At 41.2% G+C, this 121,896-nt stretch overlaps 1 protein-coding gene across 1 annotated transcript; it reads right to left on the bottom strand.

Moving 5' to 3' along the window:
- Positions 1 to 2,677: 2,677 nt before the first annotated feature.
- On the bottom strand, positions 2,678 to 65,234 carry LOC126267972 (odorant receptor 43a-like). The gene is made up of 5 exons (XM_049973320.1): positions 64,315 to 65,234; positions 58,306 to 58,405; positions 50,284 to 50,385; positions 16,988 to 17,143; positions 2,678 to 2,745 (listed from the first exon to the last, which is right to left on the bottom strand). The coding sequence occupies exons 1-5, from the start codon at positions 65,127 to 65,129 to the stop codon at positions 2,689 to 2,691; spliced, it is 1,230 nt and encodes a 409-aa protein (XP_049829277.1). The 5' UTR covers positions 65,130 to 65,234; the 3' UTR covers positions 2,678 to 2,688.
- Between the last annotated feature and the right edge of the window lie 56,662 nt (positions 65,235 to 121,896).

Genomic DNA, 121,896 nt, shown 5'->3' with positions numbered 1-121,896 from the left:
ACCGGCTATTAGGTAGATGGTCACAACGTTATGGCTGATCAGTGTGAGTAGGTTGATAAGTACAGTAGTAAAGAACTCAATGTTTAGTATAGAGAGAAAAGGGTGTGTGATCATCATAGACGGCAGAATATTTTTTTGTTTTGTTTTGCCAAGTTGTATGGCAGAATAAAAAGTATTAAAATATAAAAATTATTTACTAAATATTTATCTAAAATTTACGACAGTAAAATAAATAACGTGTTACAGACAATTAAATACGCTAAAACTATTATATTTGGATAGTGACTTACATTACAAATATGACAGATATCACCACTATGATAAATATGTCAAAATATAGATCATAACTTGTTTACAATAAACAAATAACCAGTTTTCCACTTAGTAATGAAATGAAATGTAGTCAAAAGTTTTGAACGTGTGCGTCGCTGACTCTCAGAGATTCATGAATTATTGCCGTCTAGTACGCATGAGCGGATTGGCGACAGGTGCCGCGCGGGATTAGCCGAGCGGTCTTAGGCGCTGCAGTCCTAGACTGTGCGCATAGTCCCGGCGGAGGTTCGAGTCCTCCCTCGGGCATGGGTGTGTGTGTTTGTCCTTAGGATAATTTAGTTTAAGTAGTGTGTAAGCTTAGGGAATGATGACCTTAGCAGTTAAATCCCATAAGATTTCACACACATTTGAACACATTTTGTGACAGGTATTGTAAGTAGCCTGTTTGTATGTTGGCAGCGCTATAGACTGTGTTTTATCTCTGACAACGGTCTGCGTCCTAGGCAAGACATTCTGTGGTTGGACGGACTAGCAGTTAGCGAGTGGATAGGGAAGTGTATGGGCATGATTTTCTTAGTGGAGGCTGTGTTTGTAGGACACGCAATGTAAAGTGAGATGAAATGATGTGTTTATATGAAAATGTGCAAGGAAATATATGACGATGAATATAGTTGATAAGGCTTGGGTAATGGAATTATTGACAACTACCTAATTTTTTGGAACTGGATGTCACATGAATAAGGTGAAATTTTCTATATACATTGTTTGCTCTTCAACAAAATCTTTCTTTTTGCTAACCATGTGTCTCCTAGTACTTAGAGTCTATAGTAGTTAGAATCTTTTTATGTATGTGGCTGTTGTTCCTACTTGATGTAATTGCTGAGTTCGTGTTCAAGATTTTCTGTGAGGTAAGTGACTTATGAAAAAGAATGGGGTTTCCACTGTCGGGATTCGTGATTGAAATGCGTTTAGGCAATTAACAAAGTTGGAGGTAGTTTCATATTTATTTAATTTCATATTTTTGGACTTGTATTATTATTAGGATTTTTTGCAAGTCAAGGCCATTCTTTTGTGTTAGTTATTGGTAGTCATGTTGTGAATGTATAGCAGTCAGATTACGTTGGGCTTTTATATTATTGGTAATAAATGAATAGGTTAAGTCTGAGTTGTCTTCGTCAGGGAAAATTCTATAGGTCAGTGTTTAATACAATAAAAATAATTAAAGAACTAGTTTCAGTATATCCCGTGTGTATCGTCTAATCGATCCACTTGAACAAGTCTGCAGTTCCAAACGTGTACCCTCTTGATGCTACTGTAAAGGTGTCCACATTAGTTGCAAAGTGTAGTAGGGACTCAACTTTCATAATGTTGCCAGGCAACCTTAGATAAATATTACTAAATAGCTAACATTTTAGTAACTTGAACAACTTTTCCGCGAGGCTGTCACATGCACGAGGTCACTAGCGGAAGACGACGTCTAACGCCGTTACTGATGAGAAACACATGTTATCGAAATATAATAATCTTCAGTGCATTGTCGGAAGAAACTAAGAACATAGAAACATAAAATATGTTCCAGAAATATCGGAAATACGCTTATACCTAATAATTTCTATAACGTTCATTGATAATTCTCATTGTCTCATCTCTGTTACTCTAGTGTAAAATATATGTGATTTGTTTCTTATGTCTTTCATGTAAAGAAGATTTCTGCTGTTGTAATCGAGTACACAACAGCCTGCCGAAGAAGAAGAAGAAGAAGAAGAAGAAGAACGGTGTGAGAAAGGTGAAAGTGAGAACTGGTGGGAGAAAAGAGGTATCATGTGTATGCATAAACAGCTCTGGGAGTGATGAGGTGAGTGGGAGATTTATAACTTAAGATTTTTATTCAATAACCTCACAGAACATTACATATCACCAAATGAATGGAAACAGTAGGAAATATTTCCTATTTAGATGATTTACTTGGATGGGGCATGGACAAACGTTAATGGTTATTGACCGTCACCCGAAATTAATTTGAAGTAACACCGCTGAATGCGAATATCTTGGCATCAGCTGTGATAGATATAGATATACTACTTATTAGTGACTTGTGAAAATTTGTGCAGGACTGGGGCTGATGTCAAGTACTCGCATTCAATTACTTTCATATTATTCATATTATTCAATTGTCTATTTATTCCACTTTCATGCTGTATGCATGATATCTTAGTTTTTATTAAAGTGTCCAGCGCTATTTCTGACTGTTTCGTTGAGACTGATGAAGTAGCCATACATCTGTACTTTTCGATAGCTAGTAGATAAGTCCAAGGTTCTTTTGTTGACATGTCATAAGCAGCAGGGTGTATCCCTTTACCATCCCGGTGACAAGCAGGGTGCGTGCAGTGATAGCAGATGCCGGATGTTGAGTTTTCAGCGTCCAGTGAAGTTCTGAAGAACTGCATAATAAGAGTAACCAGCGTTCAGCAACTGCAACAATAAAGTCAGTAGTGAGCCGCGTTTTACTCATAAACTGCAATACATGTAGCAGTAGTAGAGGTGAAACAGCAAAATGATTCTAACAACCGATTGGTCAGTCAATTCTTTTTTTTTCTTTTCTTTTTGTTCTGTCGAATGAAGGAACTGAATGTGACTAGTCACCATAGCTACGTAAGCTATACAGATGTTTTCCACTCACACTCTGGATTAGTGATTTTACTTAAAGTTAGACAACAAACTGAAACAAGTCTCTGATATTTAAGTCACCTATATGAATGTTTTGACTCATTGTCCAGACAGGAGTGGTTTCATTCAGAAACTTGTTCTGAGTTTTCGGATAAACTTGAGTTATGATAAGGGTTGCAAACTTTTATAACGAGAAATAACGCGTCATATTAAAAGTGAAAGTAATTCTTAAATGAACTATTTTTAGAAATTCATATACTTACTTACCTAAATACAAAGTTTTCGTACTTCTGGCATTACAGAGTATTTGGCTGGTTGTGAGAGATTAATAACTGATGCTACATTGTAAATTTATAATGTATGTTGAAATAAATCTATAATTTAAATTTATTGAAGATATGTGTCTTTGTTCCCGTCGGTTTGCATCGGCGTACGAAGACGACTGAAAGCTGTACAAAACGCCTTGCAGTTAGCATTGGGAACAATACACCGTAGTGCATTAAAGGTAGGACGTTCCTCGGGGACTGACAGACTCGCTGTCGGCACAGGTCTGATGCTAGCCACCCCTACTGCCGTACTGCCCTACCGCCTTCTCACTTGGATAATCGTGAATTAAATGGATACGTACTAATGACAGAATTTATTAAATATGAAAGGTGGGAATCCTTGCCATCTTTCAGATTTCCCTGAGATTCTACCAACAAACTGAAGTCTGACACCTGCTTTACCTACAACTGTGCCAACGTAAGCGTTCAGTTTAATACTCTACCAAGTGTTACACCCGAGTATTTGCTTGAGCCGACCGTTTTCAGTTGTGACTTGTTGTATCTGTAGTCATGGGTGACTACGTTTCCTCGATTTGTTGCGTGCTCAATTTTAAATTTTTGAACTTTTAAAGCAAGTTGATGATTCTTTAAATGTTTGCTGATCTTTGAAATGTTATCACGATCTCATATTTATGTAGGTTTTTCATTTGCAGATAGCTGTATCATTTGATAGAAATCTGTGGTTTGTACAAGTATTAACAATGTCAGGTCATTAAAATACTAAATGAATGCAAAGGTTCAAAAGTACTGCTGGAAGCTACATCTAAAGTTATTTCTACTACTGTCCATGGCTCTCCGTCCAAGATAGAGCACAGCGTCCCACCTGCTAAGAAATCCTCAGTCCAGTCAGAAATTTCGTGGGTACCCCTGCATGAGCAAATTCATTTAAAAAGTAGAATAATGAAATTCAAGCTGCACAATTGTGATCCCTATCGCCGAAGAAGAAATCCGTGCCTCCTAAGACCAACCCCAATCAAGAAAAGTGTTCGGACCGTTTCGTCACGCCTGCGTGAGAGGGAAGTGCCACGCCAAACTGTGATAGTCAGCTCCCCTCCACTCTCTCTTCTCTTACCGATACATGGCTCTGTGCCACAAATAGTAAGCCAACATTTATTATGTATGGGACTTAACATTCCGCAACTAAATGTGGAGTTGACACGAGCGTGGTCGCCTGCTGCAGCCACCACTTTGTTGCCCTTTATCACATAGCACAGGAGAAAATACATTTTTACAACAGTTAATATACAGGGTGGTCCATTGATAGTGACCGGGCCAAATATCTCACGAAATAAGCGCCATCGAAAAAACGTCAAAGAACGAAACTTGTCTAGCTTGAAGGGAGAAATTAGATGGCACTATGGCCCGCTAGATGGCGCTGACATAGGTCCAAAGGATATCAACTGCGGTTTTTTAAATAGGAACCCCCATTCGCTTTAATATCATCTAGAGGGTTGGATCCCCTCCTTCGAAAGCGTCAGATTGCAAAGCCTGGGCTACTCTCAGGGTGGAATCTCCGCCTTCGAAGATTGTGTCTGTCTGTCTGTCTGCCCGCCGCTTGCTCCTGTCGCTGTTCGTCCGTCCGCCTGCCTGCTCGCTGTCCATCGCCATCGTCGTAACCGCCGCCATCGCCGCCGCCGCCGCCGCCGCTGCTGCTGCCTGCTGTTCGTCCGTCTGTTCTCCGCCGACCTTCGCCGCCGCCGCCGCCGCCTCCGCCGCCGCCTGCTGCACGTCCGTCTGTCCGTCGCCATTCGTCTGCAATGAGTACTCCCACCTCCACTGTCATCTACACCTCCCCCTTCCCCTCTCCCACAGTCACTTCCCGGAGTGCCGCCCCTGGCTTCCCTCCTTACACCTCCCATTCCCTTCCCCCACTGACCCATCCCCCTATCTCCTCCCCTGCTGTATACCCACACCTCTACACCCTTCCTCCAGCCTCCACATCCTCAACAGCTCCCACTACAACCCCCGGTCTCACGTACGCCTCTGCTGCCGCCCCTCAGGTCGCTTCGTCATCTGCATCTCCCGTACGCATCATGTCGCGCCGAGCCACCATCGCCAACACTGAACCGGCTGCTTCTCCTGGCTCCTCCACTACGCCACAGGGATCTGCCACCCACCACCTCCCTCACCTCCCCGTCCCTCTCCCCTCCTCCCAGCCTCCAGTCTCCAAAAAACCCCAAAAGCGCGTCATTACCCCCTCTGCTCCCGCCACTTCCCACAAAAATTCAACACCACCTCCCCCTCCCCCTGCCGTCTCCATGGACACCACCCCTCCTCCTGCCACCCATACCTCGGCCCCCACCCTCCACACGTTTGTCCTGTCAACTCCCAATCCCAAGTTCCTCAACGCTCGTACCCTCCCATGGAGATACGAAAGTACTTACCTGGTGCTCCCAACTCATTCCCTGCAGGGACTCAGTTCTTATCAAGTCCCCGTCCCCATCCTTTCACACAGACCTCCTGCGAAAACTCCCACGAGTTATGTTTGGCCCCCACGCCTCTCTGACACCCTTCCTTTCCGCTTCCACTCCTCGTCAGCCCCAGCCTCCCCGTCACCCCCCCCCCCCCACCCCCACCTACACCACTGTGATCACCAAGCTCAGCCCGGTGATCACAGAGGATGAAGTGTTGGCAGAACTGAACTCCCACCCTGACTTGGAAATCCTCTCTGTCCGCCGTATCCGCAATGCCTCTGGTCCCACCTACCTCATGCAGGTATTCTCTGAATCCGCCCCATCGATTGACCATCTCCTCACCCAGGGTGCCCTGATATACCACCGTCGCCACGCTGTTGAATCCTCCAAATCCCCTCACCAATCCTACCATTGCCAGCAGTGCCTGATGTACAATGACCACTTGACTCCCAACTGCAACCCTCCCGCCCCCTGTCCCCATTGCAAGGCCTCCCACTTTCTTAAGAACTGCCCCAACCTCGCTGCTCCTTCTTCCTGTAATAGCTGCAATGGCCCCCATCCCACCTACTCCCACAAGTGTAAAGCTAAACCCCATCCAGCCACCCCTGTGCTTACAGTCCCTGTTCGTCCCGTCAATCCCCCTGTCCATCCCAACAATTCCGTCCGTTCACCCCCCACGGCCGAGGACATCATCCGGTTCCTTACCATTGTACTCCAAAACATTCACCCTTTTCAGCACCCCCATACCTTCCAACAAATCTCCCTTGCTACTCGCTCTGTATCCACCTGAACACCTTCGCCACTTACTCCCACAACCAAGCCCACTTCACCTTCACCCACCTCGACACCCTAGTTTAAGTCTCTTCCCTTCCCTCTCTTCCCCCCCCCTCCTTCCCGCTATGGCGCGGCACGACTATCGCATCCTCTTCCAGAACATTCGCTCCTTCCGCTCCAACAAAATACCTCCTCATGCACACCCTGTCCCACCACCAGGTCGACGCCTTCCTCTTGAACGAAACCTTTCCCCAGCCCCACCATTCTATCTGCACCTCTCCCTATATCCTCCACCGCACTGACGCTCCTGGTCCTCGTGCGCAGGGTGGAGTCGCGATTGGCCACCTTAAGCATATCCCCGTCCGGCCACAACCTCTCCTCAATGACCCCACTGAACACCTTATCTTTAGCGTCTTATTCCCCTCCCTCACCATTACCTGTGTCACCATCTATGTCCGCTTCACTGCTCCTCTTCCTTATGACTTCATCTCACACATTGACTACACCTTCTCCACCTATTTGATTGCCGCTGACCTCAACATCCATAGCCGTACTCCTGCTGCCCTTTGGCGGTGGCATCAGTTCCTCTCCACAATCCAAAGTGACCTTGTCCCCCTTCCCCAGCACACCCGACCAGAAAGTGACACCACCCTCAATGTCGTCATTGCCTCCGCCAACCTCCTTGGGCGTATCGCTGTCGCTGTCCTTGACCCCACAGGTAGCGATCACCTCCCTGTCCTTCTCACCATAACGTCTGCTCACCGCCCGCACTCTACACCCCCTCACAAGGTCGTCCATGACTATCGCCGTGCCAACTGGGATGCCTACCGGGACTCCATCTCCACCCAGGTCGAAAGCCACCCTCTTACTTATCGCCATCCTGACGACATCATCCACACCTCGCCCTTCCTTCAGAAGGTAATTACTGACGCCGTGGAGGTCCATGTTCCTACTAAAATCATCCACCCACACCGTTCCGCTCTCCCTCTGTGGGCTGTCCTCCTCCTCCGTGAATCCCGCCGCCTCTATCGCTCCTTCCTGCGCACTCATGACAGGGATACACTCCAATACCACCGGCAAATACAGCGACACGTACGGAATCTTGTTACAGCAACGTAATGCCGAGACTGGCGCCAGACCTGCACATGACTCAACGCCACCCTCCCTATCAACACCTCCAAGTACTGGTCTGCCTTCCATCATCTTACTTGTTCCCCCACTACCTCCTTCTCCATAACGATCGTGCCCTTCCTGACAACCTCAGTAAGGCCAACCACTTCAGAGGTCTTCTCCATCCCCGATGATCCCCTCTTTGATTATTCTCTTTTCCCCACCATCATGGAATGTGCCGATACCTCATTCGCTCCACTTGCTCCTAGTCTCCAGTACTTGGGGCAGTTGCCCCCCTCTGACATAAACACTCCCATCACGGCATAAGACATTAAACTTATCCTCCAGTCCAAACACAACACGGCCCCTGGTTATGACTGTGTCAGCTACCATCACCTTCGAGAAAGCCCCTATTCCTTCCTGACTGTCCTCGCCCATCTTTATAATGTCATCCTCTCTACTGGCTTCTACCCTGACGTGTGGAAGACCTCCCGCGTCCTCTTATTTCTCAAACCCAACAAACCCCCTTCTGCTTTATCTTCCTACCATCCCATCTGCCTCACCTACGTCTTCAGTAAGGTCTTTGAATCCATCCTCTCCCACTGTATCCATCAGCACCTTGCTCAACACCACCTCCTTCCCCTTACCCAGTGCGGATTCCGATCCTCCTTCTCTGCTGAAGACCAACTCCTCAACCTTGTTCACCTTCTGTCCCTCCATCTCAACTCCCGTCGCTCTTCCATTTTTGTCTCCCTTGACCTCCAAAATGCCTATGACCATATATGGCTTCCCGGTCTCCTCTTCAAACTCCAAACCTACGCCCTGCCTATCAATTTTGTCCGTCTGGTCACTTCCTTCCTCTCGCACCGTTCTTTCTATGTCACCCTCTACAAAACCAACTCCCGTATCTTTTATCCACAGCTGGCGTCCCTCAGGGTTCGGTCCTCTCTCCTCTCCTTTATCTCTTGTATACAGCTGATATGCCCAAGCCACCCCCACTGATCCACCTTCTCCAGTATGCTGATGACACCGCCTTCCTGGCTCTCTATCCTACCCTTCAACGGTCTCAACGTACCCTCCAAACCCACCTTAACCAGTTCTGCACTTGGTGTAACCAGTGGTTCCTCCTTCTCAAACCCTCCAAAACCCAGGCAATCATCATAGGCCGCACCACTCGCTCCTTTTGCCTCCATGATTTCTACTCACCCTTTATGGTCGTCCTATCCAGCTCACCCCCACACTGAAATACCTTGGCCTCACCCTCGACCGACAGCTCACCTGGACCCCTCACCTCCAGACCATCCAGCAGAAAGCCCATTCCGACCTCTGCCTTCTGAAACTCCTGTCTGGCCGGACATGAGGATTGCATCCTTCTACCACCCTCCACACCTACAAATCCCTCATCCGTCCTATCCTATGTTATGCCAGCATTGCCGGGATCTCCGCCCCCACCCGCTTTTACAAGGCCCTCCAAATCCTTGAACGCCATGCGCTACACCTTGCCCTCCGCATCTGCCTTCCTTCCCCCACACGGCTCCTGTATGAACTGATCCCCTTCCTTCACCTCCTCCTGTTTCTCCAAGATCTCCACATCCTTTACATTGTCCACAGGCTTGATCCCCCCCACCCTCTGGTTTCCTCCTTCCTCTCCACCCCTGTCCATGGCCGCGCCTCTATCGCTGTATCCCTCCCTCTCTCCACCTCCACACCCTCCATCTCCTTCATCAGGGCAATTTCCAACGCCTCCCCCTCCCGGATGACGAACTTCACGATGACATCTACCCTTCCTTCCAACTGGCCTTGTTTCCCCCCCCCCCCCTCCCCAGTGCCCCCTTTTTCCTCTTCCCTCCTTCTCCCAGAGCGGATTTTCCTCCATCCCCCCTGCACCCCATACTTGCCTCTTTCCTTCCCACATCCCTCCCTACCTGGCCCTCTTCAGTGCGCCCCCTGCTCATCTCCCCCATATCTTCCCCTACCTCCCTTCTTCAGGTCTCCCTCATCTCCTAGCGCCTGGCAGATCCTGTGTTTTGATCATCATCAGTGTGCCACATCAGTGTTGTGTTTAGTGCTGTTTCTCCTGTGCGTCAATAGGTGTAATTTTAATTGTGCACTGCCTTGAGGTTCGCCGTCAGTATTACATTATGTGCTACGCCATCCGTCGATACTTTTATGCTCCAGTCATACTGTGCCTTGTGTTCTTTTCATCGTCGCAGTGTGTGGCTTTTTGTGTGTGCTACTTTTAAAGAGTTTTTTAATCTCCTTTTTACAGTCACCCCGTTTTTTGTCTATTGTCTTCCATGATGTTCCCCCTTTTTTATATCTATGTTCACCATATTCTCTCCTTTGTTATTTTTAAATGTCTTCTATTGTTTGTTCTATGTCTTTCGGCTGAAGAGCAGCGCATATGCTGCTGCCAGCCCGCCCCGATGGGGAACTGAAATACAATAAAGAAAAAAAAACGCTTTGTGATAGATGGCGCTGTATTGGTCATAAACGTATAAGTACGTGGTATCACGTAACATTCTGCCAGTGCGGACGGTATTTGCTTCGTGATACACTACCCGTGTTAAAATAGACTGTTTACCAATTGCGGAAAAGGTCTATATCGTGTTGATGTATGGCTATTGTGATCAAAATGTCCAACGGACGTGTGATATGTATGCTGCTCGGTATACTGGACGACATAATCCAAGTGTCCGGACCGTTCGCCGGATAGTTACGTTATTTAAGGAAACACGAAGTGTTCAGACACATGTGAAACGTCAACCACGACCTGCAACAAATGATGATGCCCAAATAGGTCTTTTACCTGCTGTCGCGGCTAATCCGCACATCAGTAGCAGATAAAATGCAGAAGCCTCGGGAATCCCAAAAACGTCGGTGTTGAGAATGCTACATCAACATCGATTGCACCCGTACCATATTTCTATGCACCAGGAATTGCATGGCGACGAGTCTGAACGTCGTGTACAGTTCTGCCACTGGGAACAAGAGAAATTACGGGACGATGACAGATTTTTTTTCAAGCGTTCTATTTAGCGACGAAGCGTCATTCACCAACAGCGGTAACGTAAACCGGCATAATATGCACTATTTGGCAACGGTAAATGCAGGATGGCTGCGACAATTGGAACATGAGCGACCTTGGAGGGTTAATGTATGGTGAGGCATAATGGGAGGAAGGATGAGTGGCCTCCATTTTATCGTTGGCAACCGAAATGTTGTATTGTATGCTGATTCCTTACGTAATGTTCTACCGATGTTACTACAAGATGTTTTACTGCATGACAGAATGGCGATGTACCTCCAAGAGTATGGATGTCCGGCACATAACTCGCGTGCGGTTGAAGCGGTATTGAACAGCATATTTAGTGACAGGTGGATTGGTCGTTGAAGCACTATAACATGGCCCTCACGTTCACCGGATGTGACGTCCCCGGATTTCTTTCTGTGGGGAAAGTTAAATGATATTTGCTATCGTGATCCACCGACAACGCCTGACAACATGCGTCAGTGCATTGTCAATGCATATGCGAACATTACGGAAGGCGAACTACTCGCTGTTGAGAGGATTGTCGTTACACGTATTTCCAAATGCATTGAGGTTGACGGACTTGATTTTGAGCATTTATTGAATTAATGTGGTACTTACAGGTAATCACACTGTAACAGCATGCGTTCTCAGAAATGCTAAGTTCATAAATGTAGATGTATCACATTGGAACAACAAAAATAAAATGTTCAAACGTACCTACGTTCTGTATTTTAATTTAAAAAACCTACCTGTTACCAACTGTTCGTCTAAAATTGTGAGCCATATGTTTGTGACTACTACAGCGCCATCTATCACAAAGCGAAAAAAGTGGTCCACCTAAAACATTCATATTTCTTTACGTAATACATGAATATGTAATAAAAATGGGGGTTCCTATTAATAAAAACGCAGTTGATATCCGTTTGACCTATGTTAGTGCCATCTAGCGGGCCAACCACAGCGCCATCTGATTTCTCCCTTCAAACTAGACAAGTTTCGTTCTTTGTAGTTTTTTCGTTTGACGCTTATTTCGTGAGAAATTTGGCCCGGCCACGATCAATGGACCACCCTGTATAGGGGTTGGATAAAAATATGGAAACATCAAAAACACAACACATTACGACGCCCAACACGGTGTAGGAGATCCGTTGGCATTGGAAGCAGCTTACAGTCGTCTGGAATGGATAGATACAGGTCCTGTATGGATTTGACGGTAGTCTTATAAATTTCTTCCCTCAAAATTTTACAAGGTCAGGACACTGCGATGGAGATGGACAGCGGTCAGGCACCCTCCTCTCCAAAATAGACATAAAGGCTCGATTGTACTGAGGCCTGGTAACTGCGGGGGTCTGGGGATATGTGACATTTCATCGTTGTGCTCATGTAGCCAGTCCTGGACAATTCAAACTGTTTGAAGGGGGGTCCCGTCAGCTTGAAACACAGTGTCAACATCTGGATGCAAATATTGTACAATGGGAATCACTTCATCAGCCAAAATAGTCACATAGTCGTCGGCAGAAATGCGAACTTGCAGAGTAGCCATGGGTCCCATCGAATACCACGATATGGCTGCCCAAATCATAACCGAACCACCATCATATTTCATTCTTAGGAGGTGATCTCGACTAGAAGTTGCAAGCAGTGTGAAACAATACTCATCCAACCAAATTATATTCTTCCATTGCTCCATAGTTCAGGCTTTATGGCTTCTGTACTACATTTTCCTGTTATGCGCACTTGCATCACTGATGTGTTGTTGATTTGGAATTGCGAGTCACCCTTCAACTCCAGCTTATGGAGCTCCATATGTGTTGTCTGGCGCTGACAGGGCTTACGAGTGCGCCATTCAGTTCCGCAGTGACTTTAGCACGTGTCGTTGTCTTATTATTCGTCATAGTCCTCTTCAATGATCGTCTGCCACGATCACTCAACAAACAGTTTCGTTCGCGATTTGACTTAGTGGATGCCGTTTTATTGCTTTGCCTGTACATGGTATAAATGTTCGAACTGGTGTCTCATGAAACACCAAGAACTTCGGCTCCCTTAGTTACGGAAGTACCCTTTGTACTGTGGAGTGTCAGCTGTGACGCTTTTCATACCTCTATGATGCTGAAGTTCGATCTCTGGTGATCAGAGACGGGAAGCATTCTATACGGTCATGCAACTTAATTAAAGGAGATGATAATGACACCAATGGAAATGTCTTACTGAATCTTAATTAACAGGCGTAGCGCAATCAAATATGAAAACATGGGTACCATACTACGCACATACACATATTAACGGTGGAGGGGATCATTTAATCTATAACGGAAATAAGTGGTCATTGTAACAGTCACGCTTATTTTCGAAAAGCAAAACACATGAGGTGAGATAAACAATTGAACATTTAATACCTGGATAAAGGATTCAGATAATGGACTCTACCCTAGACAGAGGTGCATGAACGAGATAAGTGCAAAGTTATGCTGATAACAGACGAATACCACCAGTGGCTGTAAGTATTGTTAGTAAATTACAGACAGAACACGGGAAATTAGTTGAAGGTCAATGAAATCGCCAAAACGCCTATTGAAAGAATACTAGCTGGCTGCGAAAAATTAAAACGGAATAATTAGCCCATAAAGAGAGAGAACTAATATTGTATCCCTACGGAATTTGCGATCGAAAAGATGGTCCATTTTACCACCTCATAGTGTAATGTAGAAAGTAATGGCGACGTCGGCTGGAGACTGAGTTCAGTTCTGTCTTTATACTGCGTTCTCAAGAGGAAACATTCGTGTGTTTAATTACAAGGCTCCCCTCATCATATGTCCAGCAACAGGTTTGCATCTACTGTTACCTAGAAGTCTAACATGAAGTTATTACCTTCAAAACTCCTAACATGGAGAGTGCTCTGGGAAGCAACATCGCTTGAGATTCCTTATCTTGCTAAAAGGCTGTGTTTTTTCACCAGAAAAAACATATGTGAAAACTTATCCCAGGAACTGCTGCAGGATTTTGATAAAGGTTTCACTAACAGATAGACTGGTTCACAGGGAAGGTTTATGTACATGTCAGATGTAATGCTCCGAGAGTATTGGATCGGGGACGTGAATGATCGTGAATGCTGGTCTGTCTACCTGAGGCTGCGACTTTACGTCCGACTCTAAAGATTTTATGGTGTATGGTTCCTCTTAAAAGGACTGTGTAGCTGGTGGGCTCCCAACTGTGGCGTCCACAGAAGGAAAGAATCACTAGAGGTCCCGAATATTGACTGCAGTTATTATGCAGCGCTCGATGACTGACTAATTGTTCATGGGAAAAGAGCATAAAAGTGATCTGAAATGTGTCGGGAAACAGTCTGAGAGGAAACTGGACACCTACGGTATGAGCTCCAACAATCTGCCCAATTTCGAATTCAGTTAGCTTCAGAATGATGCACTCACAACTACCCAAAACTCTGACTGGTCGCTAATGACACTTTCAACATAAGGAGAACATTGTACAGGTGCTTCTCGCGCTCAAATACTACAGCATAACCTACAGGCTATGAAACCACCTGTATGTATGTTCAAACATGTATTTCTCGCGGTGTTTCGATGTTTCTGTCCAACCTCTGCATATACGAATACTTCCCACTAGGTGCTTGAAATAAGTTTCTTCGACACGTGTCTGAAGTTTCAAACAATTCAGACAGATGAAAGTGACGTAGTGAACAATCAAACGGTGTCTGCAATACACTAGTTAAAGCCGGTGTGATGTTGTTGAATTCGTGGTTGTGGAAAAATAAACAGCGGCGAACATCCACAAACGTTACTGTGCAGTGTATGGTAATGATGTAATTGATAGGACTACTTTTGGGCGGTGAGTAAACAGAGTTTAAGCGTCAGCAACGGCAGCAACGGCAACAACTGACATCCCTGATCGGCCACTTTCGGAGCGTCATAGCACAGCTACTGCTCCCGACACAGTGAACTGCTCGGATACCATTATTCGCGCCGACTAGCGCCTCATAATTCGACAGTTTGCTATCGGTAAAAATTGAATTTACATGTGCATTGACTGAGGCTTATGGTTATTCAAAGGTGTGTTCAAATGCGTTCTACGAAGGCTCACAACAGACCACAAGATTCATTTCACGTGAATTGTAGGAGCTTTTTGAGACGAATCGAGAAGCCTTTCTGTCATTGATCGTTATAGGTGGCGAAACCTGTGTACCTCGCACTGAGCTATAAACAAAACGGCAGTCAATGGCGTGGCATTATGGCGGAGCGTTATTTGTTGATCGATCTCTGTACTTTCACAAAAAACTTCATAAAACTATTTATTTTTTGTTAATATACGTCTCATTTCATTTCATATTTCTCTCAGATTTTTGTCAGTACGGCTTTCATTAGGCTAGTGCGCAAGTTCGTAGCGTTTTCCGTAAGTTTAATAAAGACAACAGATACATATAACAGAGACTTCACATCGATAATACATTGTCATTAACCACTTTCAACAGGGTGCCGACGATGGAGTAACTTTTCGATGCCGTTACTGTAGAAATTACGTGGTGCTGAGGCGAAAAGCTTGTTAAACCATGTTCGGATTGCCTTTTCATCCGGGAAGAAAGTTCCTTGAAGGTTGTTCGATAGACACTGGAAAAGGTGAAAATCTGAGGGTGCACGATGAGGCGAATAACGTAGGTGCGGAATGAATTCCCTACCCAACTCCTGTATCGTTGTATTTTTTGCCAGTCTAGGAGAGAGGCACGGGGATTATCATGGGATAGCGTCACTTCCCGGTCGTTGTCCTCGGATAGTGTCTGCAAGACGTCTCAGTTGTTGACAATAAATGTCAGTAGTGGGGGTTACGCCTCAGAGAAGAAATCTGTAGTACACCACACTGTTGTTGTTACACCAACTGCATAACATTATCTTTTTTGGATGCGACTAGGTTTTTGGACGGGAAGTTGCTGCTTTGTTTGGGCTCAAACCTTCTTTTCCTTATGTTAGCATACACACACCATTCGTCGTCACCAGTAACGGTGAAGGATAGGATTGGTCGGTGTTATTCATGACCCAATTGACGACGAGCAAGCAGAGATACATATTTGGCTGCCTGCTGATTTTTGTGATATTGGCTCAGAGCATGCAGTACCTATAAACCCAATTTTTGAACCTTCCCCATTACACGCAAATGTCGCACAATGGTGGAACGATTAAAGTTCATCACATTTGTCAGTTATCGAGTACACTGACATGCGTTATTGCGGATTAATGCAATTAATCGAACTTCGTTAAAGCGTGAAGCTCTTCCTGAACTTGAAGAGTCACTGATGTCAAAAAGATGTTCCTTAAAACGAGAAAAAATTTCTTGCCGTGCTCTGCCCAGTGTCATTATTCCCATACATGGCATATATGTTTTTGGCTGCTTTCAGTGCTGTCACCCCCCCCCCCTACTGTACGCAAACAGAAGAATATATCGGAAATGTCCCAATTTCTCCACTTGGCACTCCATTTTTTTGCGCCCAAGCTCCTGTCGCAATCTCCAAACGACAAAATGATAATACATAAACAGTAACAGTGAACTACAAATAAAAATTGACAGTCGATAAATAAATCCAAAGCAACCGGAATACCAACATGGAAAACAAAAACGCTACGAACTTGTGTACTAACCTGTTGTTGTTGTGGTGTTCAGTCCTGAGACTGGTTTGATGCAGCTCTCCATGCTACTCTATCCTGTGCAAGCTTCTTCATCTCCCAGTACCTACTGCAACCTACATCCTTCTGAATCTGCTTAGTGTATTCATCTCTTGGCCTCCCTCTAAGATTTATACCCTCGACGCTGCCCTCCAATACTAAACTGGTGATCCCTTGATGCCTCAGAACATGTCCTACCAACCGATCCCTTCTTCTAGTCAAGTTGTGCCACAAATTTCTCTTCTCCCCAATTCTATTCAATACCTTCTCATTAGTTACGTGATCTACCCATCTAATCTTCAGCATTCTTCTGTAGCACCACATTTGTAAAGCATCTATTCTCTTCTTGATGTACTAACCTAATATATCCTTTTTTCTGCCATTGCCAGGTACAAAGGGAGGAATAACCTAATATATCCACTAACCTAATATATCCACTTTTTTCTGCCATTGCCAAGTACAAAAGGAGAAGTAATGATAAATAGTGGCCACGAATTTTGAAAGGATCATGTACTGACTTTACGTTGTTTTCCCGAATACTCGAATTGCTCCTTTGAAAGAACGATTCTGTGTTACCTGCCGAGCCCTTGTCCAGGTGAGCTATTGGTCCGTCTCTAAGGACCACACTGCCGTCAAGGCACGGCATCATGACGAAACAGAACAGAGAATTAATGCTGTGACGTCCAAAACAAACAGTGCCAACAGTAATTAAACCCTTACCGAAAGGAAGGTGGCCCTCTGTATGGGGTAGATGCCGCCGGCGGTGAGTCTGAGCGCCCTCTGCGCCCTCACCATGACCAGCAGCGAGGCTTTCCGGAATCTGGCGTCGGCGTCAGGCCAGCCACAGCTGTATGCAGCCAGAGACACCAGCTCACCCTACAACCGCGAAGCCGTTTCGTCACTCACAGCTGAAAAAGCTCCACTTTTGTTTCTACCTAAATAGAAGTTATTTCTTCAAAGTTACATGGTTCTCAAATGTAAGCACCATGCACATTAACACTCCAAACAAGTTATCTTGAGAAATCATCTATAGAGCGACTTAGTGACTATTAGTGGTACTTTCTCAGTGACATGTTCACGTGTTATTAAAATATTATGGATTTTAGTCATAAGAATAACGGTGAAACAGGTAGTCCAGTATCTTAAAGAGTTCAGATCATTCGTAAACACAACCACTAATAAAAAAATAAATGATCACAATCACAATTTAATGTAATTCTCGAGTAGGGTTGGGTTGTTTGCGGGAGGAGAAAAGACAGCGAAGTCGTCGGTCCCGTCTGAGTAGGGAAGGATGGGAAAGGAAGTCGGCCGTGCCCTTTCAAAGGAACCATCCCGGCATTTGCCTGGAGGGATTTAGGAAAATCGCGGGAAACCTAAATCAGGATGGCCGGACGCGGGATTGAACCTTCGTCCTCCCGAATGCGCGTAATTCTCAAAGTTTATGATAAAATATAATTGAAGTTTCATGAAGCGTTAATTAGCAATCTGTCACAGTTGCAGTTCATATTGTAAGAGGTCCATCACTAAGTGCTAGCACAGTTGAACAGATGTAATTTCGATGGATGGAAATGTTTCAAAAAAACTCACAGGCTGCCTGCGTTATGTAAGCTATAAGAGAATCTTAAGACCAGAGAGCAGTGTTGTATGCACTAAGAGCAATGTCAGTAGGACTAAGTAGTAGCTAGCAGTCGTATGTATGGAGTTGGCTGGGCCGGTCGTGGGGAGCGATGGCCGTGCCAGAGCGATGTAATGTAAGGTAAAAGCAGCCGCGCGCATATGTAGTTTGTTACAACAAAATTTGTACTAGAGTTTTATGAAGTCCCATGTAAATGATTTAAAAAATCTTTTAATGATAATCGTTTTTATAAAATTAACTTTTTGACAATCATTCATCTGAATTTAAAGAATTTATGAATTTATGCAATCCATAGTCATCCCGATTATCGTAAAGAAAAAACAGTAGTTTCCTTTTATACATGACAAATCTAGCGGCTAGCATTGCACTGGCCTGTCCCAGAAAAATTTCGTACAGGGGCAGATATATACGCGTTATCCGGCGACTTCATTGAGGTAAGAATTTTCAATTTATTCAGAATGATCTTTCAGGGCCATGACGCAGCACTGCTGACGTCCAAAATTTACCAATTTAAATTCACAGCCAATTATTGAAAGGTTGTAAGTGAGCCACAATTTTATTGAGAGATTAGTCACATTTTATTATGGGTAGATTTCGGAATTTATCTGTTGGGAGGTTACACTGAATGTAAATGTTATACATTTTTTTTTGTTGGGACGTTACAATATATTTGGCGACTAATTTCGAACCAGCTGGTTCATTCTCATACCTGACCTACTGAGGTTGCAGTGAATGCGCCCGATCTTAATAGCAAATGACAATAAATGCTTTATAAAATATTCGCAGATAAATCTCACAATCAATGTGTGCCTCCAAGCAACGCAGAATGGAAGTGGAGTCCCTTGCTTAGGGGCACATGTTGATTCTGACAGTCATCTGCGAACATCTTATAAAGCACGTATTGCCATCTTGATGTTTGTTATTACGATCAGGAACTTTTAGTGCAGCTTCAGTAGGCCAGGGTTGAGAATGGACCAAGGTGTAAAAACCAGTTGTCAAACGTATGTACTATGACTGTGACACACTGTTAATAAACGCTTCATGAAGGATTAAAAAGGTTGCTGCTCCCGTTCAATAAAATTTTCAAACTAAAAAATAACTGAAGTCTGCTTCTACTTTTCCCACAACTGGTCTTGCCACCATTATTTATTCTCCCGATAGCACTTAGTCAATTTAATATGATTTATTTAATTTATTAAGCATTAAACATGAGAATGTTACCATCTTGTTTTAAAACTGGTTAATATTTTCACACGTTAATATGTGAACTGGGATCGAAATGCTCGTTTCTAACTCACTTGGTAAATTACTGTAGTCTCTAATAACCAAATGAAATACTGTATTGGCTTTGGACTCGAGTAATATTTTTGAAGGACGGTAGTTTCACCTTTGTTAACTTTATATAAAAATGTCACCATAATTGTTTATGTACGGTATCCACTAATATTATATGATAACTATTATCGAAAATTAGTTCAGCTAAAACAGTAGTTTGTTCAGTGGTAGTTTTTGTTATCATTTCCACCTGTTTTTCACGAAACTTTCAAATTTCAGGCAGAATTATAATTTGTCGTCTTGGCAATTCTTTAGTTTATCACTATCGCTTGCTTCTGCTCCGTGTGTGCCAAATCTCAAGTGATTGTTCCAGCAGCATTTGATGTTGTATCGAGCTCTGCGGTCTACTAGAAAATATCGAGATCGTTCGAACGCGAGTATCGTTTACACGGCCCTCTGCATCAGTCTGCATCAAATCTTTCAACTAGACCACATTTCCCTTACCTGCCCCATTAATCATACCAAGCAAATATAACGTACAGTTTTACGTGGAAACTGAATCACGTGTCGTTTTTTGTCGAATCTTCATACCAGTGTTACGTCATGCCTAGTTTAAAGGCACACTGAACCTCTAGGAAAATCGTTGCGCCATTTAGTGCTTTAAAATGCTATCCTGTCCTGCCTATAACTGGTATATTGTTGAATAAGAGACGTCATAGAATACAATCACAATTCTATTGCTGGATACCAGACATAGCATTTGCATCATCAGAATGGGAAGAAATTACATGTGGTGTCCCACAAGGATCCATCTTAGGGTCATTGCTTTTTCTTGTGTACATTAATGATCTCTCAGCAGTTACACTGAAAGAAGCAGAGTTCGTTTTGTTTGCAGATGCCACAAGTATTGCAATGAATAGTATGTCGACTGTAGTTCTAGAAAGATCTGCTAATGACATTTTCATGGATATTAATAAATGGTTTAAAGCCAACTCACTGACATTAAACTTCGAAAAGACTCACTATATGCAATTCAGAACATGTAAAAGGTTTTCACCCAGCATGTGCATAAAATATGAAGAAGAGCAGATAGAAGAGGCTGACAGTCTTAAATTCCTGGGATTACAAATTGATAATAAATTCAGTTGGGAGGAGCACACCCCAGAACTGGAGAAATGCCTTAACAAATTTGTATTTGCTATTCGAGTGTTAGCAGACATAGGCGACATAAAAATGAAAAAGCTTGCATACTTTGCCTACTTTCATTCCATAATGTTATATGGTATAATATTTTGGGGTGACTCTTCAGGTCAAACAAAAGTTTTCAGAGTCCAAAAGCGTGTAATACGTATTATTTGTGGAGTAAATTCATGGACGTCCTGTAGAAACCTCTTCAAAGAACTAGGTATACTAACTACTGCCTCTCAGTGTATTTACTCCTTAATGAAATTTATCCTAAATAATATATCTCTTTTTCCAACAAACAGCTCAGTTCATACATACAATACCAGGAACAAAAATGATCTGCACAAGGACTTAAAAGCACTTACTTTAGTTCAAAAAGGAGTCCACTACTCAGGAACACATATCTTCAATAATTTGCCAGCAAACATAAAAAATTTAGTTACAAATAAAGATCAGTTTAAAAGGAGCCTGAAAGACTTACCAGTGGCCAACTCCTTCTACTACATTGACGAATTTGTTAATAGAAACAAATGATGTATTGTATATGCTCATACTATTAGTATTGTTATTTCAGCTTAAAAAAAAGATGTATTGTATATACTCATACTATCAGTATTGTTATTTCAGCTTAAAAAATTGACATGTTCTACATCCACGAGGATCTCCTCAGCACGGATCTATGGAACGAAAAACTAATCTAATCCAATCTATTAAGATTAATCGCAGGACACGGGTGTTAGAACTATTTCGTTAACTCTGTACGTTGGGAAAGTCAATAGTTGTAAATAATTGATTCTTGCAGTTGTAGTTACTGTTGCTCATTTTGCTGAAAATAAATGGGGTATTATTTCGGCAAGTGGGTGCCTGGATATCGAAAGCGTTTAGGAACAATATGCTAATCTTCTTCTTGGTCTCGAAGTTCAATCATAATTCCTCCTACAAAAATCATCAATGATGCAGAAGCGTCGTATTCTTATAATTATGTAATCACATATAAATGTAACTCCTTTAAAACTAAACAGCAGTTGAAGTCAGTATACCATGTATTTCTCACTTTTAAATAACAACGATACACTTTTTGCACATGGGTACAACAGGGACTAGTGAATGCTGGCTCCTCTCCTCCACAGCCCACAGCCATCTCCCTACGTGAAAGAGTAACATGAACCAAAGATACAAAAGTTTTACAACGATAACTCGTACAATACGATTCATGTCACTATTTGTTCACAGATGACATATAATGTAGAATAATTGACATCGAAGAATGGCTGCATTTTTATTAAATTTGCATAATCAATTAGGCTTGGCAGCAATAAATTGTAATACTTTTTAAATATTCCGTATAATTTACATTGCTTCATAGATACACAAGCACAAATCTTGTGATAGAATTATCAGAATACGCTGTATAATTATCCTCACTTAAAAAATATAGCTGTTACTTGTTAAAGTGACATAACGTGCATCTTTGGTTAAGATGAAAATTCTCTGCTGATAACTGGTTAGTGGAATTACAACTTTCCACTTGTGGTAATCAACGTTCTCAGTAGGAAAACTAAAACACAAAGTAATAGGTTTTCAGAACCCTGCTGTTCTATTCACTTTTACTGTACGAAGGCACTGACCATAGCGATAATAATAATAATAATAAAGGTAGTACACATAGCATCTCTAAAGAAAATTTATTATTTTAATATTCATACAGGGTACACTAGGAACAACAAACGTTTCCACCAAAACGTCAGTCTCAACAACCATCTGTCCGTCTGCCCATATGAAATTCTTTCCTTCTTACTCCCTGCAGTTTGATGACAAGTAGGTGAGTGTGTGTTTTGCATACATGTTTATTACACTTTCCACACACGTGTTTGTTTTATTGTCATTGCTTTAAGGACAGAAGTTAGAACGTGCACGTTTAGAAGAGTTTCTTGTTGTTGCTGATTTGGCCACACCTGCCCTCCTTCAGGGTCCTGGATACTCCTGATCATTCTCGAAGAATCGTCTGTTCTTGGAAAATGCTTCCTTGGTGCAATATGCTCTGCAACCAGTTCCTCCAAAATTTTTCTCCATCTACTCAGTCTTCTTGCCTTCGAGTTAGTAAGGTCAATCGTAATCCAAAGACATATGCATTACAAGCAACAACATCACGAATATTGCAGAAAACTAAAATGGGCCATCTATTGTTTGTTTGTTTGCATTTATATGTACCTGTAAGCCGATCGAGTGTGTCTACAGCCGCTTTGATTGAATCATAATCTAAAACATTATTGGCTTCTTATCAGCACTGTCACTTATTTCCCAACCACGGTGGAGAGTGCTGATTAGTACAACATTCTTATTTCTCTTAGGAACATAACTGACCACCGTAATGCCATTTGTGAAATAAAATTAAGAGCTATGACCCTCCCTTTTGGTCACAATTTGGGGAAGCTCTGGCTTATTTTTACGTATGGTTCATAACATTATCAGTTTCCTTTTCAGGGGTAGGGGTCCCAAATTGTTAAACATTAAAAAAAGCTGTCACAAGTTAATTCTGACCCCACAAATCAGAGGTAAGGTCAGCAATTGCTCGCATTCCCAGATTTCTTTTCTGGCGCTGACCCATTCTCCTTTCCAGTATAAATCTGGGCTTTCAGTACATATGAAGATTTGTTGTCACACAGAGTCCATTGTTTGATGCCATGTTTTGCCGGTTTGCTTGGGATATACTGCTTGAATGGTCTCCAAATGCTACCAGCTGCTCATCGAAGGTCACATTTTTCCCTGGATTATACAGTTTAGGAAGGTTTCTAACCACTTCCCCCAGATACTGCGAATTGCGCCGAATTTATCAGTACATCTTCTTTCTTCTCTTGTGGATGTCTTACGAAATCGCAATACGCACGCGATATTTTACAGAATGTTTCTAGGGAAAACGTTGCTCCAAATATGTGCCGCCTAGTTTCCTTATCCCACAAACATTACGTAGATTTCTCATGCAAACGATGTACATCCGCAAGGAATAGGAGTCCTAAGTAGACGTGAAAAAGAAAATCATCATTGTTTTTCCATTGTTCACCATAAATTCGTTCCCCTTAATATCTGAGATATCTATTATTTCATTCCGAAGCGCTGCAGAAACAAATACTGAAAATGAACTTTTTACGTCACTTATTCTTCTGCTTGATCACCTGGGGTACTCTTGATGACGTTCGAAACAGGTAGGCGGCCGTGTTGTTCTGGTGGTTGGAAGTGCCATTCTGTGATCCCGTTTTTAGAAATATAGGTCTGAACACTACATTGAACAGGCTGTGGACTGTCATCAATGTCATCAAAACACATGCTTTCAGACGCATTATTAGCATGGTCTTCGAACTCGGAAAGTGATCCGTCGCCTGTTGAGCTGTTTACTAATTCTTCCAACTCAGCGTCAGTCAATGATGTAACTGCCATGATGTCACAATTTAGACCGATCACAAACGACAGAGAACACAAACTGAGCAGAAACAATGAGTAATTCGAGCATTTGACAAGTCGTAATGACAAGTCCATTGTTGTAAACGCAGCGCCTTTGTTGACATGTTGAATGTTGAGAATAAGTATGAAGAATAAAAGTCATTGCTACTATAAAATATGAGACTACCAGAAAGTATTTGACTTTAGAGCAATCATATTAATGTCTGGTCATTTTGACCCCAACACTACATGTGTAACTCTTAAGGTTTATGACCAGATGACTTAAAATATTTTAAATTTTTTTAACCACATACTGCCCTAGCATTTTCAGACAAAGTCACCAAATTTCAGTAAGTTATTTTCATATTTAAATAATAAGAAACGAAATTACAAGCATTTCAGGTTATATAGACCCAAACAGAACAGGTCTGAGGTCCATATATATGTATATAATTTCCGCCAGGCTTTTCAATCCATATGTGAAAACTTATCTCAGGAACTGCTGCAGGATTTTGATAAAGGGTTAAACGAAGACAAACATGACACAAAAATACGGGTCTCCAAACATCGTTATAAGAAAACATGCTTTAAGAATGTTACAAAATGTTGTAAAGTCAAAAATGCATCTTGTTGTAAAATTAGTTACAGTCATATCAGCATCTGCCATGCCTCAGAATTAATACACGGAGAGGGGATATACGCTCCCAGAGGTGAAGAATGGGACTGGGGTGGTCGTCGAAAGGTTGTGCACACAAATGGAAACAACTGAAAGCACACTATTAATCGGCCATCCTATTATAAACTGAGGTCTATATATATGTATATAATTTCCTCCAGGCTTTTCCATCCATATTTGAAAACTTATCTCAGGAATTGCTGCAGGATTTTGATCAAGTTTACATTAACAGATAGATTGATTCACAGGGAAGATTTACGTACATAATATGTAAATATTTCCTATTAACTGGTCGAAATATGATGTACCCCGCCGTGTTTTTCTATCTGAATATGAAGGCTAATCTCAGCAACTAAATTAGGGATTTTCATACGGTTTTCACTAACAGACATAATTATTAGAGGAAGGTTTATGTATGTAATTTATTACCGCTCTTCTAGCCCACCACACACAAGTCGTCTGGCCATAGATAATTAATGCTACCCTTACGAAGCCAGGGTGGCTTGCTAATACGAGGGGTGTCCATTAAGTTCCTGTCAATAGCGAAATGGAAACCACAGTTAAATTCCCATAAAGCTTTGTACAGATGTATTGGGCAATGTCTCTAGTATGCCTGTCGATCGCGTCACGTTGCACTTTGGAGTTCTATGCGCACAGGAAGCACGTAAAGACGCTTAGAAAATAGTGTCCCCCGCCAAGTATGGGTGCCCGCCGAGAGATTTCACCTGATTTCGAGCAAATTTCACAGAAGATCTCCAGCGTACATTGTGGTATCAGACTTCTGGAAGAGCGTGTTCCACCGAGATACGGCCTAGCCACAAAGTAGCAATTTATTCAGAATTAATCTGTGACTCTGCAATGAAGAATATTTCGTGGTCTACGCTCTTACTAAATGAATGATCCATTACTGTTTCAGTTACATCGATACCTCTCTTCTACTGCCCATACTTCACACAAGTTCTCATCTTGCTGTAATAGAGGATATGTCTAAGACATAGCTTAGTTGCAGAATAAAGAGCCAAAGTCGCTCTGAAAACAATAGTTAGGATACGGCAAGATATGTAGGTGATCCATGAAGTACTGAAAGTAGGAGAAAGCTACTTGCAGAATAGAACCTTTGAGGCAAACGGGAGACGTACTCAGTGAGAGCGTTATCCGCGAAAGATAACTGGGTCTTTTGTCACAAAGGAAGTTATGAACCTAGCTGCAATAATAAATGGTAATACAAAATGGAATGCGAAAAATCGATTTAAAGTTGCGTTATATGACGACATTAATGCTACCTAAACGATCAGACATTTTGTCAAACCCATCTACGCTTGCCAAGCTGTACAAAGGTGAGTACAAAGCTGTTTGACGTGTTTGTCAACCATTGATCGTGTCTGACGTGTTTGAGAGAAATTTTGATTAAGGAGAAGTTTGGCTAGCTGGTGGGCGTTATTTGTGAAGATGTTTCGCTGCACATGTGTAGTGAAAAACTGTTTTATTACATTTTATCTCATTATATCGTGAGTTCCCACAATCATGGTCAAGTATAAAAACAAAATAGCACTGACAGTTACCAAGATGGTAGATCTCTTTAAAGTCGTTAGACTGTTGTTTATTTACAGTGTTACATTAACACTTACACAATCATGATTACGGCTTCAGAGTGCCATTATCAAGTGTTTTAAGTGTTATAAATTGCCTAAGATGGCATACTGTCATAAATAAACAACAGTCTATTGGCGGTTCTGACTTTAAAAGAAATGTATTATGACTGTGACAATCAGTATGAAAAAATAATTAAAAAATGTTAGAAAATGATAGAGGCATACCATCTTTCCCAGCCATATATTACGCATGAAAAGGGTATGAACAAAATCAGTATTTTACGCATACAGTCGCATACAAGCGGAAGTGTAATGAAATAAAGGAAATCGAAGTTTTTCGGTTTATCCACGGACTATGACAGCTATATGTTTCTACGTTGTGATATTTTAAAGAACTGTCTTAGAGGAACAAGTAGAAGGGAATACATTTTCGCATACTTTTCTTCTCTTTTTCGCTAAACAAGTTATTGGACGCTTCACTGACCATCAGCAGGAAGTTGAAGTAATCATCACGTTCTGAATGTAACATTTCCATTAACACATTTTCACTTGTATATTTCACTATTTTAAACCATTCCCTGAGCCGGCGTCTTGTTTTCTTCTTCTTTAAACACAATTCCAGAATCAGTGTTGTTTTTGTGCTCTTCGGTCAGGAGAGTGGCTTGATGGAACTCTCCATGCTGCTACAAACGCATTGTAGCAATTCCCACTAGGGCCAAAATACACCATACAGCTTCTTCAAAAATAAGGTCAATTGACAAGCTTCCTTCGTACGTGTAAGGGCTTATTTGAGACATCCGTGGCTAGATAAGAGTGAAGGTGACAGACAGGTTTGGTCCTTTAAGAGGGCCTTAATAAGCTTTAAAAATCATTATCCATTTGAAGAAAGTCGATGTAATCATCGGGCTCTGAGGGTAATATTTCCTTTAGCAGATATTCATGAGCGAATCTCTCATTTTCAGTGGTTTTCCGGACCATAGTTTTATTTTCTTCTCTTTTATTCTTTTTTCTACACAGCGACTAAGTCAACGCCAGCACTGGTTTGTCTAGATTTGTTGTCAAAATACCTACGAGGACGGATAGCGTCTGCTTAAAAGTGAGGTTAAACTGGTGAACGTTGTTTGAACGTGTACGGGCTTGCTCGGCAAATCCGTGGCTATGAAAGGGTAATTTTGTCAAACAATTTTGATCATTTACGAGGGCCTTTAGACAACAGCCTTCAGAACACTGGACTCTGCATCGGAGCCATTGCATTTTCTGGCTCCCCACGTACGAGATGCATGACACCGATCTTGGCTGGAGCACGATCCAATTTGCAGATAGCTTCCAGTTCCAATAAATATTTGATTTACAATGTTTCGTACAATTACGAACCACATTTAAAAATTTAAAACGCTGTCATATTTTACTCATTAATAGCAGTAGTACTACGTTAAAAGTTGAACAAAATGGGTCATGTTTGCAGTAGAAACTGGATGTCTTGAGGCAGCGTAACTAACAGAGCACAAATTTCGCACGATACATTCATCCAGTATTTGTGAATGAGAGCAATTAGAGAATTCCAAGAAACTTTACTCATAATTTCAAACTTTTACGAAACTTTTTCTCTCTGTCATCGCTTCTCACTAAAGTATATCTCTTATTACATTTTCACTATTCATACAGTAAAACTGCAGCATCTGGAATGAAGTTTTAATTAATTACTTATTTAGTAGAAGCTCTATTTGCAACTCATTTTGCGGACAGCATCCATATATATGACATAATGTACTTCCAGAATCCTGTCATTGTATGGAATATAGTTTGGGACATATGCCGTTTTATACATAGGAGTTCCTTGCGGTGTGTGGTGCAAAGTATTTCCTGCACTTCCGTCAGTTCCACTTTTTCTTGTTCGATTTGCAAATAGTGCACGGAAAAAACGATGGTCGAACACATGTGAGTCAACTATCAGTCCCTGCCCCAATTGTCGACTCACTACAGGTCTCCATGCATTATGCTACAGTTGGAACAGAATCATCTGCATCACGGAAATTATGATGTGATGCATCAGGTATTTACATACGCCTAGAACTATGTTGTTGTTATGGTCTTCAGTCCAGAGACTAGTTTGATGCAGCTCTCCATGCTACTTTATCCTGTGTAAGCCTATTCATCTTCGAATAACTGTTGCAACCTACATCCGTCTGAGTCTGCCTGATGTATTCATCTCTTGGTCTCCCTTTCTGATTTTTACCCTCCACGCATCCTTCCAATACTAAATTGGTGATCACCTGATGACTCAGAACGTGTCTTACCAATCGATCGCTTCTTCTAGTCACGTTGTGCCACAAATTCCTCAGTTCCTCCTCATTAGATACGTGATCTACCCGTCTAATTTTCAGCATGCGTCTGTAGCATCACATTTCCATAGCTTCTCTGCTTGTCTACCCTAGCGTCCATGTTTCACTTCCATACATGGCTACACTCCATACAAGTACTTTCGGAAAAGACCTCCTAACACTTAAATCTATATTCGAAGTTAACGAATTTCTCTTCTTCAGAAACTCTTTCCTTGCCATAACCAATCTACATTTTATATCGCTCTATTCGACCATCATCAGTTATTTTGCTCCCAAAATAGCAAAACACATTTACTACTTTAAGTGTCTCATTTCCTAAACTAATACCATCAGCATCATATTATTTGATTCGACTACATTCCATTGTCCTCGTTTTGCTTTTGTTGATGTTCATCTTATATCCTCCTTTCAAGAGACTGTCCATTCCGTTCAGCTGGTCTTTCGGATCCTTTGCTGTCTCTGACAGAATTACAGTGACATCGGAAAACCTCAAAGCTTTTATTTCTTCTCCATGGATTTTAATTCCTACTCCTAATTTTTCTTTTGTTTCACTCCCTGTGTTTGACGCCGACGCCTTCAGAATTTGAAAGATAGTATTCTGTTTATTCATTGTCAAAAGCTTTTCTGAGTCTGCAAATGCTAGTAATGTAGGTTTGCTTTTCTTAATCTACCTTGTAAGACAATTCGTAGGGCCGGTATTGTCTCACGTGTTTCAACATTTCTAAGGAGTTGAAACCGATCTTCCACGAGCTCGGCTTCTACCAGTTTTTCCATTCGTTTGAAAAGAATTCATGTTAGTGCTTTGCAACCATGACTTATTAAAATGATAGTTCGGTAATTTCAGACCTGTCAACACCTGCTTTCTTTGGGATTGGAATTATTATATTATCTTGAAGTCGGAAGGTATTTAGCCTGTCTCATACATCTTGCTCTCCAGATGGAAGCTTTGTCACGACTGGCTCTCTCAAGGCTGCTAGTAGTTCTAATGGAATGTTGTCTACTCCCGTAGCCTTGTTCCGACTTAGGTCTCTCAGTGCTCTGTTAAATCTTCACGCAGTAACATATCTCCCACTTCATCTTCATCTGCGTCCTCTTCCATTTCCATAATATTGCCCACAAGTACATCGCCCTTGTACAGACCCTCTATATACTTCCTCCACCTTTTTGCTTTCCCTCCGTTGCTTAGGATTAGTTTTCCATCTGAGCTCTTGATATTCATACAGGTGGTTATCTTTTCTCTCTCCCAAATACCCTCCTTCTTCTACTGTATTTCTTTCTCCTGTTCTTGTCAACCGTTCCCTAATGCTTGCTCTGAAACTCTCTACAACCTCTGGTTTTTTCAGTTTATCCAGGTCTGATGTCCTAAAAATCCCTACCTTTTTGCAGTTTCTTCAATTTTAATCTACAGTTCATAACAAATAAATTGTGGTCAAGGTCCACATCTGCCCCTGGAAATGTCTTACAACTTAAAACCTGGTTCCTAAATCTCTGTCTTACCATTATACAATATATGTGAAACCTTCCACTGTCTCCAGGCCTCTTCCACCTATACAACCTTCTTTCATGATTCTTAAACCAAGTGTTAGTTATGATTACGTAATGGTCTTTGTAAAATTCTACCAGGTGGCTCCCTCCTTCATTCCTTCCCCCCCCCCCCCCACCCAGTCCCTATTCACCTATTACTTTTCCTTCTCTTCCTTTTCCTACCATCGAATTCCAGTCCCCTTAACTATCTGAATAATTTATTTTATCGCATCATACATTTCTTCAATCTCTTCATCATATGCGGAGCTAGTCAGCATATAAACTATTACCACTGTGATAGACGTGGGCTTCGTGTTTATCTTGGCTACAATAATGCGTTCATTATGCTATTCGTAGAAGCTTATCCGCGTTCCCATTTTCTTATTCATTATTATACCTACTCTTGTATTACCGTTATTTGACGTCGTATCTATAACGCTGCATTCACGTGACCAGAAGTCTTGTTGTTTCTGCCACCAATTTTCACAAATTCCCACTATATATAACTTTAACCTATCCATATCCCTTTTTAACATTTTTAATGACACTATAAGGACGGGCCCACACTGGGCGTAGGCTACGCAGAGTATGCCAGCGCACCGCGGGGCGGGGGAAACCGTACGACATAGAATGTCCTCACATAGAGAGATAATTCCATAACCACTATTGGGCAGTATTTACTTCTCAAGCAAGGGCTTAACACGTAGATTTCGTTTCAGCGTCTGATGAGGAAATGGAAATGTGATTCATTGTGTCACACTTCGAAAAGGAAGAAACCAAAATGTGAAGCAGATTCATGATCAAGGGAAAAACTCATGGCTAATTCTCTTAGACGTCTGAGTTTTCTGATATGAACCACGTCCAGATTGGAGCCAATTGCACAAGGTTCACGAGATTGCAACGTCCAAATATCTATCGGCAATGAAAGAAAAACTGTCTGCATATTGAGGTAAGTTTCTCAAGCCAGACAAACAGCTGAATCCGCTTTTGGAATACGAGGATCACGATTTCGAATTTTCAAAGAACCATTTAACATTAAAATTGGAAGTGTTGACAAAGACGACAAGGCGACATGAATGTCACGCCACTGCTTCATAAGTACTCTAATAGTTGACAACAATACGCGTGATAAGACTAACATAATGCCTGAGAATCACCTACTTCCATTCATTTATGACAATAGTAGGAGTGCTTTCGTTGTGAGATATAAGAATATAGAGCACTTGAAAGCGGTTAGAAGTGTCCTTTGGAAAACAGATAGAATTTAGACACAATAAAATCTAGAATAACTGTTGCACATCGTTACGAAAGTGACAAAAAAGATGCCTTTAAGCGCGAGTAGGACTCCCGCACCGAGGGTTCCATAAAAACTTAGTTATGAATGTAGACAGTTCATCTGTCCCTGGAATCGATTTTTGTTTGCTATCGATACCGGTGGTGGCATGATACTGGTCCCAGTAGTTTCAAGATTTTTGAGAGTACTATAATTTTAAGTTTTATGTTTAAACGTTTATAGAAATTTCGATTTCGCTATTATAATTTTGATTAATTTTACTCATTTCGTAGTTATATTCACATGATATGCAGAGTAGGAATTGCAGATGCATTGACTTCGCCCGCACTCGTCCATGTTGCAATTACTGGTTTGATTTGATGGAAATCGCTTGAGAAAAAACAGTACAACCAGTCATAAGACAATTGTTGTTACGCAATGTCGAGTTGTTCTGTGGAACTCTTCGATGGATATTTTGTGGGATATCGGAAACTCATCCCAAATAATGGAAGTGGATATTACTTTCCTTGGAAGCATTGGTGATGCCGTACATGTCGTAGGCATAGGCGGTCAGCGCGGTATCCAGGCGACCTTACACCTACACTCCTGGAAATTGAAATAAGAACACCGTGAATTCATTGTCCCAGGAAGGGGAAACTTTATTGACACATTCCTGGGGTCAGATACATCACATGATCACACTGACAGAACCACAGGCACATAGACACAGGCAACAGAGCATGCACAATGTCGGCACTAGTACAGTGTATATCCACCTTTCGCAGCAATGCAGGCTGCTATTCTCCCATGGAGACGATCGTAGAGATGCTGGATGTAGTCCTGTGAAACGGCTTGCCATGCCATTTCCACCTGGCGCCTCAGTTGGACCAGCGTTCGTGCTGGACGTGCAGACCGCGTGAGACGACGCTTCATCCAGTCCCAAACATGCTCAATGGGGGACAGATCCGGAGATCTTGCTGGCCAAGGTAGTTGACTTACACCTTCTAGAGCACGTTGGGTGGCACGGGATACATGCGGACGTGCATTGTCCTGTTGGAACAGCAAGTTCCCTTGCCGGTCTAGGAATGGTAGAACGATGGGTTCGATGACGGTTTGGATGTACCGTGCACTATTCGGTGTCCCCTCGACGATCACCAGAGGTGTACGGCCAGTGTAGGAGATCGCTCCCCACACCATGATGCCGGGTGTTGGCCCTGTGTGCCTCGGTCGTATGCAGTCCTGATTGTGGCGCTCACCTGCACGGCGCCAAACACGCATACGACCATCATTGGCACCAAGGCAGAAGCGACTCTCATCGCTGAAGACGACACGTCTCCATTCGTCCCTCCATTCACGCCTGTCGCGACACCACTGGAGGCGGGCTGCACGATGTTGGGGCGTGAGCGGAAGACGGCCTAACGGTGTGCGGGATCGTAGCCCGGCTTCATGGAGACGGTTCCGAATGGTCCTCGCCGATACCCCAGGGGCAACAGTGTCCCTAATTTGCTGGGAAGTGGCGGTGCGGTTCCCTGCGACACTGCGTAGGATCCTACGGTCTTGGCGTGCATCCGTGCGTCGCTGCGGTCCGGTCCCAGGTCGACGGGCACGTGCACCTTCCGCCGACCACTGGCGACAACATCGATGTACTGTGGAGACCTCACGCTCCACGTGTTGAGCAATTCGGCGGTACGTCCACCCGGCCTCCCGCATGCCCACTATACGCCCTCGCTCAAAGTCCGTCAACTGCACATACGGTTCACGTCCACGCTGTCGCGGCATGCTACCAGTGTTAAAGACTGCGATGGAGCTCCGTATGCCACGGCAAACTGGCTGACACTGTCGGCGGCGGTGCACAAATGCTGCACAGCTAGCGCCATTCGACGGTCAACACCGCTTTTCCTTGTGTGTCCGCTGTGCCGTGCGTGTGATCATTGCTTGTACAGCCCTCTCGCAGTGTCCGGAGCAAGTATGGTGGGTCTGACACACCGGTGTCAATGTGTTCTTTTTTCCATTTCCAGGAGTGTATCACTGCTAGATGCCAAAGGCATCGGTTTCACAAAGGTAGAGGAATTCATTTCATCGTAGCTTAGACAGTTAGCACGAAGTACTTGTCAATTGTATACACAAACCTTCCTCGTTAATCACTCCACTTACTACTGAAAACCAGATCAAAATCTCAACAGTAGTTCCTGCGGGTTTTGACACGTTACAAGTGTAATGTAACATTCTAATGGCAAAAAGGTATTTTTTGTGATATAGTTACAGTTTAACAATTTTTGGTTTTATTTCCTTTACCTGTAATGTGAAACTCAGCTTTTCCCCTAATTTCATAATTCTATGTCATCGGGAAGTTTCCTATTGGTTTTGATCAGAGATATTGTAAGTATCAAAATATGTAACATATATGGCCGATCTTTTGACTACGTTGGCATAGAATCTTCGCTTTTTCACGCCGTTAAGGAACCATCGACCTTAGAATGAGACTCAAACTTCAACTTGATAGTCTACCTGTTCCTGAGAAGAAAAGGTTTTAACCGATAGACAAAGAGGCAGACAGATGGATAACAAATGACAAAACCTTTTTTTTCCTGTAATATAATTACAAATCAAAAATTTTAGGATATTTTTCCTTACCTGCACTGTGAAACGTTGCTTCTTGTCAAATTTCACGATTCTATTCAATTTCTCAATGTGCCATTTCTTTACCTGTTGTCTTTTCTTAATATCCTTAATCTTGTACTAATATCTGCTATGAGTTAAATATCGTCTGTATCAGCATTTGCATTTGCAATGGTTTTTACCATCTTAATTGTGTTATTCAATCTCTGATTGATTATAAAGAAGTCTATTTGCTATCTGTCAATATCGCTCAGTGCTTTCCAGGTGTATATTCTTTGCTATTGGTACTTAAATCGACTATTGGCAATCTGGAGATCAAATCGTTCACAGAATACAATCAGTGTTTTTCCCCTTTGGTCTTTTCCAGGCCACAGATTCCAGATATGTTGTTTCTTCTTCTCTTTCCCCGTATATGAGAGTGTACCATATAATTCTCAACAAGGATACATTTTACAAGTAGATCTTCAATATCCTGAGAGTATTCACGATTTTCATTCCGATATATCATTAAGCCCCGAAAAAATGACAGCACTATGTAACAGTACCAAATCAAATAAATTAATTTCTACTTTGTATAACAAGAGAACTATGTTACTCGTTACAGTTATCTGAAACAGTGTTGTCATCATAAATTCGTATTAAAAAGATTTTTGGAATTTTGTCATTTAGACATGTTCCATGGCTGAAGCCACACATTGAGACTCATCCACAGAAATTTATCATTGTAAGCAATTCTTTTGGAAAGAATTTTTTCAGACCTATGAAAAGTAGTTCGTTTGTCAAAATTCTATAAAATATACGAAAGAAGAGAGACATAAAACCGGTGGTATCCTGGCAAGGTAGATATGGAATAACTGTACACTAGTGGAAATCATCATAAAGGCTGGATTCCGACGAAAGTAATTTGGAATGTCCGAAGCAAAACGTATCGAATTTATTACGAAGTAGTAGATACATATAAGACATAAGCAATGATGGCAGAATTACATAGTTTCTTTCAAAACAGGACTAACAAAATAAGGGGTCCGCATTTCCTGCATGGAAATTGGTATGAAGACATTGGCGCTCGTGTTGTATTATTGCATTATTAGTGCTTTTTCGAACCTCCTTTCTTCCTAAATACCTCCAAAATTCTCTTCTGCTTGATTTTGTTAGGGTTTGTAGTTCTTGAACTGAACTTGACGCCCACTCTTATCGTATCGCTCTTTTCAGGTCACATGTGGCCTCCAGCTGCCTTCCATAGTAATAAACACACCTTGAAAGTGTTCCACAAAGATTTTCCACTGGGTTTAGATCCGAGCTTCGTGTAGGCCAGGGCAATGTATAGATATAATTATATTAAAACCACTTTTTGGTTGTAGCAAAAACATGCACAGACGTATTGAAACATTCGATTTCTGTCCCCTAGGTTCTCATAATTCTGATCAGTTCTGTCTCTAGCATCTCAGTGTACATGTTAGAGTTCATTTTTGTGTTCAGCCAAGCAATGCGTGATTTAGCTTTAGCGCAGAACGTTGCCAAAATCAAAACTCTTCCACCAATGTCGGTTCATTCTTACCTTATGCTTCAGATCATGCCAATTGTACTGAAATCCATCCAGCCCATATGAATTAAACCTTTTCCCTTCACTGAAGATCACTTTATCCCGTTCTGAATTCCATGACATACGTTTCTCGGCAAACTCCGACACAGCCTGTTTATGTCTGGGTTTCAGTGCTGGTTTCTGCAGTCTATCTTGATTGATAGATATCTGTCATGTGACAAAATTTGTCGTACATGTCCAGCAGTCACTGGCCACCGTAAATCGGCAGAAAGTTGAGAACAACTATGGTTTGTGACCCTTACTTTGAACAAAAGTAACCGTTTTAATGCGTCAGATAATTTTCTACTTTTGGCCATATTTTCTGTTCTGTCCATTCCGTGCACCCAGTCTAACGAAGTTACAAATAACTGTACTTGAATGGTTCAACTTCTTGGTGATTTGACGATTAGAGTATTCCATTTGGCTGTATGCACCGATTTTTACTTTTGAATTGTATGATAATTGTTTTCCTTGTGGCATTGTGTCAATCTTGGTTCATGTATCACTAATGATACATGTTCCCTGGGCGCAGTAAAGGCATGTGCACACGTACTGACACAGCACAGAGCCGACAGTCTTTAGACCAGGGTCCATGCTCCGCCATCTGAATCGTTGATGTTTCGTTATAGATTGTACTTCTGACGTCAAATGCGATACCATTCGACTGCATTTGTCGGTATGCTGGATCTCGTACTATTGCACGTACATTGTACTTAAGTGTTCCAATCGACAATGTTAATTTCCCTATGAATACTCATGCCTTTATACTGAATTCAACTACTGTATTGGTTGAAATACCTAATTTTCAAAGGAGCGTTATTTTGAAAAAAAAACTAGTTGGTAGTAAATTAAACAGACTTAACGTAGTATTTCATAAGCAAATAGCGGTAGGAATGGCTGTTTTAGATTTTATGAAGACACATCGTACAGCCCTTCATTACGGCTGCAAACGAAACAAGTTTCCAGCAATGCAATGAAAACGGTTTGATCTAAGAAGGATTCCGCTTACAGTTGGTAAAACTGTTGTTTTATTGATACATAATCGGTTTGGCGGCCTAAAGCTTCATCATGAGGTGCAACAGTGTTACAAGTTCATAAGTGTACCCATCAATCCTAGTCAAGATCCGTTATTCAGTGAATATGGTCTACTTTATATTTGCGAACAGAGGCCCGTCTCAGGCGACTGTGCGGACCGCTTGTACCCTTCCCAACGCCGGGTTGCCCTACCGTCACACCGTTGCAGGCAAATCTTGAAACAAGTGACCCTTCGTCTGCAAATATAAAATAAACAATATTCACCGGGTAATATATTTTGACTAGGAGCCATGGGTACATATACGACCTTTCAACATTTTTGCACCTAATGATGCGGCCTTCGACCGCCAAACCTGTTACGTATCAATAAAATAAGAATTTTAACAGCTGTCAGCGGAATTCTTAGTTCATGCCTTTCAACAACTGCGGATGCCCTGAAATTAAAATACTCTGATAATTAAAACGGTGTTACACAGACAACGAAAATTTAATTTATCATATTAAAACTTCAACTAATTACGATGCTATCAGAGATGAGAAGTATCATATTCGTACATCGCTTGATAGTTCAATATTCTCTGTAAAAATACATACAACATTCCACTTGTAAGATAAAAGAGATTCGATGTTTGAAAAAAGTGTGAACCTGTTAGTGACCTAGTCAGTCTACGAGATACTATGTATACATCGAGATTGAATGAGGATGCACAAGGTGCGGCGCAAACGGTACACAGCACACTTTTGTTGAAGATCATCACCGGCAACGTGTGTTTCATTCTAATGTTGAAACAGTTGTATCACATGTTATTCAATCCGAGTGCCATTTAGCTTCAGATGTTAAACAGAACAAGCTACATTTATCAGCGTAAGACGCTTGTTTATCAGTTATAAATCTTCTGACTGGTTTGATGTAGCCCGCCACGAATTTATCTCCTACTCTAACCTCTGCATCAAAGAGTAGCACTTGCACTCTACGACTTCGATCATTAGTGGATATGATCCAATCTCTGTCTTCGCCTACAGTTTTTAAAATCTATAGTTGCTTCTAGTACCATGGACGTTATTCCATGATATTTTGACACATGTCCTATCATTCTGTCTCTTCTGCTTGTCGGTGTTTTCCATTTGTTCCCTTTTTCTGAGGAGAACCTCCTCACTCCTCATCTTATCAGTCCACCTAATTTTCAACATGCTTCTGTAGCACCTCATCTCAAACACCAGGATTCTTTTCTGTTCCGGTTTTCCCACTGTCCATGTTTCACTACCATACAGTGCTGTCTCCAAAAGTACATGGTGAGACATTGTTCCTCAATTTAAGGACTAAGTCTGATACCAGAAGAGTTCGCTTGGACAGGAACATTCCTGCCACTTCTCTTTTTCCGGTTTACTATGTAACGGGACAACCTCCTCCAGCATTACTTTTCCTCAAGAGTATTTGTCGGCACAGTATTATTTTTTAAATTTTGGGCAGGTCAATATTATCTCAGTTGCTTTTCTGAAAACTTTTATGTAATTGTATACACAGTATGTTATATTTCAAGCTAAAATTTGTGAAAATGAATTACTTTATAAAATGTTTTAGTCTCGATGTTATAATCGATAAGTACTGGTTCTATATTTACAGTTAAAATTATTCTTTTAAAAACATTTGAAATTGCTAATTATTGGCACACTTAAAATTTCTGTTATTAATTACACAATACTGTACTGATTTCAATGTTTATTTCTGGATTCATATATGAAATAATAATTGAAACTAGTAATGTAGCAGTGTGATGTCCGGAATTAAAAAAAAAAAAGGAGGGTCGTAATTTTTTTGTTTTTGTTTTTGTTGAAAGGAAAGAAAGAAAAAAGGGTGAATAAAGGTGAAGGGAAGTGGTTCTATTTTTACTGGAATGAACTTATTGATGGACATCACAAAAATTTATTTTACCCATATTTTTTTTTTTTACTCATCGAAGAAGACAACACAACACATATAAAAGAATATAGAACAAGAATAATAAAGAACACATATTATCCACAGAATGATCGTTTCACAAGACTCGACTGACTCTTAAGACTGAACAAGACTCGACTGACTCTACTCTCTCTCTGGACCACAGCCTCTTCACGTCCCTCTGGACCAGAGATCAACTGTGATTATCACGCCGATTATTTAATTAATCGTACAGCCGCTGGGCGCGCGCTTGGCGCGTCATTTAAATGGGGTTAAACGCACACCGCGAGAGGCGTGGGCTAGCGGTGTCTTACAGGTATCGCCACAGCAGAAACCGGCAAAAATTGATTTGTTAAGAAAAATTGTAAACCCTTTGGAGTTTGGTTATTATCCGCAAAGTGGGGAGTCGTAAGCATGCCTTTGATGTTATTGGACGTATTTTTGTAATTTGTGCGAACAATGTAATTTCGGCTTTGTTAATGGGAAAAATCAAAAGACTGTATGATATACTAAAATGTGAGAAAATATATTAGCTTAAAAACAAAAATTCTGCAGCAACAAATTTATTTCGTTCAATTCAACCGTGAGGACATAAAATGTGAGAGTTTCAGCTTCAAGAATCAGAAGAATTAGACAGGAGGAACTGGAGCAAACTCAACATGACAAGGTAAGTAAACTAGAAAATTTATTGTAATCCTCGCTCCTCTCAAATTTTTCATTGCTTATTGTGGACAATAGCTGCAAGTAGGAAGGAGGGGGTAGATCACAACTCTGAATTCATATTCTGTACTCATTAGACTGTTTATTACATTCAACATAGCCTGCAATACTTCTTCATTATCACTGCGGACTGCAATGTCATTAGCGAGTCTTATCATTGATGCCCTTTCACGTGAATTTCAATCGCATTCTTGAATTTTACTTTTACTTACATCATGGCTTGTCGATGTATATATATAGAACAGTAAGGGCGAAAGACTGAATCCCTGTCTTACACCTATTTAACCGTGTGCCTCGTTCTTGGTCTTTCAGTCTTATATTACACTCTGGTTCTAGTTTATATCGTGTATTACGCAGCTTCCACTATAGCTTACTCCTAGTTTCCTCAGATTTCACAGTTCACATTTTGCTCCGCTGTTTCTAGATCGACAGATCCCATGAACGTGTCCTGCTTTTCCTTCAGTTTTGCTTGCATTATCATGCGTAGCGTCAGAACTGCTTCTCTGGTGCCTTTGTATTTCCTGAAGCCAAACTGATCGTCACCTAACGGATCCTGAGTATTTTCCCGTTCTTCTGTATATTATTCTTGCCAGCAACTTGGATGCTGCCTGTACGATAGTTCTCGGACATATCTGCTGTTGCCATCTTTGGAACTGTGCGGATGATATTCTTCCGAAAGTCTGATGGTAGGCTGCCAGTCTGATAGATTCTATACACCAACCCGAACGGTCACTAGGATGCCCCTTCCCCCATTAATTTTAGAAATTCCGATGGAATGTTATCTATCCCATCTGCCTTATTTGGTTTCAGGTCTTCCAGCACTCTAGCAAATTTTGATTCTAAAACTGGATCCCGTATGTCCGTCATATCGACTCCAATTTCGTTTTCTATAATGTCATCAGACAAGTTCACCCTCTCATAGAGGCCTTCAGTGCACTTTCGACACCTATCTGTTCTCTCTTCGCAATTCTCATTGTACTCTTAATGTTACCACTTTCGCTCTTTATTTCTATGAGGGTTGTGTTGACTTCTATATATGCTGATTCAGTCCTTCCGACGATAATTTCTTTTTCGATTTATTCACATTTTTTCTACAACCATTCAGCCTTCGCTGCCCTACTCTCTCTATTTATTTCATTCGTAAGTGGTTTTTACTGCTGTGTGCCTTGTCTTTCCCCGAACATTTTTGTACTTCATTCTTTCGTCGATCAGTTGACGTATTTCTTCAATTACCCAAGGTTTCTCTACATTTACCTTCGTAGTATTTATCTTTGTTTTTCCAAATCTGTGATTTCTTTTTAGAGATGTCTAGTCCTCTTCAGCTGAACTGCTCACTGTGTTATTCCTCATTACAGACCTACATCTTTTGGGATCTTCAAATTGGCCTCAGGCTTCCTCAGTACTTCAGTACCCACTTCCTTCTACGTTAATTCTTCTGAGCGATTCACTTAAGCTTCACTCCACTCTTCAACATTACTAATTTGTGATCGGAGTCTTCATCTTCATCTGGGTACGCCTTACAAATCAATATCTGCTTTCGGAATCTTTGCCTGACCATCATGTAATACAGCTGGAATCTTTCCTTGTCTCTGAGTCTTTTTCAAGTACACCTCCTTCCCTTGCGATTGCTGAACAGAGTATTCGCTATTACCATCTGAAATTAATTGTAGAACTCAATTAGTCTTCCTTCTTTCTCATTCCTACTGCGAAGCCCATATTCTCCATCAACCCTTTCCTCTGTTTCCTCCACAGCAAGCGCGTTCCAGTTCTCCAAAATTATTAGATTTTCATTTCCCTTAAAATAATGAATGACTTTTCAGTATCCTCATATCTTTTCTCTATCTCTTCATCTTCTGTTTGCGACGACGGCAGGTATACCTAAATCACTGCTGTAGATGTTGGTTTGCTGTCGCATCTGATGAGAACCACCCTATCACTGAACTGTTCAAAGTAGCTCACCTCTGTCCTACGTTCCTATACATAATGAATCCTACAGGCATTATATCATTTTCTGCTGCTATTGATATTACCCTAGATTCGTCTGACCAGAAATCCCTATCTTCCTTCTATTTCACATCACTGCCTCCCACTATATCTAGATTGAGCTTTAACATTTCCCTTGTCAGATCTTCTAGCTTGCCTCAGTCTTGTGACAAGTCGTACTTCAGCTCCTAGAATATTATCCCTTTGTTCGTTATTTCATCTTTACCGTCTGCTTTTATTTCTTTATTTCTAGATAATGGGAATACCTTACCTTTAGGTCACTACCACCTGAAAGTTGGTGATGACGAGAGACGTTATTGTGTACTAGTGAATCCGTCGCAATTGCTAAATCTTTCTCTGGATTGGATATACGCCCCAATGTCCTCCCCCCCCCCCCCTCCCCGTCTCACTGTCCGTCCCCTCTGCCCCCTCTCTCTGTCCATCCATCACCTTCTCCTCCTCTCTCGTTATCGATCTCCTCCTTCCGAATTTCTATATCCAAATCCTCCCCCCGCCCCCTCGGTTCATCTCCTCTTTCCTCCTTTTTCTGACCTTGAGTCTTGTTTATTATTATTGCAAACAAAACATGAATGTGAACTGAAACCGCTTAAAATGAATGGGTAAATCATTTGGAACGACTGGTGTACAGGATATGAGAGAGAGCTCTTCAGCTACTGAGTGTGTTTGGATAGTAGCTCTCCCGTAGTTTCAGTTTCAGTCTGTGAACAGGTAGGATTTTAAAGCTTCGGACGATTCAGATTCCGTAGGCGTACTCTAATCATAAACCAGTGAGTCACTACTTGCCTATTTTTTGTTAAAACTGATTGCGAGGCAGAAAACACACTGTAATGTAAAAAGTAGGAATGTATATTGGAGAAACAATTTATCTTATGGTTTAAATTCCCTGCTAGTTTATTTACAACGACTGATAGGTAGAGACAAACCGCACATTTTCATAGAACAACACAGCATTTTCTTTCTCGCGGTCAGTTTTAACAGACAACGTTTATATTATCTACGCAATGTATTCTAAGTAGGTAGGTACTATGTGAACGTGTATATGCGTGTGAGAGTCGGGATAGAGCTATGCAACAATTTGAGGTGCGTTATTCAAAACTTTCCGAGATCTTTGTTAACCTATGTGAACGTGTATAGGCGTGTGAGAGTCGGGATAGAGCTATGCAACAATTTGGGGTGAGTTATTCGAAACTTTCCGAGATCTTTGTTAACATTGTTTCCCTTTAGTTGGGCAAAGTGTGGTCAGAACCGGTCCGAGAAGCTTGTAAGGGTTCTGCAGGGTAGCCTTATATAGGCCACACCGTCAACTGAAAGGGCCCCTTGAATTTACACGCTAAACGGGTTGATCCCCCCATGAACCAAGGACCTTGCCGTTGGTGGGGAGGCTTGCGTGCCTCAACGATACAGATAGCCATACCGTAGGGGCAACCACAGGAATAACAATTGGGTTTAGCCTGTGAAACCACAGGGCACTTAGGATGTCCCTTAGGTTAAGAGTCGCTCGCTCGCTCGTAGGGGCAACCACAACGGAGGGGTATCTGTTGAGAGGCCAGACAAACTTGTGGTTCCTGAAGAGGGGCAGCAGCCTTTTCAGTAGTTGATTGACTGATCTGGCACTGTAACACTAACCAAAATGGCCTTGCTGTTATGGTACTGCGAACGGCTGAAAGCAAGGAGAAACTACAGCCATAATTTTTCTCGAGGGCATGCAGTTTTATTGTGTGATTAAATTATGATGGCGTCCTCTTGGGTAAAATATTCCGGAGGTAAAATAGTCCTCCATTCGGATCTCCGGGCGGGGACTACTCAAGAGGGCGTCGTTATCAAGAGAAAGAAAACTGGCGTTCTACGGATCGGAGCGTGGAATATCAGATCCCTTAATCGGGCAGGTAGGTTAGAAAATTTAAAAAGGGAAATGGATAGGTTACTGTTAGATATAGCAGGAATTAGTGAAGTTCGGTGGCAGGAGGAACAAGACTTCTGGTCAGGTGAATACAGGGTTATAAATAAAAAATCGAATAGGGGTAATGCACGAGTAGGTTTAATAATGAATAGGAAAATAGGAGTGCGGGTAAGCTACTACAAACAGCATAGTGAACGCATTATTGTGGCCAAGATAGTCACGAAGCCCACGCCAACTACAGTAGTACAAGTTTATCCGCCAACTAGCTCTGCAGATAATGAAGAAATTGAGGAGATGTATGATGAGATAAAGGAAATTATTCAGGTAGTGAAGGGAGATGAAAATTTAATAGACATGGGTGACTGGAATTCGACAGTAGGAAAAGGAAGAGAAGGAGTAGTAGGTGAATATGTATTGGGGTTAAGAAATGAAAGAGGAAGCCGCCTGGTAGAATTTTGCACAGAGCATAACTCAATCATGGTTCAAGAATCATGAAAGAAGGTTGTATACATGGAAGAACCCTGGAGATTCTAAAAGGTTTCAGATAGATTATATAATGGTAAGACAGAGATTTAGGAACCAGGTTTTAAATTGTAAGACATATCCAGGTGCAGATGTGGATTCTAACCACAATCTATTGGTTATGAACTGTACATTAAAACTAAAGAAACTGCAAAAAGGTGCGAATTTAAGGAGACGGGACCTGGATAAACTGACTAAACCAGTGGTTGTACAGAGTTCCAGGGAGAGCATAAGGGAACAATTGACAGGAATGGGGGAAAGAAATACAGTAGAAGAAGAATGGGTAGCTTTGAGGAATGAAATAGTGACGTCAGCAGAGAATCACATAGGTAAAAAGACGAGGTCTAGTAGAAATCCTAGGGCAACAGAAGAGATACTGAATTTACTTGATGAAAGGAGAAAATACAAAAATGTAGTAAGTGAAGCAGGCAAAAAGGAATACAAACGTCTCAAAAATGAGATCGTCAGGAAGTGCAAAATGGCTAAGCTGGGATGGCTAGAGGACAAATGTAAGAATGTAGAGGCTTAACTCACGAGGGGTAAAATAGATACTGCCTACAGGAAAATTAAAGAGACCTTTGGAGAAAAGAGAACCACTTGTATGAATATCAAGAGCTCAGATGGAAACCCATTTCTAAGCAAAGACGGGAAAGCAGAAAGGTGGAAGGAGTATATAGAGGGTCTATACAGGGGCAATGTTCTTGAAGACAATATTATGGAAATGGAAGAGGAGGTAGATGAAGATGAAATGGGAGATACGATACTGCGTGAAGAGTTTGACAGAGCAATGAAAGACCTAAGTCGAAACAAGGCCCCGGGAGTAGACAACATACCATTAGAACTACTGACAGCCTTGGGAGAGACAGGCCTAACAAAACTCTACCATCTGGTGAGTAAGATGTATGAGACAGGCGAAATTCCCTCAGACTTCAAGAAGAATGTAGTAATTCCAATCACAAAGAAAGCAGGTGTTGACAGATGTGAAATTACCGAACTATCAGTTTAATAAGTCATAGCTGCAAAATACTAACACGAATTCCTTACAGACGAATGGAAAAACTGGTAGAAGCTCGCCTCGCTGAAGATCAGTTTGGATTCCGTAGAAATGTTGGAACACGTGAGGCAATACTGACCCTACGACTTGTCTTAGAAGAAAGATTAAGGAAAGGCAAACCTAAGTTTTTAGCATTTGTAGACTTACAGAAAGCTTTTGACAACGTTGACTGGAATACTCAAATTCTGAAGGTGACAGGGGTAAAATATAGGGAGCGAACGGCTATTTACAATTTGTACAGAAACCAGGTGGCAGTTATAAGAGTTGAGGAGCATGAAAGGGAAGCAGTGGTTGGGAAGGGAGGGAGACAGGGTTGTAGCCTCTCCCCGATGCTATTCAATCTGTATATTGAGAAACAGTAAAGGAAACAAAAGAAAAGTTCGGAGTAGGTATTAAAATCCCTGGAGAAGAAATAAAAACTTTGAGGTTCGCCGATGACATTGTAATTCTGTCAGAGACAGCAAAGGACTTGGAAGAGGAGTTGAACGGAATGTACAGTATCTTGAAAGGAGGGTATAAGATGAACATCAACAAAAGCAAAACGGGAATAATGGAATGTAGTCGAATTAAATCGGGTGATGCTGAGGGAATTAGATTAGGAAATGAGACACTTAAAGTAGTAAACGAGTTTTGCTATTTGGGGAGCAAAATAACTCACGATGGTCGAAGTAGAGAGGATATAAAATGTAGACTGGCAATGGCAAGGAAAGCGTAGCTAAAGAAGAGAAATTTAAGTGTCAGGAAGTCGTTTCTGAAAGTATTTGTATGGGGTGTAGCCATGTATGGAAGTGAAACATGGACCATAAATAGTTTAGACAAGAAGAGAATAGAAGCTTTCGAAATGTGGTGCTACAGAAGAATGCTGAAGATTAGATGGGTAGATCACATAACTAATGAGGAGGTATTGAATAGAACTGGGGAGAAGAGGAGTTTGTGGCACAACTTGATTGGAAGAAGGGATCGGCTGGTAGGACATATTCTGAGGCATCAAGGGATCACTGGAGGGCAGCGTGGAAGGTAAAAATCGTAGAGGGAGACCAAGAGATGAATATACTAAGCAGATTCAGAAGGATGTAGGCTGCAGTAGGTACTGGGAGATGAAGTAGCTTGCACAGGATAGAGTAGCATGGAGAGCTGCATCAAACCAGTCTCAGGACTGAAGACCACAACAACAACAACAACAACGGGTTGATTAGCTAACTTCAATGCTAATTTACTCGGAAACGACGCAACATAACGTTTTTTCCTTAACAATTATTTCTCAGCAAAGGCTACCCTGCAAAATCCTTACAAGCTTTTCAGACTGATTCTGACCACACTATGCACATATAAAAGGAAACATAGGCTTACATAGCCCTATCACCGACACTCACACGCCTGTACACGTTCACATTGTACCTACCTACATTGCGTACATTGCTTAAATAATATAAACGTTTGCTGTTAAAGCTATGTGACCAACAGCTGGTCACATAGCATAGATGATAGCGCACGAGACTTGTCAGCACTTCGCTCGGATTAGACCCTTCCTACCGTCCCAAGTGCACTTTTTGTATTACTCTCTTGTTCCCTTTTAGGAAACCAAACGAACCTTCTAATCCACTTTTTGTATCGTTCTCTTACTCCGTTTTAGAAAACCAAACTATGAACACGTTCGGTCACACCATCAACTGAAAGGGCCCCTTGAATTTACACGCGTAACGGGTTGATTAGCTAACTTCAATGCTAATTAACTCGGAAACGACGCAACATAACGTTTTTTCCTTAACAACTATTTCTCAGCAAAGGCTACCCTGCAAAATCCTTACAAGCTTTTCAGACTGATTCTGACCACACTATGCACATATAAAAGGAAACATAGGCTTACATAGCGCTATCACCGACACTCACACGCCTGTACACGTTCACATTGTACCTACCTACATTGCGTACATTGCTTAAATAATATAAACGTTTGCTGTTAAAGCTATGTGACCAACAGCTGGTCACATAGCATAGATGATAGCGCACGAGACTTGTCAGCACTTCGCTCGGATTAGACCCTTCCTACCGTCCCAAGTGCACTTTTTGTATTACTCTCTTGTTCCCTTTTAGGAAACCAAACGAACCTTCTAATCCACTTTTTGTATCGTTCTCTTACTCCGTTTTAGAAAACCAAACTATGAACACGTTCGGTCACACCATCAACTGAAAGGGCCCCTTGAATTTACACGCGTAACGGGTTGATTAGCTAACTTCAATGCTAATTAACTCGGAAACGACGCAACATAACGTTTTTTTTCTTAACAATTGTTTTTCAGCAAAGGTTACCCTGCAAAACCCTTACAACCTTTTCAGACTGGCTCTGACCACACCATGCACATATAAAAGGAAACAATGTTAACAAAGATCTCGGAAAGTTTTTTACTAACTCAACTCCAATCGTTACATATCTCTGCCACCGACACTCACACGCCTATATAAGGCTGCCCTGTAGAACCCTTACAAACTTTTCGGACTGGTTCTGACCACACTATGCACATGTAAAAGGAAACAATGCTGCATTTGACTCAGTTATCATGTTGTAAATCCATGTGTGTCGTCCTAGAGGTGTATTTAGTAGGACAGCATACTCCAGATGGCTGATTTTTGGTGTTTTTTCGGCCAGCTTTATTTCAGCGCAGGCAAATTCACATGCAGAGTGATTGAGGTGTAACGCAGACATTCTCAGAACACGAGGCCGTGACCCATAAGTTGTACCAGCTCGTTTCCAGTGGATGTTATTTCTTGTTGATGCCTTTCTTTTGGGGTTAAAGCGTTGGGTTTTGGAAATTAGGGTTCGATAAAAGATGTCGGTAGTGCTGTGTTCTAACTGGCTATCTTCCCAGGTGTATTGAACGTGTATGTTTACAGTGTGTAGTGTTGCCAATTCTTAGTCTAAGAAAAATCCCCCAAACATATAACAACTACTGTGCACACACAAACACAAAACAGTAACACTCATAACGTAACTAAGAGAAAGAAATGGTACAGTGTGAAATAGAAACACAAAATAACACTCATTGTACAAATATGTTAAGAAACTAGGATTACAGACCGTTTACAGACCTAGAAACACACTCCGGTCATATTTACAAACAGCAACAGAAAACCAAATATAGTTGATGGAGTAGGTATTTCAAGTTGGAAGATCAAAAACGCAAATCAGCGTATCAATGACTGGAAGAAATTTCAAAACTAGGGATAAGGAACATACAAGAAGATGGAAGTATGGAAATGTCCATTCTACCTTCACTTAACACTTGATAAAACATGAGCATGAAACATCTAACCTGGAACAGGACATGAAAGTTGTTTGTTAGAGTGAACGATTATAACAAAAAAACTCCTGACATTACAGGAAAATTTCTTTGTACAATGAGCCCTGACATTGAACAAGAAGGTGATTACTGACCAAGTCAAAATAAACAATCAATTGTTGATCATGTTAGCCACTAAAACATACAACATAAACAGATAAAATAATAATATAACATTTCTCGACTCTTGCCTCTCTCTCTCTCTCTCTCTCTCTCTCTCTCTCTCTCTCTCACACACACACACACACACACACACACACGAAATATTTACTCCACCACACAAAGAATAACACAAACACTCACATGACATCATGCCCACACGTAACACAACTCACACACACTTGACAAATGAACAAATATCATGCTACACACAAGCACAACATCACACACAAAAGACAAATGATAACACGCGATGACAGTTGGCAACACTACACTGTATAAATGCACACATTCAGTGGAAAGTGGAAATGAAATGTTGAAATAAGAGTGGTCGAAAAAACGCCGAAAATCGGCCATCTGGTGTATGCAGACCAACTAAACACACCTCAAGAACGACGCACGTGGACTGACGTAATCAGAAATCGTAACACCAAAAGACAATTTAATCTCACGAAATTGTGTTCCAAAAGTTTTTTCTAGCCTGAAAAAACAATAAAATAAAGAGAGAAAACTCAACATAGTAAAATTTTTGTTAAGTACTATGCAATGTAAGCCAACGGCTTTGTCGCAGTAGTTACACCGGTTCCCGTGAGATCACTGAAGTTCAGCGCTGTCGGGCGTGGCCGGCACTTGTATTGGTGACCATCCAGCCGCCATGCGCTATTGCCATTTTTTGGGGTGCACTCAGCCTCGTGATGCCAACTGCGGAGTTACTCGACCGAATAGTGGCGGCTCCGGTCAAAGAAAACCATCATAACAATTGGGAGAGCGGAGTGTTGACCACACGCCCCTCCTATCCGCATCCTCAACTGAGGATGGCACGGCGGTCGGATGGTCCAAATGGGCCACTTGTGGCCTGAAGACGGAGTGCATGCAATGTAAAACAAACGTGTATTACAGGCCACAGAAGGTGCTTCATAAATAAAAGAAACGAAACGCATATGGCAGAAAACAAACTCCCTTTCATTTAGTTGCAAAGACAGAATACACCTCCGTGAATTTTAAACATACATTTGATGGAAGTAAAGAACATACATCGCTGCAGCAGTATTAAACATTTTAAATGATGTTGAACTGAGTAATATGCAATGTTTCTAGTTGTTTAAGAGCAGATGATTTCATAATAACATCATTTTTCGGTCAGTCTGTGCTCATAACATCTGAAGATTTCTATGAATATGCCCTTACAGTAGTGAAGAATGGGAAAGTCTGATGTTTTCGATGAGGAATATGGTAAATGGATTTAATCGGACTGCCTGAATCAGCTTTTTCACACTGCTTTCACAGATACAGGTTAAGTACATCTGTAAAGGGAATCTTAAAATTTTATTGTAGTTTGGTGTAGATAAATAACCCATTCTACTTCTACTTACTGCATGTATAAACAAAATGCAAACAACTTGTAATTTTCAGTGTTTGAATGTGTGTGATATAGAGCATAATTTGTATGACGAGTCTTGTAAGTTATGATAAAGAGTTTGAAAGTATAACGTCAGTTAGTAGGATAAAAGTAATTAATGATTCGTTTTATTTACGGAAAGGTGCGTGTAATTACTTATGAAAACTGTGAACGAAACAGCATCGTCGTTGTTGATCAGTAACTTCCGTTGGGAGAACATACTCGTATTTCTACTGGAACGCTTATTAAGAGGTTTCCCTGAACGGTGAGAACGTTTTAGATTTATTCGGAAATGCAATGTAGCAATGGCAACTTCAATATAAAAGTGGAATACACTTAACTTTTAATACAATCATGTTGAGCCTAGGCATTCTTAGGAAGTGTGTTAAACTCAATAGGTCAATCACACGAAGTAATATGATTTGCACTGGTATTCTTTCAAAGCGGCATTTTACCATTCGAAACGTTTGTAAAGCAGGAAACAGCTGCTCATATTAGACGACATTCTCAGGTTCAGTTAGCAGTGAAGCAGTTTGTTGCAGTAAGGCATCCAAACTCTTAAACTTTTTGGATTTCCTGCCACCAATATCTCACATTTTGGGAATTTCCTGCCATCGTCATATTGGATGTTTAGGTGACTGCAGCGCCAAATAGCGGCAGGTATGCGGACCTTGGCATAGGCATTCTGTTCGAGGTCATATTCAACACTGACTTTCGCCTCTTATTTTAGTGGCAACGCCTCTCGTAGATTTAAAAGTGTTTGAGCCGCGAAATAGAGGATGAAAAGCAAGTGATTGGCCTCACCTGTTCACGCACGCTGTGAGCCCCGAGGCAGTAGAGCAACAACTGCGTGCTGACTACAGGCGCGCTCACCAAAATCTTGAGCAGGGATTCACTTTCAGCGCTCTGTGAACAAATCACCTTCCCATCACTTTTTCTTCGTATGTCATTCTGACAACAATCTTTTAGAACGCACAAGAAGGATACAGATAGCTAAAAATATGGAAAATCAAAGTGAAACTCGGTATGAGTATAAAACAATTTTTTTAAAATTAACTACGACGTTTAGTCATAAATCATTGATCATCAGTACGAAAAATTGAAATTACGTAATTAATATTTTGTTTGTCTGCAAGTATATGTCTGCAGCCTCGGTACACATTAACATAGTTGCGCCACAATACCGCAGCACGCCGCTAGATGAGCTACAGCAGCTCACTTATAAAGTGCAGTATCGTACAGCAGTTTATTTTTCAGCATTTGAAGAACAACGCTACAGCAATCCACGCTGAGGTGGTGGGAGTGCACAATAACAATGTAGCATCATATGACGCCGCGCGCCATTAGCCGAGTGGTCAAGGCGCTGCAGTCATGGACTGTGCGGCTGATCCCGGCAGAGGTCCGAGTCCTCCCTCGGGCACTGGTGTGTGTGTTTGTCCTTAGGATAATTTAGGTTAAGTAGTGTGTAGGCTTAGGGACTGATAACCTTGGCAAATAAGTCCCATGAGATTTCACCCACCTTTGAACAATGTAGCATCCTATGATACGGTGATCAGGTGGTGCAGACGCCTGTACTCTGTTCAGACATCTCTGAATGATGAAGAACGAAGTAGTAGACCATCTCTCTCTGAATTACTGGGAATCGTAAAAGGTTCTGGTGCTCGAAGACCAGCGGGTCGCTTCTGAGAAAAAAAAACTCAGTCATGGATCTTGCACGACACTTTGAAAATGCTTAAAATTGTAACCTGCAGGGTTCCGCGAATGCTCACACCCCTACAAATCAAGGCAACGGCGGAAAAGCAGCTGTATTAGTCCCGAAACGATTTGGGAGGCTGTCAAGAGCTGCTGGAAGCTTTGAGCACTGCAACGCCCGTCCTCATTCTGAACAGGACACGATCATATATGCTGTCTCTTTGGGCTGTCTAATTCCGTCTCATCTCTCGTATTCTCTTCGAGTGATAGTCTGTGACTTCTCCCAGTTTCTTTGGATGAAGAAACAATGGCCTGGCAGCATTTTCAGGAAAACTACCTGATGATTTTCGAGGAGGAACGTTCCCTGAAGAACCAAATTACAGACTTTTACAAACAAGGTCTCCGCCAAGTCAACCATCGTTGAGAAGATGTGAGAGTAACCAGACGACAACTAACAAGATGACCAATTTTCCCGGTTGTCGCTTGGTTGAAACCTTATGATCACATCTCTCACATTTGGCAGTTCTGCTGATACTTCACGTGTGCTACGAATGGACTGAGTTATGAACGCAGAAATGCACTTTATGCCAAAGATTTTAGTACAATATTTGATTTTTTTTCTACTCCAACTTCCTTTGATGTCCGCCTCAGTTCATACAGGACTTGGACAGAAGCGTGGAAACACCTCGATACAGTAAATGAATATTTGAAAATAAACGCAGGTGCTAACCGAGCCTGCAGGTTGCGCTGTTGTATCTGGCCACGAACGGCACTCGTGCAGTGTGCTCGATACACTGTAAGTGACCGTCGTGGTCGGAATAATGTTCTGCGTTACTGTGAGGGCTTTGTGTAGGAGCTAAATGACTTTCAACTCGAGCACATTGTAGGTGTTCATATGGTGAATGCTTCTATAACCGAAGGAGCCGACGTGTTTAGAGAGGCACCGAACCGAAGATTTATACGACGTACAGGGATACTAGGAAAACGTCATCCGCAAAGTCACAGCACACTCGAAACTCTGTGTCGAGTGATCGTGTCAGACGGTTATTGAGAGGGATGTGACGAAAAATAAGTGAATGTTAGATGCTAAAGTCACTGCAAAACTGAATGCACTCGCGAACCATGTCAGCACCAAAACAACATGAAGGGAGCTCCGCAAGCAGCGATTTGCATGGTGAGCTGGAATTTCAAAACCACTCATGAACGATTGGAAAGTACGCACCAGGAAAACGTGGTGCCGAAGCCATAAAACCTGTACTATCAAGCAATGGAAGGACGTCATGACTGTTTATTGAATTTAAAGGCATGAAACTGCGACCAGTCACTTTTTTTGAATGATTATTTATTGTTCCATGAACAGGATTTAGAACATTTTCAGGTTGACCTTCAGGTGGTTTTCCGGAAGTTACATATCTGTTTAGATGAAAGAGCTTTGTTTCACACGGTTTCCAACTTCTGCCCAAGTAGACGTCCCAGGAACGAAACATGATTTTCGGCAGCCAGATCGTGATATGCCATGGACCCATGGTTAATCTGCAAGGTCGCATTCCTGCCATGGATTATGTGAACATTTTGGTTGATCCTGTGGTACAATGTTTGTTACACAGTGGTGCTGCCATGTTCTAAGATGATGCGGTCTTTGTTCATACGGCCCGTATCCTTCAGAAACCGTTTTGTGAGCACATGGATGAACTGTCGCATATTCCCTGACAACTACAGTCACCAGATCTCAATATTATTGGGTCTTTCTTGAATACCTTGCGGAGAAGCTTGCACTGGAACCATTTTAAATGGTATCGGGTTCCTTACACAGTGTTAGGCGTGGTAATATATTGTATTTTTGATGCTTCCACAGTTTTGCCCATCCGCTGTATTTGGGATGTAGACGAGCTAGCTCTCGATTTTCGTGGTAAATTTTTGAATCCATGGAATGTTAGATAATTTCATACTTCGACTGCGTTTCACATTATACACTGACCTGTTTTTAGAGTGTTGTCAGCGATGATAATGTCAGTTGTCTTCAGTAGTGAGAGATTAGAAAAAAAAAGACAAAGCTGTCTTCAATCTGAAGGCTGATTTGAACACCATAATGCTTTATTAGGTATGGTCCTAGTGGAGGTGTCTTCCTCGTACCTTTGATCTGACTAAACCAATTAGTTATAGGAGAATCTACACTTTTAAGTGGACGCCAAACGACGTCGAAACTTGGTATTTTTTTCGTTGAGTAGTCGTTTCTCTGGTGAAAGAAGAGATTAGTATTAGGAAGAGCCCCAAGCCTGGCTAAGAACTGCTCATCGCGTCTACGAATATATTGCCAGATATCTGCTTAGAATGAGCCACAAGATCCACAGTCGCCAAGCTAGTCTTGATTCAGCTTCAACTGAATGGTACAGCCGATTGTTGTTCGACGCATTGTTTTATATCTTTATTTCTGTTGAATATTTCATCCCTTAGTTAAAGAAATAGTGAGGTATTTACACCAGAAAGCAACTAAAGTTACTTCAAGAGTGGGCTCTATCTTTGGCTGACAGACTGAGCGATGTGGATTGCTGGTCAAGTCACTGGATTCGTATTCTGGAGGACTGATCTTCCAATAACCAACCAAATTAAAAATTTTCGTTACTTGCTTAAATCGATTAAGGCGAGTGCCATAATAGTTCCTTTGAAAAGGAGACAGCCGATTTCCTTCTTTCCGCTTCTCTTACCTAAGCTAGAGCTTCGATTTTAGTGACATTGGCGTTTACGGGACATTAAGATTCAATCATCTTCGCTCCAAATTTAAGCAGTATTCCTCACGCTTTCTCTGGGTCTTGTTGACTGTGAAGGTGCTGACATCTTCTAGCTTACGTCCACGCAAATGGTTTCAATAAAATTTGTGATAACTCCTATAATTACACGTAGTGTTTTTCTTGTTTTTACCTGTGTGGGTGCGTAACGTATCTGAGTATAAATTACACAGAATTTGGGGCAAATTCAGGGGAAATTCATCTATCTACTCACCTTCGTGACTTATACCTTTTCAAACGTTTTCTGAATATGATATCGAGTCATAATGTAACAAACTATACTGGAGAAACAAGTGTTTCGGCCACGTTTACATTTGCCTCCTTCCGGGTCTAACCTGAAGACCTGGAAGGAGGTCACTGTAACCTTGGCCGAAACGTTGGTTTCTCCAGTATAGTTTTTTTGCATTATGACGCGATACCGTATTCAGAAATCTTTTATGTCAACCGACTCTGCTGCGAAAATCTACACAGTTTTCATACCGATTTGTACATCTAAAGTTCATTTGCCTAGGGAAGTCGTACGCCTAACATTTGATCGATATTTACAAGGGGACTTCAAAAAGTAAGTTACAATTATTGTGATAGGGCAAATAACTTTTATTGAAAGCTACACTACACTTCAATGTGACACAGATAAGCGACACAATTTTTCCACACTGTAAGCAAGTTTCGGTAAACAATGGCCGCAAATTTATTCCTTGACGATAGAAATTCACTCTTTGATCACGGAGCTATTCAAAAATCGTTGTTTAATTTCCCTCATAGTAGGACAATGTCTTTCACGATGGAAATCATATGGTGTAAGATTCATCATCCACGTCTGTGTGGCCACAGTCAAATTGTTGGCACCATTTCGCTACGGCTGGGCGTGACATTGCATTTGGTCCATACACCACCAGAATTTAACAGTGCATCTTTGTGCAAGTCAGGGTTTTGCTATAAATAATCGTACTGTTCCGCGTACTTCAACTCTGGAGCAGGTTTCCAGTTACCGCGCTATTTCCCTCCTGCACTGCGTTGTACCTGTTATCGATACCGCAGCAGAATTGTGTTTTGCAGGAAACACAGAACGTGCACTCTGTTTTGACAATGGACCATTCTGGACTTAGCGTGGGACGACATGTGTAACTTACTTTCTGAAAGACATACGTATCTTTGGGACGAGCAGCCTGTCCTATTTCTTGGCTTCGCTAACATTAGTATCAATGTAATGACACTCTTTTACTGACAACATTACGGCCATCTCTCTCAAAACCGAAAGTGGCGAAATATGGAGCGTCAAAGACTTCTTTTGACTCAAATGCATAACCGCATTATATTCTCCATATAATCGATATTCTCTAAGCGACGCTACAAGATTTACTTAAACTTACACCACTGTCGAATTATTATTTTGTGCGGTAATGCTTGTCTACGACATGTGTACTCTGATCTGCGACCACAAACATAAATTTGGACAACCCTTAAACTTTTTCTTGCAGTTAAACAACTGTGATGTGCCACTACGTAGCTTTAGCTGCCATGGTACACCGTAACTAGCGTTCTTACCACTTATTTCATAATGTCTCTGACAAGGGAGCCCTTTCGTGCGAAGTCGCAAGTTCAGTCTTTAGTAACGCTCATTTGAAAGTTTTTTGTTAGCAAATAAGACAGGAAATATATTTACTAACTTCCAGCATGCTGGAATAGCGTTGGTCAGAAATTTCTGTTAATCAGTAGAACGAAAAACCAGTCCAAAGTTGAAAATTTTATTTTTTTATTCACTTGTGTCGGGCCGAGACCCATTTTCAAATCGTCAGCCCGAAACTAGTCATCGAGCGAATAGAAAAGTAAAATTTGCAACCTTGGACTGGTGTTTCGTTCTACAGTGGATATGTATTAGCTGCTAATGGATCACTGTGTCTGGGGAGGGCAAACAGAAAATGAGTGGCAGGGAGCTGCAGAGATCAATCTTCTATTGGATCTGTGTATTACATTTCACAAAATGGACATCGTCAGCATTCAAGAAATGTTCAGAACTAACTGTTAACTTGCACAACGAACGCCGAATGAAAAATGGTGCAGTGCAATGACCACAAAGGTTCGCACCATCAAGATCGAAGGCGAACTTGTCGGGAGTTACTGAACGTGCAGGATGTTCAGCTAGGTATTCACTCTTAAAGAATGCAACAATGCGTGTAGAATCATACTACTGTAACTAGGCGATGAGAACTGATGGAATGTGGTGGCATGCAACCGAATGCGAAACTATCTGCCGTGGAGCTTATCGTCAAACTGGATATCCTTTAGGACTTAGCTAGACATAGGGCGAAAATAAGTTTTCCGGGCGCCAAAAAAACAAACATTCACAGGCTGGATTTGTCCAGTGATTCCAGCTGTTATGAATTAAAATGTGGCACTCTTTTATGCTAAAGGATTTTGACCTTTACATACAGACCAGAAATCAAGCAAAAGCAATTTATTTTGACCAACTATTGGCCAAAAGCAGTATTCATACCATAACTACAGTTCGCTTAGCCCCATTTTCCCACTGTTGCCCTTGCAAGATCACACATCACGCACACAAGAAAGAATCGTATGGAGCAGAGCACCTCCAACTTCTCGTAGCACCGTAAATAACTTTCCAGCCAATTTACGATCCACATTAACAGTCAACATAATTGTATACGAATGCGTTAGCACATTGATGTTAGTTGATCTTGATACAACTCTCTTGGTGTCTCCAATTTTCAGAGTTCCGCTCATACGCATTTCCTCTTCAGACCTCGACTGGCTGGAATTGAAAAAAGTTTCTTTATCTCACCTACAAATTTTCGGGCCGATTCCGCTGTTTGCTGTGTATCATCAAGTTGACGCTTTGCCTGAAATTTCGTTGTTTTATGTCTTCCAATCCTGTAGCACTGTGTGAACCATCAACTGCTTCATTTGAAATGACGGAAATCGTGCTCAATTTGATGTGCAAAACGTAGGTCACTATCATGAACATCGTACAAATTGTATCGAGCGTTCTTGAAAGTCGCAAACACCACTCTTTATATCAAGTGCGCCTCCTTGTTCTCTCTTGAATATTCGTTGTTTCTCTTAAGCACTAAATGGTCAAATTACTGCGGACTTACTTGGATTCTGTTCATAAATCATTATTATTTTTTTGTACTGTGCTCAGGATGATATTCCATTTACGTAATTATGTTAACTGCTCGCTCCTTGGACAACGGTTGCCGTTTTTCCACGTTTCACTGGAGGCGGCTCTATGTCCGACAAGTATGATGAACTACAGGACTCGACAACTTTTTCAATATCACTTTCACTTGTGAAGCACGGCCGGCCGGGGTGGCTGAGCGGTTCTAGGCGCTACAGTCTGGAACGGCGCGACCGCTACGGTCGCAGGTTCGAATCCTGCCTCGCGCAGGAATGTGTGTGATAGCCTTAGGTTAGTTAGGTTTAAGTAGTTCTAAGTTCTTGGGGACTGATGACCTTAGAAGTTAAGTCCTATAGTGCTCAGATCCATTTGAACCATTTGTTAAGCACGTATCGTAGTCCTCAAGTACATTTCTGCACAGTCGAGAGTATACGGCACAACACTTTCCACTGACTCATCTTGTTGTACATACAATGAATTTATGGTTTGTTCACTGTTGTCATTGCTCTTCTTTACATCAACACCCGTAGCGCTGTAGCACTGTTGTGAGTTACTCGTCGACTTAGCAGTTCAACTACGCTTCGTTGTCACATGCTGTGTTCACGATTTGATACCTCCATTACCGTCCTCTGTTGCCATTAGCAACCAATATTGTGGCTGCATGGTAGACTACATGTGGGCTGTCGAATGCCGTAAACATCTTTGACCTTTTGCGACCTCGCACTCAAGGAGTTACTTGTTAATCGTATACAACATTTAAGTTATTACTGCAACGAGCACTAACATTTTTTATTGGAAACTGCTTATTATTAGCCCATATAACGTTAATATTGCATGTGAATACGATCTTGTAAATTCGTTATGTAAATATCTAGCGATTAAGTTACTGATCTGCTGTTCACTGTTCTTCACGATAATTGTTAAGTTTCCTGACAGAAATAAAAAATAAAAAATACGGGGATTCATATTGAGATTTCCCAATTAATGTCCCCATAGGAGCGCACTTTAGAGACTTGTGGTAGACACGTTTCCTGAGATGGCTTCTGCCTTCTTCATTTCTGCGCCTGAGAATAGTCATAACAAGATTGCTTAAAGCCTTATAATATTTCTAGGTATACTATCCACTTCTAGATCTTAGACAGCACTTCGAAGTTTACGAGTATCATGTTTTGCAATGAGCGGTAACGTGAATTTCCAAGTGGTACTTACGTACGCTGCCGGGAAAATAAGCATGCAGCCATTGAATACTCCTAGAGCGAGCTGCATCATTGCGATGGGATTCATTACTTTTTCTAAATGAACGATGAACCTGAAAAAAGAAAAAATATTCAGTTTGCCAAGGAACAACATCATGAAATTTTTAGCCTGTCCCGTGGGTGCATCAAAGTAATGTTTCATACACAGTTACAGAATTCCCTTCAGAGGTTAGTGCAGAAAGAGGGTGTAGTTATTAAATACTTTAATGAGCATTAGTGTGCCAGACTGTAAATGATTCTCTTTTCTTGGTGAAGCTACATAAATTTTTTGAAACATGAAGAACATAATCATAAAATATTTTCCGCTCACAATTCAGAGAAAAACGCGGTCGGATCGTTCTTTTTTATTTCAATCCAGAAATGTTCCATTCCTCTGGATCTCATCAGTATGATTATTGATTGCTTAATACTTGCTTGAAGCACGTAAAGATAAAAAAATACACACAGCTGTGAGCCTGGTCCTCAAATTCTCAGAATATTTCCACAATGTGTTTCTTAGTTCTGCATTTGATTGTTTATGGACCTATCTGCCGCATTGGTACAACTGTTTACTAAAGTCAGTCGATTGTGTCTGTGAATGCTTGTACTTTAACGCACTTTATGTAAAACAATTGTTTAGCCTGAAATGAAACTACTGAAAATCGTGTTTTTGAGCTGTTTATCCATTCAAACGCCTATTTAATTTTCGTTCGCCTTCTTCGGACTGAATTTCCAAGTCAGACTTTTTGCAACAGGATTTCTGTTGGTTGAGTGTTCCTATTAACAAAATAGAAAGTATTGTTTAAGGTAAAATGTGTGTCGTCAAAGCCGCATTCGTCAGAGTTACTTAAATTACTTGCCTTCTCTGTTCCCTTGTTACGGAGTAGGCCGAATCTTCCTTAATATATCTGGTCAAATTTTAAATATTCTTTAGACCGTGCTGCGAGGTCTCCATGTGTACTGATTCACACGGTATAGGGGAGGTTGTGGTGTTCTGGCTCATCTTTCTGCATCACATATCCAAAAAGATTCAATAAGAAACAGTAAGACATCTTTCTCGATTAGTTAACTAAATTTATGTCGTCGTGACTACAAAACTTGAAGGCTGGAATTCTAAATTTGCGTCACTTCTAATAACAGTCTGAGAACTGAATCAGCTGAGTATGCCATTTTTTTGTATTTGACAGTGCTGAACATTTCTCAGCCACATATGGACGTCATCCTGTTAAAAGTAACCTTACATGGAGAGATTTGAACAGTCAGCTCTAGAAAAAGCTAATAACAAACCATCTCGTTGGTATCGATATGTAGATGACACATTTGTGGTTTGGCTCCATGGCAGAAAGGCCTTGGACGATTTCTTTGATTATTTAAATAAAATTCACCCAAAAATACAGTTTACCATGGAAATAGAAAAGGATAACAGAATATCTTTCTTGGATGTCTTAGTTATGAGACGGTCTGATAGAAGCTTGGAATATAAAGTTTTTCGAAAGGCAACACATACGGACAGATATTTACATAAAAATTCTAATCATCATCCACAACAAAAAAGGTATGTCATAAAAAGTCTTGTCGATCGAGCGCAACGGATATGTACACCTGAACATTTGGATGCTGAAGTGAAACATCCGAAGCAGGCTTTCGAAAAAAACGGCTACTCAAAAAAAGAGATAAATAGAATTTTGCGTCCAAGGAAAAGAAGACCAAAAGATAAGAATGAACCACAACGACAGAAAAATACAGTAGTTCTCCCTTTTATTAAAAAAGTAACAGATCGGATCGGTAAGATTTTACGAAAACATGACATAACACCGGTCTTTAAACCAACAAAGAAAATAAGTGAAGTACTACGATCTGTGAAGGATAAACGCCCTCCTCTGTCGACATGTGGTGTGTATAAAATTCCATGTACCTGTGGAAAAGTTTATATTGGTACTACCAAAAGAAGCGTAAATACGCGACTGAAAGAGCATAAAAGTCTTTGTCGACTTGGAAAAATAGAAAAATCAGCTGTAGCGGAACATGCTCTTCAACCAGGAAACCACCAAGTGAAGTTTTCGGATACCGAAGTTCTATCTACAACGTTAAATTACTATCCACGCCTATACAGAGAAGCTATTGAAATTTATAAACATCACGATAATTTTAATAGGAAAGAGGAGGCTATGAAACTCAGCGATATATGGATAGTGGCTCTACAAAATTGCTAACAATTTTTGTCTTGACAAGGTGGTAATCGATAGTCAACCTTATCTTTGCTATGGATTATCACTGCTCATCACGTGTCACCTGAACCACGCCCCCCTTTCTCACAATATATAAGTCGCTCTCAGACACCCGACCAGTCAGTCGGCAAGACTCAGCGGAGCAGCGCCTCTGAGGAAGTCCAGCGCAGTCCTGGACGAAACGTAAGGAGCAGAAAAAGTTCTTGGACCACGACCTCACATCCCGGAAAGTATATCAACAGCCATGTCACCCAGTCGTGAAAGCCTTCATTCTACAAAAGTAACCTCAGTTGTGGAACTGTATGGCAATATAAGGACCTGTTGTATTCTCTTGTAGGTAGATTTGAAAGTGATAGAAAGTCATTAAAAAAATTAGAAATAGCGGTATAAGAAGCTACATGTGAGATCGTTTTGCACTGTCAAGACAGGAAAATGAACACAATCGACATTGCCGTGTAATAGGTCGACGTTTGAAAAGCAAAATGTTGTGGTCTTTCTTAGGTTTCCTGAGTGGAAAGCGAATGCATATGCTGCGTATGCGTTGGAATCATTGTGTTGGTCAAATGTGGACTGGATAACTTTCCGAACGTCGTCAGCCTGGCGCATTTATACCGATAACAGATTTACTTAGTTTTTCGATGCATGCTTTCGAACACTATTATAGTTCCAGAATGAAATTTTCACTCTGTAGCGGAGTATGCGCTGATATGAAACTTCCTGTCAGATGAATGATGTGTGCCGGACCGAGACTCGAACTCGGGAACTTTGCCTTTCGCGGGCAAGTGCTCTCCCGGTTGGGCACGTGCTTGCAAAAGGCAAAGGTCCAGAGCTCTAGTATCGGTTCGGCATACATTTTTAATCTTGCAGGAAGTTTCATTATTATAGTTCTTCACATTAACAGGGCCACATATCATTATACAATTATTCGTGAACCATTTATGCAGAGGCATTCTGTGATACCTCTCCTTCAGAACATGCGAGATGCAAACGGGAAATACCAGTAAATATCAAAAAAATTCAAAATGGATGTTTGAGGAGAGCCTCAAAAATGGGAAAACAACAAACCAAATAGGAAAAACTGGATTCAGTTCTAGAGACAGTAGAAATGATAAAATCAGAATTAGTATAAAGGCTCATAAGGCACTAAAAAATTGGCTTGCAAAGGTTTTCTTGAGGCGTTCGTAACTTTCTCTGGAGTTATGTCCGCGTGCTTAGCTGGGTGGTAACGTGCTTGCCGCCCATGCACTGGGCCCGGGTTTGATTCCCGGACGCGTTGGAGATATTCTCCGCTCTGGGACTGGGTGTTGTGCTTTCATCCTCATTATCGGCCCCAAGTCACCCAATGTGGCGTCGACTGAAGTAAGACTTGAAGACTTGTACGTGGCTGCGGAACCCGACTGGGACCTCCCGGCCAAGAATGCCGTGCGATCATTTCATTTCTGGAGTTATGTGCTGCGGCGAGATTTTTTCACGGAATTTTAGTCACCAACTTGGCGGCAAAATAATTTTTTTGGCTCTGACCTGCATAGGGGAAAACTACCATTGTAATAAAGTAAGACCGATCTGTGACGGAGCCGCGGTCAAAGGCGCTGCAGTCATGGACTGTGCGGCTGGTCTTGGCGGAGGTTCGAGTCCTTCCTCGTCCATGGGTGTCTATGTTTGTCCTTAGGATAATGTAGGTTAAGTAGTGTGTAAGCTTAGGGACTGATGACCTTAGTAAGTCTCATAAGATTTCACACACATTTGAACATTTTGATCTGTGGCGGAAAGATTTAGGAAATCATTTTTCACATGCACACTTCGAGACTGAAACGATCGAGAAATAGTCTGAAAGTAGTTCTGCCAAACATTTAAGAGTGAATTGCACAGTTATCATGTAGATGTAGATGTAGATGCAGTCCTCGCTCTTCGCCATACTACATGACACACACAGCCCGGTATAGCGTGAAACGTCCGACAAGCTAGCACAATCCGCAGAGGACATTTGGCTCTTCAGCAACCGAGGTCGAATGCACAACGAACTGTGCGTTCCCGTGTATAGGAGACCAACGGGTTCAAATGGCTCTGAGCACAATGGGACTTAACATCGGAGGTCATCAGTCACCTAGGACTTAGAACTACTTAAACCTAACTAAACTAAGAACATCACGCACATCCATGCCCGAGGCAGGATTCGAACCTGCGACCGTAGCAGTCGCACAGTTCCAGACTCAAGTGCCTAGAACCACTCGACCACAGCGGCCGGCGAGACCAGTGGGCTTAAATCGGGAGGCTGTATGGCCACGAAGCAACTGGCATATCTCTCTGATATAGTGTCAAAAGGGTATAGATTCACTGAACACTCAGATCATTCATATTCATCATGGAATGATATTGTGCTGTCAATGAGCTATTCCTTTTTCAGGAACAGTATTTAAGATTTCTCGGTTTAAAACTGTGTAATCTTATTCAGATAGAATATCATTTACAATTATGGGCCTGGATCTTCATTTAAGTTTTCCATAGATTCTCAAAATTACACAAAGCAACTAATACCTAAATAATGCCATATCTCACTACCTTCAGAGTCGTTACTGGACCGGCTTCTTGTTGGTAGATGCTATTATTATTACGATTTCACGTGATTTATGGACAGGAACAATCCGTTCCAACGCCTAGTTGTGAGAGTATAACAGGAACGTGAACCCGATCTGGTATGCAGTCTGCTCCGCGAAGTTAGAACGAAAGAACAGCCGACCTCTCTGCTCCATCTTTCGGACCTATCACAGTGAAGAGTGTGACGTGCTCTATCTGCTTGAGGCAATGTGTGAAGTATTGAAACTGAGCCCGTAATATCTATATCAATTCTGATCATGGGGAACATTACTTTAGTCCTTGCCAACCCATTACAGCTTATGAAAAAAATATTCCTCTCCCAGGACGTCATCCTGCGCAATCACACAATCGTGCGTTAGTCACTTCGGTAGATAGAAGGATCTTTATCTGAATGGTGCATTAATTACTAGCAAGAACTGTTTTGTAATAAGAATTTTGTAAATGTAGTAACTTGTCGCAGTATCCATGGTGATATACATCCGAATTAAACGTGAAAAATTTGTTTGCGGACCAGAATTTCAACTTGGAATTCCTGCTTATAAGGAGCGATCGCGGCAAGCATGAGAAGTCCTATTCCTGGCACAATTCTTATGTTACTTTATAGCATCCTCTCGACGGCGATATCACTGCAGACAGAGCACAACTTCGGTCTGGGAATGAAACGGGAAGATGGAGAAGCAACAATCACGGCATTTTCGTTAAGTGGTTTAGCCATGGAAAACCTAAATCCAGATCGTCCGATGGAGAACTGAAGCGCCGTCCTCCCAAGTGCGAGTCCAGTATTTTACCACTGCGTCACCTCGTCCAGTGTGCTACTGCGATGAATGGGGAATGTGAAGCAATTATCGTTTGTCATTCACGTACATGGAGTATCCCTGGTTCTAGATTAATAGACAAGTCATCTGCTACTGTTCCCTGGGTTGGTGCTACTCCCAACATGGGAGACTCCATGCACGTAAGACTTCGGAATGTAAGAGGGAATCGTCGAAGACAGCGAGAATTTGAACGAGTCCAGGAGACGACTTCAGATAGTCTGTTGGTTAAGGCGACTTGCTCTCAAAGACAAGAAATTCGTACTGTCGTCCTGGTCCTGGAACATATTGTCATGAATTACCTTAAATGTAAATGGTTTGAATGATATCTTCTTGATATTTATGTACCTTGTGATATCCTGGTGAGTATGGATGCAGAGGCATAACTTCTTGTACAGGTCTTCCATTACCAAACTATTCTTTCCCAATTTTGACTCTGTCAATGAGTTTCCACCGCCATTTCGGGTCAGATGTAGATCAGCAATGCGTGAGGCCATAATTTTTAGCTGAGCTGCGATGTGAATCATAACTACTGTAAAAAAGCAGTCCATATGCACGTTGATTAAAGCGATGAACGTCAGAGAGATACCCTGTAAGGCGTAGGACAACTCGTACAGTGGGAAGGCGGTCGTATTCGCCGTTGGGAGTTGCTGGAGGGGTAGTCTCTTGTCGCCAGGGGACGCAAGCAGTGGTGCAAGAATCCATACGAAGAGCAGGGAGACGTTGTACGCGTCCAGACCTTTTGAGATGCGACTGGCACGCTGTCGAGCTTCCCTGAAGATCGCTTCGCGACACGGCTGGCCCCGCACGTACTCCGTCTGTCGCTTGACCAGCGCATCCAACCAGCGCACCAGCCGACACAAGCTGCCCTCGTCACGGAGGAAGATCGCCACCTTAAGTACGCCGACGATGATCACAGACACGTTGGACAGAGCCAGTGTGTAGTCTTCTAGTTCACCTCGTAAAGTGCAGAGGTTGATGCCAGCTTCGCAAATGTGACCCAAGCATAGCGTGATGATGGTGACAGTAAAGATGCGAAACAATCGCGAGCCTTGTAGTGGCCAAAGACCACATACACTCAGAAATCGCACGTCGTACTTGAGAATGGAGTCCACAGTGTACTGCCATGTCAGTGACTTCGATCCTTGAGTATCCGAATCCATGACGAAAAACGGCCAAAATCGTAGACTGTTACACTTCTGAGCTCCTTCCTTCCCTCCACCGTTCACAGTCCCAGTACGAGCACCACTGATGTGAATAGGACGGCACTTCCGCAGCATCGGCTCCCTCCCCCAGCCGATTGCTCTTCTTATAAGCAAAGATTGCAGGATCAATACAGAAGACTCTCAATGTTTTTATTACAAAATCTCCTGACAGCCAGGTAGGTCTCACTGCACCTTAAAGAGAATTCTTGATTTGCGTAATCGAATCTCTGAATTAAATGCGTATGACGATTTACGTCACTTCCTCGTGCATAACATCCATCGAAGGCTGTACCTGAAGTATTGTGTAGCTCATCAATAAAATCACACAAATGAAATCAAATGCCCCTACAAATAAGTAATAAATTACGGTGTGGTGTTTGCCAGCACGGTTATTACAAATGGTATTCAAAGGGAATATTGCTCTCTCCGCACAAATCCTATTTCTCACAGTGTAAATGGGAAAAATTGTCGGAAATAAATAATTAATCAGACTCGATTAAAACTACAGGTAATTGCAAGTCAGTTGTAAATACAGCTTAATTCCCTCTAATTGAACCAATTGTCTATGTTACTAAATAAATCATTTTGAGCTTCTGGTTTCTTATTCATATCCAAGACGTAACGTTCCTCAGTATCGGTAAACTGAATCTGTATTATAATAGAGGTTCCATTTTCCCGTTCAGCAGAGTAATTTAATCGTAGAACAGACTGTGACATGATAGAGGAGAGGCAGGAGTGGCAGAAATACGTGTGTATAACGGGTTTCAGAAATCGATTGCCTTCCATGGATAGTATCTAGACTACTGCCAAAACTCTGATCTGTCTACAGTAACGTTTTGCATATAGCACATCTTGTTGAATTTCTGGCAACGTCTTCGCTAATGGTGCCATTGTTCCAGGAAAGTTCTTGGTAAGATTTGGCATCATTCTGTAAAATGTTAATCTCGCCTTGGAGGTTAATATAGAAGTACTTTAAGTTACAGTATATGTAGAAGAGAGACATGCGCAACCGCAAATTGTATTATTCGTTACTGTGTGTTCATTATTAAAAGACACAAGTATATCGAAATCATCCTCGTCTTTCTTCACAAAGGTTGAATGTTATATAAGAGTTGTGCACTTGTCAGTGCAAATTAAGAAATCTTATAATGATATAAAAATCACTAAGCTTCAGCATTTGCATATGGATGTTCTACTATTGACGCATACTCATGAATGAACAATCTTTTCTTTTGTCACTCGGATTCTTTTCAAGCTGATGAAGGCCATTGCAGTTTCAGAGTCGCAGATAGTATACCGACAATGTCAAAGAATCGTTTCTGAAAATTGTCAAAGAAACAGCTTTCGCGTTCTATCTTGCAACCCCTTATCTTCTATCTACGTCATATGTTACAAGAAACGTACTCTGAAAGCTTTGTTGGTACTACTTCGGCATGCAATCTCAAATTCTTTTCATTAAAAATTTTTTTTTCACTTTTACTCCGTATGTTGAGTAAAATACAGAGCGTAAGTACTACCACGTAAGAAGTTCCTCAAGCTAAAACTTGAAAATCGAAAGTTATTCAGAAATACCGAGATATAGATATTTGGTATAACAGCAGGAGATGATACTCCAAACTCTGGCTTTATTATATCTGAACAGAATTTTCTGAAAGGAGATAAAAGATGATGAACAATGAATTTCGGTGAGTTGCTACAGTAGACTCATACTGTATTAGTGCTCTTTATTTTTACTTCGTTCTGTCTGCGGAGCGGCAGTCTGACATTGCTTTGTTTGCTATATCCTTGAGGTGCTTCCGTGTTGTTTTTCTCTGAAGTGCCAATGAAGGGTATTAGTCTATATCCTTAATACATCGATGTTTGTGATTATGATATGTAGGTTGTTCGTGTTATTACGCAAAGGTATTAGAGGAAAGGAGAGTTGATAGCTAGAAATATCACATACAATTGCTATCGAATAGCACCAATTGGATCTCCGAGCTTAATTTTCCTCGTTATTGATGCGAGATCGTAGAAAACAGTGTTACATAACATTAAAGCAGTGTTACATAGCATTACTGTATCAAACACCGAACAGAATAAAGGATGATTAGGTTTTAACGTCCAGCCAAGAACTATGTCGTCAGAGACTGAAGAAAATTTCGGATTGAACAAAGACACAAGAGAGAAAAAGAGAACCCTACTTCAGCTGTAGAACAGCCATGAAATGCAATTAAAATTGCTAAAAACCAAACATAGCCATGGCAGTCTAAAGCTCGCCGTATACTTCGACATGCCCCACAGATATTCTGTACACTGACGGAAGAAAATATCGCAACACAAAGAAGGTACTTTTCGACATAAACGGAAGTTGGTAGGAGTGTTCTACATCTGAAACATTATGTACAGTCACGTTAGGAGTAACAATGGTAGCGCCACTAAGAGATGCAACTAAGGTTTTCTTTCAATACACGGTGTAACGGTTGTTAACTTTAGGTACCTTTGAAATTGAACGTGGTGAGTTGATGTTAGTCAAGAATGCCTTTAAGACGCCATTATTAGTATCTGAGTCTGAATGAAGTCTTGTAGAAGGGCTACAAGAAGCTGGATGATCCTTCTGAGATACTGCAGAAAGACCGTAGCCACTGTACGTGATTTCTGGCAGCGATGGTCACGAGCATGTTCTGTAGCAAGAAGACCGGGCTCTGGACAGCTATGTGGCCCTACCGAGAGGGAAGACCTTCGTGTTAGCCATAAGGCCCTGGTGCATCGTACTGCAACTGCAGCAGCAATTTGAACAACAGTCGGCACCACAGTGACACAACGACCTGTTAAAGATAGGTCATTCCAAGGATAGCGCCGAGGCAGATGCCCTGTAGCGTGGTGCATTCCAGTGACCCCAAGCCACCGTCATTTGCGACTTCATTGGTGTCAAGTAAAAGCTCATTGGAGGGCAGGGTGGAGCTCTTTTGTGTTTTGCAATGAAAGCTGGTTCTGGCTCAGTGCCAGTGATGACCTTGTGTTGTTTAGAAGTCGGCCAGTTGAGGGCCTGCCACCAACTTAACTGTGTGCTGGACACACTGGATCTACACCTGGAGTTGTGATCTGGGTTGGAATTTCGTGTAAGAGCAAGAGCACTCTCGTGGTTATCCCACGCACGCTGATTGCAAATCTGTACGTCAGGCTGGTGATTCTACCTGTTGTGCTGCCATACATTTACAGCATTCCAAGGGGTGTTTTCCAACAGGAAAACGCTCGCCCACATACTGCCTCGAAACCCAACGTGCTCTACCGAGAGTCTACATGTCGCCTTGGCCTGCTCGTTCACCAGCTCTGTCTCAAGTCGACCACATACAGGACATTATCGGACGACATCTCCACCGTCGTCCACAACCAGCATTAACCGTCCCTGTATTGACCGGCCAAGTACGACAGTCAAGGAACTTCATCCCACAGACAGACAACCGGCACCCGTGCAACACAATGGATGCATGTTTGCGTGCTTGAATTGAACATATTGACGGTTATCCGGTTGCTAATGTACCAGAATTTCTCATTTGGAGTGGCTTATTCCTCGCTTACATTAACCTGTGATCTTGTAATGTTAACTAATTCAGTATGTTATCTGGGCAAATGTACTCCCTAAACTTCTTTACTCCACATTAACTATTTTTTGATGTTGTGATTTTTTTGAAAAATGTCATATTACGGCCTTGAGCTGCTGGTAAAACACTATGTTTACACAACCAGTTTCAATCGTCTGAGCATCATTAAACTGATAAAAGTATTCACAGCGTCATGTTATGAGAAACATAAAATCATTATCGTAAGTTGATAAAACCATGAACTATACATCGTGTTAAAACTTCCATCGTATTAACGCCGTGAACAGATTCGTATCACATAGAAGCACCACAATGTGGTATGGATCTGTTCACAGCGTTAACGCCTATTACAGTTTTTACGTGATGTAGAATTCATTGTTTCATCATCTGACGATAATTATTTTATATTTTTCCTAACATGATGCTGTGAATACTATAATGAAGCCGATGATGGTTAAACAACTGAAACTGGTTGTGTAAATAAAGCATTTTACGAGCAGCTCAAGGTGATAATATGACTCTTTTTCGAATTAATGTTCGAAAGAATTTCTTCTTGTTCAGACGACTGAAACTGGTTTTGTAAATAATTTTAGCAGCTGCTCAGACAGATAATATCACATTTGTCACATTGAGAGAAAGTCTCCTTGCTCTGTTCTAGTACATAACAAGTTGTAAGCATTCTTCCTGAGAATTTCTGACGACTTTGTGGTGAATGTTGCAAAGATGTGACAAATTTTGGAAGCAAGAAGTACGTATTGTGGATATATATTGTGGATCTTCGAAAATACCTTATGCCGCTTATCATTACTGGGATAAGCCATCGTGCACTATTTGTGACAACTTTGTAGTATTGGTAATCTTTTCCAAAAACTGTCTGTGCTTATTTAACAAACTTTTTTAGTGTGGTAATTATTTTTTGTTTCAGTAAGATGTAACTAACTATGCGAATTGAAATCGCTTTCATAAGGACTCTAGAAAAGTTATGAAAGAAATGTAAAATCATTAGTGAAACTCGACACGAGAGTGGCACCTTTGTGACGCATATCCGAGACAGACGAGATCTGGATTGGATTGGATTGTTTGGGGGAAGAGACCAAACAGCAAGGTCATCGGTCTCATCGGATCAGGGAAGGACAGGGAAGGAAGTCGGCCGTTCCCTGTCAAAGGAACCATCCTGGCATTTGTCTGGAGCGATTTAGAGAAATCATTGAAAACCTAAATCAGGATGGACGGACGCCACCTCGCTCGGTGAGACGAGATCTGGAATCGAGAGTGAATGGACGTAACTGAGGCATTCGGATGGGGGCTCGCACGCCGCAGTTTGGTGTAACGTGGTGTGGAGCGAGGTCTGAAAGAACTGTTGTAACCCTGTTCCTCCGCGGTGCTGATGGCACTTGTAGTGGTTTCCAGTCGCAGGCTTTAGAGGAGGCGTCTATATGATTGCTAGTACAGGGGGAGGCTTAAGAGGAAGTTTGCATAATTTGTTTCAGAGTATTACCCTGCTGGAATAAGCCGCTTAGTAGTTTCCACAAGCGTCCGCCATCTCTTCTCCGGGAAGGAACCATCAAAAACAAAATAAAATAAATTACAAGAACGAACGGTGAGGAGCTGTTTACCATCAGTCAGTGCGGTAGTAGTCTGTGCATATCTGTTGTAGAGAAAAGCCTAACACGCCTGTGACGCGTTAATGAGATGTCTTCACCATGTCTACACACCAACGACATCTTCTAACACTCCGTCTGCGACGTAAGCATTTCGCCAGAAGTAGCAGATGAGTACGTGAAAGGTAAGTGTTTTTATGTGCCAGTCTTCTCTAAAAATATTCGCAATAAATTAGGAGGTCTTACCTGTAACCAACTTTTTTATTGGTGTAGATTAAAGACTACCCGTTATTGATAGTTGATTTTATACGAGAGCCCGTCGATAAGTAACGCAACACATTTTTTGGGGGCTCTTTCGGTTGAAAAAGATGCGGAATTAGTTGTTAGACTATTCCAGATTCACCCTTAGAGTTTCAGGAAGTTCCAATAAGTGGCAGCGCTATATGTAACTTTCAAAATGGCGGATGTATTCCAGGCAGAGAGCTGTCTTTGAGCTTATTTTGGCGGAGAATAAGAACATTGCAGATATTCATAGGTGCTTACAGAATTTCTACGGAGACCTTACAGTGAAAAAAAAGCACGGTGAATCCTTGGGTGAGGTGTCTGACATTATCGCAACGAGGTAGCGCAAATATGCCCGATCTCTGAGTGCCGGCCGGCCACACACAGCTGTGCTACACTCAGGAAATTGAAGAAACGACGTCAGCGTGTTCTCCTTCTCCATGACAACGCAAGGCCTCACCCCAAGTCTGTGCACTTGAAAGGACCTCACAAGACTTCATTAGACTGCTTTTTCTCGTCCACCCTACAGTCCACATCTCGCACCTTCCGACTATAAACTGCCTGGCACGATGAAGGATGCAATCTGCGAGAAGCAGTACGGCGAGGGGGGAGGAGGTTACTGATGCAGCAAGACGTTCGCTCCGACATCGACCATTATAGTGGTACCACGCGAGCATAAAGACTCTCCCAGTAAGCTGGAGGAAGCCCGTCGCATTGAACGGAGATTAGTTGAAAAATGGGGTTTACTAACGAAAAGAGTGAAGAATAATGTGCTGTATTGGAATACTGAATAAAACAACCTGCTTTCAGGAAAAAAGTGGTGCTTTACTTATTCAAAACTCCCGTAGTTTGAAGAATCGGCTTACAAGTAAATTTTGAAGTATATTCTTGAATACATTCAAATAATTTTCAAAATTCTTTAAAAAGAACCACTGAATTTTGATACATGGAAGTCATCGACGTTTAAAGCTAGGCGAACAAAAGGAACTGTTTTCATAAACACTGAAATGAAACTTCCTGGCAGATTAAAACTATGTGCCGAACCGAGACTCGAAATGAGTAAAGTTTCATATCAACGCACACTCCGCTGCAGAGTGAAAATCTCATTCAGGAAACATCTCCCAGGCTGTGGCTAAGCCATGTCTCCGCAATATCCTTTCTTTCAGGAGTGCTAGTTCTGTTAGATTCGCAAAGAGCTTCTGTAAAGTTTTTAAGGTAGGAGACGAGGTACTGACAGGTGAAGCCGGCACGGTGGCTCAGCGTTTTCCGTCAGAGGGTTAGCTGCCCTCTGTAATAAAAAAACTGAGTTAATCGATCAACAACGAACTTAAACGGATGTCTTACGACGTCCGCCCCGAGCAGATGCAACGAACAGAAGCGAACAAAATGAAAAAAAAAATATACATATGGTAGAACACTTCGGCGCGAAAGACAAACGTTTCGAGTTCGAGTCTGGGTCCGGCACACAGTTTTAATCTGCCAGGAAGTTTTATATCAGCACACACTCTGCTGCAGAGTGAAAATGTCATTCTGCACTGAAAAGGTTAAGAATTGTATACACATAAGAATAATCTCTAAGCTTTAATTCAGTTGTCACAAACACTGCAAGAACTCATTCAAGCAGTACATCGGTGTCCTAGCCACAGAAACTACATACCTTAAATGTTAAATGAAATTATTGACTATTTTTATAGCGTGTGTGGTATTGTAATATGCACTGCCTGATGTCATTCTGTTTTGCATAGACTCTGTCGTGATTCGTCTACGAATTATAAAAAGAATCACTGTTGTTATTGTGTTGCGTTCAAGATTACTGGCCTGTACAGTGCATGAAGTATTACCCAAGACTTATAAAAGATCATAGTTTGATGAATACACTGAGTGAGGATTACTACGATAGCAAACCTACAAATTTTTATGCCTGTATGATGAGTAGTGTCTACCAACGCACTCTCATGTCTACTTGCAATCTTAATCGCAACAGTTAAAAGAAAAAGCGTCTTATCTGTGTCGCTTAGAGTCATTCGTATGAATTTTACTTGCTTGGAGTGGATGTATTTTATGGTGCAATTACCGCGCACAAGCTAACTCTTTGAGCAACAATGGTTTCTGCTCCGAACCACCATTTTACTAACTTCGTTTCGAAGTACCAATGCCTTTTGCTTGAAGGACCGACGCCAGTGCAAGACAGGGACGTCCAGCTGTATGCCGAGGTATTTATACAAATGCAGTGCTCAAAGCTACAGCCGACGCAGAGATTTTGCTACGTGATATGTGAAGGTTTTTTTTTTTACGGTGGTCAATTGAGAAGATACTTAGCAGTCAGGATATGTACACCGTAGCGTAAATTTCAGTTTGTACTGAGTGGTTTCGACATGAAATCGCTGTGACAATACGTTCTTTTATCAATTTTGTTACTGGATACATATATATTATTTTAGGGTCGTTTTTTGCTTGTTGCATAGTTCTGTAATTTTATTTACGCATTATGAGCTTCTGAAAGCGTCGATATGTGGGACTGTATCTAGGAAAAATGGGACATTGCTTTGAAACATATCACATGAAATGAAGGATGACTGAAAACTACATGTCACAATGGTTCCAACGTGGAACCACCTCCTCAAAACATATATTTGTTAGATTTTTGTCAGTTTATTCTTGTTTTCATTGCTTACTAAGACAACAAAGATTAATTATGTGAAAAATATTTAAATTATATTTTTTTGTATTGCTTGCACTCAGAGGGTTAGCTAATAGTCTAGTATTTTGCTATGATGCCCTCGTCGCCTAATGAGACTGGCAACCGTATTGTATTTTAAATTACTGTTTTGGCAAGCTCTGAGGCTTTCCTCTCTTGCATATTCAAATTTTATTATAATTGTGCTTTAATCGCGTCCCGTCGTTTATTTACAATCTGTTGGGTGGAGTCGCCTGCGCTTCTAGAATACGTTTAAATTCACGTTGGCTACACATTCCTATATTCAAAGTATAACAATGTATAGTTATATGGGACGCTTAAAAACATCATATATTGTTCTTTGATTGCTTTTAGTGATTTAGTATTTAACAGTAAACTCCAGATTCTTGAAAGAATCGAACTCCTACGTATAAAACAACTTTAGAAACGATTTAATGTGTTAAATACTAGAAACTGGTCATGCAATAGAGAAAAAGTTTTAAGTTATGTTTAACGGTTGTTGGAAGTCGCTAAGTGATCTTATTATCAACAGTGGATAAGTGTAGTCTACCTGATTTCCTCTCCGTTTCAAGCAAACGCTATTTTTCACGCATCTGAGTGTTTAAGGCGTCATATCTCCTGAACTATGAGTTGTTTGTTGTTGTTGTGGTCTTCAGTCCTGAGACTGGTTTGATGCAGCTCTCCATGCTACTCTATCCTGTAAAAGCTTCTTCATCTCCCAGTATCTACTGCTACCTACATCCTTCTAAATCTGCTTGGTGTATTCATCTCTTGGTCTCCCTCTACGATTTTTAATCTCCAATACTAAATGGGTGATTCCTTGATGACTCACAACATGTCCTACCAACAGACCCCTTCTTCTAGTCAAGTTGTGCCACAAACTCCTCTTATCCCCATTTCTGTTCAATACCTCCTCATTAGTTATGTGATCTACCTATCTAATCTTCAGCACTCTTCTGTAGCACTACATTTCGAAAGCTTCTATTCCCTTCTTGTCCCAACTATTTATCGTCCATGTTTCACTTCCACACATGGCTGCACTCCATACAAATACTTTCAGCAAAGACTTCCTGACACTTGAATCTATACTCGATGTTAACAAATTCCTCTTCTTCAGAAACGCTTTCCTTTCCATCGACAGTCTACATTTTATATCCTCTCTACTTCAACCATCATCAGTTATGTGTCGTACAATGATATAATTTTGCAGGTACATTTAGGGACGTATTGGACACTGTCTGCAAAATGTGTTGTTAACAGAGTTGTACCTGATGAAGAAGTTTTATTGCATGAACAGCGAAAATGTTGCAAGGGGTAATTTTTTTTTCCTTTCGTGATTTTGTGGTGGGGTGCCAGCGAGGAAAATCTTTGTAAAGTTTTGAAGTTATGAGTAAGGTTTGCTGGAATTCGCTAAATGCTCTCATTCTCAAATAATGGGTGAATATAGCGCGAGTATTTTTGCGCGCCATGGGTTACGCCGCCTCAAAACGTAACACAGTTTCTAACTTTAGTACTTGTATTACTGAGTTAAGCTTTTGCCATAAGATTACACCTCGTAATGAGAAGATTGCGACAGAACTTTAAATTTTTAAATGTGTTTAGTAATTATATAGAGTACTGAAAACCAAATCGATGTCGCCCTGGCAGCCATTAGATACTCAAGCTGTAACTGCAATGGGGTGACCGTGCTCGGTGTTGGACGTGTAATACTGAAGATTTCATATACCTTGATATATTATATTTTGTGTGATGAAGACATACGATCATTACTAGTTATTAAACATTTTGATTTTGATTTTATTACTCGTCCACAGATCTTGACAAGATGAGTGATTATATCTCTGTGTAACAAGATTCTTAAGGTTCGTTTTCGTTCAATGTTTTCTGACCATCGATTATACTTTGTGAAGTGTGATATCTATGATAACGTCTGAGATGTCAGTGAGGTTTATGGCCTTGAAGTTTCCATCTGTGAATGACATGTTCATGGAAGAACAACTAAACACATTTACGAAATAGCTACTTTGCCTGAGATTATTCAAGTCACATTGTCTACATATCCTACATACCTCACAGACAATCTGACGTATCTTTTACGTAGTGTTTGTGAACACATTCCTGCACATTTTGGGGTAATCGAGGTATCCCAATGGTAATGCATTTGCTTTATGAATGTTGCGATGCGTCAAATCTAAATTGTCAAAATAAGTTTTCCACGGCCCTCATGACTTTTCTGCCACAAACCTCTTACTCAACACTCTTCTGGTCACAGGAAGTCGCTACGTGCAGCCACCTGTGTAACAGACGTAAAAGTAAACTCGATACAATGTAGCAGAGCGCACTATTTATCGAATCGCCAACGAGACAATTCTGCACGTGTATATGCATGGAACGATCACGTTAAGCTTAGTTCGTACACACATTTTGATTATTGTTAAGGCGAGTTAGGTAGTCAACACAGAAATCTTCGTACAGTACAGCCGTGTCATTCCAATATGCGTCCGCTATCGTGAGACACAGAACGTTTTGTTCACAGTGGTTTCCCGCGACCGCTACTTTCAATTTATGGCTCGTTGGTACTTCGTGGAAAATGCAGCAGAATTGTGCATTGCATTCTGTAGGCAAGTGGAAGTGTTGTATTCTGTCGGCTGAGACAGTACGCAACGTCGTGAGTGAAGAAGATGAGTACGGGAACACATGGATTGGAGTCTAGTTCAATAGGGTCGGGTCCTCATCGCCGATAAATGCAACAATTTTCTAATGCATAATGTTCACCAGAAGAGTTAGAGGCACATACCAGACATACCGTCGTACGGGTTGAACAGAAAACTGGTGAGCCACGCTTTTCTCGGTCTCGTGCAATAATAATAAACGCCTGTCGTCACTATCGAGAATAATTTGAAGGCTATGCAGTGGCGGCACAGAAACCCTCAATGTATTTCCCAACTCTCGGCTATGGATTAGATCTTTTAGACAATAATTCACGAGCACCCCACGACCACCTCGTGAACACTTCCCTCCAAGAAAAGTCAGCCGAGTGGAATGACCAATGGTATCTGCTATCAAGAATGTGACTGAGCATATTGGGACCAATTGATGATGCCGGCCGCTGTGACCTAGGGGTTCTAGGGGCCTCAGTCTGGTACTACCCGGGTATTGCGGTCGCAGGTTCGAATCCTGCCACGGGCATGGATATGTATGATGTCCTTAGGTTCGTTATGTCTACGTAGTTCTAAGTCCAGGGGACTGATGACCTCAGATGTTAAGTCCCATAGTGCTTAGAGCTATTTGAACCAATTGACACTTGTAGTAGTCTCCTAACACATTGGCTCATTTCAGGAGGACCGCCGTCGATGAGTGGTACTGAAATGAGCAGTGACATCTCGGCTAGTTTGTGGACCACAATGATGAAGAAGGTCGACGTGTTTGGCAATCCACGGATTGGAGCAGCAGGGTACTGAATGCCGCTGATTAGTAGATTTTGATTATCTCGATGTGGAAACATACACTCTTTCGAACAGACAGCCTTTGTTTTTGTTATTTTTTTGTTTTTGTTTCATGATAAAATAATTTTTGGCTTAGTTTCGTTACGCTTGCTCTTTCTTTCCCAGCTTCCCTCGAATCTTAGCCCATATGCATACATAAGAAGATGCAATTATTTTGGAAAGTACATCTTAAGTTAAACGCGCACCCGTCGGGATAGCCGAGAGCGCTAACCCCCTGCTTCCTGAAATCGGATAGGCGCACCGGCCCCAGATCGAATTCGCCCGGCGGATTAACGACGGAGGCCGGTGTGCCGTCCAGCTTGGATGTGGTTCCTAGGCGGTTTTCCACATCCTGCTAGGTGAATATCGGGCTGGTCTCCACGTTCCGCCTCACTTGCACGACACGCCGACATCTGAACAATTTCGCACTATTCCATGAATTACACTAGACGCAAGAGCTGGGGTAGACAAGTTCTGTCCCGAGGGGTAAGGGGTGGCGGCAGGAAGGGCATGTGGCCACCCCCTTCATCCTAACCCTTTCCAAATCTGTTCTTAACAATGCCGACCCTGTGTCAGTGCGGGACATGGTACCAGTGAAAGAAAGAAAAGAAAGAAAGTCTTAAGTTAAATGAGTAAATGAATTAATCGTGATTTCTAATGAAAGGCAGATTCTTGTTTCAATACGTTCGTAATTCTTATTGTTGGTGAGGCACACTCACTGTTAGCCCTGTGAAACAAGCTGAAATAATATTCCTAAGATCTGAAACCACATACCAGCCAATAGAGCACTCAGAGAAACAGCACTCCCAGCAAAAGGCAGATACTTGTTTCTGTCCCTCAATCCGACAGCCTCCACTTATTACAACTGATTAACTACATCTCGTTAAAAATTCGAAATAAATAAATATCCTGTTCAACAATAAAATAGATTAAGGAACTCTGGCTCCTTCAGACAAGCCCAAGCTTTAAGTTGATTAGCTAAAGCGTCATTGTTCCTTTCACACGTCGTCATTTGCAGTCATTTCCATAGAAGTCTGCTACTAGGGCTTCATTTTGTAGCAAAACCTTGTTGGTCTGGCGGGGGTCCCTTAACTGTTTATTAGGACTATTATATCGATTGTTCGTATGGAACTTTGGGTCATACTGATATGGGTTTTTATTTCAGTTTTGCTTTTAGAATGAATGTATGTCTCAAGAGTTGTAATGTTACATACAACTGGTGCTGATTATTTGTTCACTTATTACTGAACATTTCTTTTGGAGTTGTAAAAGTTTAATTCGGCAATTCTTGTGGTAGCAACTACATTTACAGGCAGGCTGGTGACATGATTTTTTAATACAGTCACTTTCACTTAGTGAAACTAGACATATTTGAAAATTGGGTTCTGTTCTTCGTCAGTATCTTCAGTCTTTATTGCAAGACAACCAGTTTTGTTTCTGAATCTATTTCAGTTCATTGCTAAACAGTTTGATGACTGTTTTGTCAAACTGTCAATTGGTTGGTACTTGCTATAAAATTCGAAAGATAATTTGTGTGGAACACCATTTAATCACTCCAATGCAATGACAGCCATGATTTTATTAATTCTTAATATTAAATCTTACAACAAAAATTATAAGGAATAATTATCAAACATTTTACATGATTTCAGCCATAAATAGCGATAAGGTTTATAATATTATAAAAAAACAGCTACCAGCCACATGTATGGTTTAAAAAGGTTTATTTTCTTCAGACCATGACCGGTTTCGGATTTTTCTTTAGAAATCCATCTTCAGATGGCAGTTACAAGCATTCTTAGTTGGACCTAGTTTTGTTTTTGTTATTCGTATGCTGCAATGGGAAAGAAGAGAAATATTTTTGTTGTCATATCGGTAATGGTATTTTTACTAAAGATTTACTTCTTTTTCAATATCTAGTTGCTCATGGGATAGTTTTTTAACCTTGGTAAACGTGCAGGTTAGTGTACTTACGTGCTGTGTAGTTCGCCTGACGAAATATTCGTGCGTTTCTGTTTTCGAACGCAAGCTTAATACACTCTTCAATATGCACTATGTGACTGCTATTCCAGTCAATGGACGTCACTTTCAACCTCATCATCATTAATTACACACGCAGCACACACGAATAACGTTTACAAAACGTGGCCTAGCTTCATATTACAAACGAGAACAATATTTGCAAAGGGCTTACAGTCATAACGATGTTAACTTACAGATACTGTATAGTCGATATGGGTACAGTAAAATATCTCTTTGTTAGTGTATGAAATTAATCTAAAACGGAATACAATAAAATTACATACAAATAAGATTACAAACATTATATGTAGTACAGAATTACTGTGTGTTTACTAATAAGTTGTTACAATTGTAGGAGATAAATTCTAATATTTGACATGATAAGCAATGCACATGTTTTCATTGTACAATTTTTCAATAACATTTAAGCACTTTCTCGGGCCTGTATACTGAATGTTTTTTATGGAATATTAGGCTTAAGTTATTTTAAAAAAGTGAAGACTTCTTCAAAGTTATTTAGGAAGGAGATGTTAACTGACTTTGTTCATTCAGAATGAGATCAGGGAACCTGTTTTTATGTGTATGAATCTCAATCTCCTCTAGGAGATTCAATGGGGAACCCTTGTCTTTGAGGTGTAATATCTGCAGGTTCTTTTCTATATTCTCAACTGTATCATTGTTTTCTGCAAGATGGGTGGCAAAAGCAGATTTCCTTAGGTTTTTCAGACGTAGGGCATCAAGGTGTTCCTTGAATCTTGTTTCAAAAGCTCTACCTGTTTGGCCAATGTAGAATTTAGGACAGTTGTTGCACTTGAGATTATAAATTCCAGATCTTTTATGGGATATGCTATTGTGTGGGATGAGTGTATGACTCTTTGTTGGAGTTTGTTATTGGTAGAGAAACTGATTTTGACGTTCTTCTTCTTGAATAGGTTGCAAATTTCGTATGAAATTGGGCCTCTATATGGTAGGGCTACATATTTTACTGATTTTTTGTCTTTCATAGTTGTTGTGGCTGTTGCTTGTTGCAAAGACTTATTGCTAGCAATTTTTTCTTTTGTTTTTTGAGAGAGTGTGTCTATGATTGATGCATCATAGCCATTATTTTGGGCAGTTGATTTGATTATACTGATTTCTTTGTGCTGTTCAGTGGGGGTGAGGGGGACTTTATGCATACGATGTAGCATTGACCGGAAATTAGCCATATTATGTTGGTTCGGGTGGCAGGATGTGTTACTGATGGTAACGTCTGTGGTTGTTGGTTTTCGAAAGATACCAAAATGGTGTTTGTTATTTATGTTGAAATTTTGAGATCCAGGAAATTGATGCTACTATTTATTTAATGCTCCACAGTGAATTTGATTTTGTTGTGTAATTTGCTCAGATCTTCAACTAAGGCATCAATTTCGCTGCTGTTACCATCAAAGAGTAATAGAGTGTCATCTACATATCTCTTGTAGTAAATTATTTTACTGTTCATTTGGTTATTGGATGAGAACAACTTTTGCTCAAGACGGTTAATGTAAATATCAGCTAATAATCCAGCAAGACTGCTACCCATTGCAAGGCCATCATTTTGTTCATAGACTTTATTATTGAAGGTGAAGTAATTATTAGACAAGTCGAGTGTGAGGATCTCTATTAACTCATATATTTCTGGTAGATTCATCTTTTTGTGTTTTAGGAGGTTACTTTTTATTATGTTAACTGTTTCATCTACTGGTATGTTAGTGTATAGGTTTACAATATCTAGTGAGGCATATCTAGCTGTTGGTGGTATGTGGATGTCTTTGATATGTTCTATAAGGTCCACATGGTAATAAATGAATAGAATTGAACCTGGTTTCTATAGCTATGCAAAAGTAAAGGATAGATATACAAGCTCAGGTGAAGGCTGTGTTCTTAAGACAAATAAAGAATGGGCAAAAGTTAAAAGTTAAGAGATTCTGATGAGTATTGTGTTACATCTCATAATTATTATAAGATGATCTCTAAGAAACTCAGAAAAATTAACAAAAAAAACTTGTTGTAATTATGGTGAATGTGTGTATACAAACTAGCTCAAGGGTCATAACAGTAATAGGATTCATAAGAACATATTACTAAACAGACAGATTTTTGACTTTTAAAACAGGTGACAGCAAGAGAGAATATGTTCTGTAACACCAAATTTTAAGCCATACTTGTTTTCTACAAGATGTTTCCTATAAGGAATTAAAGGTTTTATCACTGTTTTAAATCATAGCATGCTGAAACTTCTTGAGCTTAGAGCTGTACCTGAAGGTTATTAGCAAATGAGAGAAATAATTGAGAGAATGTACATATTTTTATTCTCATCAGTTATGTTTGAAGAGCCTAACAGGAGAGTTCAGAACACCAGATGGACTGTTGAGAGATCTGTTCTAAATAGATGTGAAATGATTAATATAGAAATGTATAAAGGCTCTGAGAGATGCTCAGATTTTTTAACTTCTGTGGAATGTGTTATACCTAAAAATTTTAAAGAGAATTTATGAGTTTATAATAGAATGGGAGTTAAGATGCACTTGTATTGTAACTTCAGGATGAATGATTACAAATAAACACAGAAATTCATTTTAATTCAATTAATCATACAATTACTCATAAAAGAGTTATCACATTGTTCTCTAACAGATAAATATGAACAAGATCAACAGAGTTTCAAGCAAGATATTCTGAATGGAGTCTGCATATAGTCATAGGCTCACAATTGGCAGTTATCAGACATAGCTCACTAAGACGATGATCATATATTGAATTACCAAAAGTAATGAAGCAGAACATGTTAATGTAAAGAAGGAAGATCAAAAATGTTTCCTGTAGGATGTCAAATTACAATTATTACTGGCAGAAGATCATGCACATAGAGTTACAAAGCATGAGAAAGTATTATTATATATTACTGAGAAATTAAGAATAGATAATAATAAATCTGCATGTTCATCTTTCTTATTATTTGTAAGTTTTAGAAAATGGGCATTACATTTTTAATCAAAAAAATTACATTAATTGACATATCCAAACTTTCTTCAAATTTATCAAAAACATTAACTGACACATCCAAACTCTCCTCAAATTCTGATAAATTTGAGGAAAGTTTGGGTATCTCAATTAATAAATTTCTTTGATTATAACTGTAATGTCCATCTTCTAAAACTTACAAATAATAAGAAAGAGGAACATACAGATTTATTATTTCACATGAATGTAGGTAATTCTCACTATAGGTAGATTAATGCCTGGTTTATGTATACCAAAAGTATCGATATCAAATGTGATTAAACACAGGAAATTTTGTATTAGTGTGAAAACAAAGATAGTAGATCATTCATGCAGACTATTAAATCTACTGAGTATCCTGTTCCAAACACTGTCAGAGAGTCACTAAGTATCAAAATGTTCAGTTTGACACTGATGTGAAAACCACTGAATTTAAGTATCCTATTAAAATTGCTGGCGTACTAAAAACAGAGAGGAAACTGAATATAACGGTCATGGATACTCACTTTGTGAGGTACACAGACTATAATTATATATTTAACAGATTATGTGAAAGAACAACACATTAGTTTGTTCCACTTATGGAATGGACATAATGCTCAGTATTGTTGAATATAAGTTTGATCTAAATTATTACACCTACAAATCACAAAATACAAAGGATCAAAATTAATCTGTGATATGTGTTTACTACATTTTACTTCGAAAGAAAAATTGAAAAACCGTACAGAAAGGCATGTTGAAAATACACCAGTTAGGAAAGAGTTACCATTAAAAATGAGAACAAACCACACCAAAAGTTATCAGAATTGTACAGAAGTACCTTTTGTGATTTATACTGTTTTTATAACAAACTCTTAGAGAACATTAACAGTTGTTAACTGAATCCGAGTGAATTATATAAAATGATGCAGGAAAAGCATATTATACAAAGTAAAATCCCTTGCATTGAAGGGTCTTGTTGTATTCATAGCTAAAAATGCAGCTAAACAATTTACTGATCTGATTAAAAGACATGTTGAGACTATGAGTTACAAATAGTTGGAAATAAATCTAATGGAGAAGAACCAATACTATTTGATAAAGATAACATGTATCTTGTTTGTAAGATAAATTTGAATTATCTCACACATTAATAAAATTAGAAATTGTTTTAAATAGGAAGTTTGATTATTATCAGAAGAAGAATGAATACAGGATGGAAAGTGGTGTTGAAGGTCTGTTTAAACTTAAAACTAATTATGACCAAATACTGAACTGACACCAATTAGAGAAAATGGGAAAACAGTTATGATGTAAATTTAGAGATGAAGTTTTGTTGGTTGAATTACCAGACTCCAACATTAACATGTACCTACACAGTCTATCGGTATATGATGTTCAAATGTTTGTTATGAGTAAGTATATGATAACAAATCTATAGATCTGATTCCAAACAAATATAGGGCTATATAATAGCTTTGGAAAGAAATCTGAGAGCATAAAAATTGCGTTTTTAGGTACACTTACTTTTATGGTTTCATCATTACATAAATTATGATAAATTTTGAAGAAGGATCAACTGGAGAACATAAGATTAAGCAGACCTGCACAGGTGTTTATCCTTATGATGACATGAATAACTGAAAAAGATTTAAAGAAACACAACTATCTCCAAAAAGTGAATTCTACAGTAAACTTAATGAATGTGACTCAAGTGATAAAGACTATGAACATAAAAATTAGTTTAGAGAAGATTCAGTATCCAGTGTGTGGGATAATGTCATCTTCATATATACAAATTCAGCCTGCACATGTTTGTGCGCATGAAACTTGAAAAGTAGTCAGTCAGTTGACTTGAAACTTTCAATATTCAAATATGTGTGTATTATTATACCTATTTTTAAATATATACATAAATATGTAATGCATAAAGTGGAAAGTTGTTACAAAAACTGTTAAAAGTTCTTGAATTTACTTCAAATTTTTACATGGTACTCTAGTGAATGTTTGAACAAGTATATATACAAATAAGCTGTATACATGATAATGTGCTGTTTTGTATCCTTCCTCACAGACAGGTTTCATAGAAATCAGGAAAGTTGTATTTTTAGTGTATCAGATTATGTTTTGGTGTACTACTATACAGTCTGAATTTGCAGTAACAACAAACAAAGCTCAAGATCAGAGAGGGGTGGGTATAAGAAGATTGCCAGAGCAGTGGAAGGAAGTGGACGCAGAGAGGGGAAAGGAGGAGATGGACAGAGAAAGGATGCAGGAGAAGTTTGAGAGAGGGGGGAGGAGAAGGTGGACAGAGGGAGGGGACAGGAGTTGACCGACTGAGAGAGGTGGAAGGTGGAGGAGATGGACAAAGAGAGAGGGAGGAGGAGATGGACAGGGTCATAAGGAGTTTAGGATACTTATCCATTTTCAATATGTACTAGAAATGTGTGGTTTCTCTTTTATTTTCTTTCCATTCAACTAGATTGAGCCACAGAAATGCATGGCCAGGTGCAGCTAGTGATTTATATAAAAAGATACTTGTTTTATTATTAGTAAATGGACCTGGAAACATTATAGAACAAGTGTAAAACGGTATAGTTTAGTTCCCACATTGTTCTATAGATCGATTACGGTAGGGTAGGATAGAGCTTTGAAAATGACTAAACAATCAATAATTTTGTTACACAATTACGATGTAGCTTAGATCACTGAAGAGTGAATTAGATGTAGAAGTTTACAATGTTGTAAGAGATACATAAAAGCAAATGATATGTATTTGAAGGTATATGATCCAGACAATGAATTAAACGATCTAGGATATTGAAATGATAATAGTTTATGTGGATGAAAAGAATCACTAATGTCACTCAATCGCCAGTATTAACACACCGGACCTAAATCCTGCATGTCAGTGAGTAAGAGGTGAAACAAGCTGCTGGAGGAAACGTTTTGTTTGGGAGAAGATGCGAGGGACGACGTCACAATTCGAGTACAACAGAAAGCTCTTAAAGTGACCCACGGCGAGGGACAACGAACAGGCCATGTGACTCATCCACGAGGGCAAGTAGTGGGCCACCCGAGTGGTATGGAAAGAATATTTATAAAACTGCATTGAGAAATTTCCAGACAGATACGAACAAACCAGTGATGCTGTCCGTCACATGAACTGCACGTCGGATGCTCAAGATGTAACTTTTAAGCATCTGGAGCGGGCACAAAATGTCCGATTCGCTGACACGAACTAGTAGGCGTAAAGTGTCAAAACTTTGATGTAGTTTGGTGGTAACCCCTTTGCGACTGGCAGAGATAGTTTCCACAAAAGAAAAGGAATCCTGCTATTGGTCGGAAAAAGCCATGATGTGGAGCACCAAAAGTACCCAGGTGGGGGACAGTTTTGTTACGAGAGACACAAGACCGAAAATTTCGGAGACTCTTCTTTGAACCAGCGTAAACTGCGGAACGGGCACATCACGTTCTGTATGACGCAGAGGAGGTATTTTGTGTGAACACTGCGTTTACTTCGGCTAATATTCAGCTAGATATTAGCTGTAGCGTCGTTGAGCTCCAACAACGAAGAAACGAAACAGCAAAGTAGTTAATTGTTCTTGTGAGAACTGAAGGGACATTGTAATATACACTCCTGGAAATGGAAAAAAGAACACATTGACACCGGTGTGTCAGACCCACCATACTTGCTCCGGATACTGCGAGAGGGCTGTACAAGCAATGATCACACGCACGGCACAGCGGACACACCAGGAACCGCGGTGTTGGCCGTTGAATGGCGCTGGCTGCGCAGCATTTGTGCACCGCCGCAGTCAGTGTCAGCCAGTTTGCCGTGGCATACGGAGCTCCATCACAGTCTTTAACACTGGTAGCATGCCGCGACAGCGTGGACGTGAACCGTATGTGCAGTTGATGGACTTTGAGCGAGGGCGTATAGTGGGCATGCGGGAGGCCGGGTGGACGTACTGCCGAATTGCTCAACACGTGGGGCGTGAGGTCTCCACAGTACATCGATGTTGTCGCCAGTGGTCGGCGGAAGGTGCACGTGCCCGTCGACCTGGGACCGGACCGCAGCGACGCATGGATGAACGCCAAGACCGTAGGATCCTACGCAGTGCCGTAGGGGACCGCACCACCACTTCCCAGCAAATTAGGGACACTGTTGCTCCTGGGGTATCGGCGAGGACCATTCGCAACCGTCTCCATGAAGCTGGGCTACGGTCCCGCACACCGTTAGGCCGTCTTCCGCTCACGCCCCAACATCGTGCAGCCCGCCTCCAGTGGTGTCGCGACAGGCGTGAATGGAGGGACGAATGGAGACATGTCGTCTTCAGCGATGAGAGTCGCTTCTGCCTAGGTGCCAATGATGGTCGTATGGGTGTTTGGTGCCGTGCAGGTGAGCGCCACAATCAGGACTGCATACGACTGAGGCACACAGGGCCAACACTCGGCATCATGGTGTGGGGAGCGATATCCTACACTGGCCGTACACCTCTGGTGATCATCGAGGGGACACTGAATAGTGCACGGTACATCCAAACCGTCATCGAACCCATCGTTCTACCATTCCTAGACCGGCAAGGGAACTTGCTGTTCCAACAGGACAATGCACGTCCGCATGTATCCCGTGCCACCCAACGTGCTCTAGAAGGTGTAAGTCAACTACCCTGGCCAGCAACATCTCCGGATCTGTCCCCCATTGAGCATGTTTGGGACTGGATGAAGCGTCGTCTCACGCGGTCTGCACGTCCAGCACGAACGCTGGTCCAACTGAGGCGCCAGGTGGAAATGGCATGGCAAGCCGTTTCACAGGACTACATCCAGCATCTCTACGATCGTCTCCATGGGAGAATAGCAGCCTGCATTGCTGCGAAAGGTGGATATACACTGTACTAGTGCCCACATTGTGCATGCACTGTTGCCTGTGTCTATGTGCCTGTGGTTCCGTCAGTGTGATCATGTGATGTATCTGACCCCAGGAATCTGTCAATAAAGTTTCCCCTTCTTGGGACAATGAATTCACGGTGTTCTTATTTCAATTTCCAGGAGTGTACATGCTGCTCCATCCATAGGCTTGCATATCGCCATATTTCGAGACTAGGGATGAGTGCACGTTTTCTCGCCTAAGGAGAAGCATAGGACAGTTTCTTCTGGCTACATCAGCAATGTTTTTGTATAGCCTTTATAAAACTTTCAGCGAATGAGAGCAGCCATGCAGCTGATAGCTCATCGCAGCTAAGGTAAGTACCGAGAGCAGAGGTGTAAACTTGTTGGTTCACCAGCTTGCATCCACTGTTAACTAGAGCAACATTGAGTAATCTTTTGCTCAGCTTGTCAGAAAGTTAACCATCCTCTGAAGGTTTGATTTTTATCCTAAATATTAACGAACTTAGAACCAGAATCGGATGATTTGATGTAATACTGGTCAACTTCACGAAGCAGTAGTAAGAATAATTTTGTAAAGAACCTTCTGGTTAAAATTTGATATTGTCGTGTTTAGAATTACTTCGATTAATCAGAATGAAATGGATTATCTTGACAACTGTCTTAACATTGTCATGTTACAACCTATGTAAATTCGTGCATTCCTTTGATAATAATTCTGAATTAAAAAGAATTTGTGTAAAGCTGAAACACCATTGTACTCTGTCATAGAATAAGGGTCCACTCCTTACCCAAGTCATTTATTCTATAGATGCTAATGCACTCAAAGGGTATTTGTGCTGATGTCTGACGCAGGGGAAAAGGTGTGGAGTGCCAGAAGTGAACACACAGTTTGTAATTTTACACGGTCTTTGAAACTATAGAACTGAGGATCAATCCTCACATGCGATATTTACTCTATGCATAGGTTCGTATGATCATCAATACGTGTGTGAATACTTCGGAGCCCAGTGATATGGAAAAAAGGATCCTAGTCACGAAAAGTCTGGATGTCTTGAAAGTTTCCTGAAAGCCACATAAGATGGACAGGTACGGCCTAGCTTAAGTGACACTCTTCACTGTAAAGGCGGTGTCCCATTTTAAGACTGACTGATAGCTGAGGGACGCTTCAGAGTTTCGAACACCTGAGGCACATTAGCAGGGGCTTAAAAGCGTTCCCATTTTGAACAGATGTGGTTGTTGTTAAGCGGCAGTTGTTAAACCTCTTGAGAGCTCAGAAATACCGACACACAGTGGCAGCTGGTCCAAAAGATGGCGTGAGAACGGTCAGCAGAGTTCCCGTGTTCGACACTACCTGCCGTCCAGGGACTTTCGGAAAGTTTGACATCCTATAATGAAGAATGCTAACGGTGGTTACCCACCGTCAGTCAGTGAGTGACATTGTAAACTGAGCCTACCAATGATATAAACGATATGACTGGAAAGCCGGGGCCCTGAATGGTGCAGTGGGGGAAAATGAAGAAATCTGCAAACAGGGGCAGCTGGGGGATCTTGGTGAGCTGGAAGCATAGTGAGTGCACATTCAGAGGATTCTGTCATTCGAAAGTCTTTCTGGTTCTTTTGGAGATCCTTCAGAGTTGATGATGGGGAACTTTGATTCAAAGATGAGTAGAAGAGGTGACGGCAATATCGCTCTAGAGATCTTCCAGAGATTCTCATGTGTCATGCTAAGTGATTCTAATAGTGTTTCACATAATGTGTTCTGACTTTACGTTCTATAGTTATGCCAGCCTATTTTATACTGTTTTCAGACTGTGGGTCGTACGTGCATTAGCCGGCCGCTGTGGTCGAGCGGTTCTAGGCGCTTCAGTCCTGAACCACGCTGCTGCTGCGGTCACAGGTTCGAATCCTGCCTTGGCCATAGATGTGTGTGATGTCCTTAGATTAGTTAGGTTTAAGTAGTTTTAAGTCTAGGAGACTGATGACCTCAGATGTTAAGTCCAATAGTGCTTAGAGCCATCTGAACCATCATACATGCATTTGCTCCTATGCGCATTTTTACCTTGTGGCGTGTCATTTTCCATTCCATTTCGGATGGTCTTTCTTGAGGTCCATTGCTTGAATGATTAAAAATCCGACTGCGTTCCCTTCGTCTGACCTTACCTTCTAAATATAGCTGGTACTCACCTTCTGCTATGTAATTACTGTAAACAGTAACAAGTTTGTTTGCGTGGCCATCGTCCGCAGCAAGCACAGAAATATTATTTTTGTAAATAAAAACCGCCTTTTTCTTGCTGCAACGTCTTTTATATCTCCCAGACGCGCTTCGTCTTTTACTTTCAGGCATTCATTCCATGGAATTTAGAATGCTATAGTTTCTAAATCATAAAGCAGATCACGTCTTATTTTTTATGTAAGCAAGTGATTACTTACAATTATTTGATTTTTGGGCTGATGTCTGCATTTCTTCTCATCTGGTCACATGCTGGAGGCCGAACTTCAATTTTACTTACGAAACGTAAATACGTTTTCACAATGCGAACGTTTTTCTACACAATTTTCATGTTCTTTGCGCTAATTTCTGTAGAGCACTATTATTCTTTTGCCACTAGCAGTGAGTGAGTGGTTGAAAGTTTTGCTGTTCTGCTGGTTTGAGCTTTCTTCAGTTTTTTGTGGTGGGGTCCATGGGAGATGGTAGGAAAGGGCTTGGGTGGTATTATTATGAGAATAATCTCTATTATTATGACATAATCTCTACTATTCTTTCTATTAAGGTAAACAGTGAGTCGTTTGTTATGTGTACTTGATCATTCAACAGAGGTTTTTTTTTCTACCTTGGTTTTTGTATGTGGTAATTTTCTTGCAAGATTAGAAGGTGCTGTTTTATTCTTTATACTAATTATTTTCATGTTTTCTTCTCTAGAGGTTGGCTTGTGATTGTGTTCTACTAGGAGTTCTACAAATGTGGAATGGTTCGTCTCATACTTCCAGGTTCTCATCGTTGAATCTGTCATCAAACGTTCTGCCTACGTATATGCTGTCACAAATGTTAACACTGAATCTGATGTGTCCATGCCTCTGCAGACAAAAGACGACGCGTGATGTTGGGAGCCAGCGAGTGGCTACTCCGCCAAGGACAACAGCACCGAATCAGTCGCTGAGTGGTACCTGGACAGTGGTTTGGTGGGAACAGCAAAACGACAAATGACTTAAGCTGCACTGAAGCTATGGTATTGTGACGAAGATTTTATCCTTTGTAAATAATTTAACAGTGTTACCGGTTTTTCTTTAATTATCTTTGCTTCCAATGTAATGTTTTACTTCTAATTTTTATTAATACAAAATGCAAAGTGCGTTTATTAGTATATGATTGTATTTAATCACTTTTGTGTATGCATTACTTTTGTTGTATATCTGTATAGAGTTAAAATATTGCACACGTAGCATTACCGCAAACACTTGTGGTCTATGTAAATGAAGTACTATGCCCGTTGGGCCAAAGTAACATCTACATCAGTAAATGAACAAAGAGACACATGAAGGGAGTTTTGGTGGAGGCGCATTTGTTGTAAGTGCAATTTGTGTGGCAGTGGAAGTAGAAGTGTTATCTAGCAATATTCAGTCTGGGACGTGTGGAGGATTGTACAGGGAGAAATTCTACAATGAGGAAGCGTTAAAGTGAAGCTAAGTTAGACCAATTTGCAGCTTAACTGAGGGTGTTACGGCGAACTGTAATGGAGTCGTATTAACGTAGGAAGACGAACTGTAAACCTAGACATTCATGTGTAGAAATTATTTTAAAAGATCGTGCAGGTGTAGCAAGAAAAGAAGAGTAGCTAGCTGGGAGACGGAAGAAGAGCAATATTAATTTATGGGTGAAAATTGCAAGATGAGAAGAGAAGAGTCAAGAACTGTTTAATGGCGGATGAGAGACGTGGAGATTTTGAAGAAAATAAGTTGCTAATAGAACTCAGATGAAAATTTGGGAGAGTTGAAATAACTGATTTAATGAGAAGTGACGGTACGATGGTCAGAAAAGTGAAAAGTAGATGTAGACTGTGTAGTGTGCAAGGACTTGTGACTACAGAACTAACTGGTTTACCGAAACCTGTGATCGTTACAGGGACTTTCGTTTGCAACAAAATGTTTAGAATTGGTTTTAAGTAACTGTGAGGGCATAGTGCATGTGTGTGGAAATTTTAGATAAATGTATATTGCACAATCCAAATATACGTAATAGTGTGAGTGTGCATTGTTGACATAAATCAATATGTTTTAACGAAGCACCACCGCTGAATCCAATGCAGATGTTTCCCCTGGAGTCATTGTAAACATTTCTAACCAGTGAGGCATTTTCTACAGTTATGTGTTGAAGAATAAAATTTTCACTTTATTTTTTAAAAGTCTAAGCGGAACAACCATCATATTGCTCCCATCTTGGATCAGCAGCATCGTTGCATACAGCTATTGTGTACAGAAGGTAAGAACATCGCTGATAAACATCTCTGAGACGCTTCAGATTCACAACAGTAGCAAGACAATACGATGCAACTACATGTGTGTAGTTCAGTGAATTAATAAGATACTGGAAAGGTGTTGTACAGAAGGGAATTAAATAATAAACGTTGAACAAACTTGAGTTGCGAAAACTGTAAAAAAAAGGCAAGTAATCAGTATCTAGCATAACAGTAATTGTGTACAGAGCCATGTTAAACTTTCTTGCAGCTGTTTGCCATATAGCGTCGATACATATACAACTAGGTACATTCATGTTACATGTGTAAATTGCCGGAAATTGAATCAAAATAAATCCTAATACTTGTCGTAGTTTGAATCAAGATAAATACTACTTTGTACTGAAGAAATTGAACCTTAACGCCAGTATTTTCGGCTCTACCAAGATATAAATGCGAAAATTAACATTCAATCAACGTAAACTCGGTCATTTGCTCAAGCAATTTTTCTTATTGTAATTCGTTCTACTAAATTTATCTCTTGTTATATAAATGTGGGCTGTATGTGAATATGTATATTTGTCATCAATGGAGAGACGAGAGCCGGTACAGTAATAGAAAAGTTTGTTCATCAGTGCATGTTGTAATCAACTGAACAGATGTCAAGAGGGTATAGGGTATAGGAACGTTTGGTGTATGTCTGATGAGCAGCAAAGTGCACATGGTAATCGATTCAATAAAATCTTGCTAAGAGATAATGCGGAATCGACAGATGCTTTCTTTGTATTTGATAAGATGGCAGTAATTGAGAGGACGTGCATTTCAGTTATAATTAGCTCCGTTTCAGCCCATGAACGTAAGAACTGCTCATTGACAAGCAGTGACCACAAGAGACTCACTGGGAGATCGGCATGGCGCACTGACATCATACCAGCTGCCCATGGTTGCATGTGTCATTGTTTATCATGTGTTGAGATTAAGTGGTCAGTTATCGAGCAACGTTTACGCCCAGTCAAATCAGCTATGTAACTTTTCTACTGATGATTTGGGAATGACGATAATAAAAGTAAATTTTTATCCTGTTTTCTCATTCTTGATTTATTCCACTTGCATGTCATTACTAATTTGAATTTTATTCGCAGCATGGGGGTCTTTGTATTTATTTGAATTTCACGGTAGTGCATTTCTAATGGAAGTATTATGATACAATTATGAATAAAATCACATAACTACTGGACATTCTTTGATTTTATACCGTATGTCAAACTCTACGTCTAACAAGTACCACTACATCCTTTGTTTAATTATTCACTGGAAAACAATTATTTTATGCACACTTCTTGCGAACACGCCCATCTTTTTGATTAAAAATTCTTCTCAAACACCGCATTGCTACTGCCAATATGATTCTTTGTCAATCAGGACTGATCTATTGCTCTTTGAAGTTCCTATGGGAGCACTTTGATATTTGACAAACCATCTTTAAATAACTTCCTCCTGCACATTTTAGCAGAACACAAGAGCGCAACACACTCAGAATCAGCTCTGGATTCATACTAGGCGCATTTTATATGACAAAGACTCATACAGTTTTAAACTTCTGATTAGAGATTTGGAAAGCAAGAGTAAAGTTCTGTGTCTAAGCACAAAAACCTCCCCTCTGAGCTTCCACCATTAACAACACGCTATCAGAATGGTTCCTCCTGCAAATATGCTTCGTCGAGTATCTTCTCGTGTCACACTCGCACGCATCCCCAAGAGGGATGACTTCCCAAAAATTATCTCTTCCTTAACCTTATTCTTTTTTGCTTTCATGCCTATAGGCCCACTGTATAGCCGACCTACATGCTGACCACAAAGGTGGGCAATTCCTAATATATACATTACGTAATGACTCATTTCCAGGTCCATGTCGTATATCAATTAATTTCTTCTTTACGCACAGATGAACCAAATCATTGTAACCAGTACCCACAGTGAGACTGGACACATGCCACATAATGGCTCTCCAGACACTTTATGCGATAAGTAAATTACTGGATGTTTATAATTTTTAGTATAGTTATTCAGAGGCCATCATGGGCTGTAATTAGCGTCTGGCAGCGAAACTTGGTAGATGTTCTAATGCGTTAATGCGAAATCGCTTTACATTGAAAAAAATTAGTTCCAATTTTGACTACCAGGTACAACTCTGGCGATGTGAACGCAAGAAAGATGTGTAGAAACGTTTCCATGGTTATATAGTGGACTACAAACGGGATATGGGCAGAAAGGGTAAAAAAAGTGAGAAAGGCATAGTGTCGATACTATTATCACAGTTTGCTCTTTGTGAACACCAGAGACTTTGACGAGTTGCTGTACAGCATCAGATTTGAACATGGTGGTCAAAATTGCAACAAATTATTTTTTTCCAGCGTAAATCGTTTCCGCGTTAATGCATCAGCATATCTATCAATTTTCGCTGCCGTGCGTTAATTAGAGTCCACACTGGACCTCCATGAGTAGCTGCACTTTAATTATAAACCACCTCGTATACTGCATAAGCAGAGCAGAGACGAGTAATGAATCATTCTAGCGACGATACGAAGGGGACTGATGACCTGAGATGTTAAGTCCCATAGTGATCAGAGCCATTTTTTTTTGACGATACGAAACGCAAGATGGGAAATATGCTGACACAAATGAATTTGAAGACGGGCAGTTTTTTACATTCCGGCACAGGAAAACACGCGTGTCGGAGACGGTGTGGCTGGTCGGCTGATAGTTACTACTGTCATGAGCACCTAGGGGAGTGGTTGAATAACAGTGATATCACAAATAGATGATGAGCTGGTGGACGTACGGGCCTCGTCACAGAACGTGGGGTTGGAGGCTTGTCCGCTCTATGAAGCTACCTCTGTAGTTGAACAGCTCGTAGCTCCAATCATTGCCATGAGATGTCACTCAAAATGCCAATTATTTATGTATTTTTATTATTTATTTAACCTGAACTGATTAGGGCCATCAGGCGACTTCTTACATCAGACCACAGTTTCACACATATAGTACCTTTTTTACCTCACAGTTACTTAAGAAATATTAAAATAGGATTAAAATGACTTAAGTATCTATAAAAATATTGTGAGTATATAAGACTGACTATGGGGTAATAAAGTAAAAACTGGCAATACTTCTACTGCTGCTCCTGCTGCTTAGTGTAATAGTGACAATGGTAATAATAATAATAATAATAATAATAATAATAATAATAATAACAATCACAATAAAAACTAGAATAATAATGGTAATGGTAGTGACAGTAACAAAGTGAGTTTATAGATGTGGAAAATGGGTAAGAAAATTTCTGGGGTAAGAAAATTTAAGAATTCTGCACGAGCTAAGAATACTGGGAAATGAGGAAGATCTAATTTCAAAGAAGATGAACAAGTGTAACAAGTGTGTACAGGGACAATGGTAATCATTATTGTTTATTTAATAGATATGCCATTAACTGTCTTCTGAACCTGGAGATGTTATTCTGTTCTCTAATATAATATGGGAGGTTATTCCTGAATCAGCTTCCTGTTACTGAGAAGACTTCGAGAAGGTGGCTGCGCGGTGGAGTGGGACACAGATGGTTTTTGCTCTGATGGGAATGGATGTTTATGCCATGCTCTTCAGATAAGAGCGTTAGGCTCATGGAGAGGTATGGGGGGCAGTGTGCCTTGATAAAACAGTATAGAATGGTGGAGAGTATGGAATTCTTTGCAGTTTACTGTATGCAGCCAGGATAACTGTGATATGGAGGTGAAATATGATCAGATTAGAACACCACAGTCGTAGTTCATAACCAGTTCGCCGCGCCATGAGCTCTCCCGAGGAAGATGTAGCCGGATAACATCACTGTAATCAGTAATTGGAAGTATAAATGTCTGTGCAAGTTTCTTTTTCAGGTCAAGAGGGATGGCCTTTTGATATTTTTGTGTCTTCGAGAGAAGCTGATGCTTTCTTGCAGATTGCAGTTATGTGCTCTGTCCAATTTCGAGTTTCATCTCTTATTACTCCCAGACTCTTCTGAGGAAGCGAAGTTGCTATTTTTCCCATTTAGGATTACAGATGGTAGGGAGTCCCGATGTTTTGGATTAGCCAAGAATAACTAACCAATACCTCTAAGGTTTTGGCTGGGTTGAGCTTTAACCATAAATACTACATACATTTGGTAGCGCTCGCAGGTCTACGTGGGATTCTCGACAGCTGTTTTCTGGTGGCAGATGTAGCAATACATATATTTCGTACCCATCAATACTATAAACAAAAGTTTACGCAGAAACCTTCCTAATGAAGTAATCTATCTATTAGTAAAAGCTGTATCTAAATGCTTGTAGTGGTTTGTGTGATAATACTTCATATACAGATAGAAACCGCAGCAGGGGACTATAATTTACTATCTGAAAACTGAAGGTGGAGGGGGAGAAAAGAAAGGAAAGAGAAGAGATTACTGATGTCAACGGTATCAGGACATTATGCGCAGTTAGCAGCTATGAGTGGAAAGTGTACTGGACCGGGGTCGGCCGAGAGGCGTGTCCAGACAGTCCGCGCAGGTGCATCGAAGACTGTGTCCAGGTGGAGCAGTGTTAACGCAACTCCTTAGACTTCACGGTGGTTCAGCGTGTTCGGTCAGAGAGTTGGCTGCTCTTTGTAATAAAAAAAAATTGAGTGAAGGCATCAACAAGGAACTTCAGCGGATAACGGATGTCATGTGACGTCCTCTACGGAGAAACACAACTTTTTTTTTTTTTTTTTAAAAAAAAGAAAGGAAGTAAGTGAGAGATCCTGGGTTCGAATCCCACTCGGGTGTATATTTTCACTCGTCGCCGCTGATTCCGCATAATGTTCCGATGCATCTGACATCAATAATCCCTTCCCTTTCCTTTCCTTTTTTCCCCCTCTCCACCTTCAGTTTACATATAATGTATCACAGCTGCAGATTCCCCGTGATGTCTGTTCTTTCGGACATGTGCGAAGGAACAGACACCACCAATTCATATACTTTAATTTATACTGTGTATAGATTTCATTATGTTATCATATCTTGTATTGTTGTATTATATTCAAAGTTATATACATGCATATAATTAGTATTTCACCACAATGGTTCACTGTAGGTAGACGTAACGCCCTCGCTGTTGTGCATATAAGGACTACGCAGCTCGTTTCCGATTCAGAAATTACACTTCATAGTCGGCTGTTTTCTAGATGATTGTTATTATATTTCGTGCAAGAAGGAGAAACGGTTAGTAACTTGTATTCGAATTCGACAGCAGCAAGGTCATGGCGTATCGGGAACGCAGTTTAATGTTTTGCAATATGTTGCTTGAGTTGCTCGGGTCTCACGCTTGTCAAGGGAATAGCCAGTTTATCGGTTTAGGATCTCAGCCATGCAGGACCTCAGCGAGCACAGCTGACTAACGCCAGAGATGACCGATATATTGTTTGCTCGGCCGGACAGGATGGTACAGCCGAGTCACAATCTTGAGTCAAGAATTGGGTTTCTTTGCAGCGTGACGAGTAACAAGACCGACAAAATGCCAACATATGGAGGGGGAAGGAGCGTCAGCACGGCAGCCCTACCGGCGGCAGCCGAGAAGGGAACTGACTTTGATGCGCCCATCGACGACACTGGACATATAAGTGGACCGAGTCACACATTCAGACGAGACCCGGTTCCGAATGAAGTATGAGGAGGGCCTATCCAGCAACGTCGCTCTCCTCAGAAAACATCGTTCTTGTGCAACGCAGCTAGCTCATTATTCGCACGAAGTAATGGCCGCTATCGACAGGGGATTTCAAGTTGATTCCGTATTTCTAGATTTCCGGAAAGCTTTTGACACCGTTCCTCACAAGCGACTTCTAATCAAGCTGCGGGCCTATGGGGTATCGTCTCAGTTGTGCGAATGGATTCGTGATTTCCTGTCAGGAAGGTCGCAGTTCGTAGTAATAGACGGCAAATCATCGAGTAAAACTGAAGTGATATCAGGTGTTCCCCAGGGAAGCGTCCTGGGACCTCTGCTGTTCCTGATCTATATAAATGACCTGGGTGACAATCGGAGCAGTTCTCTTAGGTGGTTCGCAGATGATGCTGTAATATACCGCCTAGTAAGGTCATCCGAAGACCAGTATCAGTTGCAAATCGATTTAGAAAAGATAGCTGTATGGTGTGTCAGGTGGCAGTTGACGCTAAATAACGAAAAGTGTGAGGTGATCCGCATGAGTTCCAAAAGAAATCCGTTGGAATTCGATTACTCAATAAATAGTACAATTCTCAAGGCTGTCAATTCAACTAAGTACCTGGGTGTTAAAATTACGAACAACTTCAGTTAGAAGGACCACATAGATAATATTGTGGGGAAGGCGACTCAAAGGTTGCGTTTCATTGGCAGGACACTTAGAAGATGCAACAAGTCCACTAAAGAGACAGCTTACACTACACTCGTTCGTCCTCTGTTAGAATATTGCTGCGCGGTGTGGGATCCTTACCAGGTGGGATTCACGGAGGACATCGAAAGGGTGCAAAAAAGGGCAGCTCGTTTTGTATTATCACGTAATAGGGGAGAGAGTGTGGCAGATATGATACGCGAATTGGGATGGAAGTCATTAAAGCAAAGACGTTTATTGTCGCGGCGAGATCTATTTACGAAATTTCAGTCACCAACTTTCTCTTCCGAATGCGAAAATACACTCCTGGAAATGGAAAAAAGAACACATTGACACCGGTGTGTCAGACCCACCATACTTGCTCGGGACACTGCGAGAGGGCTGTACAAGCAATGATCACACGCACGGCACAGCGGACACACCAGGAACCGCGGTGTTGGCCGTCGAATGGCGCTAGCTGCGCAGCATTTGTGCACCGCCGCCGTCAGTGTCACCCAGTTTGCCGTGGCATACAGAGCTCCATCGCAGTCTTTAACACTTGTAGCATGCCGCGACAGCGTGGACGTGAACCGTATGTGCAGTTGACGGACTTTGAGCGAGGGCGTATAGTGGCCATGCGGGAGGCCGGGTGGCCGTACCGCCGAGTTGCTCAACACATGGGGCGTGAGGTCTCCACAGTACATCGATGTTGTCGCCAGTGGTCGGCGGAAGGTGCACGTGCCCGTCGACCTGGGACCGGACCGCAGCGACGCATGGATGCACGCCAAGACCGTAGGATCCTACGCAGTGCTGTAGGGGACCGCACCGCCACTTCCCAGCAAATTAGGGACACTGTTGCTCCTGGGGTATCGGCGACGACCATTCGCAACCGTCTCCATGAAGCTGGGCTACGGTCCCGCACACCGTTAGGCCGTCTTCCGCTCACGCCCCAACATCGTGCAGCCCGCCTCCAGTGGTGTCGCGACAGGCGTGAATGGAGGGACGAATGGAGACGTGTCGTCTTCAGCGATGAGAGTCGCTTCTGCCTTGGTGCCCATGATGGTCGTATGCGTGTTTGGCGCTGTGCAGGTGAGTGCCACAATCAGGACTGCATACGACCGAGGCACACAGGGCCAACACCCGGCATCATGGTGTGGGGAGCGATATCCTACACTGGCCGTACACCTCTGGTGATCATCGAGGGGACACTGAATAGTGCACGGTACATCCAAACCGTCATCGAACCCATCGTTCTACCATTCCTAGACCGGCAAGGGAACTTGCTGTTCCAACAGGACAATGCACGTCTGCATGTATCCCGTGCCACCCAACGTGCTCTAGAAGGTGTAAGTCAACTACCCTGGCCAGCAAGATCTCCAGATCTGTCCCCCATTGAGCATGTTTGGGACTGGATGAAGCGTCGTCTCACGCGATCTGCACGTCCAGCACGAACGCTGGTCCAACTGAGGCGCCAGGTGGAAATGGCATGGCAAGCCGTTCCACAGGACTACATCCAGCATCTCTACGATCGTCTCCATGGGAGAATAGCAGCCTGCATTGCTGCGAAAGGTGGATATACACTGTACTAGTGCCGACATTGTGCATGCTCTGTTGCCTGTGTCTATGTGCCTATGGTTCTGTCAGTGTGATCATGTGATGTATCTGACCCCAGGAATGTGTCAATAAAGTTTCCCCTTCCTGAGACAATGAATTCACGGTGTTCTTATTTCAATTTCTAGGAGTGTATTTTGTTCAGCCCGACCTACATAGGTAGGAATGATCACCAAAATAAAATAAGAGAAATCAGAGCTCGAACAGTAAGGTTTCGGTGTTCGTTTTTCCCGCGCTCTGTTCGGGAGTGGAATGGTAGAGAGATAGTGTGATTGTGGTTCGATGAACCCTCTGTCAAGCACTTAAATGTGAATTGCAGAGTAGTTATGTAGATGCAGATGTAGATCACCATAGGGGTTCAACAACTGGTGTGATGCTGTGGAATAACATTGAGTTCAAAACACGATCACCTCTGGTTCTCGTAGTCTCATAGCTGGTAATTTGAACAGCACTCGGTACATTTCTAAATATCTGAGGCCCAAATGTCAGTGTCATCGGTATAGAATGTCTTTTTTTGCGTAATAAGGCAATTGGCTTAAATGTGGCTTAGTTCGTTAAAGGGAAAAATGACCCTTTTCTTGTTAGCAAAATGGTGTTGATGAGACTCGACATGTGGAGGGCAGTATTGTACGGAAGTGAAACGTGGACCATTGAAACAAAAACTGGAGGAGAGGAAGCTGGAAACTTTCGAAATATGGTGCTGGAGAAGGACATTATTAATAACTGAATGGAATGCCAAATTCCGAAATTAGCTGGTACTACAATGACTTGTAGAGGAAAGAAGTTAAAAAGAAAACTTGCATCAGAACAGTAGAAAGCTTATTCGACTCATAGAATGAGCGACTGAGAGGTTTCATGTCTATGAAAGGGACATCCTGTATAGTGTGTGCTGACTACATTAAATACGGGAATTACTAACAGGAAATGAAAGGTTTATTACAAAGGGTTCTCGGTCTGGGAGCTCGGGGGGGAACGGTTTTCATGGAATTTATGTACCCCTTTTTATCCTTTTGACACGGAACTTTTGTACCATGACAACATGGGGGTGAGGATGACGTCAGATGGTTAAGTGATTTTAATTTTTACACCAGATGCTGAAAATGTAAGTGTTCCGAAACCGGTCGTGTATGCAACAATAAAAAGATTGTTGTTCGGTTTCTTCGTTTTACAAAATAAAACAATTAAAATTTATTGCTTCCTCTGGCTACGAGCGTTACGACAGAGAGCCAAGAAGAAGAATTATCACTGACCCCATTAATGACCAGTGCTGACAAGATGATTACTCATTGATTACATTGCCACTCAAACGGTGTCATGATATACTATAGTAATTAATAAATTAGGTGCTATACTAGCCCAGTTTTTAGAACGTTAGGTTGTTGTATGCTTATAATGCAGACTTCTCTAATTGGTGGAGATTGGTGGCTCAGAAAAGCCACTGCTGAAGATGAAGGCTACGAATGAACTGTGTAACTAGTCCTTCAGAAGAAGCTGATATTGTGTAAATAACGCCATCTACGTTTTATTCTAAAGCGAAATACATTTTTACATACTGCCTTTGGTAGTAGAAGAGATGCATCGCCTGCCTGCTGTTACGTGGCCAGTGTCACAGAGGTACGTACTGCACAAGAGGCAATGAAGTTCTCTCATCGTACATTAAAGTTTCGGGAAAAAATGTGCTTTTGATACTACAAATGTCTATTTTGAGAAACGAGAGATGCGTCTAATGTAACACTTAAAAATATTTTGTGTAGTATTTCAAATATGTTAACTTCCTGCAAGACACACACAGTAAATGCTGTTTCACAAATTTAATTTGACACGTTTATTCAGCCGCAGGAATAAAATCACGAAAGGTAAAGCAAATCCTTAGCTTATGTGAAGGAAGGAATAATTTTCGTTATGAAGTGTGCAGCTAATTAAATATTGCAGTCATTGGCGTAAGGTTTATAACCAGAATTAAGAAACAAAACTTCATCACATATAGATGGTTCAAAAGGCTTTGAGCACTATGGGGCCTAAATTCTGAGGTCATCAGTCCCCTAGAACTAAGAACTACTTAAACCTAACTAACCTAAGGACATCACATACATCCATGCCCGAGGCGGATTCGAACCTGCGACCGTAGCGTTCGGCCGGTTCCATACTGTAGCGCCTAGAACCGCTCGGTCACCCCGACCGGCCACGTGTAGAGCTTTCGAAACTATTTTCATGACTGCAGAGTGACTTATGGTGGAGAGGACAGGAATCTGAAGGCATGTATAAGCTGTGACCCCTCTTTTTATAGTTCTGCCGCCAGGTATTACAGCCGAGCGGTTCTAGGCGCTACAGTCTGGAACAGCGCGGCCGCTACGGTTGCAGGTTTGAATCCTGCCTCGGGCATGGATGTGTGTGATATCCTTAGGTTAGTTAGGTTTAAGTAGTTCTAAGTTCTAGGGGACTGATGACCTCAGAAGTTAAGCCCCATAGTGGTCAGAGAAATTTGAACAATTTTGGGTTCACGATGCCCTATTTCGTATATATTATCCAATCAAAAATATCCGGACATCTGTTAGTGGACTTTAATGTGGAGTGCATTCACCCATACGTCTTAAGACTACTTGAACTCTCCTGGGGACACTATCAAAGAACTGTCTTAATGTCTATGTTTCCTCATGAGCCGAGACCAGAGGAGGTGCTGATGTTGGTCGCTGAGATCTGAAGCGGGTCCGACGATCTAGCTCATCCCAAAGGTGTACCATTGCGTTGAAAACGGGTCTGTGGACAGACCAGTCGAATTTAGGACTTTGCTTGTCCACAGAACACTGCCTCACATATTTGGCTTTATGAAAGAGTGCACTGTTGTGCACATACGAACAGTCATCGTCTCCGAACAGTTCCTCTTCTTTATGCAGTACAGAATGCTGTAAAACGTGTTCATATCTTCCGACCTGTAGTGTTTTCTTAACTGCAATAAGGGAATGCACCCTAACCACGAAAAACATCCCCGTACCGTAACAACATCTCCACCGTACTTCACTGTTGGCATTATACACGACGGCAGGTAACGTTCTCCAGACAACCGTTCCATCGGAGTGTGACAGAGTTTAGTTCCCCAAATCGCTGATTTCCGACACCACCTCAACCGTCGCTTAGCACTGGCTGCAGAAGTGTGTGGCTTATGGTGAGCTGGTATACCTGATCATCGTACTCCATTACTTTTAACTCCCTACGCACAGTCCTTGTGCTAGCTGGCCCTCTAGTAACACTTCGGAACTCTCGAGTGATTCCTTCCGCTGATCGCTTGCGAGTTTTCAAAACGACCCTCGGCAATGCTCGACGGACGGTCCATGTCCGTCAGTACATCAGCTCTATCTCGTCATGATTTAGCGTTTTGACTCACAATCCTATCACCAACAGTGGTCTTGGGTGGCTTTAGAAGGGTTGAAACTTCCTTGATGAATTTGTTACTCAGGTGACATTTAGTGAGTAGTCCTCGTGCGAAGCCAATGAGGTCTCCTGATCGATTCACTCGGCCGTCACTGCTGCTCTGCTTACAACACGATACTCCCCCCCTCCCCCACTCCTTTCATCCTGGAGACATGTAAGTTCCGTATTACACAGGGGTGCTGGGATACTACTGATGAAATTGTGTAGGCTCCATGTCGACTTCTGTAGGCAAAATATAACAAATACGCATAATGATCTAGAAGCTCCAATATTGGGAAATGGTAAGCACTTAGTTTTGGGAGAAAATAACATTATTTCACCATTTCTCCAGAGAACTCTGTCATTTGCTAAACGAAGAAGTCAAATTGCGGAAAGGTAATTTATAACGAAAAAAACTGAAATTCGTACTCGCCTTCTCTATCAACTTATCAGATTCCCCAGCCTATTCTTCAATCTTGAACACCTCCGAATACTCCACGCTACACGTAAACTCGACGCAACCCATCCCCTGGTTTCCTCACTGCTCACTGCTATTGGTACTCTGCCGCTGCTCTACCAGCACATTCCCCCAACACTACACCTCCTTATCCTCCATATCCTCTCCAAACGAAACTTTAACCGCCTTCACTTACCTGATCATTAAATCCGTTCTACCAGATCTATGAGGTCCCTACCACCCACCCCTAATCAAGGCTCCCTTTCCCTCCAATTTCCTCCATTCAGTTCCGAAGTCATTTTCGGAACCACATCCCCTCTCCACTTTCCCCCCATCCTTTATCTAGGCTTCCCTAAACATCCATCTACAAGTCCCCTTCTACGCACTACTTTCAAATTCTAAATTCCTCTGATGCCCTCGTCCCTGGTAGTCTATTTCCACTCATCTGTGTATCTATTTTAGTAAGTCACACATTGACCTGTCTGTTTTACTTTATGCAGCCGTCTGTCTGTTTTTATATCTCCGTGTGCGACGCTCATTTTCCATTCATTCGTGACTATATTTTAATTAGTCACCGAATCAACCTCTTACGTTTTAAATTACGCAACTGACAATCTGCCTTTTTATTGTACAAAAAGTTTATTTTTGTCAAACACTATGTCCAGTTTTTATACTATTCCGCTGACAGTCCTCTTACTTCGATATGGGTTGGTGGTAGGGGGGAGGGGGGTATACCACCAAAGAAAAAATAATCAATCATATTACTCTGATTACTCTGTAAATTTGAAACTCAGATAGAGTCAGTTGGACTACCTGACGCTCTGCTAATCTTCAATCTCATATCACCAACACACCCAAGTACTTTTGAATCGACTTCTCGCTGAAGTAAGAGAAATGCTCATTGAATATAAATGAAAATCCTTGGAAGGAAGACAACGAAGTTAATGCGCAAGCCAGTTAGGTAAAATTAGACAACATACACTCCTGGAAATGGAAAAAAGAACACATTGACACCGGTGTGTCAGACCCACCATACTTGCTCCGGACACTGCGAGAGGGCTGTACAAGCAATGATCACACGCACGGCACAGCGGACACACCAGGAACCGCGGTGTTGGCCGTCGAATGGCGCTAGCTGCGCAGCATTTGTGCACCGCCGCCGTCAGTGTCAGCCAGTTTGCCGTGGCATACGGAGCTCCATCGCAGTCTTTAACACTGGTAGCATGCCGCGACAGCGTGGACGTGAACCGTATGTGCAGTTGACGGACTTTGAGCGAGGGCGTATAGTGGCCATGCGGGAGGCCGGGTGGACGTACCGCCGAATTGCTCAACACGTGGGGCGTGAGGTCTCCACAGTACATCGATGTTGTCGCCAGTGGTCGGCGGAAGGTGCACGTGCCCGTCGACCTGGGACCGGACCGCAGCGACGCACGGATGAACGCCAAGACCGTAGGATCCTACGCAGTGCCGTAGGGGACCGCACCGCCACTTCCCAGCAAATTAGGGACACTGTTGCTCCTTGGGTATCGGCGAGGACCATTCGCAACCGTCTCCATGAAGCTGGGCTACGGTCCCGCACACCGTTAGGCCGTCTTTCGCTCACGCCCCTACATCGTGCAGCCCGCCTCCAGTGGTGTCGCGACAGGCGTGAATGGAGGGACGAATGGAGACATGTCGTCTTCAGCGATGAGAGTCGCTTCTGCCTTGGTGCCAATGATGGTCGTATGCGTGTTTGGCGCCGTGCAGGTGAACGCCACAATCAGGACTGCATACGACCGAGGCACACAGGGCCAACACCCGGCATCATGGTGTGGGGAGCGATCTCCTACACTGACCGTACACCTCTGGTGATCGTCGAGGGGACACTGAATAGTGCACGGTACATCCAAACCGTCATCGAACCCATCGTTCTACCATTCCTAGACCGGCAAGGGAACTTGCTGTTCCAACAGGACAATGCACGTCCGCATGTATCCCGTGCCACCCAACGTGCTCTAGAAGGTGTAAGTCAACTACCCTGGCCAGCAAGATCTCCGGATCTGTCCCCCATTGAGCATGTTTGGGACTGGATGAAGCGTCGTCTCACGCGGTCTGCACGTCCAGCACGAACGCTGGTCCAACTGAGGCGCCAGGTGGAAATGGCATGGCAAGCCGTTCCACAGGACTACATCCAGCATCTCTACGATCGTCTCCATGGGAGAATAGCAGCCTGCATTGCTGCGAAATGTGGATATACACTGTACTAGTGCCGACATTGTGCATGCTCTGTTGCCTGTGTCTATGTGCCTGTGGTTCTGTCAGTGTGATCATGTGATGTATCTGACCCCAGGAATGTGTCAATAAAGTTTCCCCTTCCTGGGACAATGAATTCACGGTGTTCTTTCTTCAATTTCCAGGAGTGTATATAGGAAGAATGTATGATTGCTACGAAACCACTATCTTATCTCGGGTAGGGAGCATCAGAATGAGATAAGAGAGATCATGGGCATGTACAGAGTCATGTGGACAATCATTTTCCACACACTCAGTGCGTAAATGGAATAGGAGAGGTAATCGATGACATTTGTACGATAATATACCCTCCGCCATGCACTGCACAGTGGTTTGTGACCAGGGTGACAATTATTGAACTACATGAAATATAATCGTCATAACTTCTGAACGATTTGCGTTAGGACGTTCAAACTGCACTGTTGGCCGCGGGGCACGATGTGAATTAGTATGCACGTGCTCACCCCCCTTGTCGTTGTCGGCCCACTTTCATTTGGATGGCTTCGTCAAAGAGCAAAATTGGCGTATTTGGGGGACTGAGAATCAGAGTTTCGCAATCTAGAAGTCTCTTTACCCTCAACGGGTGACTGTGTGTTGTGCAATGTCCAGTCACGGAATAGTCGGTGCGATATTCCTTGATGGCATGGTGACTACCGAACGGTATGTGAAGGTTTTAGGAGATGATTCCACCCCATTGTCGAAAGTGAGCCTGATTTCGACAAGATGTGGTTCATGCAAGACGAAGCTCGACCTCATAGAAGGAGTGTGTTTAATGTCCTAGAGGAGCACTTTGGAGACAGCATTCTGGCTCTGGGGTACCCAGAGGCGACTGTCATGGGCCTCGATTGCCACCGTATTCTCTGGATCTGAAAACATGCTGCTCATTTTTGTGGGGTCATATTAAAGACAAGATAACCCAAAAACCATTGCTGAGCTGAAAACAGCCATTCAGAAGGTCATCGACAGCATCGATATTCTGACACTTCAGCACGTCATGCAGTGTTTCGCTATTCCTCTGCGCCACATCATCGTCAGTGATGACAGGCATAGCGAACATGTCGTAAACCAAATCCGAATGTCTCTAGTGACGTTTACATGTTGAATGAAGTGTGTGCATGACGCAGTTTGTAACTAATTTACGTTTTTTTCATATAGTTCAATAATTGCCAACCTGTATGTACTGAGTGGTTATGCAGCCATTCACGGTTCAGTATGAGTTATAATTATTGTATGACAATGAAACTTGGTAGGTGTGCTAAAGCTTTAATGAGGAACCGATTTACGTTGAAAAAAGTAGTTCTGTTTTTGGCCATCAGGTGCAAACCTGGCGAACACCCATACTGTCATTTTATAAGCCATAAGGTGAGTGAACGGTATGGCTATAGATAAGAGCGACCGTCTGCTGTTAGTGACGCTGTTTTACGTCAGCGGCAGCGGCAACAGTCACACTGCTGCATTGAGAAAGTATCGCCGACTGAAAGGTCTGAGTAAGACTCGATGTCATTAAATGGTTTTAAGGAAATGGTAATGAAAATTGATAACACGTCTGAGCCGAAAGATAAAGGCGTCCTGTGCCGGTGGAAGTTACTGACGAGGTTTCTGTTGCTTTAACTGATCATACAGCATTTTCCCTGGGTAGTGCTAGTGCTCATGCAACATCAAGAGAGTTTGCGACCTAAATTACACTGGTATCCGTGCAAGCTCAAGATGGTCCAGCATCTTCATGATGTGTATCAACGTCTTCGGTTCCTTGCACGGATCTAAATTGATGGCATATGGGCGGGTAACATTCTACTGAGAGGCGAGGCGTATTGCACACCACAGTGTGCAATGAATACATAGAACTGCCGAATTTGTGGTAATGTTGAAACACGTATTGTGCACCGAGAGCCACCGCAGTAGCCGTATGTGATTGTATGGTGTGGATTCACAAGTATCATTATTCTCGGTCCCTTCTTCTTTGAAGAGAATACTCCGAGAAGTCCTGTCACGTGTACCGTTACCTCTGCACGTTATCGAGACCTTCTTGTGATTCCTGCTTTGGAAGAGAGTAACTGTGTGGAAACCACTGTTTTCATGCAAGGTTGGGCAACACCTCGTGCCACTAGCCCAGTGCAAGATCAGCTTAATGTAACCTTCCACGAACATGTTATCTCAAGAGGTTTTCCAGATGCATGGTGTGCAAGATCATCTGATCCGATTCCAAGAGATTTGGGCTCAGGAGACATCTAAGAGAATGGGTTTACCAGGGACAGTTCAGTCTCTCCCTGATGTGAAGCCCTATGTACAGGAACATGTTGCTCATATTCCACCAGAACTGCTGTGAGCACCTGTTGATCATGTCCTTTTATGGATGCACCGTCTCGTCGACATTTACGGAGCTCATGTTGAACTAACTGTCTAAGTTTTTGTTCATAAAAAAATAAACATTATACTTTTGTAAATTTTTTAACCTTTTCTGCCCACGCCCAATTCCTAAACTATTAAAAGGGGAAATATTTCTACACAGCTTTCTTGAATTAACAGCGCCAGCCGGCCGTTGTGGCCGAGACTGCAATTATCTGTCACCTTATTTATGTCATTTCATTGTAGTCATTTTTGTTACTGTTTTTGGAGAATAAAAAAAAGCGGTTCTAGGAGCTTCCCTCAGGAACCGCGCGACCGCTACGGTCGCAGGCTCGAATCCTGCCTCGGGCATGGATGTGTGTGATGTCCTTAGGCTAGTTAGGTTTAAGTAGTTCTAAGTTCTAGGGGACTGATGACCTCAGATGTTAAGTCCCATAGTGCTCAAAGCCATTTGAACAACTTTTTCACAGCGCCAGAGTTGCATCTGATTGTCAAAACTGAAACTAATTTTCTTGCAGTGTAAATCGGTTCCGCATAAACGCGTTAGCATATCTGCCAAGTTTCGGTGTCATACGATAACTACATCCCACAGTGGACGTCTGTGAGTAGCTGCATTTTAGTTAGAACCATCCGGTACGTGGAGATATATTAAACACGAATCAGAACGATGCCTTACGTCCCTCGTCAATACTAAGGTGTCGTCCTGTATGCCACTTACAGTTACTCGAGCATCTTCGTGTATACTCGCTGAGGAATAGCGAGTAAATTTATTTTCTCCCTGCCTTTGTCTCAGCTATTGATAGTGATATCACCTTACCAACAAATTTCAAATGTTAATCTGTGATGTGGTAGATTATCACCAATGTAAGGGACGTACATTTTGTGGTCAAATGAAGCTGACACATTGAAGCAAATGTAAAGTCAAAATAACTTACATGCTCTCTTTAAAAATGGACTTCTGGCTCCGATACATATTGAACGTAACAGGAAAATAAAACATAGTGGCGGAAGACGACGTCTTACCAGTACTAATCTTAGTTTGTGTTTAATAAGTAACAGGGATTTCTGAATCAGTTCGTGTCATTTCTCTGTTGAAGTGACGTAACTATTCACCAGGCGTGCGTGATACAGATTGCGGTAGGAAAATAGAACGAGAATCCTTGAAGAGGGGTCCATATGAACTCAAAAGTATCGTTTACACCTACTTACAGGGCTAGGTAATAGTACGTGGCACTCGCTCATGTAAAGATGACAGTGACCTTGTAATACACATTGCTCAGTATTTTTAGCAGGAGTGACTGAGTGCCGCTGTAAGAATCCACAGGCACAGGTTAAGGCTCTACCGTGATACGAGCTGCGGTTAGCTTGTGGTAACATTATGACAGACCTCAGTAATTCCTACTCTGCTTAACCAAACGGCTAAAGCGGTCACCCAGTGACAATTGCAGGATGCTATCAGCTGTCAGGGGCAACAAAAATTCCATTTTCGGTATTTCGTACAATTATTGACAGAATTTAAAAATTGAAAATGCTTTCGTAATAATCTCATTAAAAGATATGATATTGTGGCATAGGTTTAACATAGTACGTAAAGAATTTAATTTAGAAACCATATGTGACTTAAAGTAGCGTAACCCATGGCGCGAAGAATATCCAGACTACAAGATATGAAACTTCCTGGCAGATAAAAACTGTGTGCCATACCGAGACTCGGATCTTTGCATTTAGCTGCCAAGTGTTCTACCAGCCGAGCTATCCAAGCATGACTGACGACCGTTCTCACAGCTTTACTTCAGCAAATACTTCGTCCCTCAAGTTTTTCAGGAGAACTTCATGGAAGTTTGGAAGGTAGGAGACGGGGTACTGGCGGAAGTAAAGCTATCAGGACAGCACATGGCTCCTACTTAGATAGCTAATCGGTAGAGCACTTGCTCGTGAAAAGCAAACGTCCCGTGTTCGAATCTCTGTGCGGCATACAATTTTAATGTGCCATGAATTTTCATATCAGTGCATATTCCGCTGCAGAGTGAAAATCTCGTTCTACACAGAGTACGTTCGTCCATTATTTGCGAATGAGAGCACTTAGCAACTTTCAATAAACTTTGCAAGCAATTTCAAACTTTTTCTATACTTTTTTCTCGCTGACGCCCTCCTCCCTTCCACTAATAATCAAGGGGAAAAGAGTTATTGCTTATTACATTTTCGATGCTCATGCGGCAAAACTTCGCCATTATGCATAATTACTTCTTTACTACAAACTCTATTCGCAACAGGTTTTACGGACTGTGTCCACATATACTACTGAATATACGTGCAAGATTAGATCATGTTTGACATATAGTTCAGGAAATATTACGTTACAAACACAGACATGAGTGAAAAACCGTTTCGCGTTTTCGTCTATAAAGATTTTACATGCTTAAGAGAAACATTTAACACACGACCTCACTTGTAAAGTAATCAGGCAGTTCAATTTGTTTTATACATGGAAGTGCAATTCTTTAAAGAATCGGGTTTGAGGGGTTATTGATCATGCTGTGAACGGTTAAAATCAAATGAAAATTTGATCACATAGCATAAAAAAGTGTCCAACGACTAAGGTGACGACTCAGTTTACAAGAAATGAAGTATTTACATTCGCTAATCTAGATCACTACCTGACTCCGACATGACAAATACGGAACACCTCATCAAGAAAACAAAACATTAAAACAAGGTCGAACAACATGTTCGTTTCATTCAGCTTCTTAATCTTTATTTCTGCGAAAGTGGCGTTAAATGAACACTGTAGAACTCTTCATCTCATTTTCTCCGGGACAATCTGATTCATGTCGATTACCCATTCTTTCAAATCGGAGAATAGAATGGTAGTGGACATTTCAAAAAGTCTGCTAAGTAATGTCTTTATTCGAATGGTATGAGAAGGTGATTGGACTTACGGATTTTACAGATTTACGTGCAGTACATACGAGATGTTTCAGGAGGAATGGAAAATATTATAGGAGGTGGTAGTGTAAACTAATTCGAGTAAAGAATTCCGTACAAGATGTCTCCAGTTATTATTCGTTACGGAGATACAGATGCCTAAATAGAAAAGTTCATTTCGTATGTTGGTACTCAGGCTGCCGTGGGTTTATTTATTTACTGTGATTTTTGATTTTAAGTTGTAGTTGATTTTCCCTTTTTGTGTCTTGTCTCTCATTGGTGTATGGTCGGCGTGGCATAGTTATTTTAAAGGTTGGCCGGCTGTCCTTTCAGTTGCGTAACATGCCCTCGGTACGGAATTTATGTACCCCAAAATTTGCGTACAGTATTCATGCGAAAGTTTCGTAAACGTCTGAGAATCATGTAACTGAGTCGGGCATGGGTACGAGACCGGTAGTCACCTGTGAGACGTGAGTAGTCGCTTAAAAACCAGATGTGGGTTGGCAGGCACAAAGGCCATCGTCGATAACAGAGGCCAACGAAAATTTTTTTTGAAAAACTTTTTTTACTTTCATAGCTGATAGATGTTTATGAGCTGAATCCAAATCTAGCCTTAGTATTTTTGTATCACCCATAGTTTTCGAACAATATGCTTTTTATTATATTGTACAAAAATCCTGTGCTTTATGGTAAACTGGGAAACAAATGAAACGCTTTGTTACAACATAAGCAATATTTGTATTTACAGTAAGATACTTAAAACAATGATATGTGTTATTAGAGGTTTCACTTGTCAGTTGAAATTGATTTGTATTTTCTTTCTCTTTTTTCTTTGAAGCTTCTTGTGTAGCTTTTTCTGCGATTAGTCACTTGCTGAACTTCTCAGTGAAGTGACCAACAGGAGTCCTCCATCATGTTGGCGTTCCAGCGGCCTTGGTAGCGTTTTTCCATCACTTTAATGTCCTGGTGAAAACGCTCCCCTTGCTCGTCACTAATATCTCCTATACTGTACGGAAAGTAATTAAGGTTACTGTTCAAAAAGTGAACTTTCAGGGTTATTAAACATCCTAAAGTTCTAAACTTTTTTAACATTGTAGCTATAATAGAAACATATTTTGGGTCTTTTTCATGTCCTAAGAACTTTGTAACGACTTGCTTGAATGATACCCACGCTTCTTTCTCATTTAAGGTCATTGTGGATTCAAAGCTAACATCAAACATCACTTTTATGATGTCATGCCGACAAAGACGCCTTCTTTTAGTTTAGGTTCTGAAAGGTGTGGAAACGTTTGGCAGACACACTTAAAACATGGTCCATCTTTAGGCAAAGCCTTTACAAACTGTTTCATGAGCCCTAACTTTATATGTAGAGGTGGTAGGTGTACGTTTTTTGGATCTACAAGGATTTTGCGTAGAATGTTCTTCTCACCAGGTTTTAAAGACTCCCTCACAGAACACTTCTTTCTGGACTAGTCTTGGTCCATAGCCCTACTGCCCCATCCACACAAGAAATGCAAATCTAACCATGCTACATTGGTAGGATGGCAGACGGAAGCTTATTACCTTCTTGTTTTTCGAATTATGACAGATAATATCAACATTGTAAAAGTAGCAATCATCGGAATGATTTCTTGGCTCCCTCCATATTATAGGAACAGCAAATCTAAAGGTTTTTTTTCTCCTTTTTCGACCATTTTCTCAGATCTTCAACACACGCATAACATACCTTATGTTGCGCCCAAGATTTATCTCTTGATCACGAAGTTCAGATCCAAAGTATAATAGATAAACGTTTTTCACACAGTCTGTAACGTTTCTTTGATGTTTTTTAATCACAATTTCACCACAAATGTAGCAGAAAATGTCAGCAGAGTTTTCACAACCACTATTAGACATTGTACTGAGCGCGTGTACATGAAACAGAAAAGGGAGGTTAGGTTGACAGTAAACAAAACACCTTCTGTTAACACAAAAATAGAATCGACCTTTTTTGCGCAAATGTTTTTCAGCAGTGCTACCAACGTCATCTACATTCGTTACCCTCCTTTTTAAATTATTTTGACTATACGAAAGCAGTTGAATTCTTTAAAAAATCCCTTAATTTAATAAATTTAACTGTAAAACTTGAAGAAATGGTGGGTGACACAATTTTTTAGTATCATATTTGGATTTCCCACGCTAAAAAACATAAGAATAAGGTATTTTTAGCAAAAAAGTTGTTGCATCGTTGGTTTGTGCAATTGGATGATCTTGCGACACAGGGCTATCTGGGTGAGTTGTCCAGCAGCACTTCAGCTTCTATAATTTAATATTTCTGCTGCGACTGTGATTATTTGGTGAAAAAGAATGTATCGTTTAACGTGTCGTAAGTGCTTACAAACACTGAGTATGCAAATATAGTATTTGGGTATGGGTTTTGTAACGGAAATGCTGTTGCTATTTGTGAAGAATATGGTAAACAATTTTCTTATTACAGAATACAAGTTTCACTATTGTTTACTCGTGTTTTCACTAAACAGTGAGAGGCTATTGCATCACTTAACAGTTATATTTCATCTGAACTTGCAAATGAATAGCATGTGGGTGAAGCAGAAGACATTCAGTTGGTAGAACATAGTTCTTCAACTAGAACACAGAGAATTTCTATATATATTAGTGTTCCACATACAAGAATATGTTAGGAATTATGTGTGCACTGTCTCTGTACTTATCATGTATAGCGGATTCAGCAACTTGGAAAAGGAACTGAAGGTACACGACTGAACATTTGTCGTCGAGTAATCCAGTTAATAGCATTTGCTGATGAAGCCACTTTCGCATTAGTGGAACTAACAACTCTCATTAGTGGAACGACGAAAACGCACATGCGTTTGTGTAGACACAAAATATCATGTCACATATCGTGACCAATATGTGGCATCAGATGCTGTAAAGTTTTAGATGTGGGTTGAACCTAATGTAATTATGGAATATGACATCTAATTCTGTATGTATAAAGTAAAAGAGGCTGATAATTGCAATGGGCAATACGTGACACTACAAATGTCCTTGAAAGTGACCTATTGTCTAAATTAGCTAATCGCACTATTTAAATAAAGAGCTTTTACCTTAGATCCAACAACGTATCAAGTTTTCTTTTATAAAGGATTTAGATATGCGAATCCTCACAAAGAAAATCGCAGTTAATAAAATACACGCATGGATCTGTAGTCAACTGTATGCTCCATCTGTTGAGATAATGATAGACTTAATTTACTGCGATGCTATCGTCAGAATGCGGGATGTTTAGCAATATTAACGAGGTTGTTTTTTCCTAATGATGGCCACACTCAAATATGTGACTGCGGCATATGTGTCTTTCCTCGGCTCTCGGGGTGCCCTGAGGTTCTATGCGTTGAATGTTTTTATGATATATAATGCTCTGTGGAATGCACAGATTCTCTTGAGGTATTATTAAAGAAAACGGAAGCAAAAATCAAAATACTAGGTTTTATACGTTTCTCATACAAGTCTTTATAATATTTTTGATGATAAAATCTACAGGGTGATTCAAAAAGAATACCACAATTTTAGGAATTTAAAACTCTGCAACGACAAAAAGCTGAGCTAAGCACTATCTGTCGGCGAATTAAGGGAGCTATAAAGTTTCATTTAGTTGTACATTTGTTCGCTTTAGGTTTCTGTGATTTTATCCTTGCTCAAATGGAAACAGATGAATCTTTCGTTTCAAAGATTGTGTTTGTTTGCACACTAACGGGAAAGTCAACCGTCACAATGTCTGTATATGGGGCACTGAGAATCCGCGGGAAACAACTCAGTATGAACGTGACTCACCTAAGGTGAACGTTTTCTGTGCCATTTCAGCCAATAAAGTTTTTGGTCCCTTTTCTTCGAAGGTGCTACTGTAACTGGACTACAGTATCTGGAGATGTTAGAGAATTGGCTGTTCCCTCAGCTCGAACAAGAAGCACAACAATTAATATTTCAGCAGGATGGAGCGCCACCACATTGGCACTATCTGTCCGTAACTACCTGAACGTCAACTACCCGAGGCGATGGATCGGCCGCCAGGCAGCCCGTGACAGAGCACTTCATCACTGGCCTCCAAGAAGCCCTGATCTTACCCCCTGCGATTTTTTCTTATGGGGGTATGTTAAGGATATGGTGTTTCGGCCACCTCTCCCAGCCACCATTCATGATTTGAAACGAGAAATAACAGCAGCTATCCAAACTGTTACGCCTGATATGCTACAGAGAGTGTGGAACGAGTTGGAGTATCGGGTTGATATTGCTCGAGTGTCTGGAGGGGGCCATATTGAACATCTCTGAACTTGTTTTTGAGCGAAAATACTCTTTGGAATGATGTATAACAGAAGGTTATATTATGTTCCTTTCATTAAATACACATTTTTAAAGTTGTGGTATTCTTTTTGAATCACCCTGTATTTTTAACAAGATTTGAAATTCGAATTTCGTGTCTCAGTAATACCGTTGCATTTCTCAATGTCACAAAAAATATTGATCTCATTAACGACACGTACTTCTGCGAAAACAAACAACATAAGAATGGTTTTAAACATGGAGGACAAAAACTCGGAACTGTGTTCTTAGTCACCAAGCTACCGACTCGTTTGGTCTATACTGAGCGCGCTAACTCATAAAGTAGCGTCGGAAAGCTGACTGTCATTTTTAGAGGAATTATTGAGTGTTGGCACCTAAGACAATATAAGTGTCCTTTTGTTTTCATCTTTCTTTCACCAAGAGGAATTTCGGCTGTATCATAGAGCGACCTGTAACGTGCTTGCCATGTATGAGGTTAGCGTAGGAGAGGAATTCGTGGCGGGGCGCATCAAGCCAAACAAAAGACAGATAACCCGAGAAGAGAGTCCCTGATATTTCAGGCACACACACAGCACACATCTCTTATCTCAATGCAGGCTACTGAGGAGCTGCAATCCCTGTTGCGTGACCTACTGCTCAGGTTACGCCAAGTTCGTCACGCAAGCCTTCCGTGTTGCAGTCCGCTCTGGCTCACACAGTTCCTTAATGATTGATAACCCCAACTGAAGCAACAGATACGACCAAACAGATGTTTATTTCAGCTCCATAATTTATTTTCTCCCCTCATTGGCCCCCTTCGCCATTTCAGTTTAATATGCATAGACATGATAACTGACCAGTCGGTGTATTTTTCCCTTTCGAGTTAACATTTCCCTAGTTTAAGTAATGTAAAAAAAATTGATTTCATACACTTACTAAATATGGAAAACACAAGGAGTAGTTTAAGTTACGAGATGATTAGTCGAAAATAGAGAACACTGCATGGGAAGAAACCACATTTAGTCAGAAAAATTGTGACTGATACTGGAGTCAAATAGTTCATGGAACGTTAACGTCGGTATTACACTAAACGTTTTTCATTGCTCACAGATAATAAACCCCTAGCTAAGTTGATGGTGTTTTATATCTTTTAGGTAACATGTGTTGTTCATTATTTCATTTGTGTATAGTGATGTTATACTTTTCCTGAATCACTCCGTCAAGTGGGTAAAACACAGTCTTCGTCCAGACGTGGAATAATGGTTTATGTTAATTTTCTTTGACACGTCAGTGTCGAATTATAATGAGCAAAAGCCAACAGCTTACATTGGATTATCAGTATGCTCGTTAACAGATGTGGTGCGACTAATCTGCTGTACTGAACAACCAGTCTGTATGTGCGAATTATCGGAGACTCGTTCCTAACTACTCCTACCCTGTTCCCAGTGTCACCTAAACACTACGTTAGGAAGAGAGAGGACTGCGGATTGTGAATACCATGTGGTGCAAAACACGTTGTTTTCCCTGTAAAAGTTAACCATTTCCAGGTTTTTAATAGCAACAGCTAGATCTTTGGTTGTGGTTTCACAAACGAAGCAGAATGTTTCATCTTATAGAAAGGTGTGCGTGTTTTTGGAACGAAGCATTGGACTGCACTCATAGATAGTGATAAATAATACCTGCAACTCTGAAGATATGTGGAATGAAATCCGTAACGCCGAAGAGAATAAAGTTAGCAACGTAATCTCACTCGAAAATTGTATATAAAATATTCACAAAGCGCATGCTTTCAATAATTTCCGCAACAGGAGAACTGAGGGTCTGCATATCTTAATATTGCATGTAGTACATGAATGAATTACTACGTAGGTGGTACTGAATACTTCGAACTTGCGTTAATCTTTTACTTGCAGCGTCCAGAAGCGCAATGAGTAGTCTTCCCAGCTCTCTGGAATAAATATGAAACACAGAAAATATTAACGAACAGCATGATCATTTAATAAAACACTAACTTCCTGTCGGATGTGTTATTATCACAGTTCAGTGAGACAGTGCAACCACAAGTGCCAAACAACATCCAGCAACACAACTTTTGTAGTTTTATCTTATTCAATTCCTGCAACCTTACTAGTATGCATAGAATTTTTATTTATTACCGTTGTGCATCAACAGTGGCTCAGTAACCGCAAATTTAATGATCTGGGTGACTGTGTCTCCTGCAGTCACCGAATAAGAGGTAAAATAGGATCGTTGTCAACCAGTGTAGAATATTAAAATGAATTGTATACTAACAATGGGTCGTAAAATTAAATCGTGAGAACCTAGTTTAACCAACACTATATTGCCAAAATCACACAGTTCCAAGTACTGGAGTCACAAGGAGACATATCATTCATGAAACATATAATTGCTGATCTTTGATAAAAATAACCATTAGACTTCATTAGAGGTAAAGTTTTTGAACTTATCATAGTAAGGAGTAAGTAAATTAATATGTGATGCTATATCGAATATAAGCAATTCTGAAATAGCAGACTGCTTGCATCAATTGCTTTGCATGGAAAAATGCAATCAAATAACTGCACATGGAATGATACTATCAAACAATACCAACTTGCCTCACATGCAAAATTAAAATTAATAACTGAATGTAAATTACAATGAGGCACTTATAATACTGATCATTCATGCTAAAATGTCAATCTTATTACTGAAAATAACACATAGACCGAGTCCTTAAAAACGAATACTGAAATAATAATGACATTTTTCGAACCAAACATTTTTTAGCAAATTGTTAAGACGAATCAATAATTTAAGGTTACCTCAACATCGAATCTAGTGTTGCCTAAAAGTAAACCGTACAGTGAAGTAATCATTCCTACGCAAAATAACAGAACACTGAAATGATTAATAAAATTGTAAGTTACTGTGAAAGAGAAGTAGAGCAAGCAGTGGAGCTTTTTGTCTCGTGGGTAGCATCCGAATATAAACCAGAAAGGGAAGAGTGAAATCTGTTTGGAGGCACTGAAACAGACATTTTTTACAGTTAGGGAGGTCCTGACTACTTTCAAGGATCTCATCAGCTTCTGTCACGTTGGATGAATTGAAACGAACAAGAGAATTTGTTGATTGTTTCTCTTACAGATCAAGACCAATAATCCATGTAGACATACATCCACAAGCGTTCTTGAATAGCTTGGAATAAGTAATATCCAGGCAATAATGAGGTTCCTTACAATCAGGCTACACATCACACTTATCAGTTCAGTGCACGCATTTTTATCGACATTTAGGAAGGTGTTTACATAAATTTATACCTCAGTCTGCAGGTCGGGAGTCTCTTGTAACATCTGTAGATGTCCGATTGTTGTTACAATAAAGCTTCTCAGTCTGATTTTAGTCGTGGCATACAGAATTGGTCAGTGTGGCTCCATTGGAACATCCATAGGTCTCAATTCGTTCAGGTATGCTATTCTTGTGACCACACAGCGTCTCTTTCCTTTACCCTCCGTGTGGTCGTAACAGTACAGAAAATATTAAATAAGCAAATACTTTAAGTAGATTATCTTTATGTTTAAACATCACTATCAGTCTTGAAGTACATAAACATAAAACGCGCATACAATAGATTCAACTGCCTTAACGGGCAAGGCAATGATCAACTGCCATTATTAAAGATAGACAAAATCACTTTAAAGACACAACTTACGTAAAATCATAGTTACAGTAAAATATTTCAATGGTACAATAAAATTAAAAGGTAAGCGACTCACAATGTCCACACTTAGTTTGTACAAGTAACCCATAGTCACATTGTAATATAATAAGACAATATACAAATATAAATAAGCACATTATCCAGATGTATCATGTTAGTCTCAGTAACTACTTATTCATCTGAGCACAACCACTATTGCCCTTGTGCCACATGCTGCTCCAAAACTACCTACAGTCATGCTCTTAAATTCAGCGTTATTGAACCCAAATAAACTTTATTGAGTCCATTGTTAACTATGATCTAAATCAAAATCTTCTCTTTACTCACTGAAACAGACAGCTGACACAAACGACGACGGGAAGTAACATAATGTATAAGAAAATTCTGAAAGTTAAATTAATATGAATTCAACGATATGATCTTTTCATGCTGAGAGCGATGTCCATGAAACAGACTTTATGTATAAGATGAATTGATCCTTCTCCTCCTGTGACGCATGGACAACAAACATATACATTCTTTTCTCCTCATCTCGTGACAAAATTCCTAAAGTTCGAATTCAGAATACAGTGGTTAGTATAAAATAAGAGAAACAATCACATGGATACATGTCTCGTTTTTTCCTGTATTCTAGCCTTTGTTGCATCTTTTTCTCTACCTTACCTGAATTGAGTCAATAATTTTTAATATATTACACAAGAAGACACACGAAATAGATCACAGAACATAACAGCAAGAAAAGTACAAAATGAGTATGACTCTAATTCGTATTTCAACATTCCAACCTGTTAAATTAATGGAAAAATTGTTCTGAATGATAGTGATATCTTGAACATCCGTTATTAATACATCAACTCATGGATAGTATGACAGCTTTCAGCGTGACATATCACTTATCAGTACTCTTGACAGAACTGTTTACTCAAGACTTTACATAGCTGACATCTTTTTTCCATAATAACTTCTTTCCTTGATTTTATTGGTTCCACCCACATACATGATAAAAAGCATCCAAAATAAACTTATCATATATTGGAACTTAAGTATGTAGTAATATCTCATCATAAAAATGCAAAAACCTTATATTCTTAAGTTGCAAGTGGGATGACTTACCTCCACTATACATCCCAACATCACTCTTCCATGGTAATTGTCCATTTGAAATATGACGAAACACATTCGAATTTTTGGTTCATAACTTTTCCGCTTCTAGCATTCACGTATGCAACACCTAACGCCCTGAATGGGCCGATGTAAATATAGAAAATTTTTCGTGCCACGGCATGTTATTAGTAGCACAGTTTATGCATCTTATCTAGTACTTTTGCCTGAAAATGAACAATTTTGCTGACCTCTTTCGTCTGTGGTTTCTTTGATGCCACTCTGCAGCCTTCTTAATGTTTCTCAGCGGCAATTGTACTACATCGCTCTGCATCAACCAGGTATAAAACGAGAACAGTACATTTTTTCGTATCTTGGGTGACAGAAGCTAAGATAGGTGGCAAATATGTCAAATAATTTGATAGCTCATTGATAATATCCTCAGATGTAGGTATGAATCCTAAGGTCTACGACGCCCTTGGCAATGCAGTCTGAAGAGTTTGTCAAGTACTTTCATGACGCTCTTAAAGGGGTTAGATGCTGGAGGGTACGATGACGTATCAACCATGCGAATGTTTTTATTCTGCACAACTTTCTTCCAAGTATTAGACCTGTATTATGGACCAATATCTGATGTTACTTTATCGGCATGACCAATTTTAGTTAGAAAATGCAGAAATGGTTGTACAACAGCCCAAATTGTAGCCTTCCTTAATTTTGCGAGTAAAAGAAACTTGGAAGTCAAATCAACAGCAACAGAAACATAGGAATGATCTTGAACAACTCTGATAGGAGGATGAAACAGATCAAATGCAGCAAGTTCTCATCGGAAATAAAGATTCATGATGCGACACATGTAGCCGTTCCACTTTTTGATAAGACTTGCATTCAGCCAGACCCTTGTTAACGTGTTTCTCCGTATTTAAAAAATTACATATTTCATAAATTTTTTGAAAACATTATCTTGCATCAACGTCTGTGTAACTCAAACGTCTATGCCAAATTAATTTGATCACTAAATCAAGAGGGATACTGAATGTTGACACAGTGGTTATTACAGTGAGCGGCATTCTGGGGGACAGCTGTTCGAATCTATATTTCGTCATCCAGATTTAGATTTTCCATGATTTCTCTAAATAACTCTAGTCAGATACTGGGAAAGTATCTCTGAAAGGACACATTCAATTTCCTGCCCCATCTTTGAAAATCACTGATCTTGTGCTCTTTCTCTAATGACCTTGTGTTGACTGGACGTCAAGCATTATTCTGCCTTCATTTTGTTGTTAGGAATAAAAACAACCCACTGTGAGTTATTTCTACTTCTCTTCTTAAAGAAAATACCATCTTTCATCCATTCAATCTGCCTAATTGCAACATTGTCTCTATCTCTCCACTTCTCCTTCCCCTCATTCTATGATGGATCTTCATCTTTTTCCTTCGCAATGTTCTCATCAGCAACCATAATGAAATGGTCAAAAGCAACAGTCTGTAAAAACATGGCACTGAATTTTATTTTATTCAACGTCATGCTTGGTCCTATTCACCAGCCATAGAGGAAGTCTTGAAAGAGTGTCATGAAAATGTTGTCTTTCCCATGAACGTATAGAATCTTGAAGTTAAACTCTTCTAGATACAACACCCATCTGGCTAAACGACCATGGGTCAGCTTCACAATCATTAAAATTTTCGATGTTTGATGTCCTGTATAAACCTCAATCATCTGACAAAACAAATAATACATGACTTCATAAAATCCCACGTAACTTCTAGAGTTTCAAGCTCAGTGACTGAATATTTGCATTCACACTTAGTGATGACCCACCTCCTACAAGCAGTAGTATGATGCTCGATCGCTCTGTGTACTTCAAATTCTTGGAAGAGATCAGTGACAACAAAAATCTTTCTAAGACAAAAACTTTATTTAAAACTGGATGTGCGGAAGATATTCTCGTAAAAGAGCCTGTTTCAGACAGATTCTGACCGTGCCTGGGCGTCCCACTCCCATGAAGTCCCCGTCCCCATGAATTCACACAGCCACGATGTACTCAAACCCGTTATGAACCTTTTATAAAAGTTAATTAAGCAAAAGAATGTTGGAATCTGTTTTCTCGTCTTATGGACAATAAAGTATCTAATCGTCTCAATCTACTCTG

The sequence above is a fragment of the Schistocerca gregaria genome, chromosome 4 (genome assembly GCF_023897955.1).
Source record: "Schistocerca gregaria isolate iqSchGreg1 chromosome 4, iqSchGreg1.2, whole genome shotgun sequence".
Lineage (NCBI taxonomy): Eukaryota > Metazoa > Arthropoda > Insecta > Orthoptera > Acrididae > Schistocerca > Schistocerca gregaria.
This window is presented reverse-complemented; position numbering and strand designations above follow the sequence as displayed.

Bases quoted from the DNA above. Each gene is read 5' to 3' on its own strand.
- LOC126267972 (XM_049973320.1), bottom strand. From the start codon at position 65,129: ATGGATTCGGATACTCAAGGATCGAAGTCACTGACATGGCAGTACACT. The intron at 50,386-58,305 runs GTAAGTACCACT...ATTTGTTCACAG, and splicing joins TTATTTTCCCGGCAGCGTAC to AGCGCTGAAAGTGAATCCCT. The intron at 2,746-16,987 runs GTAAGGGTTTAA...TTATTGTTGCAG, and splicing joins AGAGGGCCACCTTCCTTTCG to TTGCTGAACGCTGGTTACTC.